Source organism: Pimephales promelas, chromosome 3 (assembly GCF_988280905.1).
Source record: "Pimephales promelas chromosome 3, fPimPro1.hap1.1, whole genome shotgun sequence".
Classification (NCBI taxonomy): Eukaryota; Metazoa; Chordata; class Actinopteri; order Cypriniformes; family Leuciscidae; genus Pimephales; species Pimephales promelas.
The window spans coordinates 8,050,749-8,192,164 of record NC_142771.1 but is presented as its reverse complement, the minus strand read 5'-3'; the positions used below and the strand labels follow the sequence as shown (position 1 = coordinate 8,192,164).

Genomic DNA, 141,416 nt, shown 5'->3' with positions numbered 1-141,416 from the left:
CCCAGGAACGCTCCCTCAACTTGCGCACTTCTTATAACTTACTGTTTACTCAGCTCTTACGGTGATTTTCTGAAGTAAAACTGACACTTCATCTTTTGTGTGATGTACAATAAACTTTATTAAACTCATCAGTATATGTTTGATCATCATTCGGACCTGGTCCGACTTGTAGACTATTAATAGATAATGGATACGTGTACAAGCAGATGACAAATACGTTATAATAACCGTAATTAAACTACTAAACTATCCCTGGTCCATCTCTATAAAGCACGCTGACTCTGTAGGCATTACTGTACGACTCGAAATGCACTGTTAAAGCTGTATCTGAAACCGCTCACTCGTTCACTCATTCACTATTAGACCCCTTTTGCGCCGACGTCAGTTACGTCACGACGCTAGCTGGAGGCAAAACAAAGTGAAAACTGGAGGCGGCCAATACAAACCAGCACAGATTTGGCTACATAATAAGGAGCTTAAATAATTGTTACTATTATTAAATGTCATCTTGTTGTTGTTTGGTGCAAGAATTGATGAAAAATGAATATGCTGTATCTGGAACTTTTATTTCTAGAAAATATTCACATCATTAAAATCGCACTGTAATTTCACTCTTTACATTGTCGTGGTCTCGGCGCTGGCTCGGCAGAACTGCGGATCATACACACAAGTCTTGTACAGGACCATATAGGCATCTAAAGATTTATATGCCCTCAGTTTCTCTTTACGATCAGTTTTTCTATAAGGTAGATGTAGAAGTCAGGCCACTCAACCGAGGTAACGTACGTTAATCCTGTCAGATCGTCTATGCATTGAATGAGCGTGTAGGCGGCTACAGGTCGGCCAATCTGGTTCCGTCTGTTAAAGATAACTTTTGGAAATAACAATCGCGGTCCTGGACACTGAGTGACCTTACACATTAAGATAATATCGGATTTTCTCCAGTCATTGTTAAAAAACAAGCTAACAATACATGCTAACTAGCATTAGTGAAGCGGCCAGAGGGATCGTTCTGCCTCCACCTAAGCTCTGCCCACAAAAAACGTCACCATGTTTACCAACTGAAAAGGAGTCTATAGTGTATGGCATTTGAGTGCACAATATTTGCAAGGAGTGAACGAGATGAAGTGAGTGAATTCGGACGCTGACGTTTAGGGGAGAGCGGGGCAATGTGAGACATGGGTAATGTGAGACACCCCCTGTATCTGGTCAACAAAACACAATTGTGGCTGTGTGACCATTATGTTTTTAAGCCCATTCCATTTCCCCAAGGCCATAAAGGAGAGGAGCTCATGGCCCACGGTCACAAAAATATGTTTTTTGCATGTAAAAGTAAATTTTCTTGCTGTCAACTTAATCAACTGTTGTGGTAAAGCAAATTGATTCAGGTAGAAAAAATCATATCATACAAGTTGATGAACTATTAACATATAAAACCATGTGATGATGATAGCTGAAGAGTATCCTGAATTACTAAGAGAGATCGTTTTTTGCTAAAATGTGGCAGTGGGGTAAAAAGTGAGACAAATACTATGGGGTAAAGTGAGACATGAGGCACAAGTTAAGTTTAGTCTTAAAAATATTTTAATGTAATATTACATTACATATGTTTTATTTTTTTAATGTCATAAACATTGTAGAAAAGCCATCATGCCAAGATAATACACCAGGAAGACAACCCGGGGCAAAACACCCCTTGAGGAGATGAGGTCGCTGAGGTCAAGGAAGGAAAGATGTCTATAAGAGCAGCTGCAATTATTGACAAGCCTGACAAGATATTGAGAAGAGGTCTGTTTTAAAAATGTGGAATATTGAAGCCAAAATCTTTCAAACGCTGAGCAGCTGCAGACGACACAGATGAACGGCTAGTGCGGACATTGGATGTGCTGTGGCAACTGCATGAACCCGTGGAGAGGCGGCTCAGACGAAAGAACCAATCAGGCTGCTTCGTGCCGTGGCATGTCAAAGCCATCCAGAATGGGTGTGGCCTAAGCCTTTATATTGGCCAGTTCAGCCAAAGGTAGTCAGGTTAAGTCGACTGAAACGATCCCCTGATCAAAGCCACATACATTTTGAATGTAAATGTCCAAACTCTCTTGTACGAAGGCGAGTATACTCGATACTTCGCACAAATAGGGGTCCAGGCTCCATGCAGCGCACCAGCCAGAAATTACCACTGATTTCTGAGCGTAGAGGCATCTAGTTGACAGCGCTCTTGCCTCACGGGGATGGAAAATTTATCAGTTTGCCTGCATGAGGAGGTCTCTCCTCAGCGCCACCGCAGCTGTACCAGCATGGAGAACCATAACTGGGTCTTCTAGAGAGGGGTTATTAGTAGCACTACACACTTGCTCTCCCTGATCCATTCGATGACCTGTGGTATCATCATGACTGGAAAGAATGCATTCAGCGGATGGCTCGGCCAATCATGGGCAAGCACACCCTTGCTCTTCTGAGGCGAAGAGGTCAACCTCTGCCTCGCAGATGCTCTATATTAGCTGAACCTTTTGAAGAGACCATTCTCCTGGGGGAACATTGTCTCTAGATAACATATCCGCACCCTGGTTCAGGATTCATGGCACATGCGCCGCCCTTAGGGAGCACAGGTTGTGCTGAGCCCATAAAATGTGTTTTTTGGCCATGGCGTGCAGGTTCCTTGACCTGAGAATGCCCTGGCGATTTATATAGGACACCACTGCCATGTTGTCTGTCCGGACCAGGACATGGTGGCCTTTCAAGTCCGAGAGAAAGGCTTTCAGCGATAGAGCGACTGCGCTCATCTCTAGACAGTTTATATGTAGGCGTTTCTCCAGGCTTTACTATGAGACAAGCCTGCCCTCGTAAAGGGCCCTCCAACCTAGGTTGGATGTATTTGTCGAGATCACTTTTCTCCTTTTAACCACACCCATACTCACTCCTGACTGATACCAGTTGTCCGCTTTCCAGGGAGCTAGGGCTATGATAAAAAGTAAGTGGATCAGTTTACCCCCAGTTGGTTCACTTTACCCCCTTGATTTCTCTGGTCTGTCTCAGTTTACCCCTAAGCTGGGGTAAAGTGAGACACCAGACCACTTTTTTAAAAACAATCATATTTTCACTGCCCTTCATCCTGAATACATTTAGATAATTTTCATTGGTAGAAAACATTACAATTAATGGGAAATGTATAAATCTTACTGATATATCATTTTAGCTCACTTAGAGGAGAGCAAATGTAAAAAATGTCTCACTTTACCCCACTCTCCCCTACACTGTGCGTCGGAGAGTTGGAGCTGTTGCAGAAAAGGCTTCGTCACACGTACTGATAAAACTCCCTTTATCTTACGCTACTGCTACTTACTTTATAAAATAATATTAACAACAATAAAAATCATAATGACTTTATTTTGTAATTATATAAACCTCCGTGCCAGCTTTGTAGTTTCATCGACTGAAATTGTAACTCTCACGACCATTATTATATCCGAATGAATACGCGTCCTAACGACGATTAACGGATATTTTTCAAATCCTCCACCAAATTATCATCTATCCCTTTACAGTTTAACGAGTTAACAATGCCACAAATTATCAAAACACATTAGTAAAACACATTAAATTGTGTTAATGCTTAAATAATATATTTTAATAAAATAAATAAATAAATATAATTTCATTTAATTTTACAATCCACCTATAATATTGTCTAAATGTTTTAATATGTTCTATTCAAGTAATGATTAATAGAAAAATAAAACTATGGTGTGAATCTGATTAAGTCTCTAGGAACAGTTGGTCAAAGAACATATGGAAAACATATGGAAAAAAAAATTGGCTGACTTCCTGTTGTGCAGAGCAATGTTCCAAGAGGCTTTTTTAGTTAGGTCATTGCATGCATAGATATCTATATAAAGGCTAGATATGTCATCCACGCTGCTGGCCAATGAAGGTTGACATCTGCACCTGAAGGCCATCTTGTCACAGGCAGCTAGCTCACTGGTAACATTGTGTTAATGGTACATGTACTATTTAAATAACCGTAACTTGCGCAATTTTCTACCGATTTTCAAACGGTTTGGTTTGTTATAAACGTCACTACGTCAGAGATATAGTTATGAGGCAGCATAGTTTAAATAATAAGTTTATAAATAAATAACCATCCAGATAATTATAGCCACGTTAATAACATTTGTAAGAAACCAAACCGTTTGTAAATCAGTCAAGATTGCAAACAGATAAGATTATTTCGTGTTTGTGCTGCGCACTCATCTTGCCTGTGACAAGATGGCCGCCGGTGATGACGATGGAAACTCCGCCTTAAAGGGTAACTAAACCCCTGGTCAGAGCCTGACTCCACCCACTAGCAATATTTGAAAAATGCTGAAAAAATGGGCAGACCCCAGCGGGGCCAGGGGGCGTGCACCTGAGACCCGCCGTGAGTGACAGCTGCTGTCAGACTCTAAAACAGAGAGAGACTGGAGTGACGCAAGTAGCTGCCTTTGCAAGAGAGCGGCCATTTGAAGTCGAGGACTTTTCTCCCTCACCTTCACCTGAAGTGGATGAGGGTGAATTGTATGTAGACAGTAGACACAGGGCCAAATCCATTCGAGCCACTGGCTCAAACTGCGGTCTTAACTCCCGCATCGCGACCGGCGTCTGATGAGTTTTGTCGTCGAGTTGATCTCAATAGCGCACGCTCTGTGGGCATATATTCATATTGATATTCTGCCGCTATGTGAAAAAATCCAGCAAAATGCGCCGGCTCGTTTGTCGACCCCAGAGGATTAACTTTATCCTAACCATAAATTGTGATTAAAATATCCATGATCACTCACATCAAGACGCCGCTGCCGTGGAGGAGTCCATGCAGGAGGAGCAGTGTTTGGCACTGCGTGTGGAGAAGCCCATGTCCACCTCTATTCCTGATCACTGTACTAAACACTGATAAATCTATGCTAACTTGAAGCTATCCTAACTGTACTATGCTACTAGCTACACAAAATAATCTAAATTATCTATATAATGCAGAACGGGAGAAACACCGGTGCACAGATCTTCTAGGAGGAAATTTATTAGAGGTGTAACAAATAATAATATAAATAAATTTGCTCCTAGAAGATCTGTGCACCGGTGTTTCTCCCGTTCTGTCTGATCTTGTCCTGCCCTGGTTGCACCGGATCGTTTTGGCATTTTTCAGTAGCGCAGTAAGCCTCCCTTTCTTTATCTATATAATGCTATGCTAAATAGATGCAACAATACTCTATCCTGGTCGTTTTCAAAAATAATCTAAATAATCTAAATAACTATATAAATGCTATGCTAACTAGATGCTAATATATGCTATCCTGATCGTTTTCAATACTCATAAATCCAACTCCTGACTCGCTACAGTAGTTTTCTTCTTCTTCTTCTTCTGTGATTTTTATTGGCAGTTTGCAAGCTATGTGCATTACCGCCATCTACTGGAATGGGTGTGATCACATTGGGAGAGAAAAATTAATAAATATAATTAACAGAGAGTTAGAGCCCAAGCTTCAGCTGGCGCTACGTGTTTAGCTCCTCCAGCTTCAACCTCGACTCAACCTCCATAGAAAATAAAATAAAACTAAAATAAACACTAAGGCTAAATTCTTTTTGCTAACTGTGTTCTTTTAAGAAATTCTATCACTGCTTTTATTGTAGACTGTATCCCTGGTATTTTCAACAAGTTGCTTAAATTAACAGATTTTGTTACCCTCTTAATCTTTTCTCTCTCTTCATGATACTGCCTACATATCAAAAGTACATGTGTCACAGTTTCTATTTCCTCACAATATGGGCACACACCTGTCTCATGCTTCCCTATTCTATGTAAATTACTGTTCAGTCCTGTATGTCCTATCCTCAGCCTAGTAAACCATGTTTCCTCCTGTCGTGTTAATGAACTCATTTTAATAACCGTAATACTTTGTTGTATACTATATAAATGCCTACCTTTTCCCCCCTTATCCCATTTATCTTGCCAGATTTTACGAATACCATCTTTAATTATTGTTTTAATTTCTGATTTACGAACCTGTGGAACCTGTATTTCTACTTGTTCTGTTTTAAGTGCTTCTTTTGCCAGTTCATCTGCCTTCTCATTACCCTCAATACCGGTGTGCGCTGGAACCCAAGTGAAATGTATTATTAATTTCTGTTGCGTTATTCTGAATATCATCTGATGAACTTCATCTAAAAGATCCTGCCTGCATTCAGATTTCCCAGTCTGGATACTAGTTAAGGAGGACATAGAGTCTGAACAAACTACCGATTTGTATGGCTTCACTTCTTCTACCCATTGTAATGCCATTATGATGGCCGTCATTTCTGCAGAGAAAATTGAGAGGTAATTTGAGGTTCTTTTTTGTATTGTGATTTTATATTTAGGAATGTACACAGCGACCCCCGTTTTACCAGTTAGATCTTTGGATGCATCTGTAAATATTTGTACTGTATCATTATATCTTGCTTCTATATACTGTTGCACACTTTTATACAATCCCGTCTTAACTACATTTTTAGATTCTATATTAACTAAAGGATAACAGAAAAACCAAGGTGGAGTTGTACTCAAGTTAACGGTTTTGCTGCAGGGTATAATACTGATTCCCATTTCATCTGCCTCTTTTTTACTACTCCATCCAAAACTATTTTCCACAATGCGACCATATTCCCAGCATTCCTCTAACACCAGTTTTGTAGGATGTATATTCTCATGCCCTTGTAAATTTACCCAATATGCTAGGGATAGCTGTAACCTCCTAAGATCTAAAGGCATCTCCCCTACTTCCACCTGCAGCGCAGCGATAGGTGATGTTCTGAAGGCTCCACTACACAGCCGGAGAGCTTTGGCCTGCAGCCGATCCAATTCTGCCAATGTAGTTTTAGCTGCTGTTTTATATACTACACAACCATAATCAAACATGGAGCGTATGATTGCTATATAAATTCTTTTTAAGGAGGAACCTGATGCCCCCCAATTATAACCTGATAGACACTTTAAAAGATTAATTGCTTTCTTACATTTTTCCACCATTTTCTGTACATGATTTTTAAAGGTCAGTTTACTATCAAACCACACACCTAGATATCTTAACTCATTAACCTGTTTGAGAGATTGCCCATATATCCTAAGATCCACTGTCGGTTTTACCCTTTTCTTAGAAAAACAGATAAATTGTGTTTTTTCCACAGAAACATGAAACCCCCATTTAAATGACCATTTTCCAACCTGATTAATTGCTGTTTGCATCTTTTGCTGTAAATGATCTATATTACGGCCCCTCACCCACAATGCTCCATCATCTGCATATAATGCCCTGTTTATCCTTTGATTCACTCCATCAAATACATCATTAATCATAATATTAAAAATCATTGGACTGCATACACTACCTTGTGGGGTATCATTATCTATTTTGTATATACTTGATAACTCTGATCCTATCCTTACCTGTATGGTTCTATTCTTTAAAAAAATCTTTAATCCAGTTAAACATTTTCCCACCTATTTCCATTTTATTCAACTTAATTAAAAGTCCTTCTTTCCACAGCATATCATAGGCCTTCTCTATGTCAAAAAATACTGCCAAAACAGATTCTTTATTAAACTGTGCTTTACGTACCTCATTCTCTAGGCAAACTACAGAATCGATAGTTGTTCTTCCAGCACGAAAACCACTCTGATATGGTGTGATCAGCCTTCTGCTTTCTAATGTGTACGCTAACCTTTTAGTAATCATCCTCTCCATGAGTTTACATAAATTAGATGTTAACGCTATTGGTCTATAGTTTTTAACATTAGTTTTATCTTTTCCAGGTTTCCCTATAGGGACTATGACTGAATGTTTCCATCCAGTGGGCAATTTCCCTTGTTCCCAAATTTTATTATATAATACCAATATTAAATTTTTTGCCACATCAGATATTTCTTCAATCATTTTATAGCATATTCCGTCTCTCCCTGGTGATGTATTTTTTACACCAATCAGTGCTCTTTTTAGTTCAAACAATGTAAAATTTTCATCTAATGAGCTCTCCCCCACCACTTTCATCCCCATCATATCTTTATTCTCTTCAATGGTCCTCATCCTTATATCTAGCTCCTCACTTGAAAGATTCTGTGAACTATGTATTTTTACAAAAGATTTTGCGAGCATCTCAGCTTTTTCTCTACAGGTTACTGCCTCGATACCACCATCTCTTAATATTGGTAATGTAAAATCCCTTCTTATGCCTCCCATCTTTCTAACCATTCCCCATATATCATTAATTTTGATTCCTGTTCCAATATTACTACAGAAATCTCTCCAATATTTTCTTTTAGTTTCTTTTATTATTCTTTTAGTTTTAGCTTGTGTTCTTTTATAGTTCAATAAATTATCATATGAATGATTAGATTTAACAGCTTTAAAAGCTTTATTCCTGTTTTTAACAGCCTCTCTACACTCATCAGACCACCACGGTACCATTTTCTTCTTCTTCGCTGCAGATGTTTTGCCTATCGTTTCCTCAGCTGACTTATGTATTATGTTAACAATCAAATTGTTTAATTCCTCAATATCTTCACTCAATTTTGGCATTATCTCAATTAATTTGCAGCTTGTTATAAAATTATACAGCCCCCAATTGACCTCTTTCATTTTCCATCTTGGACTCCAATTTTCTTCAACACTAACATTTTGACTACTAATATTTACCCAAATAGGATAATGATCGCTACCCATAGCATTTTCACTTCTCACATCCCATATGCAAGTAGCTGCTAGTTGTTGTGATACAAAAGTAAGATCTATAGCAGATTCTACACCACGAGCAACATCGTATCTAGTGCCTCTTCCATCATTTAAGCACACTAACTGATTATCATCCATAAAATCCTCAATAATGAGCCCATCTCCATCTGTTTTAGCACTTCCCCACAGTGTATTATTTGCATTAAAATCTCCACATATTATAACTTTGGATTTTTCCACATCACATATACTCTCCAACATGTCTCTAGTTATTTTTTTACAAGGATTATAAAAATTGATTATTCTAATTTTTGTTTTATTCACCCATATTTCAATTATAATCATCTCAAGCTCTTCATTACTATCGATAACCCTATAACTAATAATACCCTGTTGAATGAAGGATACAACTCCACCACCCATAGCAAAGATTCTATCCTTACGTACAGCTGTGTATCCATACAATGTAAAATCAATTGAAGGTTTTAACCATGATTCCTGAATACAAATGATATTAGGTTTGACAGACTGCTCTTTAATGTGCTGTTTTAATTCTTGTCCGTTCGCAATTAGACTCCTTGCATTCCACTGTAGAATGCCATTATTAATCTCCACCACCACCACATGTTGATTGTGAATCTGACATCCCCATTCTAATTGTTGCATTGATGAACTGACATCTCTTCCATTTCAAAATATTTTTCAGCTGCTTTGCAATAATCTTAATTCTCTCTGTTCGGCTACATGCTTGGGCAGAACAGTTAATGACTTCCACCATAAACGCTACAAACGTTTTCTTCTCCACTATAAGTGTATCCTTGGTGATATCGCAACACTTATGCAAGTTTTGACCTGAAGATTGAATCACAGGTGCTGATCTACTATTATCCTCACTAGATTTTACCTTTCTAATTGCCTCAGAATACGTCAATTTCTCTTTTACCTTCACTTTCTGAATTTGAACCGCTTTTTTATGTGCATCACATCCTTTATAGGCAGCACTGTGTTCTCCTCCACAATTACAACATTTGATTTTAGCTCCTCTCTCACATTTCCCATATTCATGTTCCCCTCCGCATTTGACACAACGGAGTTTACTCTTACAAGCTGCTGCAATGTGCCCAAAACGCTGACATTTAAAGCATCTCATAGGGGGAGCGATATATGGTCTTACTATATAGCTGACATACCCAATTTTGATTCTTTCAGGAAGTGCATCTTCCTCTAGTGTCAACAACACAGACAGGCTGGGTGCCTTAACACCATCTCTTGTAAAAGGTAAACGTTTAACTCTCGTTACCCTCACACCTCTTACATTAACCCTAATTTCTTCTTCAGTTATCTCAGTTGATACTCCAGATATATTACTCCCATGACCTTCCTTCTGTCTTCCCATACTTCTGGTTTGATTTCCTTCCCAAGCAATGATTTACACTTCATTAATCCTTGCTGCTGAACTCTATCTCTACATATAATCATTAGATTTCCGTCTCTTAAGGTTTTAACCAAACGTACTTCACCTACTAATTTATATACTGCATCACTAACCTTTAAAGGATTTGAGGTACAATGGGATTGAAATCGCAGAATAACTTTAATTTCAGAGCTTTGCTCTTCTCCTTTTTCTCCATCAGACTCTCTTTGCTTTCTTTTCATTTTTTTCCGATTCACTATCCTCCATTCTTCGTCGTTTACTTTTCCCTCGTTACCTGTGTCTACAACGGTGTCTACCTCAATCTCACTTCCTTCATCCACCTCATTCCTCCAGAGAACTCAGCCATCGTCCCGCTTGCTTCCCTACAGTAGTTTTGACGGAACCAGATGCTTTTATACCAGGGGCTGCCAAGGGCGTGGTGAGCTCGCACCAAGGGCGTGACAGAGTGGCGTCTGAGAGAGTACCCCTACAGCAGGAGCTTTCCGTTTAACCTGAAGAGGGCAGCACTCAGACGTTTTTACACCATATATTTGAAAATCAAAACACTTTATACTCAATTGTCAAAAATGTATTTGAATCAATGAACAGCATTTATGAAGCTCCATTCTTACAGATCATTAACTAAAAAAAGTTGTTTTGGTGTTTAGTTACCCTTTAATAGGTTATACCTTCATTGATATAATTAAACTAAAAGTAGTCAAATAACATCTAACAGAACCAGTGGCGTAGGAAGTCAGTCTCGGGCCCATATGCAAAATAAAATGGTAAACCCCCACCCCCCACTCTGTGGATGAGACTCATTGTGTCTGAGACGCTGAATGAGCAATAGCCTGGAGAGCAGAACAAACACCAGGACTGATTGTTTCGTCCAGCTGCAATTTCAGGACCTTCTCCCTTCTTGCTGATGCTCTTATATGTCACTGATATATCCACTCCTAATTTCCCTTCTCCAGCCCACTCCACCTCCCAGTAACAGCGTCCAGTCACACTCTCCACACACATCGCCTCGGTCCAACAATCAAATTTGTCTGGATAATCAGGATACGGCTGATACGCGTCAGCCAAAGTGATCACTGTGTTTCCCTCAGACAGATGGAGCCGACGGTGTTCACTGAGTTCAGATCCAGGGAGAAGAAGAGGAGGAGGAGAGAATTGTCCATCAAGCAAATCAAAGACACTATTTGCGACCCTGCTGGAGATAAACATAATCACTAATTTGACAATATACAAATATTTCAACACCTTCATGTGTCTCTGCATTAGTATCATTTCATAATAATTAGCCTACAATTTGACGTGTCTCTCTGACTTGTACAATCATGAATGAAACATCAGTTTACTTAAAACAAAACTTAAGACTGCATTTAACAAATATTTTGATAAATTGATTAATCAGATAAAAATGATTCCTTATTTTACACGATGTTACAGCCCTCAATCTAGTTCAGCTCGTTTCAAATTCTCCCATAGACAAAAGACCGAACATATAAAAATCACAGACGATTGGGGTAGCGTTTCTGGCGTTAACACACCATAGTTTTAATTAGAGAGGCCGTGAGAGTTGAGTAATCAATAAATCATAAATTCATCAAAATAAAAATAACACAGGTAGGGCCCATAAAGGGAAAACAGATACCCTTACTAACCCCTGTACTTCAGTCGGGAGAGATCTTACCTGGCTCCCGAAAAGAAATAAAACGGGTGAATCTTCCGGGCAGCTGCTTCCCTTCACTATACTAAATAAATAATAAAAAGTGTACAAAGGAAATAAAGCCACTACCTGGTTTAAACAAATAAACTAGAATCAAAAGAAAACAATCATTCGCCTCGCTCCCGCATGGCGAGACGACAACACACAGGTGATCACGCCGCACGGGTTGGAGAAAACCCCAGCTGGTAATTAGGCGGCCGTAGGCGGAGAGAAGAGAGATCTGAGAGCGCTGTGAGAGAGAGCGACATCAGAACCGGTGTTGTACCGAATTCCGACTCCCGGACAAATCGCACTCCCCTTCGCGTGCACGCGCCTCCCACTTAAATACGCGCTGTAGCGAGTTTAAATGCACTTCCTTTGCCAAATGCGTTTATCGATTGATTTTTCACACAGCAAGCACACAGATCCTGTATGAAAGACACTTATACACTAACAGAAAGTGAACTAGTGTAGATAAAAGATCAATAAACAAAAACATATGGCAGATCGTTTCAAACTATAAACTTTGACGGGTAAGGAATAAATCCACCAGCTGTCAAAACAGAACTGTTAATTTAATTTAACTTAACTTTTGTCTGTTAAACACCACGAAAATATTGTATCTACTTTTTCACACTCCTTTTTTTAAAAAAAAAAAATAAGCGTTATTTTCTGGCACATTAGGGCCCTACAAAGCATTATTTTCAATAATTCTTTCTATTTTACATCTTGCATTGCTTTATGGATCTACAATTAAAACAGCTGGAGCACTTGCTTTGCGGTCAGGTGCCCAAAGAAACACTGTTGCCATATTACAATAAATAAAGATTAAGTGCAACCAAGGGTTTAATACAAAGCTATGGAATGTTAACACAGGGTATTCCCTCAAAATAATTACACTTTAACTTCATTAAGTAAATTAGAGGTGTATAAAGGTGACAGACTCACCACACTACTGCCATTGTCACATCTTGGTTTGGAGATGGTGTGGTCACAAAATCATTGGACTGTCACTTCATTAAGATGGGTTTACCAGGGGGAGTGGGATTTTCACAGCATTAAAATGTCGCCTGTTGAAATCACACTCCCCTCACCTGCACAGGTGTCAAAGGTCACAGACTCACCACACTACTGCCATTGCCACATCTTGGTTTGGAGATGGTGTGGTCACAAAATCATTGGACTGTCACTTCATTAAGATGGGTTTACCAGGGGGAGTGGGATTTTCACAGCATTAAAATGTCGCCTGTTGAAATCACACTCCCCTCACCTGCACAGGTAACGCGGGGCTAGTTGTAACATAGCCTACTTGTTTTAAATAGGCTACTTTTACACACATGCTAGCATGACGAAACTCGTTGTATATACTAGTTGCCATTTCAACACTATAGGCTATAGAAAAAAATTACGGAAAAATTCCTAGGCCACTGAACTAAAAGTTAATTTGTCATCTCTATTTTTTGTTTATTTAAAATTAGACATGTGATATTATTTTAAACTTCGACGGGTAAGGAATAAATCTACCAGCTGTCAAAACAGAACTGTTAATTTAATTTAATTAATAAATGTTAAATCTTACAACGAACTTAACTTTTGTGTGTTAAACACCACGCGGTTAATAGGAAAATCTTGTATCCCCCCATTGCACATAATTAATAATTTAACCTTTAATAATATTCAACCCTTTTCATGAAGATATAGGCTTTATATAGAGTTCATAAGGACGTATTCATTGTGCATGTGTATTTTCTCTCTCTTTTCCTGTGCTCATTGTTCATTCACCTGTGCTCATTAACCCGTGAGTGTTGTGCGCGCACTGATTGACGTGTCCTGAGGAGTAGCAGCAGAGCTGAGGAAGGAGAGAGACATCGCTGCGTTTTGGGGTTGTTCACCTCTCCAAGCCCAGACAAGTGAGCGCTGGTCGCGCTGTGTGTGGTCGCAATGTGTGTTCTAACTTGTTATTTATTTATTTCATTTATGATCAGTTAAGAGTTTGTGGGTAATGTAGGGTGGAGGATACCCAGAACATTTCTCCTGTTTAATGGTTAGTTAGGAAATGAGGGAAGTTATCTTCTGTTTTGTTTTCTGTTTTGTATAGGTAGCCTAATTTAATGTTAGGTAGAAGGTTATTTAGTTTTTCTTTTGAATTGGGCCCTCCTCCCGAGGTAGTTTTGTTTTTGGATTTATTTGTAATATGTTTCTTTATTTTATATTATTAATTTATTGTCTAGCTTCGGTTAGGATGAAAATAATTAAAGGCAGACCTCCCATTGCAAAGTGAACTTTTTTGGTTATTTGGTGAATCTGGGACTGGAGAGCTCTCCATTTTTTTGTTCGTCGTTATCCTATTTTACCCTTAGACAAAGGGTAAGGGGTTTACCAGGGGGAGTGGGATTTTCACAGCATAAAAATGTCGCCTGTTGAAATCTCCCCTCTAAGGTCACAGACGTGCAAATAAAAAGTATTTAATAATGGTATGATTTAATATTTATTTATTGATGGATATATTTTTTATTTGACTATTTATTAAAATTATTTTAACAATATATATAATATTATATTTTATACAATTATATATATATATATATATATATATATATATATAGTTTTGCTTAGAAATTAGTTTTGTATTACATGTGTGTGTATATATATATATATATATATATATATATATATATACGTAATTAAAAATATGGTTTTCCTTAGAAATTGGTAATATTAATATTATGACAGATATTTTATATTTATTAAAACCATATATTTATTAATAATTAATATAATATACTATTATATTTTAATTTACGAATAATTAAAAAAATATATAGTTACTTAGAAATTGGTTTTATGTCAAGTTCATCTACGGGCGGATGTAGAATGTTGCATCCGTGGACTTTTGAAAATCGCCCGCGCTAATTCATTCCAGACATAGCTAACGGTGTCGTCGTTTTGCATATTTTTCCCAATGGATCCTGGCATTTACAACGAAATTTTTTCGTACAAGTGCCATGGGACATACTCTGATGGCTACAGTAAAACGGAGAAAAATACACTACGGAAAAAAGCTCACAACTTTGAAATTAAAGGTAATATATATGTATTTTTTTTTTTTAACTTTAATGTGATGTGATTTGTATAATATAAATGTATTTATTTTAATTGATGTATCATAAAATGTTTCATATAAATTTACGTTGGATTTTTACCAATTCAATATTATAGGCCTACCGTAACTTTTTTATAGGCTAACTTTACAGCTCACGCACAACGCATCAGGATTTCGTTAAATAACGTTAATTGAATAGAACAGAATAACCAAATAAAGCTATAATAAAGAATACATTATTTTACACATGCATATGCAATATCCACGTTCATATTTGAATCCACGGCATGGAGTAACATGATGACCGTAATAGGCTTTACACACACACTGTATTTTGTTCATTTATTTATGATTACATTCATTCTCAAGGTCTAACAAACATTCATTCCAAAAGAAATGTATAATTTTATGACTAGCCTACTTAAAAAAAATGATGGATAATTTTTCACTTTTAAATTTTAAAACCTTTAACCTTTTAAAACCACATTCGAAAACTAAAAACACTAAAAGAACTTCCACTATTAATCAAAAACTAAATAATGTTATATACAGTATAACAACAATTCTATTTTGTTTACAACATGATAAACAATTCACGAATAACAATTAACAAATAATGAACAATTCTTTCTTGTGTCATAGATGGCCAATTATACTATGTCCGGAACCCAAACATTTCCAAAGAAATAAAGGTGAAGGTTGTCAAAGGGGCTGAAGAAGCTAACACCATATTTATGGAGTTCCATGCCAGCAGTATGGGGGCACATACCGGACAGAATAAAACTAGAGATGCCGTCTCCAAAAGGTTTTATTGGCCTGGCATGTCACAGGACATTGACAAATGGGTAATAACACATTTGCTGATTCAGTGGAATTTGTTTTTACTCTATTTATAAGCCAATTGATATTTAAATAATTTTAATAATTTCAAATTCAACAAATTCAAAAATTTTGTTAGGCTAAAACACATCTATCTGATTTGAAAAGGTGGCACAGTGTGAACAATGCCAAGCCAATAGATCAACTCTAAAACAGGGGACTGACTACAAACCTATTGAGGTACAAATTATTTTATAAAACAGATATTAAAATAAGGATGTACAAATATAACTGAAACTGGGGGCAATATAAATACAAGCTAACTGAGGAACAAAACAAGACAAGCGTAAATAACCATTTTTTTATGAACTCTAGGTTAAACAGCCCTTTGAGCTGTTGGGAATGGACCTCATCGGCAAACTGTCATTGACAGGTGACGGTAATCAGTATATTTGTGTCATCATCGATTACCTCACCAAGTGGCCCCAAGCTTACCCTTTGCGGTCCAAAACTGCCAAAGAGGTCACTGAATGCTTAATTAAATTTGTGCATCAGTTTGAAGCCCCAAAGAGGGTCCTAACTGACCAGGGGAAAGAGTTTGTGAATGAGGTAAGTTTTATGTAAATATGACATGTCCATGGCTTTTGACTACAATCCCTTGTAAATGCCAACTACTATGCCTGTAAATGTTAATACGTTTCTTTCACAATTCTAGCTGAACAAACATGTGTGCAGAACACTTAATATCAAGCGCTCCTTATGCGCACCCTATCATCCACAAACAAATGGCCTTGTGGAACGGATGAATGCCACAATTCAAAGGTGCCTTTTTATATATGCTATTGGTTTTATATTTGCCTGATATCTTTAGCCAAAATGTTCCCAAACAAACATTGAATTCCAAGTATAAATTCAATACATTTTGCACAGACAGTTATCACAGTATGGCGATAGAAGGAACCGTCAAGGAATGCTTACAAGGGGCAAGGGGGTAGGCAAAAATGAATATCTAATGATTTTGTGTAAACAGAGCCCTTTGCAAGCTTTGCAAGGACCGGCCAATGGACTGGGACAAACATCTCGATGCCGTCATGTTCGGACTTCGAACAAAAAAACAAATGACGACCAAATTTTCACCCTTTTTCTTAATGTTTGGGAGAGAAGCCCGTTACCCTTGTGAAATACCAGAGCAATATAAGGTAACTGAAAATTTAAGTAATTATTCATCAAAATGATAATGTAATGTTAAATTAATTTTTCATGATAATCAAAATGAAATTGTTTTTAGATCAAACAAAGTGTAGAGGATACAGTGACTGTGGAGCAGGTGACAGAATCGGCAGTGAGGATGAGTGAAGTTTTGCGTGAGGCTGAGGTAAACATCAAAACTTCACAAAAAAAAGTAAAGCAAAAATTGTGTCCAAGCACCAACAAATATAAAGTAGGAGACAAAGTGTGGAGACAAAATGTGAGGAGTCAGCAGAGAAAAGGTGGGAAATTGGAGGCAAACTACCAGGGCCCCTTCATTATAACAGCACTGGATGGAAAAAGTGCTGATCTTGAAGATGGGAGGGGTGTTAAGGTACCAAAAATTAACACAGACCATTTGAGGCCCCATAGTGAAGAGACCCCAAAAGTCCCTCACAAGCTCCAGAAACCCTCCAAAAACATGAAAATACACTTTGCCTCTCCACTCAGCTCCCCAGCACTGTCTCCTCCACATGGCAATCCTCCATCTCCACTCAGCTCCCCAGCACTGTCTCCTCCACATGGCAATCCTCCATCTCCACTCAGCTCCCCAGCACTGTCTCCTCCACATGGCAATCCTCCATCTCCACTCAGCTCCCCAGCACTGTCTCCTCCACATGGCCATCCTCCATCTCCACTCAGCTCCCCAGCACTGTCTCCTCCACATGGCAATCCTCCATCTCCACTCAGCTCCCCAGCACTGTCTCCTCCACATGGCCATCCTCCATCTCCACTCAGCTCCCCAGCACTGTCTCCTCCACATGGCAATCCTCCATCTCCACTCAGCTCCCCAGCACTGTCTCCTCCACATGGCCATCCTCCATCTCCACTCAGCTCCCCAGCACTGTCTCCTCCACATGGCCATCCTCCATCTCCACACAGCTCGAAAGCTATGCCTCCTCATGGCCATCCTCCATCTTCAATCAGCTCCCCAGCACCGTCTCCTCCTCATGGCCATCCTCCATATCCACTCAGCTCAATAGATAAGACTTCTGTCCAGGCATCAGGCACAGTGGAAACATGTATGTATTTAGTATTTTACAAATGACAATAGCAGATCAAATAAGCAACAAACACCATTCAAACTGCTGCAGATGCGAAAAACGCAGAAAATGTAACCCAATGACAGGCGAAAGTTTCGAAGGCAGTGTGCAAGCGTATTTAAAAAAGTGTTTATTTTTTAACATGCAAAAATTTCTATGTCTGTGCAGGTTGCGGGAGAATAAAATGATTCGCGGGACTTCCGCAAACTAGAAATATCTATGAATAAAACATAAAACGTTTTACAGGCCAGAGATTCTTTTTATAACATGTTTGCAGCGTTGAGCCAATCATAGACATGTGTTGATTTCTTGAACGCAACATTTTAATGCTGTGAAAATCCCACTCCCCCTGGTAAACCCATCTTAATGAAGTGACAGTCCAATGATTTTGTGACCACACCATCTCCAAACCAAGATGTGACAATGGCAGTAGTGTGGTGAGTCTGTCATCTTTATACACCTCTAATTTACTTAATGAAGTTAAAGTGTAATTATTTTGAGGGAATACCCTGTGTTAACATTCCATAGCTTTGTATTAAACCCTTGGTTGCACTTAATCTTTATTTATTGTAATATGGCAACAGTGTTTCTTTGGGCACCTGACCGCAAAGCAAGTGCTCCAGCTGTTTTAATTGTAGATCCATAAAGCAATGCAAGATGTAAAATAGAAAGAATTATTGAAAATAATGCTTTGTAGGGCCCTAATGTGCCAGAAAATAACGCTTATTTTTTTTTAAAAAAAAGGAGTGTGAAAAAGTAGATACAATATTTTCGTGGTGTTTAACAGACAAAAGTTAAGTTAAATTAAATTAACAGTTCTGTTTTGACAGCTGGTGGATTTATTCCTTACCCGTCAAAGTTTATAGTTTGAAACGATCTGCCATATGTTTTTGTTTATTGATCTTTTATCTACACTAGTTCACTTTCTGTTAGTGTATAAGTGTCTTTCATACAGGATCTGTGTGCTTGCTGTGTGAAAAATCAATCGATAAACGCATTTGGCAAAGGAAGTGCATTTAAACTCGCTACAGCGCGTATTTAAGTGGGAGGCGCGTGCACGCGAAGGGGAGTGCGATTTGTCCGGGAGTCGGAATTCGGTACAACACCGGCACTGCTTAAACTCTCGCCATCTGTAAACTCAAAAGAAATAGCACACACACTAATCGCTCAGCAGTACACACACATAACACACGAAAAACATGTTTTTCATCCTGTAAATTTATGAAAAAAGAATGCAACTGTACAAATCTATGCTAAATATTATGTGCAAAAAAAGGCATTTCAACTCCTCTGAAGCTTTATGGTGTGTTTTTGCAAGGAACAGAGTGAAGTTTTATTCGCATAAATGGATCGTCTTCATCACACTTAGGCCTACTGAAAGCAAACGAATCTTCATCGTCTTCAGAATAGAAAGGAGAATAAAAAAGGTTATATAGCTACCTAACTGACTAAACGTCCTTATTGCGTCCGCATTCGGAAGCAACAAGGTTGACCTGCAGATAAAAAACATAATCCATCATTTGACATTGTACAAATACATATTATTTTTATTAACCTATTATTGTGTCTCTGCATTAGTATCATCATTTCATAAAAATTATAATTTGACATGTCTCTTTGACTTTGTACAATCATGAATGAAACCTCAGTTTACTTTAAGCAAAATTTAATTTAGGACTGCATTTAACAACTATTTTGATAAATTGATTAATCAGATAAAAATGATTCCTTATTTTACACGAAAAACATGTTTTTTCTGTAAATTTATGAAAAAAAGAATGTAACTGTACAAATCTATGCTAAATATTATGTGCAAAAAAAGGCATTTCAACTCTTCTGAAGCTTTATGGTGTGTTTTTTGCAAGGAACAGAGTGAAGTTTTATTCACATGAATGGATCAAATCCAGACGAACTGCAGGTAAACGAATCTCCTTCGTCATCACACAAAAAAACAGAAGGCTCCTCGTATTTGGGTTCCGGTATCTGATTAAGCGCTGCGCACCCTTCCGGAGTCAGCCGAACACGACGTGCTGGAGATAAAAACATAATCACTCATTTGACATTATACAAATATTTTAACATATTATTGTGTCTCTGCATTAGTATCATCATTTCATAATATTTACAATTTGACGTAAATTCGTAAATTGACGTAAAAACAATTTTGATAAATTGATTAATCAGATAAATATTATTCCTTATTTTAAATGAAAAACATAATTTTCATCCTGCAAATTTATGAAAAAAATATCTTAAATGTACAAATATGCTAAATATTTAGGCACTAAAACTCAATCATGGTCTGCATTTCAACTCTTCTGAAGCTTTATGGTATCTTTTTGCAAGCAACAGTAAAGTTTTATTCACTGAAATTCAAGATTTTAAAGTCCCCGTGAACCGGAAGTTGCAAACGATTTTTCCCCAGTGCTGTGACGTATTTCCAAGTGAAACGGAATATTGAACAGAGGGCAGGGTTTTACTCTAGCGCTCCTCCTCTCCATCTCTCGCTCATAGCAAACTAACGGTTTGAGGGGAGTGGTTAAGCGTTTCCCCACCCAAGTTGTGAAACCTACGCCATCAGAAAAAGAAACCGTTCCAGACCGGAAGTAACTTTTCAGATTTTGATTAAAGATTACTAAGGTAAAACATTTTTAATATATATTTACTTGCACGGATTAATTGTTCACCACAAGACTAGTAATATGCGCTAACAAAGTAAATAGGTTCAATTTTGATTTCACAGGGACTTTAATCCTGCTCCGTAAACACAGTCACATTTCATTCAAAAGATAAATCCGAACTCTGTAACGGGACACACAAAAGCATGTTACATCAATACCGTTGCAGTAATTGCCAGTGTTTGTGTGTTTCATTGTAACTCGCATCTAAACATTCTGAAAGCCTCTTTCAATGCCTCATCAATACTCGGGACAGACCTGGACGGTTTTCACTATGAACACCAAAAAACATCTGTGCATCAGTGCGAGTCACCATTTATATTTAACAAACGATGCTCAACTCTTTTAATTGAGTAAATCAGTATTTACCCGTTTTAGATAACCTTTCTATCTCGTCTGTGCAGAACTGCTGGAGTTTGTCTCTGAGTTGAGAGACAGATTTCACCACTTCATCAAAATTGGGGTGAGAACTGAAAGTGAAGTCGTCTGTGGATCCAGAGAGAGAGACAGACGGACAATTCTATAGACACAAAGACAAAAACACAAACTGCATTTAGAGAAGCCTGTTGAAGTCTTCTGTCCTGTGTTAAAAATACATCTGTTACCTGAAGGAAAAAAGTATGATCATCTGTGTTTAAAAACTGTTTCAGTTCAGTCTCTTTCCTCCTCAGATCATCAAGCTCCAGCTCCTGTCGTGCCAGTCGTTCTTCAGCTTGGTTCACCGCGACACGTTCCTGATCTCTGATCAGCTGCTTCATCTCAGTGCGACGTTTCTTAAAGGAGCGGATGAGCTCAGTGAAGATCCTCTCAATAGCCTCATCTGCCGTCTGTGCAGAGCGCTGTTATTGGACACACATTACAATCTGCTCTTAATGGCACCTCACACAGACATAGATCTCTGTTAAACTCTTAAAAATAAAGGTTTTAAATGGTTCTTCATTAGAGTGTAGTGTTCCATGGAGAACCTTCCTATTCTACAAAAAGATTCTTTATAGTGTTACAAAAGGGTTATTTTAAATAGACTCAAAATAATGTATAACATAAGTAGAATTACATTGTAATTCTTGGCCAAATCATATTGTCTGATTGTAAATTTGTAGCTGTAAATGAAGAGGTGTCATTTGGGGGGGGGGGGGGGTCGAAACCACCATTCAACCCGAAAGAAGTCATATAACAATTTCAATAACTTTGAAGCTGTTAATTTAAGCTAAAATAACTGCAGAGTGTCCCTTTAAAATGAGCTTAAGCACACAATTGCTATACATTTTGTCCAAACTTAATTTGATTATGTTCAATCTACTTAAATATGTAAAAATTTAAGATTACTTAATTCGTTTGTGTTGGATTACATGAATAATTTGTGTTGCGTTAACTAAAACTGGGCTGTGCTTGTTAGTTCCCAGCATGCTTTGCATATGGCTGAATTAAGGGAGAATAAATATATTAAGTGTTATTTTATGTGTTTTTGAGAAAATGAGAAAAGGGGAAGACTTTATGGTCCATAATTGTGTTTAGTGTTCAATTGCATTGCAATCATTAGTAGTAGCCTAACATTAGTAAATGGTACAGTGGGTTACCATTGTGGAGAAGAGTGGAGCATTTGGTTAGGCTGAAAAATGATTCAGGAATATTTTCAACAAACGTTTAATTGATTATACATGTGAATCTTATTATTTAAGATGTTATTATGAACATGAATACCTGAATCATATCAGGGAGCCTTTTAAAATTCACTAACAATATGAAGCTGTGCCCAACCATACTAAATAAGTTGACTCAACGTAAATACATTAAATTGGAATAACAGAATTGCATAATACTGAAATAAAGCAAGTTAATCATGTGGAAACCCTTTCCATAATTGTTTTTTTTTTTATGTTTATTCAAAGAGTTATTTTTTAGAGTGAATGATGGACCTGTAACTACACCAAGACAAGACCACAACACAGCCATTTTGTAAATTATATATTTTCTGTATCAGGTTCCTCACTCTTTATTCCACTTTCATGGACTGCCAGCAGAGTGTAAATTTCACTAATTTGTTGTGTGTTTCCATGTTATAGCTTAAGTCTAGAAATATGCAATCCATTTTGTTTTATTACGATGTGATTTACATTATATATGACTGTTTTTAGACCAGATATTTAATCCTGCCATCCTTCTCATGTAGTTGCTTTTCAGAAATCAGATAACTAATAATAACTAATAAGTCATAAACCTTCAAATAAAAAAAAAACCCTTTCACAGGTTCACCACAGAGCCTGAAAGTCCTTCTAAAGCATTGTTTCTTCCTCGCACCTTTATTTTTTATTTTATTTTTAAGAGTGTGAATAAGACTTCTCCAAACTCACCTTATGAGACTCCACAGCATCTCTCAGCTGCTTTAGATCTTTCTCTCTCTGCTGGATTGTTGTCTGGATGTTTCTCTGAGTTTCCTCAAAATGTTTCTGCAGAAAACAGATATACAATTAAATGAATAAATGCTTCTTTAAACAGGTATCTTATTTATTTTTAGTCACTTAAGTCTGCATTTATTTGATCAAAAACACAATGTCTATCTTTCTAAAACATAATACAGTTTCCCTGATTGAGACAAAAATCACATAACAAATGAGGAGAGAAACATTATGATATCATGTCACTCATGGGATCCAGTATGAAGCAGTACCTGTTTCTCTGTCCTCGCTGCTGCAGTTGATACAGTGTCATGATTTTTGTGTTCATCCACCAAACACAGCATACAGATACACCGCTGGTCGGTACGGCAGTAAATCTTCAGCATTTTATCATGTTGAGGGCAGATCATCTCCTGCAGTCGTCCAGTGGCGTCCATCAGATTGTGTTTATTACCTCTGAAGAGACTCTCGTGCTGTTCAAGGTGAGTTTGACAGTAAGAGCTTCGACACTTCAGACACGACTTCACTGCTTTCTGTTTTCTTCCAGTGCAGGAGTCGCACTGCACATCTCCAGATCCAGTTTGAGGATGACGACGAGGAGCAGAAACAGGAGCAGATCGGAGACTCATCGCCTTGAATTTCTCCACCATCTCAGCGATCACCACATTCTTACATAAACTGGTCTTGGTCTGAAGGTCTGTTTGCATAAAGGACATCTGTAGATGCTCTCTTGATTCCAGTAGTCTGAGATACAGCTCTTACAGTAACTGTGTCCGCAGGGAATCGTCACTGGATCCTTCAGGAGATCCAGACACACTGAACAGCTGAACTGGCCCTGATCCACTGAAATATTGGCCTCTGCCATTTCATTGTAAACAAACACAGAGACGATACACACTGCCGCTCCACAGTCGAGTTCCTTCCAACTGAAGGCTTTATATACTGTGTCTTTCTGGTAACATACATAACCCTTAAAGAGTTTCTGTATCCTGGGGGATACAGACATTTAACAGGCTGTAGGGGGAGGGGCTATGGGGGGAGAGGCATTATTTGGTTGCAGTTGATGAGAAACACTGATGGGGTGATGGGTCATGTAATCAGGTCATGTGACTTTTTGCTATAACATTCCAAATATTTGTATCAAAATCCAAAATGGCAGCATATATGGACAAAGACACTCGCCATGAGCTAAGTGTTTTTATATTTTTCACGATTATGCTATTTTAGAGTGATTTTGTTTTAGAAAGTAGTTTTTTGAGGATAGTTTTACATGTTCTTGTTGTTATTTTCAAAATAATCTTCTCATAACTTTGATTATTAGGCTTTCAATGTTTGTATCCCGGGGGATACATTGCCCATATAAGGGTATTTTCCAGGGCTGATCACTCACAGATATTCTCATGTTTTGAGGCCTGTTCTCTACAGATATTGAATAGGATAAAGGTTTTGGATGTGCCAGGATGGGCAGAAATCCATCATGTGTCAGAAGTGCAAAGTCAGGATTGGTCTGGTCACTGGTCAGCACCCCCCCCCCCCCCCCCCTTTTTTTTTGAGAATAGGGGTTAAATGCTCTATTCACACTTAAATGGTTATAATTCAAGAATGCCTTGGAATATATACCCAAGTTTGGTCTTGTTTTAAAGAAAACACTCAGCAGATTATTGCTGAAGTGAAAACACTTCAAAAAATGAAAGTATGAAAAAGTTATGGAAGTTTTAATTCACAGTAAATCAAATATACTGTACTATGTATTTTTTATTTTATATAAAATATATATTTTACAAAATATTTTTACTCTAAAATTACTATAAAATCAAAGCCATAAATCTAACCAAGTTATGTTCCAAATTTGAAGTTGATATCACAAAAATTGAAGTTCCCATGAGATTTTTGTTTAGGCGTAGTACCAAAAATAGCCACCGGGTGCCATTGAATTCCATTGAATTTAGTTGTGTTCATTCTGCCTTAACAAATTAATACATTTATGTCCAAATATCAATTTTGTCACAAAATTTGGAACCTTGAGACTCAGACCTTTCTGACAATATGTGTTTTGTCAAGATTAGAAAAGGTTTTGATCATAAATTATGAAATATAAGGATGCCCAAAAAGGGGAGGAGCCTCATAAAATAAGTACCGTTTCTATGGTAACGCAACGTTCAATTATGAAATGGTTTTCACAGGATGAATTCTGAGTTTATAAGCTTTCAAATGATACCTAATTTATGATAACTACTAAAATATGTGATATAATAAAAAAGGCGATAAAAATATTATTATATTTTAGAGGATAATATATACATATATATTATAATTTTTAGAGGATAATGTTATACTATACTTTTTATTTTTTATTGAAAAATACTAGATTATATGTTTTATTATGAACTTTTAGCATAAAAATAGAAGTTTCAATGATTAAAAGTGGGTGCATCAACTTTTTGTGACAAAGGTCAGACCTCCTGTTATGATGCAGATTTTTTTAGGTGCACTCTTGTCATAAATTCATTAATTACTCTTCCTACATAATTTTTAACACAAAACAGGGGTCGAATACTTAATTAGAAGTCTTAGACCTTTCCAAAAATATATAATTTGTCATAATTAGATTAGGATTTAATAGAAATACAGTGAAGTAAAGTTAGGCGTCCCGGTACCGGGACGGTGACAGTTAAGGGGTTAAAAAGTTATATTAAATTTATATCCTACATAGGCAATGCATCTTGGGAGAAAAAGTTCAGTTTTTTCCAATTTTTCTAATGTTGTATGGATAACATGAAAAATTGTAGCTAATTAATTGTTCATTAAATGTTTTAAAAGTTGTCATATTAACTATAATAAAAAAAATAATAATAAATTGCAAAATGTAACCCTAAATGGGCAATGTATCTCGGGAGATACAGAGTATAACTTAGAAACTATAGGTCATATTTTGAAAAAAATGTATTTTATTTTAGCCATTTTAGTCTAGATACATACAAAAATAGCAATGAATCATTTTTCCATCAAAATTATTTATACTTGCCCCTTAAAGGGTTAAGAAACAGGTTTTTCTGCAGGGTAACTTGTAACTTGCTATATCTTGATCATTTGTATGAATATATTTCAGATTTAAGTTTGTTTTTAGTACATTATTTCCTCTGAGCTCACCTATTTAAAATAAAAAAATAAAAAAACTGTATTCAAAATGTCTTTTTTCTACTGATAGGACTATACATTTATTGTAATACTGTAGGCCTATGAGATTCGGCTCATTCTAGAACATTCTCAGTTTTGTATTGCCAAGAAAATGGAACATTGTATTTAAAAATAAACACCATGTGTTTTGGTTTTGCTTGAAAGAAAACAGTAGCCTATATAAACTGCGTAGTTTCATTTAATGGAGATCAGGTGACTTCACGGAAAGCAGAAAGTGTCCGACTCCACGCCTCTCAATCACGAAGCCTTCAGCAATTCTACAGCCAGATTTTTGTTTTCAATTCTGCAGAGCCCAACTATAGCAAACACTGATAAAGTCTTAAAGAGATACTCCACTTTTTTTTGGAAATAGCCTACGCTATCTCACGACCAATTCGTACGAATTCGACGCATGATTAAAAAGTGTCTAATTCGTACGACCTCACTCGTACGAATTTGTACGATTTGTCCAAACCCACGTGATGGTTAGGTTTAGGGGCGGGGTAAGGGGTAGGTCATTCGTACGAATTCATACGAATTGGCCAATTCGTAAAATATGTACGGTTTAGCAAAATCGTACTAATTCGTACGAGTGAGGTCGTGTGAATTAGTACGAATTAGACACTTTTTAATCATGCGTCGAATTCGTACGATTTGGTCGTGAGATCGAGATCGGGTTGAAATAGCCTCATTTTACCACTCCCCCAGAGTTAAACAGTTGAGTTTTACCATTTTCAAATCCATTCAGCTGATTGATATTTAGAAGAATATCAGTAAACAGACAGTTTCTGGTCTCATTGACTTAGTTGGAAAAAAATATATACAATGGAAGTCAATGAGACCAGAAACTGTCTGTTTATTGATATTCTTCTAAATATCAACAACAACAAAAAATCGTCTAAATACATTTGAAAACGGTAAAACTCAACTGTTTAACTCTGGGGGAGTGGTAAAATGAGTCTATTTCCCAAAAAAGTGGAGTATCCCTTTAATTATCTCATTAACTTTACCACTGCTTCAGTGTTCTTTAAAACTCTTGAGAATGAACTCAAAATCTGAGCTAATCTAATGCAGGTTTTTCTTTTTTTTTTTTCTTCTTTTTTGTTCTGTATGGTGAATAGCTGGACTCTCCAGGAGCAGGTTTGGGCACCACTTCCCTAAAGGTAAAATATTTCTGAAGTCAATAAGGGTACTGAAAAAAAATGTGTCTGGCTCTGTAATACGCTAACACATTACCATGTTTATACAACATTACGTGCAAACTTTCATTTTACTGGAACATTGTGAGCATAGTTTCTCTTTGTTTCAGATCTCATCCAACCACATTCCCAAACATAAAATTCCTAAAAGCGCAGCGCTTGTTCTACTTTATAAAAATTATATTATTTGAAAATTATTTTTCCACATAGTGTCTGTTTGCATTGGAAAGGTTAATCATTATAGAAATTCAATCTTAATTATGGATTCAATTTTAACGTTCGTACCATGTTAAAATTAATATGTTGCACTAAGTTTCTGTGTTTGGATTTATGGCCTTTTTAAACATTCACATTTAGTTGATATTTTCTATGTATATATGATGAGTTGATATATTTGACATCAGTGGGTCTCTCTCACTTTGCTGCAGTCTCGATCATGATCCAGTTATGATATTGTGATGTAACTCACATGGTTTATATTATTGTGAGGTTTGGTTGGTGATGCTAGAACTATTAAGGTACAGACATCAGTTTCCAGAGTTAAATCATAATTAGTTCATCTTTGTTAACTTTGTTGTCTAAACACTGTAGTCATAAAAAAAACAGTGAAATGAAACAAGTTACAGTGCTGTAATGAGGCTATTTCAACCCGATCTCACGACCAAATCGTACGAATTCGACACATGATTAAAAAGTGTCTAATTCGTACTAATTCACACGACCTCACTCGTACGAATTAGTACGATTTTGCTAAAACGTACATATTTTACGAATTGGCCAATTCGTATGAATTCGTACGAATGACCTACCCCTTACCCCGCCCCTAAACCTAACCATCACGTGGGTTTGGACAAATCGTACAAATTCGTACGAGTGAGGTCGTACGAATTAGACACTTTTTAATCATGCGTCGAATTCGTACGAATTGGTCGTGAGATAGCATAGGCTATTTCCAAAAAAAGTGGAGTATCTCTTTAAGACTTTATCAGTGTTTGCTATAGTTGGGCTCTGCAGAATTGAAAACAAAAATCTGGCTGTAGAATTGCTGAAGGCTTCGTGATTGAGAGGCGTGGAGTCGGACACTTTCTGCTTTCCGTGAAGTCACCTGATCTCCATTAAATGAAACTACGCAGTTTATATAGGCTACTGTTTTCTTTCAAGCAAAACCAAAACACATGGTGTTTATTTTTAAATACAATGTTCCATTTTCTTGGCAATACAAAACTGAGAATGTTCTAGAATGAGCCGAATCTCATAGGCCTACAGTATTACAATAAATGTATAGTCCTATCAGTAGAAAAAAGACATTTTGAATACAGTTTTTTTATTTTAAATAGGTGAGCTCAGAGGAAATAATGTACTAAAAACAAACTTAAATCTGAAATATATTCATACAAATGATCAAGATATAGCAGAAGCTGTGAGTTTTCAGAAACCTGTTGGTCGAGATGTTAGAGATGTCTTTAAGTGCAGAAAAAACTATGCACAAATGTCCCAGTAACAGTGACACCAAACATTGTGTGTCTTCCTGGACTGTTTTGCTGTACTGCGTTTTCCTCGCCGCAAGGTGGCGCTTGTTCTCAGTGTTGTGGTTTATATGAGTCTGTACTGTGTTTTCTGTCCTCTACATTAGACGGCACTGCTGTGACCATATTAAGACACACGGGATGGATTGTCCATATTAAAGGGATAGTTCACATTGAAATTATTTTTTGATATGTTTTATCTTACCTCAAGGGCATCCAAGATGTAGGTGTCTTTGTTTCCACAGTATTTTCAATTTTGACATTTTTCAGTCAAACCGTTGTTGTCTGTCAGTCATATAATGGAGGCAAAGGGGGTCCACCTCAAAAAGCATGCACAGAGAAGTCCAAATTAAACATGATTTAATGACTCATGAATGTAAGTACACATTGATGGCCTAAGACACGAAACGAGCGGTTTGTGTGAGAAAACCAACAGTTTTTATATCGTTTTTACCTTGTGTACCTCATAATATGAGATTTTTATACACAGGATAAAAGAACAATGACAAGTCTAAATATCTTTAAATAGTTTAAATACATTTTTCTTTTTGTTATTTATAAGGGATGAAAGGAGAGGTGCATTTAACAAGGAAAACAAAGGAGATTTAAACCAGTTTTGCTTGTGGGTAAACATTTTTGGATATAGATTAAAGAAATTAACACCATATTCAAGAGATTACGATTTGGGGTTTTCTTAACAAAAAATTACACCGTTCAGGATAAAACTGTGGGTCACATTATAGTAGGGTTTTAAATATATCAACTTAAATCAACCCATACAGTGCATTTGATTTACAGACAATTTAACTTCCATCATTTTTTCATACTTTCACTTCTTGAAATGCTTTCACGTCAGCAATAATCTGCGGAGTTAGGTCAAAAGTATTCTTGAATTACCGAACAAGTTTAGATTGACAAAAAATGTGGTTAAGTGGTTAAGAAAGTGTGATGTTGTCATTGTTTATTATTACACTAAAATATACGGCTGCTTGCAAAACAAATGTATATTTTATTTATAAAAATAAATGAACATGAAACATTTGAGTTAACGTTTGCTTTATTAGCTTACCTGTACTGTAGAAACTGCCGTGATACAAGCAGACATAATTAATAAAAATACCCAGATACTGCAGCATTTAATATCAGACATAGATAGATAAATAAAATGGTAGGATTTTATATATATGAGACTCATTGTGTCTGAGACGCTGAATGAGCAATAGCCTGGAGAGCAGAACAAACACCAGGACTGATTGTTTCGTCCAGCTGCAATTTCAGGACCTTCTCCCTTCTTGCTGATGCTCTTATATGTCACTGATATATCCACTCCTAATTTCCCTTCTCCAGCCCACTCCACCTCCCAGTAACAGCGTCCAGTCACACTCTCCACACACATCGCCTCGGTCCAACAATCAAATCTGTCTGGATGATCAGGATACGGCTGACGTGTGTCAGAGTAAGTGATCTCTGTGTTTCCCTCAGACAGATGGATCAAATAATTCACTGAAATCAGATTCAGTGAGAAGAAGAGGAGAGAATCTGCTGGAGATAAACATAATCACTAATTTGACAATATACAAATATTTCAACACCTTCATGTGTCTCTGCATTAGTATCATAATTTCATAATAATTACAATTTGACGTGTCTCTCTGACTTGTACAATCATGAATGAAACATCAGTTTACTTTAAGCAAAACTTAATTTAGGACTGCATTTAACAACTATTTTGATAAATTGATTAATCAGATAAAAATGATTCCTTATTTTACACGAAAAACATGTTTTTCATCCTGTAAATTTATGAAAAAAAGAATGTAACTGTACAAATCTATGCTAAATATTATGTGCAAAAAAAGGCATTTCAACTCTTCTGAAGCTTTATGGTGTGTTTTTTTGCAAGGAACAGAGTGAAGTTTTATTCACATGATTGGATCAAATGCAGACGAACGGCAGGCAAACGAAAGTCTTTCGTCAACAACAGAAAAAGCAGAAGGCTCCTCTAATTTGGGTTCCGCCTGCAATGCCTGATTAAGCCTTGCGCACGCTTCCGGAGACATCGAAATAGGACATGCTGGAGATAAAAACATAATCACTCATTTGACATTATACAAATATTTTAACATATTATTGTGTCTCTGCATTAGTATCATCATTTCAAAATATGTACAATTTGACGTAAATTCGTAAATTGACGTAAAAACAATTTTGATAAATTGATTAATCAGATAAATATTATTCCTTATTTTAAATGAAAAACATAATTTTCATCCTGCAATTTTATAAAAAAAAATTTCTTAAATGTACAAATATGCTAAATATTTAGGCACTAAAACTCAATCATGGTCTGCATTTCAACTCTTCTGAAGCTTTATGGTATCTTTTTGCAAGCAACAGTAAAGTTTTATTCACTGAAATTCAAGATTTTAAAGTCCCCGTGAACCGGAAGTTGCAAACGATTTTTCCCCAGTGCTGTGACGTATTTCCAAGTGAAACGGAATATTGAACAGAGGGCAGGGTTTTACTCTAGCGCTCCTCCTCTCCATCTCTCGCTCATAGCAAACTAACGGTTTGAGGGGAGTGGTTAAGCGTTTCCCCACCCAAGTTGTGAAACCTACGTCATCAGAAAAAGAAACCGTTCCAGACCGGAAGTAACTTTTCAGATTTTGATTAAAGATCACTAAGGTAAAACATTTTTTAATATATATTTACTTGCACGGATTAATTGTTCACCACAAGACTAGTAATATGCGCTAACAAAGTAAATAGGTTCAATTTTGATTTCACGGGGACTTTAATCCTGCTCCGTAAACACAGTCACATTTCATTCAAAAGATAAATCCGAACTCTGTAACGGGACACACAAAAGCATGTTACATCAATACCGTTGCAGTAATTGCCAGTGTTTGTGTGTTTCATTGTAACTCACATCTTCTAAACATTCTGAAAGTCTCTAGAAATGCCTCATCAATACTCGGGACAATGACCTGGACGGTTTTCACTATGAACACCAAAAAACATCTGTGCATCAGTGCGAGTCACCATTTATATTTAACAAACGATGCTCAACTCTTTTAATTGAGTAAATCAGTATTTACCCGTTTTAGATAACCTTTCTATCTCGTCTGTGCAGAACTGCTGGAGTTTGTCTCTGAGTTGAGAGACAGATTTCACCACTTCATCAAAATTGAGGTGAGAACTGACAGTGAATTCATCCGTGGATCCAGAGAGAGAGACAGACGGACAATTCTATAGACACAAAGACAAAAACACAAACTGCATTTAGAGAAGCCTGTTGAAGTCTTCAGTCCTGTGTTAAAAAATACATCTGTTACCTGAAGGAAAAAAGTATGATCATCTGTGTTTAAAAACTGTTTCAGTTCAGTCTCTTTCCTCCTCAGATCATCGAGCTCCAGCTCCTGTCGTGCCAGTCGTTCTTCAGCTTGGTTCACCGCGACACGTTCCTGATCTCTGATCAGCTGCTTCATCTCAGTGCGACGTTTCTTAAAGGAGCGGATGAGCTCAGTGAAGATCCTCTCAATAGCCTCATCTGCCGTCTGTGCAGAGCGCTGTTATAGGACACACATTACAATCTGCTCTTAATGGCACCTCACACAGACATAGATCTCTGTTAAACTCTTAAAAATAAAGGTTTTAAATGGTTCTTCATTAGAGTGTAGTGTTCCATGGAGAACCTTCCTATTCTACAAAAAGATTCTTTATAGTGTTACAAAAGGGTTATTTTAAACAGACTCAAAATAATGTATAACATAAGTAGAATTACATTGTAATTCTTGGCCAAATCATATTGTCTGATTATAAATTTGTAGCTGTAAATGAAGAGGTGTCATTTGGGGGGGGGGGGGGGGGGTCGAAACCACCATTCAACCCGAAAGAAGTCATATAACAATTTCAATAACTTTGAAGCTGTTAAATTAAGCTAAAATAACTGCAGAGTGTCCCTTTAAAATGAGCTTAAGCACACAATTGCTATATATTTTGTCCAAACTTAATTTGATTATGTTCAATCTACTTAAATATGTAAAAATTTAAGATTACTTAATCCGTTTGTGTTGGATTACATGAATAAATTGTGTTGTGTTAACTAAAACTGGGCTGTGCTTGTTAGTTCCCAGCATGCTTTGCATATGGCTGAATTAAGGGAGAATAAATATATTAAGTGTTTTTTTATGTGTTTTTGAGAAAATGAGAAAAGGGGAAGACTTTATGGTCCATAATTGTGTTTAGTGTTCAATTGCATTGCAATCATTAGTAGTAGCCTATTTACTGTACAGTGGGTTACCATTGTGGAGAAGAGTGGAGCATTTGGTTAGGCTGAAAAATGATTCAGGAATATTTTCAACAAACGTTTAATTAATTATACATGTGAATCTTATTATTTAAGATGTTATTATGAACATGAATACCTGAATCATATCAGGGAGCCTTTTAAAATTCACTAACAATAGGAAGCTGTGCCCAACCATACTAAATAAGTTGACTCAACGTAAATACATTAAATTGGAATAACAGAATTGCATAATGCTGAAATAAAGCAAGTTAATCATGTGGAAACCCTTTCCATAATTGTTTTTTTTTTTAATGTTTATTCAAAGAGTTATTTTTTAGAGTGAATGATGGACCTGTAACTACACCAAGACCACAACGCAGCCATTTTGTAAATTATATATTTTCTGTATCAGGTTCCTCACTCTTTATTCCACTTTCATGGACTGCCAGCAGAGTGTAAATTTCACTAATTTGTTGTGTGTTTCCATGTTATAGCTTAAGTCTAGAAATATGCAATCCATTTTGTTTTATTACGATGTGATTTACATTATATATGACTGTTTTTAGACCAGATATTTAATCCTGCCATCCTTCTCATGTAGTTGCTTTTCAGAAATCAGATAACTAATAATAACTAATAAGTCATAAACCTTCAAATAAAATAAAAAAACCCTTTCACAGGTTCACCACAGAGCCTGAAAGTCCTTCTAAAGCATTGTTTCTTCCTCGCACCTTTATTTTTTATTTTATTTTTAAGAGTGTGAATAAGACTTCTCCAAACTCACCTTATGAGACTCCACAGCATCTCTCAGCTGCTTTAGATATTTCTCTCTCTGCTGGATTGTTGTCTGGATGTTTCTCTGAGTTTCCTCAAAATGTTTCTGCAGAAAACAGATATACAATTAAATGAATAAATGCTTCTTTAAACAGGTATCTTATTTATTTTTAGTCACTTAAGTCTGCATTTATTTGATCAAAAACACAATGTCCATCTTTCTAAAACATAATACAGTTTCCCTGATTGAGACAAAAATCACATAACAAATGAGGAGAGAAACATTATGATATCATGTCACTCATGGGATCCAGTATGAAGCAGTACCTGTTTCTCTGTCCTCGCTGCTGCAGTTGATACAGTGTCATGATTTTTGTGTTCATCCACCAAACACAGCATACAGATACACCGCTGGTCGGTACGGCAGTAAATCTTCAGCATTTTATCATGTTGAGGGCAGATCATCTCCTGCAGTCGTCCAGTGGCGTCCATCAGATTGTGTTTATTACCTCTGAAGAGACTCTCGTGCTGTTCAAGGTGAGTTTGACAGTAAGAGCTTCGACACTTCAGACACGACTTCACTGCTTTCTGTTTTCTCCCAGTGCAGGAGTCGCACTGCACATCTCCAGATCCAGTTTGAGGATGACGACGAGGAGCAGGCACAGGAGCAGATCGGAGACTCATCGCCTTGAATTTCTCCACCATCTCAGCGATCACCACATTCTTACCTAAAACTGGTCTTGGTCTGAAGGTCTGTTTGCATAAAGGACATCTGTAGATGCTCTCTTGATTCCAGTAGTCTGAGATACAGCTCTTACAGTAACTGTGTCCGCAGGGAATCGTCACTGGATCCTTCAGGAGATCCAGACACACTGAACAGCTGAACTGGCCCTGATCCACTGAAATATGGGCTTCTGCCATTTCATTGTATACAAACACAGAGACGATGCACACTGCCGCTCCACAGTCGAGTTCTGACCAACTGAAGGCTTTATATACTGTCTTTCTGGTAACATACCTAAGAAACAGGTTTTTCTGCAGGGTGCGACTTACTGTAACTTGTTTCATTTCACTGTTTTTTTTATGACTACAGTGTTTAGACAACAAAGTTAACAAAGATGAACTAATTATGATTTAACTCTGGAAACTGATGTCTGTACCTTAATAGTTCTAGCATCACTAACCAAACCTCACAATAATATAAACCATGTGAGTTACATCACAATATCATAACTGGATCATGATCGAGACTGCAGCAAAGTGAGAGAGACCCACTGATGTCAAATATATCAACTCATCATATATACATAGAAAATATCAACTAAATGTGAATGTTTAAAAAGGCCATAAATCCAAACACAGAAACTTAGTGCAACATATTAATTTTAACATGGTACGAACGTTAAAATTGAATCAATAATTAAGATCGAATTTCTATAATGATTAACCTTTCCAATGCAAACAGACACTATGTAGAAAAATAATTTTCAAATAATATAAATAATCGTCCTTTTTATAAAGTAGAACAAGCTTTTAGGAAAGTTTATGTTTGGGAATGTGGTTGGATGAGATCTGAAATAGAAACTATGCTCACAATGTTCCAGTAAAATGAAAGTTTGCACGTAATGTTGTATAAACATGGTAATGTGTTCGCGTATTACAGAGCCAGACACATTTTTTTTCAGTACCCTTATTGACTTCAGAAATATTTTACCTTTAGGGAAGTGGTGCCCAAACCTGCTCCTGGAGAGTCCAGCTATTCACTATACAGTACAAAAAAAAACAAAAAAACAAAAAAACAAAAGAAAAACCTGCATTAGATTAGCTCAGATTTTGAGTTCACTCTCAAGAGTTTTAAAGAACACTGAAGCAGTGGTAAAGTTAATGAGATAATTAAAGTGATACTCCACTTTTTTGGGAAATAGGCTCATTTTACCACTCCCCCAGAGTTAAACAGTTGAGTTTTACCGTTTTTGAATGTATTTAGACGATTTTTTGTTGTTGTTGATATTTAGAAGAATATCAATAAACAGACAGTTTCTGGTCTCATTGACTTCCATTGTATATATTTTTTTCCAACTAAGTCAATGAGACCAGAAACTGTCTGTTTACTGATATTCTTCTAAATATCAGACAATCAGCTGAATGGATTTGAATATGGTAAAACTCAACTGTTTAACTCTGGGGGAGTGGTAAAATGAGGCTATTTCAACCCGATCTCGATCTCACGACCAAATCGTACGAATTCGACGCATGATTAAAAAGTGTCTAATTTTGCTAAACCGTACATATTTTACGAATTGGCCAATTCGTATGAATTCGTACGAATGACCTACCCCTTACCCCGCCCCTAAACCTAACCATCACGTGGGTTTGGACAAATTGTACAAATTCGTACGAGTGAGGTCGTACGAATTAGACTTTTTATCATGCGTCGAATTCGTACGAATTGGTCGTGAGATAGCATAGGCTATTTCCAAAAAAAGTGGAGTATCTCTTTAAGACTTTATCAGTGTTTGCTATAGTTGGGCTCTGCAGAATTGAAAACAAAAATCTGGCTGTAGAATTGCTGAAGGCTTCGTGATTGAGAGGCGTGGAGTCGGACACTTTCTGCTTTCCGTGAAGTCACCTGATCTCCATTAAATTAAACTACGCAGTTTATATAGGCTAATGTTTTCATTCAAGCAAAACCAAAACACATGGTGTTTATTTTTAAATACAATGTTCCATTTTCTTGGCAATACAAAACTGAGAATGTTCTAGAATGAGCCGAATCTCATAGGCCTACAGTATTGCAATAAATGTATAGTCCTATCAGTAGAAAAAAGACATTTTGAATACAGTTTTTTTTTTTTAAATAGGTGAGCTCAGAGGAAATAATGTACTAAAAACAAACTTAAATCTGAAATATATTCATACAAATGATCGAGATATAGCAGAAGCTGTGAGTTTTCAGAAACCTGTTGGTCGAGATGTTAGAGATGTCTTTAAGTGCAGAAAAAACTATGCACAAATGTCCCAGTAACAGTGAAACCAAACATTGTGTGTCTTCCTGGACTGTTTTGCTGTACTGCGTTTTCCTCGCCGCAGGGTGTCGCTTATTCTCAGAGTTGTGGTTTGTACGAGTACTGTGTTTTCTGTCCTCTACACTAGACGGCACTGCTGTGACCATATTAAGACACACGGGATGGATTGTCCATATTAAAGGGATAGTTCACTTTGAAATTATTATTTTATATTTTTTAGCTTACCTCAAGGGCATCCAAGATGTAGGTGTCTTTGTTTCCACAGTATTTTCAATTTTGACATTTTTCAGTCAAACCGTTGTTGTCTGTCAGTCATATAATGGAGGCAAAGGGGGTCCACCTCAAAAAGCATGCACAGAGAAGTCCAAATTAAACATGATTTAATGACTCATGAATGTAAGTACACATTGATGGCCTAAGACACGAAACGAGCGGTTTGTGTGAGAAAACCAACAGTTTTTATATCGTTTTTACCTTGTGTACCTCATAATATGAGATTTTTATACACAGGATAAAAGAACAATGACAAGTCTAAATATCTTTAAATAGTTTAAATACATTTTTCTTTTTGTTATTTATAAGGGATGAAAGGAGAGGTACATTTAACAAGGAAAACAGGAGATTTAAACCACTTTTGCTCGTGGGTAAACATTTTTGGATATAGAATAAAGAAATTAACACCATATTCAAGAGATTACGATTTGGGGTTTTCTTAACAAAAAATTACAGCGTTAAGGATAAAACTGTGGGTCACATTATAGGGTTTAAAATATATCAACTTAAATCAACCCATACAGTGCATTTGATTTACAGACAATTTAACTTCCATCATTTTTTCATACTTTCACTTCTTGAAATGCTTTCACGTCAGCAATAATCTGCGGAGTTAGGTCAAAAGCATTCTTGAATTACCGAACAAGTTTAGATTGACAAAAAAGGTGGTTAAGTGGTTAAGAAAGTGTGATGTCATTGTTTATTATCACACTAAAATATACGGCTGCTTGCAAAACAAATTTATATTTTATTTATAAAAATAAATGAACATGAAACATTTGAGTTAACACTTGTTTTATTAGCTTACTTGTAGAAACTGCTGTGATACAAGCAGACATAATTAATAAAAATACCCAGATACTGCTGTATTTAATATCAGACATAGATAGATTGCACAATTGACCAAGCAGAATTTAATATTTCAGAGACTACAGACTTTGACCATTACTTAAAATCCCTGTGAAATGTCTAGATAAGCATTTTTACTCAATTTATTTGACATTTACAATATTCTGATTGAAACAGGAAGTATCAAAGAACTTTTCTCTTTTTTTAAATAGCCAGCAGAATTTTGTTTACATCACAGCTTGATAAGTTAACTAGCAGACATCTGCGCTGACTCGCTCATATGTCTTTGGACTGGAAAACAATCTCATGCTCTCTCGAGTAGAGACTTATCCCACTGTTTTCCCTAATATATAGTTGGGAAGTATGCATTTTCGTACACTGTGGTGCTTCACATGACCCTGATGTAAAACCAAATTTAATTCGACCCAATGGTATATTTACTGTGTGAATTGTTCACTGTCCTTTCTATAGCGCACTATGTCTCATCCACCATAAAGAAAATAATAAATGTTTCAACAAGTGACAGATGAGAGATTATATGATTGAGTATGTGTAAATGTATTGTGGTGGAGGGGGCATGGTCGAGCGAAGTCAACAATGGGGAGAACGCAACTCCAGGACAAGCTGTGAGGAGAGAGTCAAATGATAAATAGTAACAGCCGTTTCAACGTTCAGTGAGCGGAGAGAGAGTGTGATTGAGTGGAAAACTGGGATGATTTTGAACTTTAAGTAGAGAATACTGCTGAATAGAAATCCTGGAATTTGTGTTGAGTTTGATCAAATCAAACAGTTTGGATCAAACAAAATATCCATCTAAACTCTGAATAGCATCTCGTTGTGTGTGATATCTCCATTCAGGTGGAATCTGACCACGACCCTGGAATGTTGCATTATAATATTTTTCCAGATGTTTCTGGAATCTGCACACAAACCATTTCCAGTAAGGCAGTGCAGAGTGATCAGGGGTGATGCTCCACTTCGCATAAACTCCTCCTGCGCTTCTGTATTCTTTATATGGAAACGACACATCAGATACACAAAAACTTTCATCACTTGTTACTAAAGTTGTGCAAAAATCAGCACTGAGATTCTCTGTTTTATGGTAATGCCATCCACTAACTCCATCCACTCGATGGAAATTAACGCTGTGATCTCCATCATGGTTTTCTATGGTGTTGGTGCAGACGGCTCCACAGAACGGACACTGAACCCAACAGCACTGACACAAGTGACCAATCAGAAGCTCATCTGGTCTGTCTTTATAGTCCAGCTTTACTGGAAAAGTCTTTGTGAATCCACTGCTGATGTCCGATATTATAGCGGGAAGTTCTTTCTTTATCACATCTTCTAGGAGTTTCACATCAACATCATCATGTTTGACTCCACTGAGGTCTTTTTCAGAGAAGATCAGCTCATCTGAGAGCCGCTGTGTGAAACTCTTCAACCACAAACCAACATCTCCTTTATTCTCTTGAACATGTTCAGTAGATTCATGTGCAGCTTTTATGATCTTCTGCTGCAGGAGTTCAACGTTCTTCTCCATCTTGGGTAAAACACTGACACTGAACTTATCGGTGATGTACCGACTGACTTCATCTCTGATGAACCTCTTGAAGTGATCTCTGGGATTATGAATGTAGTTCATGTATTTGTCAAAATCCTCCTCTTCTGCCAGTGTCTTCAGGATGTGTTTCTCCAGATTTGATCTGTTTCCATTCAGTGATGAACAGTTTGATGTCATTTCATCAGCCAGATCTCTGGCAGTCTTCTTGTAGACACTCTTCTCAATGGGCTCTTTCAGTTTCTGACAGATGATCTCTCCAAAAATAGCAGCCGATGTTGCTCCATGACAGTATTTCTGGAAAATACTATAGTACTCTTCTCTCTTCTTCTCAACATATATTACATGATCATTGGCTTCCCTGAACAGTCTGTGTTGGTCAGTGATCATCATGTTTGCTCTCTTGAAGATGGAAAGAACCAAATCCCTGAAGAATTCATGCTTGAACACATATCTCACTGATCCTTCCTCATGTTCTTTTACTCTTGCCTTGATGTAATCTGTGAGTTGTTGAATGCAGCTCTTGTTGTAGCCCATCTTTGAAATGTTAAATGATTGAATCATCTTGTATGTATTGTGACCAATGTCTGTGACTAATGCTCTTATTTGAACTTCATCCTCTTTAGATAGAGAACCGTAAACAAACTTCTCAGCTGATCTGAAGGCATATTTGAACAATCCACTTGATTTTTTTACCTTTACATAATCTGAAAAACTGGGCACAGAGAAAACATCTTTGCTCTCCATCCTGTGGTCCTCAGAAACACTTTTATTGGTGTCACTGAGGATCTCTCTCACATCTCTCATTATATCAATGTCTTTGATTGCAGGAGTATCTGACTTGATCTTATTCACACACTGTTTCCAAAACAAATCAAACTCTTTATTCAGTGTTTCTTCATCATTTGCTTTATCTTTCAATCTTAAGGCAAGTTCTTTGCTCTTTTCATAGAGAGTGTTTTCTTGATGTGTCCTCTGAGCATCAATCTTTTTCTTCAGGTCTCGCTGCTGAAGAACCTCATTTAATTTCCTCTTTGTTTCTTTCACAATGTTTTCCTCAAGCTCCTTGATTTTGATTTCAAATGATGTTTTCCACTGAATCAGTATATCTTTATCTTTGTCTTTCTCAAAGAATCCGAACATTGATTTTTTCACTTCTTCTTTTGTCTTCTTCAGTTCTCTTTGAAGTTTAGTTTCCTCAACTTCATGAATTGCTTCATTTTTTATTTGGTTGTGTAGTTTGTTCTCAGTTTCCATCATGGCTCTGCGAAGACTCCAGGTCCATTTGCTGTATTGGGTCTCCAGTTTCCTGTAGGCTGAAATCTCCAGAGAATTTCTGAAGCTGAAGACAAATCGTTCCTTCAGTAAAGCCTCCCAGAGATCTTTAATACGGTCTTTTAAGTCTTTCAGCATCATCACATGTGAATATGAGGCATGGAAAGTAATGGTTGTCTTCAGCTCTTGAATGTTCTCGCAGTAGTTTGGGTTTGGTGGTGCCATCGGTGGGCTTCCTTCCCAGAGTTGAGCAAAATACTTCACATCTTTCTGTACATCAAATCTAATGACATCACTGAAACATTCTGCGTCACAGTCTTCCTCTTTAGCAGCGAGTTTTGTCATCTCATCCAGTTTCTCCTGCAGTCGTCTCCTTCCCTCTATGTTTTTCTCTCCAGCTGTGACGTCTGAGACGTTCTGATGCACAAACACACACCTGGGATTCAGTCTGACCTTCTTCATCCTCAGGAAGTCCTGAACAACAATCTGTAGAATGTCCTGCATCTCAGACAGGTTTTCTCCAAAGATGTTGATCAAGGTCAGATTTCCAAGACCAACAACAAATGTGGCCAGTTCATTGTCATGATGTCTTGTTGATCTTCCAGCCAGTTCTAGAGCACGAAGACCCTCAGTATCAACAACCAGAATATAGTCAAAGTTCATCTGTGTTTTCATCTCGTCTGAGACTTTGACCAGCTGCATGAAAGCTCCTCTGGTGCACCTGCCAGCACTGACGGCAAACTGGAGTCCAAACATGGCGTTCAGCATGGTGGATTTCCCAGAGCTCTGAAGCCCTAAAACTGACAGCACAAAGACTCTCTGGTCTCCCAGTTTCTGGATGAGTTCATCTATAACAGCAGAGATCCAGACCAGAGGAACATGAGCAGCATCTCCATCCATCAGCTCCAGTGGAAATCCAGAGATCATCATCTCTGCTGCAAGACTCGGGAGAGAAGAGAAGTGAATCTGCAGGTCTTTCTTGTTCTTCTTCACAGATGAACATGATTCATAGATCTGACCGATCTCCCTCATGATGTGCTCCAAACCAAAGGATGCAACTTGAAGATCCTCAGATATTCTCTCAAGTTCTGCTTGTTCAGCTTTGAGTTGCTCAGGTTTATCATTGTTCTCTTTCAGTTTTAAGACATTTGACCACTTTTCATCATATCTGTGATGTAGAAAAGAAAGGTCAGCTGAGATATATTCATCCAGGAGGATTCTCAGCCATTTGATGAAATACATATTCTCATGTTCAGCATGTGAGTTCATTTGTTTAATTAAGAACTTCATAAACACACTGATGTCAGATTCATACTGCTGTTCACGGATTTTCTTCATTTCTGATTTTATTCTACTTATTTCCATTTCTATCTTTTCTCCTTGAGGTCGATGTAGTTCTTTGTTCTTCTGACTCCACTGATGCCACAGTTTCCCCTGATGAGGCAGAAATGAGTCTTTGATTTCTGTCAGATTTTTCTTCTCCAGTAAACTCGTCATCTGCTGTGCTGCTTCTCTTCCTCTCCTGCAGTCTTCATCATCTTCCTCATCTACTCTGATGTCTGAGTGTTTGGACACATCTTCAAGTCTGAAAGTTGAAGATGATTCTGAGAGACACTCATTTATGGCTCTTCTGAGTTCTTCAGATACTTCTGACTGATTTCTGTCCTTCAGGCCAATTTTGAATTTCCCTTTCTTCGTCTCAGTCACAGCAGATTCATCCTCAGTAAAAAGACAAATAAGTGGCTTTTTGATTCTGAACAGATTCTGGATATTTTCTGCATGTATGTCATTCCTGTCCAGTTGCGGTAGAAGAACAACATTGACTGAGGCCATTTCAGTGAGGATCTGCAGCTGTTTCTCATGATCTCCTGCATCACCGTGTAGATTACAGAACGCAACACAGTCCGTGAATTTATCCGTGTTTTTCCCAGAGGGGCAGAACCAGGCGATCTCCACCACTCCATCCATCAGGACTCTGGTTCTGCTGCTGCCTGGACAGTTCCTGTGGAAGAACGTGTCGTGTTTCTCATTGATCAGACTGTTCATCAGATGAGACTTGGATGAAGACACAGAGCCAAACCTGAAGAAACAGACCATTGGAGTTTCTACCTTGTAGACCGGCTGGATTTGACTGATGATTTCATTGTTGGTGGTTCTCGTCTTCCAGCTCTTGTTGATTAGTCTGAATGTCCAGAGAGGAAACTCAATCTGTTGTGTGTCTGGATCAGGAACAAGCAGAGGCAGAGCGTACTGACACTGGGACAGTTTAGTGACCATCAACTGATTCAGGAAACCATCAGCACAATGAAACACTGCCATCTGAACATCCATCGGGTGAATGCGATCAGATTGATTTGTTCCTTTGTTAGACACTGACACTGCTTGGAATATATCACCAATGTCTTCAGATGTGTCAGTGTCTCTTTGTTGTGTTCGATCCTGTTCATTGTTCTCTTTAACACTGATGTATCTTGCTCTGTAGTCCATCATCAGTAGTTTTTGAATGAACGTCTGACTCAGCTCCTCTTCAGCACAAGACTCATGGGACTGTAATGAATGTTCAGTTATCTGAAGAACATCTGCAGCTCTCAGGTTATTGTTCCTGTGAAGATGAAGTCTGCGAAATAGATGTGCTGTGTCTCCCTGTTTAAAACACAATGATACAGTAAACTAAAACTAAAAAATGATATATTATCATTAATAAAAACAATAATATATTTGTTTTATTCAGGATTTTCTAGCTGTTTAATATATATATATATATAAACATTTATTCAGATAACTATTAATAGAAAGGCAGAATGTGAACTAGAGCTTTTGAGGGTTAAAGTGTTCAAATGTAATAATGGATGAATAGTAAATATTATAATAGTGTTATAATAGATGAACTAGTTTTCTCCAGGTTTCTCTGAACACTCACCTGTAGTGAATCATCAGTTTCAGTGCAGATCTTCATCTCTTTCTCTCTCTCATATTCCTCTCTCCACTCCACTCGTCTTCTCTTCAGTTCATCTTCATGCTGTTCTTCATGGAGTTTCAGTTTCTCTTCAAAAGACTTTTGTTGATCTTCTCTCATGTTTCTTTCTTCTTTCAGACTCTTCTCTAAATCCTCTTGCTGTTCTCGTCTCTCTCTTTCTATTCTTTCTTTCTCTCTGACTATTCCCTCCATTTCACTCTTGAGTCTCTGAATCTCTTCATCAGAAATCTGTTTTTCTCTCTCCCTCATCTTTTTATCTTCCTCTTCTCTTCTCTTTCTCTCTTCGTCATAATTCTGTCGTTCTTCCTCCATTGTGATCTTAATTCTCTCTTTCTCTTCTTCATGTTTCTTCATCAGTTCTTCTCTTTCGCTGGTCATTTTCTCCATCAGGATCTTCATCTTGTTTTCTTCTGCTTCATGTTTAGATTGAAGATCTACTTTCTCTCTTTCCAATCTCTCTCTCTCTTCTTTCAGTCTCTCATTAAATTCATCCCAAACTCTCAGTTCTTTCTCTCTTCTTTTCTCATCCTCTTCTTCTCTTCTCATCTTTTCCTCTAGTTTCTGTTTCTCCCATTCCTCTCGCTCTCTCTTCATCTCCTCTCTGATCTCTCTCTCTTTTTCTTTTATTTGTGTTTTATATTGTTCTTCTCTTTCTGTATATTCATCTAGTCTTTTCTTCATCTGATTCTCTATTCTGTCTATTTCTGTGTTGTATTTGATCTGAAGTTTCTCTTTTTCTTCCTTCATTTCCTCTATTTCATGTTTAAATGTCTCTCGTTCTCGTCTCATCTCGTCTCGTATCTCTCTCTGAAGTTTCTCTTCTTCTCTTATTTCTCTTTTGAGTTCCTCTTCTCTTCTCTTTCTCTCTTTCTCATGATTCTTTTGTTCTTCCTCCATTGTGATCTTCATTCTCTCTTTCTCTTCCTCTTGTCTCTTCATCAGTTCTTCTCTTTCTCTGTTCAGTTGCTCCACTCTGTCCATCAGGATCTTCATCTGTTGTTCTTGTTGTTCTCTCTCCATCTGTCTGAACATCTTACACGAGTAGAAACTCCCTCCGTTTGCGTTCACCATGTTGTCTATCTTCTCCAGTAGATCAGACACCTGTGTTCGGTCTTCAGTCTGATTATTATTGAACACATGATATCTGTTTCCACACACTTCAATCAGGTTTCTGATCACAGATCCAGGTTTTCCCAAACACTGATCAATGGTTTTGTCCTTCAGATCATCTCCTCTGGTGAAGAGCACGATGGTGAACATTAAAGATTTCTCACCAAACGTCTCTTGGATGATCTTCACTGATTCTTGTTCTTCTTTAGTGAATCGTCCCAGTGGAATCAGTAAGAGAAACACATGCGGTCCAGGCAGGATCATGGAGATGCAGTGTCTGATTTCTCTCTGGATCTCTTCATTAGTGAGTTCAGTATCAAACAGTCCTGGAGTGTCGATCACAGTGACACGTCGACCGTTGATGTCAGATGTTTCTCTCTGACTCTCACTGGTCACTGATTCAAAAGATTCCTCGGCTTTAAAAGCATTTCTTCCTAAGATGGTGTTTCCTGTGGCGCTTTTCCCAACTCCAGTTTTTCCCAGCAGCACAATCCTCAGTTCATCTTCACTCTCTGTAAAACATGCAAAGGAGGAAATACATCAGTTTTAAAGTCTTTTTTTTTTTTACTTTGATTATGTAAGATGTAGTGATGTTTTTTATATCTATATAAACCTGTATTTTTATAAGGACTGCTTGTTTAGCCTGTATACACTTTCATATTGTCTGGTATTAAGAGGTTTGTTTGTTATATTGTACTGTATTAAGTATATGCTATCGATTTGAGAAATGTTATTGTTAGTGATAATTGGTTCTTGACAAATGACTTCAAGTATATTGAAGAAAATGGACATTATTGAAATATACTCAGAAAGACAGTTTGGTAACACTTAATATAGTGTATTAGACTGATTTCCTGGTGGCCATTACCTTGTGAGAATAAATGTGTCTCTAATGAATGACTTTTCTTTTCCATCTCTTCATATTTCATCAGTTTTTTCATCTGTGCCTCCAGAAATGTCTCTATAGAGAAAAACTCTCCTCTGTTTTCTTCAAGCATCTTCTCAATGTTCTCCATCAATGTGGACACTTGTGTGGTGGGACCAAAGAAATGATGTCGTCCTCCAAACCTCTCAATGGCAGACTGTGTTTCCTCATTGAGTTCTGCTGTCTGATGCTCTGAATTCTGCATTATGAGGATCATGATGTGTTTGTTGATTCTGGAGCCGAAGATCCTCTGGATCTCCTCCATTTCTGCTTTGTCTTCATCAGTCAGTGGAGCATCAGGAATAATGAGGAGGAAAACATGAACTCCAGGATCACAGAGAGACACACAGCGGAGAGTCTGACGCATCACTTCCTCCTCTGAGAGTCGAGTGTTGAACAGAGCTGGAAGCTCCACCACACTGATCACACGACCATGAAGATCCACGTCTGATCTTCTGTCTGTGTGCTGCAGTATCTGCTCTGATATGGAGGACTTTAATGTGCCGTCGCTCCCACACACAACCAGATTCAGCTTCACACCCTCTGAAACTGATAGAAGAAGAAAAATTAAAACACCTTTATCACAACAAATATCATAATATTGTCACACTCACGTCTTTCTGTAGCATGTTGTGAAGCATCAGCACAATCCAGATGCCGTCCATCATTCATTTTCTCAATGTCCTCAAACGTCTGCAGAAGATCATCAGGAGAGCTGTTTCCCTGAAGACTGAAGTGTCTGTTGTAGCATTTCTGAATGATTTTCTGTAGGATGTCGTCGGTTTCAGTCGGCTCTTGTGTCGTGAGCACCATGGTGTGTTGATAAACCCGCTCAGAGAAAGAGTCCAGCACCTTCTCCACACACTCTTGATCTTCTGCTGAACACTGCTCATGTTTGAGGAGCAGAACGATCACATGAGGTCCTGGATCTGACAGAGACACACACTCTTTCACAGTCTGTGTAATCTGATGATCTGAAATGTGTGTCTGGAGCAGCTGAGGACTGTTGATGAGGATCACGTGTCTGTCCTTCAATCTTCCTCCGACTCTCTCTACAACATCTGGAGGAGCTTCACTGTCAAACGCTGCTTGCCCTAATATGAAGTTTCCCACTCGACTGTTTTCTGACACACTCTTCCCCAGCAGAACAATCCTCACTGCAAAGAGTAAAATCAGACATTTATTCTTCCAATCCTCATATCACAAAATAACACCAAGCACATGCGATATTAACAGTTTATGATGGCAAGATCAATATCACAGATCAAATTAACCAGAATCTAACAGTAGGAGGTGTTTTTAAAGTTTAGCAAAGAAGTTGCTAGCCCATAACTGTTGGAACAACAATAATCTGTGGTAATCTTTGAAGCTAATGGCGGGCGTACACGGTGCGAGTTTGGAGACTCGGGAGGTCGTGAGATATTTCACACGTTACGAGTCAGTTAACCTGATAATGTTGTCAAAGCCGCTGGCACACGGCACAACTGTCCTACACGAATTTATCCCAAGCCGGCGGCAATCATGTGAGCTTTTGCCCTAAACACAGATACCAGAGCAGCGGAGCTTTCAATGTTGCAGGTGACTATAGATATAGGTTCAGATATTAAAATTACAGAAATGTGTGTGCAAATGATGTGTTAAAAAGCAGAGAATAGTAGCCATTCCTTTCAACATAAATAATTTGCGAGAGAGAGAGAGAGAAAAGTGTGTGTGTGTGTGTGTGTGTGTGTACACTTTACGGTTGCAGTGTATGTGATCACTTTACGGTTGCTGGCTGCAGCAACTGAGATATAGCCTTATCGTTCTAGCCTGTGACGTGATTATGTATGATTTGGCAATAAGGGACATATGCTAGTGAAAATTGGGCCAATTCCACAAATTTTTTAAACATGTTTAAAAATTATCGGGTGGTCTGGAGGTGCTTGTAACGTGCTCGTCTCGGCTCATTCATACACATTGCGAGCCGCAACCATGGGAGAACCAGTGTTATGGAAATTTTAATCATTAGTGAAGATTACTAGGTAGTCTGAGCCATGTTTCCCCATTGAACCTATTCCATGAGTAAAATATAAATGTCTACGTGGTTGTGGGTGACGTTTCAGGAACATATGGGACAGGACCTCTGACCTTAGGGACGGCCAGTTTTGGCCATTTTATTTTATTACCAGTTTGTGTCCTTAAGCAGAGACTAAACAGCTGTAAGGGCCTTATCCATACTGGTCAAGTTTTGGATTTGAAAATAAGGGACATTTTCCGGCGCCCACCGCGAACAGTCCCACTCCCACCAACCCAGTATCCCTTACATTTTAAGACAGGTATTATAGCTTAAATGAAAACACACACACACACACACAAATATATATATATATATATATATATATATATATATATATATATATATATATATGAGGGTAGCCTTTATATAAAGAGCATTTATTTAAAGGCTTATTTGCTTATTTTCTTTTCATTTAACATTGCTTGTCTTTACATTTACATTTTATTTTCATTCCACACATTCTTTTCATTTCATATTGCTTTTCTTTTAAAGTTTTTCTTTTCATTTCACATAACTTTTCTTTACTCTCTTAGTGAGTTATTGTACAAATATGTTGCAGACTTTGCATTCTTCAAGACTGTTTTGGAAGGAGTGTATTTGTGGGCTGGGCCACGGTGGTTAATTTTACATGAGAGTAGAGCAGTTCTGTTGTCTCTATCTATATGTGTTCAATCTCTCGTACCATGCTAAACACCATTTCTCGTGCCAACACATCATTCCTTCCCCCGTGTGAGATGCAAAAGTCGCAGTTACAAAACGCGTGTCCTCTTTGTTTCCCCCGCGTTGTCACCATAGAGTTGTCACTCATCATCTGACCTCGCGACAACTGTCGATCACCTCACCTACAGTACTTGTAGTTATCGCGAGTCAAGTGACAGAGCTCAGATTGGGAATGTTTTATTTAATCCGCTCGGGGGTATTATTATATTTTAATAAAGCAGGTTAAAATACGGGAGATTTACGGGAAAATACTAATACGGGAGGACAGCGGGAAAGAATGGTAAAATACGGGACTTTCCCGACCAAAACGGGATACTTGACTGGTATGGCCTTATCTGGGTGGGTGAAAAGTACAATGGGGGAAGAGGAACCTTGAAAAGACTATAGACCATTTCACAAGATGTAAACAACACTGGTCCAGAAGCACTTCCTGTTTCAGTTTTTTAACACTACATAAAAGCTGGGATAAAATACAACCAACAGAACATTTAAAACTGAATCATAAAGTTAAACAAACATCTTTAAGATGTTTTCTTTACATGTGAAATAAAGAAAACAGTTACAAACTGAAACAGGAAGTGCTTCTGGACCAGTGTTGTTTACATCTTGTGAAATGGTCTATAAGAGCTGTCTCATGTCCCCCTGAAGGCGTCTCACTCACTCCACAGTGTAACTGCTGTGCTGGCGACTGGGCCTATTCTTGCAAGAATAAAAACTTCTCTTTCTTTATTAATTTGACTCTGAGTGTCTCTTACGCAGTGATGATGTTTGACAGTATTTTTGCCACAACACCAGACTGATCTCATGAAATGGCGTATGAAACGCCAATTCGTATTTCCATTTTTGGCGTGCTATCAACACGCATAATCGCTTTTCAGTGTGTTTATGAACGCCGTTGACTTAACGTTATTACTGTATATATAAATATATGACTTACCTCAACCCCGTCCCTAAATCTACCCGTCACTGGAGTTAATAAGCATTTATGACTGTACCCGTACCATCCTAGGGAAAAAAAAGATCGCTCCCCAGATGTAGATCTACATTTTGCTTAGTTTCGCTCGGACATTTAACGGCATGTACAGACACGCGGAATCACTCGGACATTTAACGGCGTAGACATACACGCGGATAGCTGAAAATGCGTATAGATAACATAGATAATAGATATGTTTACGCAAAAGTCATGATGCCATGTTGGAATAACGAAGGTTTACATTATACATGCAAAGTAGGTGTAAAAATTAGCTCCATATAAAGGGCGAAATATAACATATTTCAACACAGTCAATTATATGACTGAAATCCATATTAGCAATCTGAAGTTAATACAAACACTTGTTTAACCCTCAGGTGCTCTTCGGTCATTTCTGACCGAAAAATGTTCTGTTTTGAATTTTTAAAAATCACAGCTTCACCGGAATGTTACGAAACTTGGTGACTTTTATGGCATTGGGTATGTGAACACACACAAAAATTGAGGTCATGATCCGAGCAGGCTAAGTGGTCGTAAAAAAAATAGTCACACTTGTGCTCTTCGGTCAAAAATGACCGACCATAGGAAATGAATGGGAAATTGACAAAAACACAAAAACTTTGAGAATTTTTGTGTGTACAATCTACAAATCGGCCACAATGCAGAAAAAAAGTGCTCAGCATTGAAGGGGTGACACTGTAAAACATCAAGAGTGCAAAACAGACATACCCACCCCTACGCACACACATACACACACACTTTTATACACAAAAACACCAATAAATTGTGATTAAAGAAATCTGTTTTGAATATTTAAAAATCATAGCTTCTTCAGAAAATTATGACATTTGGTGACTTTTATGGCATTGGGTATGTGAACACAAAAAAATTGAGGTCATGATTCGAGCAATTTAAGTGGTCGTAAAAAAATGAGTCACACTTTTGCTCTTCTGTCAAAAATGACAACCCATAGGAAATGAATGGGAAATTGATACAAAAAAATAATATTCTCTGAATTTTTGTATGTACAATCTACAAATCGGCCACAATTAAAAAAAAAAGGTACACCACAAGAAAAGGGGCGACACTCTACAACATCTAGAGTGCAAAACAGACACACACACACACACATACAAACACACTTTTATACACATACACACCAATAAAGTTTGATTACAAAAAGTATGTTTGAATTTTTAAAAATCACAGCTTCATCGCAATGTCACGAAACTTTGTGAGTTTTATGGCATTATGTATGTGAACACACAGAAAAATTAAGGTCATGATCTGAGCATGCTAAGTGGTCTTAAAAAAAATAGTCACACTTGTGGTCTTTGGTCAAAAATGACCCCATAGGAAATGAATGGGAAATTGTGAAAAAAAAAAAAAAAAAAGAATTGTGAATATTTGTTTTTTGTCATTTTTTTTAATAAGAAATAGTTTTGAGATTGTTTCAAATATATATACAAATCCACCAACAACAACAACAAAAATGTGTTCATAAACAGCTGGGGAATTCACATGCCTCTCAATAGAGAGCTGTACATGTCATCTAGTGGTTACACCATGATTCTACGCTTTTTCTCTATACTATAACCAGATGGTGCTAATTTTCTTCAAAAAATATTTTTTTTTTTCTGAAGGCCTAGACTCTATATTAAACTAAAATACTGCATTCATATTTTTTTGAAGAAAATAATATATATATATAGAAAATAATATATATTTTTCTATGGCAAAAATAAACCATAAATATTGCATAAATATTAATAAATTCATTTAAATTGTCTCAAAATACTAAATTAAAAAGAATAAATATTATAGAACAAAAATAAATTGCATTGGTTTTACTGGGATGGAGAAAGTTTCATTTTTAGGTGTCCGGTCACTTTTGACCGGGAAGATAACAAGTATGACTCCGAAACGAAGAGCACCTGAGGGTTAAAGTGAGTTAAAGTGTAATCTTGTAATGTAGCTTGACGCTAATTATACCTCTGATTCGCCACACAGTAAATTCCCCAGTGTTAAATGTAACATCGCTCTGTGTTTATATGGGAATCACCAACAGGGAGTTAAAAACAAAAATAACACAGATGCAGTTTTAGAGTTAATGAGATAATTAAGTAATTAATTCAGTGATGACTGAGCATTATTGAAGACACCTGGTGATAAACAGAATCACTGAAGAAAAAGATAAACAAAACTACAACTAACTTCCAGACACAGACTTAGATGATGATCATCCTTGTTTATGGCTTCTTCATATGTGTTTTAGTAAACACTGGTCTGACTTTGACTTTTGGTCAAACTGCCCAACTACACGAAACACTGATCACTATAATGGTGGCATTACAAAATCTATTATTTCCAATAAAATATCAGCATCTACACCTCTATTAATTATCAATAACTAGTTAGTAATAAGTGAAGCTGGTAATTCTGTTTGTGGAGGAGTTTAATCCTCCTCTGCTGAGATCTCAGAGATTTAATGTTGTCTTTTATCTTCAGTTGATTTCATCTCCGGAAGTCAGTTGTAGAGTTTCTCTTTTCTTCAGTGATTCTGCTTTTTATCACTAGGCGTCTTCAATGCTCAATCATCACTCAATTAATGACTTAATTAACTTAAACTCTAACACTGCTTCAGTGTTACTTTTAACACACATAACATCCATAATATAATTTGTTAAAATAATTCACATAAGGTCCCAAGAATGTTTTTTTTTTTCTAAATACATGTGTATTATGTGTCTTTTCAGAATGATTTATTAGCAGCAACCATTTTATTTTGAGTATGTCATTGATGCCCCACTTGCCTAAATGTTGGGTGTGGTCTGATAGGGGTGAATTACTTGTGTTTTGATAGGGATAAATTGCCTGTAATTTCGAAACACTCTTCATGCATTTATGTAGATAAAGACTTACTGAAAGGAGGTTGGTCTATGCTGTGTCTCCTGCGAGGATTGTGAGCAACAATCACTGTATTGAAACATGAGTCTTGCATTATAATACTCATTCACAGTAATTGTGTGAAAATATTCTTGTTTAATTATTTGAAACTTTCTCTGATTCTCACCAGCGGTCGACATGTTGATATTCTGTTTTCTCCTCTGTATCTTTCTTTATTCTTCAGTCGATCGTCTTCTCTTGCTCACGTCTGTCTGATCATCATCCTGTAAGAGATTCATCACAGACCTGAGATTGAGATGACGACGGGGGCTATACTATCAGGTTTTAGTTCAATATGTCAGGTTTTGGTTCAAAATATGTTTTGGTAAAAAAAAAAAAAAAAAAAAAAACATTAACTCATATGTCATAGTAAAAAAAAAAACATGCATTAGTAGTAACACAGTGCACAGGCTAGCTAGACCTTTCAGGCTATACCAAAATTATTAATACAACTATCATTAAATAGGAAAACTAAATATTTGTGTAGATGATTTGCTTCAATTATAGCCCGACATCAGACATTAAGGCCCGGCCGAAGTTTTTTTTTGCACACAGTGACGCTACCAATAAATCACTTATTACTGCTTTTACACCAGACGCGAATAGTGCGTCAAATTCGCCCCGTGAACACGTTGAATCCATTCGCCAGAAATTGAAGCGCGTAAGAAAACAAAACTTTAGACTGGCTGCACATTCAGTGTCCTCGCGGCTACTGCAACTTGGGGGGCTGCAGGACGACTCAACTTCCACGGACAGTTTTCAATGTTTTATATCAAGATTTTGCTTTAGTATATTTTTCGGGACAATTAAGTCCGGTTTCGGGATTCGGGACAACAGCTTAGATTTCGGGACGTCTGGTGGTCACCTATGGCTGAATTCCCCGTTGCCTTCTTGATCAGAGGAAGAGATCTGTGCGTGTGGGCGGAGTCAGTGACGTTACAAAGCTGTCTTTCAGAAGTTAAAAGTTCAAGCTACACTTCGGTCAAAGTTAGAGGAATAAATATACATTGTGATTTCCCTTCATCCTTGAAAAACTTAACTTAAAAAAACTAAATTTTCAACTGCAACTCCTAAAAAAAAACTTGAAACTGTTATAACTCAGCAACAGCAGCTGTGGGTTTTAAATATTTTTAAAGTGAATTTCTTTACAATACATATTATTGTACCTGAATCCTGCTCGACTCTCCCACCATTATTTATTTATTTTTTATTATTATTATGAACTGGTGAAAACTTTATTAGGACATTTTAAGAACAAATAGTAGAGAGGGGCCATGAGGGGAGTAAAGCAGAGTTTATTTTAGCTGTGGCTGGACATGTGGTCGGACTGGGGAATGTGTGGAGGCTTCCTTACCTCTGCCACAAGTACGGAGGAGGTATGACGCAGCAATAGTGTATTTTATCAAATTATTTTTAATGTATTTAACAGCACACTGTCTTAGCATTCTGTTTGTGGTATTCAATAATGTTGTATTGTACTGGTGTGTTGTCAGGTGCGTTCCTGATACCCTACCTGGTGTTTGTGGCTACTTGTGGGCTTCCTCTGTTCCTGCTACACACAGCAATGGGACAGCATACACTGCATTAGGGTGAGAGTCATAGTAGCAAAACTGCTTCCTAAAGAGTTCTTACTACTTTAACATATGATTTTACTTTATGTCAGGCATTGGCTACGCAGGACAGCTCATTCAAGTGTACAGCTGCATGTACATCATTTATACCTCATCTTCTCTTTCAGATCCCAACTTCCATGGGCCAGCTGTGACATGTGGAACCAGGCTGAGAGATAAATCAAACAGAACTCACATTACATCTGAATAAGTGAACTCGAGCTGTGTCGACTGATATATTAAACCAAAAATAAAACATACAAATTAAAGCTGCAAGCATCGATGAAAGGGCCACCCATAACACCGCCACCCGGTGTCTTCAGGAAGACAGAGCATGATGGGCAGTCTGCATTTGGTTAGGTAAACATAGGAGAATATAAAAGCATTTTGTATTTACCACACTTCCTGCTTTAGGAAGGCCTTTAGATTAGACAAAATATGGTGTCAATCTGATTAAAACTAGGAAGAGTTGGTTATACTACATCTGGAAATTTCAAAAGCTGCGCTATTACCAAAACTGAATATAGTCATGTAACCTACCGGTAGATGTGTTCAGGGCCAGACTTTTATCAAACATGTGAAATTTGGGGCAAATCGGACATCATATATCTGATTTGCAACAAATTTCTGTTTTGTGGCGTTGATTACATACAATAGCACTTAGCTAAGTATTGCATGATTTAACATTTCTAATGAGTTTGGTACTTCATTGCATATGTAAATGTTAATGGGAGTAAATTAGTGTAAAATGTAACTCCCTGTTGCCAGAAGATGGCACTATGACAGTAACTGAATATTGGCATGTAGATGCATTCAGGACTGGACTCTTATCAACATGTGAAGTTGAACAAAGTCCTTTATATTAGACAAAATATGGTGTGAATCTGATTAAGTCTCTAGGCAGAGTTGGTTAAAGAACATAGTAAATTTCAAAAACTGCACAGGCTTTTTTAGTTAGGTCATTGCATGCATAGATATCTATTTAAAGGCTAGATATCTCATCCACGCTGCTGGCCAATGGAGATTGACATCTGCACCTGGCGGCCATCTTGCCACAGGCAGCTAGCTCACTGGTAACATTGTGTTAATGGTACATGTACTATTTAAATAACCGTAACTTGCTCAATTTTCTACCGATTTTCAACCGGTTTGGTTTGTTATAAACATCACTACGTCAGAGATATAGTTAAGAGACAGCATGCTTTAAATAATAAGTGTATAAATAACCATCCAGATAATTATAGCCACGTTTCATCTTGCATCAGCTTGCCTGTGACAAGATGGCCGCCAGTGATGACCATAGAAACTCCGCCTTAAGACATCTAGCCTTTATTTAGACATCTATGATTGCATGCACCAAATTTCATACCTGTACGTGAAGTGTAGAGCCAGGGCAATAGTGTAGGTGGCGCTATCAAGCCATTTAGTCTCACCTAATTCTGAAAACCAATATCACATTAAATATGAAAAAGTACATTCACCACTCCTGAAGCATGTGGAAGTTTTCAAGAGTTTGATCATATTTAGGCCCTCGAAAGAGATTCATTTGGGAGGAAAACTAAAAATCTTAAAGGCATCTTTACATGAGTAACTGCAAAAGTCACTAAAACAGGACAATATTTTATTTAAACTTGGGGAGTTTAGTCACCCTATTTCTTTAACATGACAGAGACTTCCTGGACACTGAAGAGATCATCATTCAACACATGACAGGAGGCATTCATATCTTTCTACAACGTTTATTCTCAAATAAAGCAGGCTTCAAGTTATTCTCATGGTCTGATGTCACTCCAACACGGACACTGTGGGGCATTTCTGCAGAAAGTAGGAGAAAAGTCCATTAATTACACAAATATATACATATTTATGTTTAATCTCTTTTTATATTAAGCCTCAGGTTACCATAACTCAACATGTTTTTTCAGACAGGGATAACTTGTTTCATCACAGGCTTGAATCTCTAAACACTGATCTTGGATCTGATCCTTTATAATGCCAGAAACCATCAGAACTATTCTGACCCGAGCAGAGCATTAAACTACACGTCTTAAAATCTCTTAAAACTAAAAAGGCACCGTGATTGATACGTACCGCTGAGAATCAGGAGCTCATGGCGTTTCTGCTCAAGAGAAGCGTTTCTGCTGCGTCTGTGAAGAGAAAACAGGAGTGAGACGAGTTTCACACGAAATCACCGCTGCAGATTCACACTGGCTCTGGTTTCCTCAGAATATTTGGCCATCAGTTTTGGGGAGTTCAGAGGGCATCTCCAGCCGGGTCGGGACTCGGGCACATGGGGGGACAGGGGTGGGTGGGCCCCAAAATACCACAAGCCACGACCCAGCTTTCAATACAGCGTTTTCATCTCGGGAAGATCAAGCCAAACACGTGTGTGTGAACAGAGAGATTGAGGAGAGATGTTTACCTGCTCAGCACGGAGTCAAATCCAGACGCTCACCTGAAGAGAGAGAGATCATGTGATCAGATTCAACGGTTCAACAGTAATGACTTCATATCTGCGCATTGTGTCTCAGAATCATTCTGGTTTGCCATCGTCAGTTATCGCATCAGACGGCACTTCCTGTCTCATCACAGAACACGGTCAACTTTAACCAAATTACAGATTGTATAGGTTTATCAATTTTTTTTAAACGCGATATTAAACATATATATTGAATACAACACCCACCAATTCAGGAACTGCGTGCCGTAATCACAGTAAAACAGCCACCAGACAATCATTGTGTAGTCGCATTAGACCCGGCCTGCAGAAAGACAAACCGTGCAGTTTAACACTGACCGCCATTACTACACGTGCACGAGTAAACCTCGTGCTATTAATAAAACTCCGCTTTTAAGACTTACATTAATCAAGGTGGTCTGGAAGCCCTGTGCTTGCATCTTCTTCGCGTGTGGTTCATTATGAACACGTTTTAAAGTCGATCAACTCTTCTTTGTGTCGGAGAGAAGCTTGCTATTCTCGAGGTGCACGGAGAAAGAGAACGAGGAAGGGGGAGCGAGCGAATTTATACAGCGGACACGTCACGGCCCACGTGACACGGGGCGTTACCCAGGGGTGTTCGAGTCCGGATTTTTTGGAGTCGACTCCTGTTCACGATTCATTCCCAGTATTCCCAGAGTCTACTCCATTTACTTTGAATCAAAATAGGGTCAGGAATAATAATAAAAAAAAACTTCCCCACTCCAGTACCGGGACATTCTGATCAACAAATCCACCTTTTTTCTATAACAAACTCTCTTTTTGTGTATACTCGCAAATCAAAATAAAACTGATTAAAAAAAACGTAGACAGCCACTTCATTGAGATGTTGAACTTTACACTTGTGCAAACAAACACTGTAGTCGGCCTAGGCTAAGTATTCAATAGAAAAGTGTCTGAATTCTGTGTATTTGACAGATATTGCATTTATTTCACTTCAGCTGTGATAGTATGCAAACACAGCTGAAGCGGGAAAGTGTCTGACTTCATTTCTCCGGGTTTTCAGCCTCTCTCTCCTGAAAAATTCTCTCTGATCGGTTACAATTTACATCTGATCCGGCCGATGTCGAACCAAGAACCATGCATAGACTGGAAAAAAAAATAACACGAACACACCTCACGTCTTAAATAAATAGATAGATAGATAAATAAATAAATAAATAAAATAAAAATACAGAATCCATACTTTCGATTCCTGTCCTGGAGTCGATTCCGACAGATTCCGACCAATTCCGACAGGCTATTTGAGAGTCGACTCCCCATCACTAGCATAACAGGCTTCGCCTTGAGTTTTGGAAGGTTAAAAGGTGCAGACTAGGGGTCTAGAATAACAAAAAGTGTGTAAAAATCGAACAATCCCGTACAGCGTCATTAATTTTTCCCATTTAATTGCCCTAAGAAGGCATTATTAAAGCATTTAAAATGTGAAAACCACAATGCCCGCTGGGAAAGAAAAGCATTTTACAAAATAAAGGTCAATCAACGCAATTAATGGACATTTTAACAATCATAAATATTACTGCAATTTAATTGTGATTGTATCATTTAAATTTAAAATTCTAAAAATGTGTTTTATAATGTTTTAGAATTGATTCACCACTAAAAATGCAGCTACACACAAACTGATAAAAAAAACAGTGATTATTTATTGTAGTCAATAATTGTATCCCTTAAAACTCATCTTTGATCACCAAAATGACACATTTAAACGTTTTTCCCTTGAAAAAAAATTCTTCATGCCTTAAAATAGCTTGAATGTAACTCAATCTGATTGGTTACAAGGTAGTTTGTGACGTCAGAAACACCACCTGATTGGTTACAAGGTATATATTAAATCTAATTAACACAACGTCTAGGTCAATTTGATTGAATTGACACTAAAGGTTACACCTTGTTTTGATGCACAGATTTCTTTTCCAAACAATTGTTTTTACGGTAATGATGATAAATGCAATATGCTGACAAATATCCCAGACTGAAGCATAAGGAAGAATAGTTTCTTACAAAACGTCCGGAGACAACCAGGGGAAACTGTCTTCTATTATTTAGAGGTTTTAGTCTGATGTTCAATTACACTAATGATGGTTTTCTCCAGCAGTGGTTTGAGTTTCAAACACCTCATTTAATGACATCTGTGGGGTAACAGGTGAACATCACCATCAAACACTCATGACATTCAGGGACTACGAGATTTCAGCTGAAGGTTTAACTGTTCTCAGGAGGACAAAGTATTTTACATAAATATCATCAGGTTCATAGTTGTTCTTCTCTCTTTCTATATCGTAACTCTACAGTTCACTATAGACCAGAGCAGTCAATGGAGTTTAATGGGAAGTTTCTTTAACTTTATATAGGCCCATATATTTTGCTTACTGTGGTAATAATGTGGTTTATGCATGCAACATTTTTTTTTTTTTGTAAATATCTCTTTGGATAGGTGCCATTTTTACTAAAACACACACACACACACACACACACACACACACACACACACACACACACACACACACACACACACACACACACACACATATAGCTATATATGCGTGAGTGTTATTTTAGCTATCATTGCTGTACTGTTATAGGACACTTTGATTAGCCTATAGATCAATTATTAAAAATCACGTTTTGTTGTTGTTGTTGTTGTTAGTTGAAATTTTTTAGGCTACTTTTAGTTCAAATAAACGAAATAAAAATAAATAAGTTTATTGAGTTAAGTTTTCATTTTATTTCTATTTCATATTTAAGTTTTTTTTTAATCTTTTATTGTTTTTAGGTCTATTGTGATTTTTTGAATGTTACCACGGTAATATAGCCTACGTTTTTTTATGGCCACCACAGTAGACTTCTATCGAAATCACTGTCACAATCTCAGCACTTTTTTGGTGACGGGGTGTGTGTTTGTGTGTTCATCAGATCTGTGTGTGTTCTTCAGACTGTCACGGTCACGCCCTTTGCCTCCGATATTTTAATGTCATGCCGGTTTTCTGTCACTAGGGAGAGATATGTGAACTCTCTCTCGCGCGCGCACACACACACGCGCACGTGTTTAAACAGCGTCCCACGGCACTCACTGCAGCACCGTCCCGTCGCGGGATGGATGAACCGGACGCGTCGCGTCAGTATCAGAACGGGCCCGCCGCGGATGCGCTCATGCACGGGGTGTTCACGGACACGGACACCGGGCGGTTCACGTACGCGCTGAGTCTGTCGGACAGCTGCCTCACGGTCCAGAGGATCAACCCCCCGTCCCCACCACCACCATCAACATCATCCTCATCCGAGCACCTGGACCTGCGCGACTGCCTGGGGAGCCGCGCGCACCGGGGCGAGCGCGAGGACCAGGGCGCGTATCTGTGCGCGTATTTCTACCCGTACCGGCGCCGGTGGATGTCTTCAAGTCCGGTTCGCCAGAGAGACGAGCGTCGATTTCGGCCCGTACTCAATACGGAGGACAATAACGATGAGGAGGAGGAGGAGGAAGACGTGAATCTGCGCGAGGCGGAACGGTGGGCGCGCGCCATCAGAAACAACACCGCGCGCCGCACGGGAAACACGCACGGTAAGAAACTAACTTATCGAAGAGCGAAACACCAAAGTTAACCTCGTTTTCACTCATTATAGAGGATTTTAAAGAGTAAAACTTTGTAACAATAACATCAACAAACATTATACACAACTCTTAATGGGTTTGGGCATAGCCTATATCTTGATGATACCATTATAGTATGTTTTGAAGTTCTTGTAAATACAATAGTACATGAAAGTCATTCAGTATGTTGCCAATGTACTTGTAGTAAACATAACAGTACATAGCCTATACAATGCAAATAGGAGCCAGTGGCAATCATTGAAAACTATGGTAAATATTTGGCTGTCATGCCTACATGTGGTTTCACCTGTTTAACGTGTGAAGATAATGTGTGGCGGTTTGCCAGGACGAGGCATGTGACATATGATCACATCCTGAACCAGTTTGACCTGCTGGGTGACGGTTATTACTGCTATTCATCTGGTAGGTTTACTTCTGGTTATTAGATCTGATCATGAATGGTTAGGTAGGCTCTAAAGCCAAAACAACATCTGATATAGATATATAGATAGATATATGATCTTGTGGTAAGATTGAGTTCGTTTGCTGATGATGAACAGGAATAACTGATGCTGAGATTGTGACGAGATGCTGAGAGGACATGAGGGGCTTCATATGGGACACGTCCATCTCCATCTGTCCAACACTGAGGGGGTTTAACCCTGCAAAGCCATGGCATATCTATCTATTACAGTTTATTGAGCCTTTAAAAAAATCACATCAGGTGTTAGAATAGATATTTGAGGAGGAAAAAAGCCAATTTTATGTAGTTATGTAGGTTCTGATATTGATGTGGTAAATCAGTGAGATCTTTAACAGTATAGAAACCAACAAAAAAATGCATATAAATATTAGTCGTCAATAATAATAATAATAATTCATTACATTTATATAGCGCTTTTCTGGACACTCAAAGCGCTTCACATAGAGGGGGGGGGATCTCCTCAATAATCAATAGTAGGTCTTAGTAAGATGATATTTACTTTGTTTTATGATCAAAGCTCTAGTTTTAAATCACTATAATACAATGCAATACAATGATGATTGACAGAGGAACTAATAAACCTTATTTGTTTTTTCTACAAAAAGTGATGAATCAAATTTAAGTTGCTTAAGGGCACATCTTGAAATATTACTAACAATAAAAAAGTTGCTTTTATGTTTACTTTAAAAATCAGTGCAGATTTAACAGCAGAAAGACACTTGAAGCACGAGCTGAAGGTGAACGTTTGTACAACAACGTTTAAATGTCTTTTAATAAAGTCTAAACTATTAATCAGACATGCTGATCATTTAAAGGCCTTATAAATATGTGCATCAAATATCATACAGTAGGCTTTATAGGGTTAATCAAAGTTTGCATCACTTTTATTGCTCATAAGTATCAAAGTCTATCCTGTGGTGTTTAAGTCATTCCTTATATCAAGTGTGTTGTTGTGCTGTTACTTTACTAACTGATCAGACGCAGATATCAAGTTTTGGATGAGCAAATACCACTAATATTTTCTGTAGGCTGTTGTTTAATGCACATTGAAAAAGGTTCTGGCATGATTTAGGCAATAGATACTGTAATTATGCCGTGGATTTAACAATTCAGCTGTTTAAATGTTTGAGCACTTGAAAATAGGACGGACTATTCCTGTGAGTTTAGTCAGATCCCGTTCACACACGATATGATGATTCTGTTCTCATGGTTACTCTACGGTTTTTCTCCTCATTCGAACTCAGGAATGAAAAGAATAAGCCAAATCAAATAACACCTCGCAGCAAAAAAACATCAAAGAATTCATAACAATGCATATTCATGTGCGTATGTGCATATTTATGATGCTTGTTATCTCTGGATTTCTATGTAGCTCTAGTATTTCTGCAGCTCATGCAAGCCAGCGGTATTTATACAAATTAAAGCAAAAGTAAAGACGCTGATATCAGCATTCTAGATATTATAAATAAATATTGAAGTTCTGCGTGTCAAACAAATTACTTTTATTTATTATTTATTATTATTTTTATTAGCACTCTTACTTTCCAGGATGATAGATTTGCCAACGTTTGTGAGATGTACATGTATTATCTATTAATTAGAAATATTTAATCAAATGAACTATATATTAATCAAACAATTCTGAAAAAAATGCATCACAATATGCACAAAAATATCAAGCAGCAACTGTTTTCAACATTGTTCACAAATGTTTCTTGATCATTAAATCATCATATTAGAGTGATTTCTGAAGGATCATGTGACACTGAAGACTGGAGTAAAGATGCTGATAATTCAGCTTAAATAAATTACATTTTTCAATATATTCACATAGAAAACTATGGAAGCTTGTTTTCGCCACTGAATAATTTTTTTTTTAAATAATTGCGACGTTATTTCACAATTGCGAGATATGAAGTCAGAATTGTGAGAAATAGTCGCAATTCTGAGAAATAAAGTCGCAATTGCAATATATAAAGTTGCAATTCTGAGAAATAAAGTCGCAATTGCGAGATATAAAGTCGCAATTCTGAGAAATAAAGTCGCAATTGCGAGATATAAAGTCGCAATTCTGAGAAATAAAGTCGCAATTGCGAGATAAAAAGTCGCAATTCTGAGAAATAAAGTCGCAATTTCGAGATATAAAGTCGCAATTCTGAGAAATAAAGTCGCAATTTCGAGATATAAAGTCGCAATTCTGAGAAATAAAGTCGTAATTGTGAGATATAAAGTCGCAATTCTGAGAAATAAAGTCATAATTGTGAGATATAAAGTCGCAATTCTGAGAAATTAAGTCGCAATTACAAGATATAAAGTTGCAATTCTGAGAAATTAAGTCGCAATTACAAAATATAAAGTTGCAATTCTGAGAAATTAAGTCGCAATTACAAGATATAAAGTTGCAATTCTGAGAAATTAAGTCGCAATTGCGAAAAAAAAGTCACAATTCAGAGATATAGTCGCAATCGTGAGAAAAAAGACAGAATTGCGACTTTTTATGTCACAATTCGGACTTTTTTTCTCGCAATTGCGAATTTACATCTCGCAATTCTGACTTTATAACACATAACTGCGAGTTTATATCTCGAGATTCTGACACCTTATCTCAAAATTGTGAGACATAAACTCGCAATTGCGAGTTATCAGGCCAATTCTTTGGGAAAAAAAAGATTAACTTTTTTTCCCCCAGAATAGTTTATATCTCACAATTCTGACTTTATAACACGCAATTTTGAGAAATAAAGTCAGAATTGTGAGATAAAAAGTCACAATTACCTTTTTAATTTTTCATTCTGTGGCAGAAACAAGCTTCCATAGAAAACAGCTATTTTAAATTGTAATAATATTTCACAATATTGCTGATTTTACTGTAGTTTTTATCAAATTAATGCTGCCGTAGTGATACATACTTACTCGTGTACAGTATAAATAAATACATGCTTCCTAGGCGGTCGACTCTGAGCATTAAACTGACACATTAGAGGCCATCTGACTATCCTATAAAACACACTTATCATCAGTTTGAAGCTTTCAGATAGTGGCATGTTCAGTGTGTGTGTGTGTGTGCTGCGGGCACAGCGTGGCATCACTACTCACTGGCTCAGTCACTCTGCATTCACATGTTTAATTGATGAGCTTGTTTCAGCATGTGTGATCTCGAGCAGACGATAATACACTATTTAACAGAATACATGTATTTTAAATGAGCCTCCACTGTATGGCACAGAACTGTCACATGTGAAAATGTCCAGCTTTGTATTATGAAGCAGAAAATAATGGTGAAACGTGATTCATTTCTTATTCTTTCTGAAAGCCGAGATGCCCCGAGACACTCTCGTGAGAATCTTGACGACGGATGACGGCAGTGTAAAGAGAATCTGTTTAGTTAGTTGTGCTGTTTGTGCTCGAAGTTTACAGTAATCAGTGGGTGGGGGTATTGAAGAATTTTAAAGCGGTCACATGGTGCATTATTTAATCATCGTAGGTCCACTAATGTCTTTTTTGCATCAAAAAGTAAAAAATTGTGATCCATTTTCCATTCTCCACTCACTAACTGTCTGATCCATAACACACACACTAAACTGGAAATATGATCTGCTGATCGCCAATCTAAATGGATGATTTTATGCAACAGTCTGTTAATGAGATAGCAGGTCGATACAACGAATGCTTTTGAGGATGAAAAAAAATGGATTTGCCAGGTCACTAACATCAAACAGATACTTTAAGAAATATATTTGAGTCACCTCATAACTGTCACAATCAGGCTGCAGCAAAGGAAGAGCTGACACCGGATCTAATCGCAACAGTCATATTTATTAACAACTCAAGCAATATAATAAACACACTAGAGGACAGAAAACCAGGAGTATGCAGGAGAAAACAACCAAACTATACAGCGACGAGAACGGACAAAGAATGAGTGCCGAAGTGATGACGTCACCTTGTAGGACGACTCGGAAGCTAGCGACGCATGGGTTCCCTCGATCGAAAAGCAATACATTTTCTCAATAGACTTTTGAAAAATTGCAAAAAATAAGATCTGTGGTCAACAAAGAGTTGTGACCCTTACACGTTTTGTCTATCAAGATAATCAATACAAGTTAATCCAAAATTTATACATTTTGAAGCCTATAAAATGTAAAAAACCTCAAGCAGGTTATAACTGTGTGTTCTATGTTATAGATCAAAACGTGAAGATGAGGCTTTGTTCTCCACAGACCTTGTTTCAGGCGATTTAGCAAAAACCCGTTCAAAAATCCCATAGGCTTTAGAGCGAGAGAACCGGGAGAGCTAAAATGCTAACTCACTTCCGCGTTTTGGCCTAGAGTGATGTCGTAACTTCGGCACTAGGGGCGTAACAATATATCGTGCCACAATATATCGCAATACAAAAATACAACAATATGTATCGTGGATAGTGCCCCAAAATAAAAATTACTGTGTGAGAGAAAATTCTCACAAAATGTTTAGTGTCAGTACTACATGAAACTACTATATATACTGTTGATTATAATGTATAATTCAATGGGGGAATATTTGTGGGTCCTGATAATGCCAAATGACTTACAAGTAACTTGACCAGTAAAAAGTGTCCAACATTATTTTAAATATATAAAGTGCAAGAATATTTATCTAAAATAATTCTGTATTTTCAGCTTCAGAATCATGAACATTGTTATTATTTCTCTTCGAATATTGCAATAGTATCGTATCGTGAGTTCAGTATCGTGATATGTATCGAATCGTGACATGAGGGTATCATTACACCCCTATTCGGCACTCTATAAACACACAGTAACACGAGCTAACCAAGGATTAGGTGGAGCAAATCAATTAAACAAAGGGTTGCTATGACAACAAACAAGAACATTCTAGAAACCATGACAACTAGGAAACAAAGGAACCAAATACTAACACAGGTGAAACAGAAACCTCATGTAACAATATAAATTAGCCTATGCTAGATATCCATGAGCAGAACTGTATATTCTGTGATTAACAGTGTAAAATAATTAGTACAGTCATAGACCCATAACATGTATGAACCAAATGAAATATTCCATGCCATTTAAACATCACATCCAAGGCTTTTCACATTCAGTCATTTCAGAAGGAAATCAGATGGAGCCTCTAATGATTTACAGTCATGCAGAACTCAGGAGAATTTCTTTAGCGCTGAATTAATGCAGAGAGAGAGAGAGAGAGAGAGAGAGAGAGAGAGAGAGAGAGAGAGAGAGAGAGAGAGAGAGAGAGAGAGAGAGAGATGGTGAATACTGAAGCCTGACTCTCATGGCATTCCCACAGGCACACGTGCACTTTGTGTGTGTGTGGATCTATATCTCCTTCTGTGAAAGCCTGAAGGGTTCTCTAGTGTTTCGTCTGGGTGACCTTTGACCCCTTGATCTTTCAGCTATGTGGCATGATGCTGTCAGGCCGCTTCCGATCAGACACCCGCGAGCCCCTCAGCCAAAACACACTCCACCCATCCGTTCACTTGTCACCAATCCACCGCTGTGATGCAGGAATACCATGTGCCTAAAAACAGATTAATGTGATAAAATCACACTAACAGATTGTGTTGTTTGTGTTGTGTTGTATACTATGACTGCCAAAAATAGATTATTATTGTTTAATTATTTTATTTGATTCATATTTTATATTTAAAATGTTTTATATTTTTTAATTTACCTTTAACCCTTATGCTGCATTAGGGACATTGTTGGTCTTTTGCAGTTTAATTTCTTTGACCATTTTGGCTGTTTTAATGCAAACGGTATGAAATTTGGCAAAATTGTGACTTTTTGGATACATGTTAAAAATGTGATCCCATTTTGCAAAATATGTATAACACACACTGTGTAGATCAAATAGTAACACTCAGCACCATAAAGACCAAAAATGGCCCATTGAAACCCATTAAAACGGTGTTTAAATCTGAGGCTGTCAGTAATACATGAAACGTGATTTTTGCACAAACATCCTTTCATTTTGAAGCAAAAGCATTATATTTGCATTATATAGTGTATTCCACCAGATGACGTCACTACATATGTATTCCCTATGGGTGGAAATGCACCTTATTTTAGGCAATAGGCAATGTTTAATAGGTGGCCATTTTTGGTCTCTAACGCGCCAAGTGGGATTTTTTGCAAAGTGGGACTGTGATAATCCAAATCTAAAGTTTTCTCTTTGCATTTAGTTTATTGAAAATAATTGAATTTTTGTGTTTTTTCCTCTTATACAAATCGATGGTTTCGCAAACAAAACTGGTAATTAAAGGGTTAAAATCCTGAAATTGAATACATTTTTGGTAGTTATGATGCTGGTTAAAAGATTTAACTTGGTAAAAGTGGAAAATAATAATAATATATAATATTTTAGGCAATGTTTAATATGTGGCCATTTTTGGTCCTTAATGCACTCAACGGTGTTAAAAATCTAATGCAGCACAAGGGTTAAAATGTATTTATATCTGATTATTTATTATTTCAATAATTTTTAATACATTTTTATTTGAATGTAAAGGACGTTTTTTAGTGTTTTGTGGTGCTTTTTTTGCTGACACTCTGATTTGTGCAGCTCAATTATGCATTCAACGCACACACACATAAGCATGACATGCATCTATAATGCGTAATTATATCCAACAAAATTAATATTGAAATATTGATTTGACTAACGAGCTTTGGTCTGCATGTCTCTGATCCTGAGGCTTTAATTATGAGCGTCAGTGTAGTTGAAGCTCTCTGCATTATGCAGCTCTCAGAAGGCAGTAATTCATGATAAATGCCTTTTCAGGAGTTCTCAGATGATGATTTATGTTGGATCAAGACTTGAACACAAAGAATGGCCTTCTTGCTTCATTTTTCTATAACTCTGGCACTCGTTCTCTCTAAAGAAAGTCGTTTAAGCCACTGAAAGATGAATGAATGAACAGATTCATCACACAAAGACACGCAAGCACACGCGAAGAACATGTTACACATACAGCTGCTTTTACAATGTGACTGAACGCTTTATCTTTTCATATATCATCTTTATCATCTGACATCATCATTGTATAACAGAGGTTAAAGGGTTAGTTCACCCAAAAATGAAAATTCTGTCAGTATTTACTCACCCTCATGTTGTTCCAACCCCGTAAGACCTTCGTTCATCTTCGGAACACAAATTAAGATATTTAAGATATTAAGATCACTCCTGCATACAGTCCATAGGCTTCTTGAGGGAATGACTCTTGCTGTCCTCGAAAAAGTCATTAAAGACATCGTTAAAATAGTCCAAGTGACTACAGGGGCTCAATCTTAAGTTTATCAAACGACGAGAACACTTTTTGTGCGCAAAAAAACAACAAAAATAACGACTTTATTTCAACTATTCGTTTATTTCTCCCTCTGCGCGAGTCAGGTTACTAGTTTAATAGCGTAAGCTTCTGTTATTGTACGTCACACGCATCACACACACATGACCAGCGTCGGCCAATAGCGAGCCTACGTGTGACGTAGCTTTTCGCAATCACACTACGTTACGTTAACTGACTACAGGCCCATAGAGAAGGAAGTGAATAGTTGAAATAAAGTCGTTATTTTTGTTGTTTTTTTGCACACAAAAGTGTTCTCGTCGTTTGATAAACTTAAGATTGAGCCCCTGTAGTCACTTGGACTATTTTAACGATGTCTTTAATGACTTTTCGGGGACAGCAAGAGCCAGAGCCAGGCTCAAGAAGCCTATGGACTGTATGCAGGAGCGATCTTAATATCTTAAATATCTTAATTTGTGTTGCGAAGATGAACGAAGGTCTTACGGGGTTGGAACAACATGAGGGTGAGTAAATACTGACAGAATTTTCATTTTTGGGTGAACTAACCCTTTAATTGACTATATATTAGTCGTTACTGTCACTTGTGGTCGAGTAGTGTTTCGCTGATGGGAATAAGGTTGCGGTGCACACCAGGGAACGCTTCTGACTGTGTGTGTGTGTGTGTGCTGAAATATGACCTGGACGTGTTCCTGACAGGTTTAGTGAGATTCAGAGAGTTTCTGAATGCTTGTGTTTGAATAGTTTCAGGCGTTTCTAGTGACACACATTACACATCACAACAGAGGTGTGTAATCATACACACACACACCCCTCCGTATCTCACCATATGTTCACAGTTCAGCAGCTGTGATTCTGAGAGCTTTACCAGCGTGAGAAGTGAAACACACACACACACACACACACACACACACACACACCTCTTTCTCTCTAGCAGTAAAAAGAGAAGCATATTTGTAGAATCGCAAACATGCTTTTTTTGTTCTTTGGTTTTGGATGTTAAACCATTACTTCAGTTTAAACTTTACAACTTTACGCAAGAAAGTTCAGATCTGCAGCAAATCCTTCAGAGAAATCACATTTAACCCCCAGAACACCCATGATTACATTATGAACTTTAGGGCTTTAAGTTGAGATGTGATGCTGAAGCGCTTTAATTTCAGTCAGAGACTCGAGTGCTAATTATGTGTGAAGCTGCTGAGTGCATGTTAATCACTGACTGATATGAAGGAGCGCAGCGGGTGTGTGTGTGTGTGTGACAGAGCGCTGTTGTTCGTCAGGTTTCTGCAGGAGCTCATTACAGGACTCTGGGTTACGGACGCGGCTCGGGTTCAACAGCCTCCCGCTGGCGGAGACTCGGCCCACAGGAAGGGGACGGGTTGTTTGCTAATGCAGCAAGTCGGGCGTTACAGGGATTTAATCACAGCTGTGTGTGAAGGAGAGTGTTTAAACCCCGAACATGCGCTGAAATCCTGCAGAACACTTTCAGGATCTTATTGTCTGCATAGAAAGTTTAATTAAGATTTAATTAAGATACATTTAATTGAGTGTATTATTGTTATTATTGGGAATAACAATATACAATGTAATATTTTATTGTATTTATATATGTATTTATTTTTAAAAAAATATTAGATTTAAATGCTTGTTTTATTAATTTTTTAAAGGTATAAGGGGCGATTTAACAGAGACACAGCCCTTAATAATAATATATTATTGAAAATAATAACATATTCATGGTGTCCCACACTTAAACCGCTCGCGGGGAAACAGGTCCGTCCAGCTGAACCGGCTGGGTAATGATGTCCTCCTCGGTGAAGCACACACACTCGCCGTCAGACTCTAACCCTGCAGCGCTTTACTCTCACGGTGTGTGTCACACACACAAACCTCTTAAACAGAGGTCAAAATCATGTTCTCAACAGCCAATTAAAACCTGCTGGTGTCAAAACAGCCAGGCCGAGAGCAAGAGGAAATTAGTTATCTGGACAGTCGGATTGAGAAATCACTGTAATGCGTGAAAAGAAAATGAAATAATCTAAAAATAAATCAAATTTTACATTTATTTTATACATTTTTTTTTTTTGCTCAGGAACTCAATATGGTAAAAAAGAAATATGTGGGATATTTGTCTCGAACTCAAAACAGCTTCAGTGCAGTTAAACATGTTTGAAATGTTTAATTCTGTACACACACACACACACACACAGTTCAGTCATTTACTAGAGCCTTTAATATCTGTCCGGTCCCCAATATTTCATAATAAAAATAATATTTTTTTATTATTATTTTTATTTTATTGTTACACAGGTTGCTATGATTTCTTTGTATTATATTTTATATAATACACTATTATATATATATATATATATATATATATATATATATATATATATAATATTTTTTATTTATTTTATAATTAATATTATTGTATTTTTTATTTATTTTATGATTGTTTTATTTTATTTATTTATTTATTTATTATTATGTTTGTGTTACATTATAATCGAATTTGATACAGAACAGATCAGTGATTTTATTTTTAATTGTGAATGTAAATGTTTGTCAGAGTCTTTACATATCTCTCTCTCTCTCTCTCTCTCTCTCTCTCTCTCTCTCTCAGGTGTGTTGTTCTCTGAGGTCCGCCGCCCGTGTGGCGTGATGGTATTGGTCAATCCTCAGAGTGGGCGGGGCCAAGCGATGGCTCTCTATAACGGCCATGTTCAGCGGATGCTCACTGAGGCAGATATACCACACACACTCGTCATCACAGGTGTGTCACACACACACACACACACACACACATACACACACACAGAGACTGATTTCATTTTGTAGATGAATGGCATTAGATGACCAGCAGCAAGCAGGGAGTTTCAGCTCATCCTCATGATGTTACGCATAGTATAACGTGCTTTTTTCTAAACGATTTGAGTGAATGATTAGGGAATGATCGTTTTTGTGTGAGCTGTCTCTAACTTCTGGTTCTGTCGATGTCGGTATCAAACCAGACGTGCTTTTCAAGTTAAAAAAATGCTCCTCAATCTGTGGCTCCACAATGACAGCGGTTGATCTGTTGGGGCTGAAGTTGTTTTGTATGTTTTTTTTTTTTCATCTTTAGAGTCTATATACTCAAATACAAGCTCCTGTATCCATAGAGTTTGTTGCCTTATACATTAAACACACTATTAATCACACATGAGTGAAAAACACTCAACACAGCAGCAGAATGACAAGAGATGAAGAGCTTCACTGTCAAACTGTGTGTGTGAGAGAGAGAGAGAGAGAGAGCTGTTTGAGCGATGCTGCGACTGATCGTGTGTGTGTGTGTGTGTGTGTGTGTGTGTGCTGTTGATGGATCTATTTATACACCCATCAGTCAAAGTTCAGTGTGTGTTAGTTGTGCATGATTTGTCTCTCTGTGCCCTGTGTGTTCCAACTTTTACAGTGATATTATGAAAGTTCCGTATTGGAATCCACGGTTCCATAAAGAATCTTTAACATTCATAGAATCTTTACTTCCTTGCTTCCAACTAGTTCATTTATAGCATCAAATAAACATGAATGGACATCAGAAGGAATGTTGTTTCATCTGTGGAAAGACGTCAGTACACTCGTTAAACATTAATCCATTAACTCTCCTGACTGCTTTGGCGGACAAAAAATGGCGGATTCCTCTGATTATGATTGGTCGGATCGCCTGTCAATCAAACTCCCAAAAATTGGAAAGATACTTTAGATTTTCTACATTCTTTAGAAAACACAATTCTTCTGAAGCTAAAACCAAGTCTGAAAAAATAAATGCTATATATAGAATTTGTTTTGTTTTTTTAAATAGAAATAGCAAAAACGCAATTAATAAATACTTCAACTAAAATGAAAACAGAAAATATAGAGAGCCTAAGTCCCTCCCCTTCCGGTCGACCACCATGGGACCTTATTTCGGAAAAATATTGAATGGTAGTCAATGGCGAGAGAAAACAAATATTTTGATCTCGTTTGAATTGTGCCCTGAATTACGCATATGATGTTTGTCGATAGATTTTAAAGTAAAGAAACTCCCAGTTTGATGTGAAACCGTTGAGGTATAAGACTGTGAAAATACGTAATTACAAAGACTACAAACCCCAAAGGCGCACATTTTCTCTCAATGAATGAAGCTAACTTTACTGAGGCTAATGTCTGTCATTGTTTCTACAGTCTTACGTTTTAATCGTAACGTTACGCCGTCGTACCTGAGTGTTTTGCACACACACGAGCAGCGGATCTCACTCGTTGTTTCGCTTCCCGGGAGATGTAGTTCATAGAGCGATTTCCACATAAAACTAAAAGTTACTCTTCTCTTTTATGACAAACTGCGACGTTTTTCACTTTTAGAATTATCTTTTAAATTGACAAACATCATATTCAGGAATCAGGGCACAGTTCAGACGGAATAAAAAGATAAGTTGTCTCTCGCCATCGACTACCATATATATTTTTTCCGAAATAATGTCCCATGAGCCGGAAGCGGAGGGGCGGGACTTAGGCTCTCTATTGGAAAGATATTTTAGATTTTCTACATTCTTTAGAAAACACAATTCTTCTGAAGCTAAAACTAAGTCTGAAAAAATGAATGCTATGTACAGAATTTGTTTTGTTTTTTTAAATAGAAATAGCAAAAACGCAATTAATAAATACTTCAACTAAAATGAAAACAGAAAATATAGGCTGCGTCCGAAAACGAATACTTCCCTACTATATAGTATGCGAAAAACAGTACGCGAGCAGAGTAGTATGTCCGAAATCTTAGAATTGGAAAAACAGTAAGATTCTGAAGTGCGCATACGATGGACACTTTACTATCCCATGATGCCACGGGAGAGGAGTTGTTGTCCTTATATCTGAAAATGGCGGAAACCGGAGACGCGGCTGTAACGTTAGGAGATAAACACAGTCACACATGCGTATCTCTATTGATTCATTCATGTTTATTTATCGGTGGTAATATCACAAGCAAATAAATGTCTTTTTCCTTGCAAAAATCAACATCTGTCATTGTTTATAGGGGTTGTGTGAGTGTTTTATGAGGTCAAATTTATTAGGTAAATAAATGTTATTTGAGAAATTCCGCGAAAGGTGTGATTTGCGAGGAGCTGACAGACGCCTCCTCTTGATTGTCGGGTCGGACAACGTAAAAACGCAGATGAAAACAGAAAGCAGAACTAAAAACAACGCGAAGTTGGTGCAGTCACTGGAATGGGCTCTTTAAATTTTCACACTGTTGTGACAGCGTATTTCACGCGACAACAACATGGCGCATGTAGTATGTCCGGACTCATTCAGACTATATAGAACGTACTTTTTTAACGGTCGTGAAGTACGTTCTTATTTAAATATAGTACCTACTCACATTGTACGGACGCATGATTTCGGACGCAGCCTTAAAGGGTACATATCATGCTTTTAAGTCATTCATTTTTACTTATAAATCATACCGGTGTGGTCTATATAAAGCATAACTGCAATGCTTGGGTCTGAATTCCTCATTATTATAGCTCTACAGGCCCCTTTTCTGATGTGCATCTGTGAGCAACCCGTTTCAAAGCGGCCCCTTTAAATAAGAAGGAGTTGAGTCTTTCCCCGCCCGCTCTCCAGGTCGATGAGTTCACGGTCAGTTCAACTCCCCGCGTTCGGCCATTATTGTAGTTTGATTAGAGATATACGATATACTATAGCTTCAAAGAACATTTTTATTCACACGTTAACAAACTGTCAACAACAGAAGACTTGTTCATCAAGCCTTAAGGCCATTGCACACCGAGTCCGAAATTCGCATCCGAAATTTTCGCACGTTAAAAAAAAAATTCGACCTCACGTTATGTCAGTCACGCTTGCACACCGCCTCCGAAACTTTCGTCCGTCATAAAATTAATCGGATCGGGTTCGATTTTCTGCGTTTTTCGCATCCAGAGCCAGCATTTTGAGAGGTCTTTTGACAATTCAGGGCCAGGGGGAGCTCGTCGTCAAATCATTGCATATATGCGGCGTGCTTTCAGTTTCGGTTTTCAATTCGATCAAGTGTTTATGTTCTCTACTCTATATTGGATTATGAAATTAATAAACCTCCCCTTTCAATCAGATTGAAATTTAGGATCGAATAAGGTGTGATTGAGCAGCCTATTCAATAACTAATGTATTATTTGGGCACAATATATACACAATAATAACAGCCTAGCTGTTCTGCATAACGCATCACGCATAATCGCTTTTCAGTGTGTTTATGAACGCCGTTGACTTAACGTTATTACTGTATATATAAATATATGACTTACCTCAACCCCGTCCCTAAATCTACCCGTCACTGGAGTTAATAAGCATTTATGACTGTACCCGTACCATCCTAGGGAAAAAAAAGATCGCTCCCCAGATGTAGATCTACATTTTGCTTAGTTTCGCTCGGACATTTAACGGCATGTACAGACACGCGGAATCACTCGGACATTTAACGGCGTAGACATACACGCGGATAGCTGAAAATGCGTATAGATAACATAGATAATAGATATGTTTACGCAAAAGTCATGATGCCATGTTGGAATAACGAAGGTTTACATTATACATGCAAAGTAGGTGTAAAAATTAGCTCCATATAAAGGGCGAAATATAACATATTTCAACACAGTCAATTATATGACTGAAATCCATATTAGCAATCTGAAGTTAATACAAACACTTGTTTAACCCTCAGGTGCTCTTCGGTCATTTCTGACCGAAAAATGTTCTGTTTTGAATTTTTAAAAATCACAGCTTCACCGGAATGTTACGAAACTTGGTGACTTTTATGGCATTGGGTATGTGAACACACACAAAAATTGAGGTCATGATCCGAGCAGGCTAAGTGGTCGTAAAAAAAATAGTCACACTTGTGCTCTTCGGTCAAAAATGACCGACCATAGGAAATGAATGGGAAATTGACAAAAACACAAAAACTTTGAGAATTTTTGTGTGTACAATCTACAAATCGGCCACAATGCAGAAAAAAAGTGCTCAGCATTGAAGGGGTGACACTGTAAAACATCAAGAGTGCAAAACAGACATACCCACCCCTACGCACACACATACACACACACTTTTATACACAAAAACACCAATAAATTGTGATTAAAGAAATCTGTTTTGAATATTTAAAAATCATAGCTTCTTCAGAAAATTATGACATTTGGTGACTTTTATGGCATTGGGTATGTGAACACAAAAAAATTGAGGTCATGATTCGAGCAATTTAAGTGGTCGTAAAAAAATGAGTCACACTTTTGCTCTTCTGTCAAAAATGACAACCCATAGGAAATGAATGGGAAATTGATACAAAAAAATAATATTCTCTGAATTTTTGTATGTACAATCTACAAATCGGCCACAATTAAAAAAAAAAGGTACACCACAAGAAAAGGGGCGACACTCTACAACATCTAGAGTGCAAAACAGACACACACACACACACATACAAACACACTTTTATACACATACACACCAATAAAGTTTGATTACAAAAAGTATGTTTGAATTTTTAAAAATCACAGCTTCATCGCAATGTCACGAAACTTTGTGAGTTTTATGGCATTATGTATGTGAACACACAGAAAAATTAAGGTCATGATCTGAGCATGCTAAGTGGTCTTAAAAAAAATAGTCACACTTGTGGTCTTTGGTCAAAAATGACCCCATAGGAAATGAATGGGAAATTGTGAAAAAAAAAAAAAAAAAAGAATTGTGAATATTTGTTTTTTGTCATTTTTTTTAATAAGAAATAGTTTTGAGATTGTTTCAAATATATATACAAATCCACCAACAACAACAACAAAAATGTGTTCATAAACAGCTGGGGAATTCACATGCCTCTCAATAGAGAGCTGTACATGTCATCTAGTGGTTACACCATGATTCTACGCTTTTTCTCTATACTATAACCAGATGGTGCTAATTTTCTTCAAAAAATATTTTTTTTTTTCTGAAGGCCTAGACTCTATATTAAACTAAAATACTGCATTCATATTTTTTTGAAGAAAATAATATATATATATAGAAAATAATATATATTTTTCTATGGCAAAAATAAACCATAAATATTGCATAAATATTAATAAATTCATTTAAATTGTCTCAAAATACTAAATTAAAAAGAATAAATATTATAGAACAAAAATAAATTGCATTGGTTTTACTGGGATGGAGAAAGTTTCATTTTTAGGTGTCCGGTCACTTTTGACCGGGAAGATAACAAGTATGACTCCGAAACGAAGAGCACCTGAGGGTTAAAGTGAGTTAAAGTGTAATCTTGTAATGTAGCTTGACGCTAATTATACCTCTGATTCGCCACACAGTAAATTCCCCAGTGTTAAATGTAACATCGCTCTGTGTTTATATGGGAATCACCAACAGGGAGTTAAAAACAAAAATAACACAGATGCAGTTTTAGAGTTAATGAGATAATTAAGTAATTAATTCAGTGATGACTGAGCATTATTGAAGACACCTGGTGATAAACAGAATCACTGAAGAAAAAGATAAACAAAACTACAACTAACTTCCAGACACAGACTTAGATGATGATCATCCTTGTTTATGGCTTCTTCATATGTGTTTTAGTAAACACTGGTCTGACTTTGACTTTTGGTCAAACTGCCCAACTACACGAAACACTGATCACTATAATGGTGGCATTACAAAATCTATTATTTCCAATAAAATATCAGCATCTACACCTCTATTAATTATCAATAACTAGTTAGTAATAAGTGAAGCTGGTAATTCTGTTTGTGGAGGAGTTTAATCCTCCTCTGCTGAGATCTCAGAGATTTAATGTTGTCTTTTATCTTCAGTTGATTTCATCTCCGGAAGTCAGTTGTAGAGTTTCTCTTTTCTTCAGTGATTCTGCTTTTTATCACTAGGCGTCTTCAATGCTCAATCATCACTCAATTAATGACTTAATTAACTTAAACTCTAACACTGCTTCAGTGTTACTTTTAACACACATAACATCCATAATATAATTTGTTAAAATAATTCACATAAGGTCCCAAGAATGTTTTTTTTTTTCTAAATACATGTGTATTATGTGTCTTTTCAGAATGATTTATTAGCAGCAACCATTTTATTTTGAGTATGTCATTGATGCCCCACTTGCCTAAATGTTGGGTGTGGTCTGATAGGGGTGAATTACTTGTGTTTTGATAGGGATAAATTGCCTGTAATTTCGAAACACTCTTCATGCATTTATGTAGATAAAGACTTACTGAAAGGAGGTTGGTCTATGCTGTGTCTCCTGCGAGGATTGTGAGCAACAATCACTGTATTGAAACATGAGTCTTGCATTATAATACTCATTCACAGTAATTGTGTGAAAATATTCTTGTTTAATTATTTGAAACTTTCTCTGATTCTCACCAGCGGTCGACATGTTGATATTCTGTTTTCTCCTCTGTATCTTTCTTTATTCTTCAGTCGATCGTCTTCTCTTGCTCACGTCTGTCTGATCATCATCCTGTAAGAGATTCATCACAGACCTGAGATTGAGATGACGACGGGGGCTATACTATCAGGTTTTAGTTCAATATGTCAGGTTTTGGTTCAAAATATGTTTTGGTAAAAAAAAAAAAAAAAAAAAAAACATTAACTCATATGTCATAGTAAAAAAAAAAACATGCATTAGTAGTAACACAGTGCACAGGCTAGCTAGACCTTTCAGGCTATACCAAAATTATTAATACAACTATCATTAAATAGGAAAACTAAATATTTGTGTAGATGATTTGCTTCAATTATAGCCCGACATCAGACATTAAGGCCCGGCCGAAGTTTTTTTTTGCACACAGTGACGCTACCAATAAATCACTTATTACTGCTTTTACACCAGACGCGAATAGTGCGTCAAATTCGCCCCGTGAACACGTTGAATCCATTCGCCAGAAATTGAAGCGCGTAAGAAAACAAAACTTTAGACTGGCTGCACATTCAGTGTCCTCGCGGCTACTGCAACTTGGGGGGCTGCAGGACGACTCAACTTCCACGGACAGTTTTCAATGTTTTATATCAAGATTTTGCTTTAGTATATTTTTCGGGACAATTAAGTCCGGTTTCGGGATTCGGGACAACAGCTTAGATTTCGGGACGTCTGGTGGTCACCTATGGCTGAATTCCCCGTTGCCTTCTTGATCAGAGGAAGAGATCTGTGCGTGTGGGCGGAGTCAGTGACGTTACAAAGCTGTCTTTCAGAAGTTAAAAGTTCAAGCTACACTTCGGTCAAAGTTAGAGGAATAAATATACATTGTGATTTCCCTTCATCCTTGAAAAACTTAACTTAAAAAAACTAAATTTTCAACTGCAACTCCTAAAAAAAAACTTGAAACTGTTATAACTCAGCAACAGCAGCTGTGGGTTTTAAATATTTTTAAAGTGAATTTCTTTACAATACATATTATTGTACCTGAATCCTGCTCGACTCTCCCACCATTATTTATTTATTTTTTATTATTATTATGAACTGGTGAAAACTTTATTAGGACATTTTAAGAACAAATAGTAGAGAGGGGCCATGAGGGGAGTAAAGCAGAGTTTATTTTAGCTGTGGCTGGACATGTGGTCGGACTGGGGAATGTGTGGAGGCTTCCTTACCTCTGCCACAAGTACGGAGGAGGTATGACGCAGCAATAGTGTATTTTATCAAATTATTTTTAATGTATTTAACAGCACACTGTCTTAGCATTCTGTTTGTGGTATTCAATAATGTTGTATTGTACTGGTGTGTTGTCAGGTGCGTTCCTGATACCCTACCTGGTGTTTGTGGCTACTTGTGGGCTTCCTCTGTTCCTGCTACACACAGCAATGGGACAGCATACACTGCATTAGGGTGAGAGTCATAGTAGCAAAACTGCTTCCTAAAGAGTTCTTACTACTTTAACATATGATTTTACTTTATGTCAGGCATTGGCTACGCAGGACAGCTCATTCAAGTGTACAGCTGCATGTACATCATTTATACCTCATCTTCTCTTTCAGATCCCAACTTCCATGGGCCAGCTGTGACATGTGGAACCAGGCTGAGAGATAAATCAAACAGAACTCACATTACATCTGAATAAGTGAACTCGAGCTGTGTCGACTGATATATTAAACCAAAAATAAAACATACAAATTAAAGCTGCAAGCATCGATGAAAGGGCCACCCATAACACCGCCACCCGGTGTCTTCAGGAAGACAGAGCATGATGGGCAGTCTGCATTTGGTTAGGTAAACATAGGAGAATATAAAAGCATTTTGTATTTACCACACTTCCTGCTTTAGGAAGGCCTTTAGATTAGACAAAATATGGTGTCAATCTGATTAAAACTAGGAAGAGTTGGTTATACTACATCTGGAAATTTCAAAAGCTGCGCTATTACCAAAACTGAATATAGTCATGTAACCTACCGGTAGATGTGTTCAGGGCCAGACTTTTATCAAACATGTGAAATTTGGGGCAAATCGGACATCATATATCTGATTTGCAACAAATTTCTGTTTTGTGGCGTTGATTACATACAATAGCACTTAGCTAAGTATTGCATGATTTAACATTTCTAATGAGTTTGGTACTTCATTGCATATGTAAATGTTAATGGGAGTAAATTAGTGTAAAATGTAACTCCCTGTTGCCAGAAGATGGCACTATGACAGTAACTGAATATTGGCATGTAGATGCATTCAGGACTGGACTCTTATCAACATGTGAAGTTGAACAAAGTCCTTTATATTAGACAAAATATGGTGTGAATCTGATTAAGTCTCTAGGCAGAGTTGGTTAAAGAACATAGTAAATTTCAAAAACTGCACAGGCTTTTTTAGTTAGGTCATTGCATGCATAGATATCTATTTAAAGGCTAGATATCTCATCCACGCTGCTGGCCAATGGAGATTGACATCTGCACCTGGCGGCCATCTTGCCACAGGCAGCTAGCTCACTGGTAACATTGTGTTAATGGTACATGTACTATTTAAATAACCGTAACTTGCTCAATTTTCTACCGATTTTCAACCGGTTTGGTTTGTTATAAACATCACTACGTCAGAGATATAGTTAAGAGACAGCATGCTTTAAATAATAAGTGTATAAATAACCATCCAGATAATTATAGCCACGTTTCATCTTGCATCAGCTTGCCTGTGACAAGATGGCCGCCAGTGATGACCATAGAAACTCCGCCTTAAGACATCTAGCCTTTATTTAGACATCTATGATTGCATGCACCAAATTTCATACCTGTACGTGAAGTGTAGAGCCAGGGCAATAGTGTAGGTGGCGCTATCAAGCCATTTAGTCTCACCTAATTCTGAAAACCAATATCACATTAAATATGAAAAAGTACATTCACCACTCCTGAAGCATGTGGAAGTTTTCAAGAGTTTGATCATATTTAGGCCCTCGAAAGAGATTCATTTGGGAGGAAAACTAAAAATCTTAAAGGCATCTTTACATGAGTAACTGCAAAAGTCACTAAAACAGGACAATATTTTATTTAAACTTGGGGAGTTTAGTCACCCTATTTCTTTAACATGACAGAGACTTCCTGGACACTGAAGAGATCATCATTCAACACATGACAGGAGGCATTCATATCTTTCTACAACGTTTATTCTCAAATAAAGCAGGCTTCAAGTTATTCTCATGGTCTGATGTCACTCCAACACGGACACTGTGGGGCATTTCTGCAGAAAGTAGGAGAAAAGTCCATTAATTACACAAATATATACATATTTATGTTTAATCTCTTTTTATATTAAGCCTCAGGTTACCATAACTCAACATGTTTTTTCAGACAGGGATAACTTGTTTCATCACAGGCTTGAATCTCTAAACACTGATCTTGGATCTGATCCTTTATAATGCCAGAAACCATCAGAACTATTCTGACCCGAGCAGAGCATTAAACTACACGTCTTAAAATCTCTTAAAACTAAAAAGGCACCGTGATTGATACGTACCGCTGAGAATCAGGAGCTCATGGCGTTTCTGCTCAAGAGAAGCGTTTCTGCTGCGTCTGTGAAGAGAAAACAGGAGTGAGACGAGTTTCACACGAAATCACCGCTGCAGATTCACACTGGCTCTGGTTTCCTCAGAATATTTGGCCATCAGTTTTGGGGAGTTCAGAGGGCATCTCCAGCCGGGTCGGGACTCGGGCACATGGGGGGACAGGGGTGGGTGGGCCCCAAAATACCACAAGCCACGACCCAGCTTTCAATACAGCGTTTTCATCTCGGGAAGATCAAGCCAAACACGTGTGTGTGAACAGAGAGATTGAGGAGAGATGTTTACCTGCTCAGCACGGAGTCAAATCCAGACGCTCACCTGAAGAGAGAGAGATCATGTGATCAGATTCAACGGTTCAACAGTAATGACTTCATATCTGCGCATTGTGTCTCAGAATCATTCTGGTTTGCCATCGTCAGTTATCGCATCAGACGGCACTTCCTGTCTCATCACAGAACACGGTCAACTTTAACCAAATTACAGATTGTATAGGTTTATCAATTTTTTTTAAACGCGATATTAAACATATATATTGAATACAACACCCACCAATTCAGGAACTGCGTGCCGTAATCACAGTAAAACAGCCACCAGACAATCATTGTGTAGTCGCATTAGACCCGGCCTGCAGAAAGACAAACCGTGCAGTTTAACACTGACCGCCATTACTACACGTGCACGAGTAAACCTCGTGCTATTAATAAAACTCCGCTTTTAAGACTTACATTAATCAAGGTGGTCTGGAAGCCCTGTGCTTGCATCTTCTTCGCGTGTGGTTCATTATGAACACGTTTTAAAGTCGATCAACTCTTCTTTGTGTCGGAGAGAAGCTTGCTATTCTCGAGGTGCACGGAGAAAGAGAACGAGGAAGGGGGAGCGAGCGAATTTATACAGCGGACACGTCACGGCCCACGTGACACGGGGCGTTACCCAGGGGTGTTCGAGTCCGGATTTTTTGGAGTCGACTCCTGTTCACGATTCATTCCCAGTATTCCCAGAGTCTACTCCATTTACTTTGAATCAAAATAGGGTCAGGAATAATAATAAAAAAAAACTTCCCCACTCCAGTACCGGGACATTCTGATCAACAAATCCACCTTTTTTCTATAACAAACTCTCTTTTTGTGTATACTCGCAAATCAAAATAAAACTGATTAAAAAAAACGTAGACAGCCACTTCATTGAGATGTTGAACTTTACACTTGTGCAAACAAACACTGTAGTCGGCCTAGGCTAAGTATTCAATAGAAAAGTGTCTGAATTCTGTGTATTTGACAGATATTGCATTTATTTCACTTCAGCTGTGATAGTATGCAAACACAGCTGAAGCGGGAAAGTGTCTGACTTCATTTCTCCGGGTTTTCAGCCTCTCTCTCCTGAAAAATTCTCTCTGATCGGTTACAATTTACATCTGATCCGGCCGATGTCGAACCAAGAACCATGCATAGACTGGAAAAAAAAATAACACGAACACACCTCACGTCTTAAATAAATAGATAGATAGATAAATAAATAAATAAATAAAATAAAAATACAGAATCCATACTTTCGATTCCTGTCCTGGAGTCGATTCCGACAGATTCCGACCAATTCCGACAGGCTATTTGAGAGTCGACTCCCCATCACTAGCATAACAGGCTTCGCCTTGAGTTTTGGAAGGTTAAAAGGTGCAGACTAGGGGTCTAGAATAACAAAAAGTGTGTAAAAATCGAACAATCCCGTACAGCGTCATTAATTTTTCCCATTTAATTGCCCTAAGAAGGCATTATTAAAGCATTTAAAATGTGAAAACCACAATGCCCGCTGGGAAAGAAAAGCATTTTACAAAATAAAGGTCAATCAACGCAATTAATGGACATTTTAACAATCATAAATATTACTGCAATTTAATTGTGATTGTATCATTTAAATTTAAAATTCTAAAAATGTGTTTTATAATGTTTTAGAATTGATTCACCACTAAAAATGCAGCTACACACAAACTGATAAAAAAAACAGTGATTATTTATTGTAGTCAATAATTGTATCCCTTAAAACTCATCTTTGATCACCAAAATGACACATTTAAACGTTTTTCCCTTGAAAAAAAATTCTTCATGCCTTAAAATAGCTTGAATGTAACTCAATCTGATTGGTTACAAGGTAGTTTGTGACGTCAGAAACACCACCTGATTGGTTACAAGGTATATATTAAATCTAATTAACACAACGTCTAGGTCAATTTGATTGAATTGACACTAAAGGTTACACCTTGTTTTGATGCACAGATTTCTTTTCCAAACAATTGTTTTTACGGTAATGATGATAAATGCAATATGCTGACAAATATCCCAGACTGAAGCATAAGGAAGAATAGTTTCTTACAAAACGTCCGGAGACAACCAGGGGAAACTGTCTTCTATTATTTAGAGGTTTTAGTCTGATGTTCAATTACACTAATGATGGTTTTCTCCAGCAGTGGTTTGAGTTTCAAACACCTCATTTAATGACATCTGTGGGGTAACAGGTGAACATCACCATCAAACACTCATGACATTCAGGGACTACGAGATTTCAGCTGAAGGTTTAACTGTTCTCAGGAGGACAAAGTATTTTACATAAATATCATCAGGTTCATAGTTGTTCTTCTCTCTTTCTATATCGTAACTCTACAGTTCACTATAGACCAGAGCAGTCAATGGAGTTTAATGGGAAGTTTCTTTAACTTTATATAGGCCCATATATTTTGCTTACTGTGGTAATAATGTGGTTTATGCATGCAACATTTTTTTTTTTTTGTAAATATCTCTTTGGATAGGTGCCATTTTTACTAAAACACACACACACACACACACACACACACACACACACACACACACACACACACACACACACACACACACACACACACATATAGCTATATATGCGTGAGTGTTATTTTAGCTATCATTGCTGTACTGTTATAGGACACTTTGATTAGCCTATAGATCAATTATTAAAAATCACGTTTTGTTGTTGTTGTTGTTGTTAGTTGAAATTTTTTAGGCTACTTTTAGTTCAAATAAACGAAATAAAAATAAATAAGTTTATTGAGTTAAGTTTTCATTTTATTTCTATTTCATATTTAAGTTTTTTTTTAATCTTTTATTGTTTTTAGGTCTATTGTGATTTTTTGAATGTTACCACGGTAATATAGCCTACGTTTTTTTATGGCCACCACAGTAGACTTCTATCGAAATCACTGTCACAATCTCAGCACTTTTTTGGTGACGGGGTGTGTGTTTGTGTGTTCATCAGATCTGTGTGTGTTCTTCAGACTGTCACGGTCACGCCCTTTGCCTCCGATATTTTAATGTCATGCCGGTTTTCTGTCACTAGGGAGAGATATGTGAACTCTCTCTCGCGCGCGCACACACACACGCGCACGTGTTTAAACAGCGTCCCACGGCACTCACTGCAGCACCGTCCCGTCGCGGGATGGATGAACCGGACGCGTCGCGTCAGTATCAGAACGGGCCCGCCGCGGATGCGCTCATGCACGGGGTGTTCACGGACACGGACACCGGGCGGTTCACGTACGCGCTGAGTCTGTCGGACAGCTGCCTCACGGTCCAGAGGATCAACCCCCCGTCCCCACCACCACCATCAACATCATCCTCATCCGAGCACCTGGACCTGCGCGACTGCCTGGGGAGCCGCGCGCACCGGGGCGAGCGCGAGGACCAGGGCGCGTATCTGTGCGCGTATTTCTACCCGTACCGGCGCCGGTGGATGTCTTCAAGTCCGGTTCGCCAGAGAGACGAGCGTCGATTTCGGCCCGTACTCAATACGGAGGACAATAACGATGAGGAGGAGGAGGAGGAAGACGTGAATCTGCGCGAGGCGGAACGGTGGGCGCGCGCCATCAGAAACAACACCGCGCGCCGCACGGGAAACACGCACGGTAAGAAACTAACTTATCGAAGAGCGAAACACCAAAGTTAACCTCGTTTTCACTCATTATAGAGGATTTTAAAGAGTAAAACTTTGTAACAATAACATCAACAAACATTATACACAACTCTTAATGGGTTTGGGCATAGCCTATATCTTGATGATACCATTATAGTATGTTTTGAAGTTCTTGTAAATACAATAGTACATGAAAGTCATTCAGTATGTTGCCAATGTACTTGTAGTAAACATAACAGTACATAGCCTATACAATGCAAATAGGAGCCAGTGGCAATCATTGAAAACTATGGTAAATATTTGGCTGTCATGCCTACATGTGGTTTCACCTGTTTAACGTGTGAAGATAATGTGTGGCGGTTTGCCAGGACGAGGCATGTGACATATGATCACATCCTGAACCAGTTTGACCTGCTGGGTGACGGTTATTACTGCTATTCATCTGGTAGGTTTACTTCTGGTTATTAGATCTGATCATGAATGGTTAGGTAGGCTCTAAAGCCAAAACAACATCTGATATAGATATATAGATAGATATATGATCTTGTGGTAAGATTGAGTTCGTTTGCTGATGATGAACAGGAATAACTGATGCTGAGATTGTGACGAGATGCTGAGAGGACATGAGGGGCTTCATATGGGACACGTCCATCTCCATCTGTCCAACACTGAGGGGGTTTAACCCTGCAAAGCCATGGCATATCTATCTATTACAGTTTATTGAGCCTTTAAAAAAATCACATCAGGTGTTAGAATAGATATTTGAGGAGGAAAAAAGCCAATTTTATGTAGTTATGTAGGTTCTGATATTGATGTGGTAAATCAGTGAGATCTTTAACAGTATAGAAACCAACAAAAAAATGCATATAAATATTAGTCGTCAATAATAATAATAATAATTCATTACATTTATATAGCGCTTTTCTGGACACTCAAAGCGCTTCACATAGAGGGGGGGGGATCTCCTCAATAATCAATAGTAGGTCTTAGTAAGATGATATTTACTTTGTTTTATGATCAAAGCTCTAGTTTTAAATCACTATAATACAATGCAATACAATGATGATTGACAGAGGAACTAATAAACCTTATTTGTTTTTTCTACAAAAAGTGATGAATCAAATTTAAGTTGCTTAAGGGCACATCTTGAAATATTACTAACAATAAAAAAGTTGCTTTTATGTTTACTTTAAAAATCAGTGCAGATTTAACAGCAGAAAGACACTTGAAGCACGAGCTGAAGGTGAACGTTTGTACAACAACGTTTAAATGTCTTTTAATAAAGTCTAAACTATTAATCAGACATGCTGATCATTTAAAGGCCTTATAAATATGTGCATCAAATATCATACAGTAGGCTTTATAGGGTTAATCAAAGTTTGCATCACTTTTATTGCTCATAAGTATCAAAGTCTATCCTGTGGTGTTTAAGTCATTCCTTATATCAAGTGTGTTGTTGTGCTGTTACTTTACTAACTGATCAGACGCAGATATCAAGTTTTGGATGAGCAAATACCACTAATATTTTCTGTAGGCTGTTGTTTAATGCACATTGAAAAAGGTTCTGGCATGATTTAGGCAATAGATACTGTAATTATGCCGTGGATTTAACAATTCAGCTGTTTAAATGTTTGAGCACTTGAAAATAGGACGGACTATTCCTGTGAGTTTAGTCAGATCCCGTTCACACACGATATGATGATTCTGTTCTCATGGTTACTCTACGGTTTTTCTCCTCATTCGAACTCAGGAATGAAAAGAATAAGCCAAATCAAATAACACCTCGCAGCAAAAAAACATCAAAGAATTCATAACAATGCATATTCATGTGCGTATGTGCATATTTATGATGCTTGTTATCTCTGGATTTCTATGTAGCTCTAGTATTTCTGCAGCTCATGCAAGCCAGCGGTATTTATACAAATTAAAGCAAAAGTAAAGACGCTGATATCAGCATTCTAGATATTATAAATAAATATTGAAGTTCTGCGTGTCAAACAAATTACTTTTATTTATTATTTATTATTATTTTTATTAGCACTCTTACTTTCCAGGATGATAGATTTGCCAACGTTTGTGAGATGTACATGTATTATCTATTAATTAGAAATATTTAATCAAATGAACTATATATTAATCAAACAATTCTGAAAAAAATGCATCACAATATGCACAAAAATATCAAGCAGCAACTGTTTTCAACATTGTTCACAAATGTTTCTTGATCATTAAATCATCATATTAGAGTGATTTCTGAAGGATCATGTGACACTGAAGACTGGAGTAAAGATGCTGATAATTCAGCTTAAATAAATTACATTTTTCAATATATTCACATAGAAAACTATGGAAGCTTGTTTTCGCCACTGAATAATTTTTTTTTTAAATAATTGCGACGTTATTTCACAATTGCGAGATATGAAGTCAGAATTGTGAGAAATAGTCGCAATTCTGAGAAATAAAGTCGCAATTGCAATATATAAAGTTGCAATTCTGAGAAATAAAGTCGCAATTGCGAGATATAAAGTCGCAATTCTGAGAAATAAAGTCGCAATTGCGAGATATAAAGTCGCAATTCTGAGAAATAAAGTCGCAATTGCGAGATAAAAAGTCGCAATTCTGAGAAATAAAGTCGCAATTTCGAGATATAAAGTCGCAATTCTGAGAAATAAAGTCGCAATTTCGAGATATAAAGTCGCAATTCTGAGAAATAAAGTCGTAATTGTGAGATATAAAGTCGCAATTCTGAGAAATAAAGTCATAATTGTGAGATATAAAGTCGCAATTCTGAGAAATTAAGTCGCAATTACAAGATATAAAGTTGCAATTCTGAGAAATTAAGTCGCAATTACAAAATATAAAGTTGCAATTCTGAGAAATTAAGTCGCAATTACAAGATATAAAGTTGCAATTCTGAGAAATTAAGTCGCAATTGCGAAAAAAAAGTCACAATTCAGAGATATAGTCGCAATCGTGAGAAAAAAGACAGAATTGCGACTTTTTATGTCACAATTCGGACTTTTTTTCTCGCAATTGCGAATTTACATCTCGCAATTCTGACTTTATAACACATAACTGCGAGTTTATATCTCGAGATTCTGACACCTTATCTCAAAATTGTGAGACATAAACTCGCAATTGCGAGTTATCAGGCCAATTCTTTGGGAAAAAAAAGATTAACTTTTTTTCCCCCAGAATAGTTTATATCTCACAATTCTGACTTTATAACACGCAATTTTGAGAAATAAAGTCAGAATTGTGAGATAAAAAGTCACAATTACCTTTTTAATTTTTCATTCTGTGGCAGAAACAAGCTTCCATAGAAAACAGCTATTTTAAATTGTAATAATATTTCACAATATTGCTGATTTTACTGTAGTTTTTATCAAATTAATGCTGCCGTAGTGATACATACTTACTCGTGTACAGTATAAATAAATACATGCTTCCTAGGCGGTCGACTCTGAGCATTAAACTGACACATTAGAGGCCATCTGACTATCCTATAAAACACACTTATCATCAGTTTGAAGCTTTCAGATAGTGGCATGTTCAGTGTGTGTGTGTGTGTGCTGCGGGCACAGCGTGGCATCACTACTCACTGGCTCAGTCACTCTGCATTCACATGTTTAATTGATGAGCTTGTTTCAGCATGTGTGATCTCGAGCAGACGATAATACACTATTTAACAGAATACATGTATTTTAAATGAGCCTCCACTGTATGGCACAGAACTGTCACATGTGAAAATGTCCAGCTTTGTATTATGAAGCAGAAAATAATGGTGAAACGTGATTCATTTCTTATTCTTTCTGAAAGCCGAGATGCCCCGAGACACTCTCGTGAGAATCTTGACGACGGATGACGGCAGTGTAAAGAGAATCTGTTTAGTTAGTTGTGCTGTTTGTGCTCGAAGTTTACAGTAATCAGTGGGTGGGGGTATTGAAGAATTTTAAAGCGGTCACATGGTGCATTATTTAATCATCGTAGGTCCACTAATGTCTTTTTTGCATCAAAAAGTAAAAAATTGTGATCCATTTTCCATTCTCCACTCACTAACTGTCTGATCCATAACACACACACTAAACTGGAAATATGATCTGCTGATCGCCAATCTAAATGGATGATTTTATGCAACAGTCTGTTAATGAGATAGCAGGTCGATACAACGAATGCTTTTGAGGATGAAAAAAAATGGATTTGCCAGGTCACTAACATCAAACAGATACTTTAAGAAATATATTTGAGTCACCTCATAACTGTCACAATCAGGCTGCAGCAAAGGAAGAGCTGACACCGGATCTAATCGCAACAGTCATATTTATTAACAACTCAAGCAATATAATAAACACACTAGAGGACAGAAAACCAGGAGTATGCAGGAGAAAACAACCAAACTATACAGCGACGAGAACGGACAAAGAATGAGTGCCGAAGTGATGACGTCACCTTGTAGGACGACTCGGAAGCTAGCGACGCATGGGTTCCCTCGATCGAAAAGCAATACATTTTCTCAATAGACTTTTGAAAAATTGCAAAAAATAAGATCTGTGGTCAACAAAGAGTTGTGACCCTTACACGTTTTGTCTATCAAGATAATCAATACAAGTTAATCCAAAATTTATACATTTTGAAGCCTATAAAATGTAAAAAACCTCAAGCAGGTTATAACTGTGTGTTCTATGTTATAGATCAAAACGTGAAGATGAGGCTTTGTTCTCCACAGACCTTGTTTCAGGCGATTTAGCAAAAACCCGTTCAAAAATCCCATAGGCTTTAGAGCGAGAGAACCGGGAGAGCTAAAATGCTAACTCACTTCCGCGTTTTGGCCTAGAGTGATGTCGTAACTTCGGCACTAGGGGCGTAACAATATATCGTGCCACAATATATCGCAATACAAAAATACAACAATATGTATCGTGGATAGTGCCCCAAAATAAAAATTACTGTGTGAGAGAAAATTCTCACAAAATGTTTAGTGTCAGTACTACATGAAACTACTATATATACTGTTGATTATAATGTATAATTCAATGGGGGAATATTTGTGGGTCCTGATAATGCCAAATGACTTACAAGTAACTTGACCAGTAAAAAGTGTCCAACATTATTTTAAATATATAAAGTGCAAGAATATTTATCTAAAATAATTCTGTATTTTCAGCTTCAGAATCATGAACATTGTTATTATTTCTCTTCGAATATTGCAATAGTATCGTATCGTGAGTTCAGTATCGTGATATGTATCGAATCGTGACATGAGGGTATCATTACACCCCTATTCGGCACTCTATAAACACACAGTAACACGAGCTAACCAAGGATTAGGTGGAGCAAATCAATTAAACAAAGGGTTGCTATGACAACAAACAAGAACATTCTAGAAACCATGACAACTAGGAAACAAAGGAACCAAATACTAACACAGGTGAAACAGAAACCTCATGTAACAATATAAATTAGCCTATGCTAGATATCCATGAGCAGAACTGTATATTCTGTGATTAACAGTGTAAAATAATTAGTACAGTCATAGACCCATAACATGTATGAACCAAATGAAATATTCCATGCCATTTAAACATCACATCCAAGGCTTTTCACATTCAGTCATTTCAGAAGGAAATCAGATGGAGCCTCTAATGATTTACAGTCATGCAGAACTCAGGAGAATTTCTTTAGCGCTGAATTAATGCAGAGAGAGAGAGAGAGAGAGAGAGAGAGAGAGAGAGAGAGAGAGAGAGAGAGAGAGAGAGAGAGAGAGAGAGAGAGATGGTGAATACTGAAGCCTGACTCTCATGGCATTCCCACAGGCACACGTGCACTTTGTGTGTGTGTGGATCTATATCTCCTTCTGTGAAAGCCTGAAGGGTTCTCTAGTGTTTCGTCTGGGTGACCTTTGACCCCTTGATCTTTCAGCTATGTGGCATGATGCTGTCAGGCCGCTTCCGATCAGACACCCGCGAGCCCCTCAGCCAAAACACACTCCACCCATCCGTTCACTTGTCACCAATCCACCGCTGTGATGCAGGAATACCATGTGCCTAAAAACAGATTAATGTGATAAAATCACACTAACAGATTGTGTTGTTTGTGTTGTGTTGTATACTATGACTGCCAAAAATAGATTATTATTGTTTAATTATTTTATTTGATTCATATTTTATATTTAAAATGTTTTATATTTTTTAATTTACCTTTAACCCTTATGCTGCATTAGGGACATTGTTGGTCTTTTGCAGTTTAATTTCTTTGACCATTTTGGCTGTTTTAATGCAAACGGTATGAAATTTGGCAAAATTGTGACTTTTTGGATACATGTTAAAAATGTGATCCCATTTTGCAAAATATGTATAACACACACTGTGTAGATCAAATAGTAACACTCAGCACCATAAAGACCAAAAATGGCCCATTGAAACCCATTAAAACGGTGTTTAAATCTGAGGCTGTCAGTAATACATGAAACGTGATTTTTGCACAAACATCCTTTCATTTTGAAGCAAAAGCATTATATTTGCATTATATAGTGTATTCCACCAGATGACGTCACTACATATGTATTCCCTATGGGTGGAAATGCACCTTATTTTAGGCAATAGGCAATGTTTAATAGGTGGCCATTTTTGGTCTCTAACGCGCCAAGTGGGATTTTTTGCAAAGTGGGACTGTGATAATCCAAATCTAAAGTTTTCTCTTTGCATTTAGTTTATTGAAAATAATTGAATTTTTGTGTTTTTTCCTCTTATACAAATCGATGGTTTCGCAAACAAAACTGGTAATTAAAGGGTTAAAATCCTGAAATTGAATACATTTTTGGTAGTTATGATGCTGGTTAAAAGATTTAACTTGGTAAAAGTGGAAAATAATAATAATATATAATATTTTAGGCAATGTTTAATATGTGGCCATTTTTGGTCCTTAATGCACTCAACGGTGTTAAAAATCTAATGCAGCACAAGGGTTAAAATGTATTTATATCTGATTATTTATTATTTCAATAATTTTTAATACATTTTTATTTGAATGTAAAGGACGTTTTTTAGTGTTTTGTGGTGCTTTTTTTGCTGACACTCTGATTTGTGCAGCTCAATTATGCATTCAACGCACACACACATAAGCATGACATGCATCTATAATGCGTAATTATATCCAACAAAATTAATATTGAAATATTGATTTGACTAACGAGCTTTGGTCTGCATGTCTCTGATCCTGAGGCTTTAATTATGAGCGTCAGTGTAGTTGAAGCTCTCTGCATTATGCAGCTCTCAGAAGGCAGTAATTCATGATAAATGCCTTTTCAGGAGTTCTCAGATGATGATTTATGTTGGATCAAGACTTGAACACAAAGAATGGCCTTCTTGCTTCATTTTTCTATAACTCTGGCACTCGTTCTCTCTAAAGAAAGTCGTTTAAGCCACTGAAAGATGAATGAATGAACAGATTCATCACACAAAGACACGCAAGCACACGCGAAGAACATGTTACACATACAGCTGCTTTTACAATGTGACTGAACGCTTTATCTTTTCATATATCATCTTTATCATCTGACATCATCATTGTATAACAGAGGTTAAAGGGTTAGTTCACCCAAAAATGAAAATTCTGTCAGTATTTACTCACCCTCATGTTGTTCCAACCCCGTAAGACCTTCGTTCATCTTCGGAACACAAATTAAGATATTTAAGATATTAAGATCACTCCTGCATACAGTCCATAGGCTTCTTGAGGGAATGACTCTTGCTGTCCTCGAAAAAGTCATTAAAGACATCGTTAAAATAGTCCAAGTGACTACAGGGGCTCAATCTTAAGTTTATCAAACGACGAGAACACTTTTTGTGCGCAAAAAAACAACAAAAATAACGACTTTATTTCAACTATTCGTTTATTTCTCCCTCTGCGCGAGTCAGGTTACTAGTTTAATAGCGTAAGCTTCTGTTATTGTACGTCACACGCATCACACACACATGACCAGCGTCGGCCAATAGCGAGCCTACGTGTGACGTAGCTTTTCGCAATCACACTACGTTACGTTAACTGACTACAGGCCCATAGAGAAGGAAGTGAATAGTTGAAATAAAGTCGTTATTTTTGTTGTTTTTTTGCACACAAAAGTGTTCTCGTCGTTTGATAAACTTAAGATTGAGCCCCTGTAGTCACTTGGACTATTTTAACGATGTCTTTAATGACTTTTCGGGGACAGCAAGAGCCAGAGCCAGGCTCAAGAAGCCTATGGACTGTATGCAGGAGCGATCTTAATATCTTAAATATCTTAATTTGTGTTGCGAAGATGAACGAAGGTCTTACGGGGTTGGAACAACATGAGGGTGAGTAAATACTGACAGAATTTTCATTTTTGGGTGAACTAACCCTTTAATTGACTATATATTAGTCGTTACTGTCACTTGTGGTCGAGTAGTGTTTCGCTGATGGGAATAAGGTTGCGGTGCACACCAGGGAACGCTTCTGACTGTGTGTGTGTGTGTGTGCTGAAATATGACCTGGACGTGTTCCTGACAGGTTTAGTGAGATTCAGAGAGTTTCTGAATGCTTGTGTTTGAATAGTTTCAGGCGTTTCTAGTGACACACATTACACATCACAACAGAGGTGTGTAATCATACACACACACACCCCTCCGTATCTCACCATATGTTCACAGTTCAGCAGCTGTGATTCTGAGAGCTTTACCAGCGTGAGAAGTGAAACACACACACACACACACACACACACACACACACACCTCTTTCTCTCTAGCAGTAAAAAGAGAAGCATATTTGTAGAATCGCAAACATGCTTTTTTTGTTCTTTGGTTTTGGATGTTAAACCATTACTTCAGTTTAAACTTTACAACTTTACGCAAGAAAGTTCAGATCTGCAGCAAATCCTTCAGAGAAATCACATTTAACCCCCAGAACACCCATGATTACATTATGAACTTTAGGGCTTTAAGTTGAGATGTGATGCTGAAGCGCTTTAATTTCAGTCAGAGACTCGAGTGCTAATTATGTGTGAAGCTGCTGAGTGCATGTTAATCACTGACTGATATGAAGGAGCGCAGCGGGTGTGTGTGTGTGTGTGACAGAGCGCTGTTGTTCGTCAGGTTTCTGCAGGAGCTCATTACAGGACTCTGGGTTACGGACGCGGCTCGGGTTCAACAGCCTCCCGCTGGCGGAGACTCGGCCCACAGGAAGGGGACGGGTTGTTTGCTAATGCAGCAAGTCGGGCGTTACAGGGATTTAATCACAGCTGTGTGTGAAGGAGAGTGTTTAAACCCCGAACATGCGCTGAAATCCTGCAGAACACTTTCAGGATCTTATTGTCTGCATAGAAAGTTTAATTAAGATTTAATTAAGATACATTTAATTGAGTGTATTATTGTTATTATTGGGAATAACAATATACAATGTAATATTTTATTGTATTTATATATGTATTTATTTTTAAAAAAATATTAGATTTAAATGCTTGTTTTATTAATTTTTTAAAGGTATAAGGGGCGATTTAACAGAGACACAGCCCTTAATAATAATATATTATTGAAAATAATAACATATTCATGGTGTCCCACACTTAAACCGCTCGCGGGGAAACAGGTCCGTCCAGCTGAACCGGCTGGGTAATGATGTCCTCCTCGGTGAAGCACACACACTCGCCGTCAGACTCTAACCCTGCAGCGCTTTACTCTCACGGTGTGTGTCACACACACAAACCTCTTAAACAGAGGTCAAAATCATGTTCTCAACAGCCAATTAAAACCTGCTGGTGTCAAAACAGCCAGGCCGAGAGCAAGAGGAAATTAGTTATCTGGACAGTCGGATTGAGAAATCACTGTAATGCGTGAAAAGAAAATGAAATAATCTAAAAATAAATCAAATTTTACATTTATTTTATACATTTTTTTTTTTTGCTCAGGAACTCAATATGGTAAAAAAGAAATATGTGGGATATTTGTCTCGAACTCAAAACAGCTTCAGTGCAGTTAAACATGTTTGAAATGTTTAATTCTGTACACACACACACACACACACAGTTCAGTCATTTACTAGAGCCTTTAATATCTGTCCGGTCCCCAATATTTCATAATAAAAATAATATTTTTTTATTATTATTTTTATTTTATTGTTACACAGGTTGCTATGATTTCTTTGTATTATATTTTATATAATACACTATTATATATATATATATATATATATATATATATATATATATATATAATATTTTTTATTTATTTTATAATTAATATTATTGTATTTTTTATTTATTTTATGATTGTTTTATTTTATTTATTTATTTATTTATTATTATGTTTGTGTTACATTATAATCGAATTTGATACAGAACAGATCAGTGATTTTATTTTTAATTGTGAATGTAAATGTTTGTCAGAGTCTTTACATATCTCTCTCTCTCTCTCTCTCTCTCTCTCTCTCTCTCTCTCAGGTGTGTTGTTCTCTGAGGTCCGCCGCCCGTGTGGCGTGATGGTATTGGTCAATCCTCAGAGTGGGCGGGGCCAAGCGATGGCTCTCTATAACGGCCATGTTCAGCGGATGCTCACTGAGGCAGATATACCACACACACTCGTCATCACAGGTGTGTCACACACACACACACACACACACACATACACACACACAGAGACTGATTTCATTTTGTAGATGAATGGCATTAGATGACCAGCAGCAAGCAGGGAGTTTCAGCTCATCCTCATGATGTTACGCATAGTATAACGTGCTTTTTTCTAAACGATTTGAGTGAATGATTAGGGAATGATCGTTTTTGTGTGAGCTGTCTCTAACTTCTGGTTCTGTCGATGTCGGTATCAAACCAGACGTGCTTTTCAAGTTAAAAAAATGCTCCTCAATCTGTGGCTCCACAATGACAGCGGTTGATCTGTTGGGGCTGAAGTTGTTTTGTATGTTTTTTTTTTTTCATCTTTAGAGTCTATATACTCAAATACAAGCTCCTGTATCCATAGAGTTTGTTGCCTTATACATTAAACACACTATTAATCACACATGAGTGAAAAACACTCAACACAGCAGCAGAATGACAAGAGATGAAGAGCTTCACTGTCAAACTGTGTGTGTGAGAGAGAGAGAGAGAGAGAGCTGTTTGAGCGATGCTGCGACTGATCGTGTGTGTGTGTGTGTGTGTGTGTGTGTGTGCTGTTGATGGATCTATTTATACACCCATCAGTCAAAGTTCAGTGTGTGTTAGTTGTGCATGATTTGTCTCTCTGTGCCCTGTGTGTTCCAACTTTTACAGTGATATTATGAAAGTTCCGTATTGGAATCCACGGTTCCATAAAGAATCTTTAACATTCATAGAATCTTTACTTCCTTGCTTCCAACTAGTTCATTTATAGCATCAAATAAACATGAATGGACATCAGAAGGAATGTTGTTTCATCTGTGGAAAGACGTCAGTACACTCGTTAAACATTAATCCATTAACTCTCCTGACTGCTTTGGCGGACAAAAAATGGCGGATTCCTCTGATTATGATTGGTCGGATCGCCTGTCAATCAAACTCCCAAAAATTGGAAAGATACTTTAGATTTTCTACATTCTTTAGAAAACACAATTCTTCTGAAGCTAAAACCAAGTCTGAAAAAATAAATGCTATATATAGAATTTGTTTTGTTTTTTTAAATAGAAATAGCAAAAACGCAATTAATAAATACTTCAACTAAAATGAAAACAGAAAATATAGAGAGCCTAAGTCCCTCCCCTTCCGGTCGACCACCATGGGACCTTATTTCGGAAAAATATTGAATGGTAGTCAATGGCGAGAGAAAACAAATATTTTGATCTCGTTTGAATTGTGCCCTGAATTACGCATATGATGTTTGTCGATAGATTTTAAAGTAAAGAAACTCCCAGTTTGATGTGAAACCGTTGAGGTATAAGACTGTGAAAATACGTAATTACAAAGACTACAAACCCCAAAGGCGCACATTTTCTCTCAATGAATGAAGCTAACTTTACTGAGGCTAATGTCTGTCATTGTTTCTACAGTCTTACGTTTTAATCGTAACGTTACGCCGTCGTACCTGAGTGTTTTGCACACACACGAGCAGCGGATCTCACTCGTTGTTTCGCTTCCCGGGAGATGTAGTTCATAGAGCGATTTCCACATAAAACTAAAAGTTACTCTTCTCTTTTATGACAAACTGCGACGTTTTTCACTTTTAGAATTATCTTTTAAATTGACAAACATCATATTCAGGAATCAGGGCACAGTTCAGACGGAATAAAAAGATAAGTTGTCTCTCGCCATCGACTACCATATATATTTTTTCCGAAATAATGTCCCATGAGCCGGAAGCGGAGGGGCGGGACTTAGGCTCTCTATTGGAAAGATATTTTAGATTTTCTACATTCTTTAGAAAACACAATTCTTCTGAAGCTAAAACTAAGTCTGAAAAAATGAATGCTATGTACAGAATTTGTTTTGTTTTTTTAAATAGAAATAGCAAAAACGCAATTAATAAATACTTCAACTAAAATGAAAACAGAAAATATAGGCTGCGTCCGAAAACGAATACTTCCCTACTATATAGTATGCGAAAAACAGTACGCGAGCAGAGTAGTATGTCCGAAATCTTAGAATTGGAAAAACAGTAAGATTCTGAAGTGCGCATACGATGGACACTTTACTATCCCATGATGCCACGGGAGAGGAGTTGTTGTCCTTATATCTGAAAATGGCGGAAACCGGAGACGCGGCTGTAACGTTAGGAGATAAACACAGTCACACATGCGTATCTCTATTGATTCATTCATGTTTATTTATCGGTGGTAATATCACAAGCAAATAAATGTCTTTTTCCTTGCAAAAATCAACATCTGTCATTGTTTATAGGGGTTGTGTGAGTGTTTTATGAGGTCAAATTTATTAGGTAAATAAATGTTATTTGAGAAATTCCGCGAAAGGTGTGATTTGCGAGGAGCTGACAGACGCCTCCTCTTGATTGTCGGGTCGGACAACGTAAAAACGCAGATGAAAACAGAAAGCAGAACTAAAAACAACGCGAAGTTGGTGCAGTCACTGGAATGGGCTCTTTAAATTTTCACACTGTTGTGACAGCGTATTTCACGCGACAACAACATGGCGCATGTAGTATGTCCGGACTCATTCAGACTATATAGAACGTACTTTTTTAACGGTCGTGAAGTACGTTCTTATTTAAATATAGTACCTACTCACATTGTACGGACGCATGATTTCGGACGCAGCCTTAAAGGGTACATATCATGCTTTTAAGTCATTCATTTTTACTTATAAATCATACCGGTGTGGTCTATATAAAGCATAACTGCAATGCTTGGGTCTGAATTCCTCATTATTATAGCTCTACAGGCCCCTTTTCTGATGTGCATCTGTGAGCAACCCGTTTCAAAGCGGCCCCTTTAAATAAGAAGGAGTTGAGTCTTTCCCCGCCCGCTCTCCAGGTCGATGAGTTCACGGTCAGTTCAACTCCCCGCGTTCGGCCATTATTGTAGTTTGATTAGAGATATACGATATACTATAGCTTCAAAGAACATTTTTATTCACACGTTAACAAACTGTCAACAACAGAAGACTTGTTCATCAAGCCTTAAGGCCATTGCACACCGAGTCCGAAATTCGCATCCGAAATTTTCGCACGTTAAAAAAAAAATTCGACCTCACGTTATGTCAGTCACGCTTGCACACCGCCTCCGAAACTTTCGTCCGTCATAAAATTAATCGGATCGGGTTCGATTTTCTGCGTTTTTCGCATCCAGAGCCAGCATTTTGAGAGGTCTTTTGACAATTCAGGGCCAGGGGGAGCTCGTCGTCAAATCATTGCATATATGCGGCGTGCTTTCAGTTTCGGTTTTCAATTCGATCAAGTGTTTATGTTCTCTACTCTATATTGGATTATGAAATTAATAAACCTCCCCTTTCAATCAGATTGAAATTTAGGATCGAATAAGGTGTGATTGAGCAGCCTATTCAATAACTAATGTATTATTTGGGCACAATATATACACAATAATAACAGCCTAGCTGTTCTGTCTGCCCAGCGCTTCCAACGGGCCGCGCGCGGGTGTGTGTTTGTCCGTGTGTGTGTGTCCATACCTGGTCCATTTCAGACACACTGCCAGTCTCCGTTCAGAATCGATTGGTTCACGGAAATTGGTGGTCTTGTTTTTAATATGTGGCTCCAGGATCGCTAGCAAAGCATCGAACTGTCCCACTGACATTCTGAGGTAAATTTTGAATCGCTCAGGATAAATTCGCAACTCCTTGATAAGGAACTCTCCTTCCTCTCGGCGCAATTTCAGGATTGGATGGACGTAATATTTTCTCTTTCTTCCCTTTTCAATAAGAGAGAGGACAAAAATCATCCTCACTGCTTGACGAATCCATTTGGTATTTTTGCGTTTTTTCCCGCAAAGGTTTAAGAAATACGCAACGGACTCGGTGTGCAAGGTTTCTATGCGTGACGAATTTTTAAGCTGACGAACACGAAAATACGCATACGAATATTTCGTGCTCGGTGTGCAATGGCCTTTAACGTTACATATTCGAGCCAGAGCGAGCGATTTAAAAAAGACGACGACGAACCTGCAGAACACCGTCTCCGTATGGATGCAGTGGTATGAGAGTTAACTATGATGTGTTATTAGTGACAGTCGACTATTTCTCTTGTGAAAACAAGCACACTGACAATGATAAATGACTACGGTCTAATCTTACCACTAAAAATCTGTATTAATAATGATATGATAACTTCCGTTTAGAAAAGTATCAGAAAACACAGCAGCTAAATAGAAGGAATTGACCCCTCATTCAGATGAAGTCAATCAGCAAACCCTTCTTTATACTGGCATATGTTGTTGAAGTGGGAATCCTTGAAGTGCTTTAGGTCACTACATCCAACAACTGAACATTTTGACTTGCCCTCTCGTGACTTCTGCATCATTGAACTCGGACTACAATATCGGAGCAAGAAATAATAATGGCGGATTGCTGGAAGTGTTGGACCGGTAGTCGATGTCCTTATTTGTCAGTTCCGTTGCAAATATGGTGACGCACTTGCTCAAAAAACGTCATAGACAACAGAAAAATCTGAACAGGTTGAAAAATATGACCAAAACAGAATATAAAGATGTAAACGAAGCACCTGAAGAGAATAATTTCATCTTTTCTGTACTTATAAACACTCCAAATATACAACAAAATGTATTTAAGGGCTAAAAAAGTGGATTTTGCATGATATGTCCCCTTTAATATCTGATTGATTCAGAATCTGAATAAAAGCTCTACCAGTATGTCAGTGATAGTAGAATAAGATTGCCTTGTGAAGCATGTCTCTCTCTGCAGAAGCGTCAGGTCTAATAGACGTGTTTAATGTAGCAGAGAGGATCTGCTCATGAAGTGCATTAACTGAAGTATCTGACTCATGGGAGTGAACTGTGATGTATGATCCATACAGAGCGGCCGAATCACGCTCGAGATCTGGCGAGGAACGCCGACCTGACGCAGTGGGACGCTTTAGTGATTCTGTCTGGAGACGGGCTGCTGTTTGAGGTGCGTGTGTTTGTTTGTGTCCGTGGGTGTGTGTTGGCCATCCAGCTCATGAGTGTGTGTTTTAGGTGGTGAACGGTCTAATGGAGAGGCAGGATTGGGAAAAGGCCATCCAGACTCCTCTGGGAATCCTGCCTGGAGGTTCGGGAAACGCACTCGCTGCTTCCATCCATCACTACACACGGTGAGCGTTCACAGCCAATCAGATTCATTCATGCGGTCAAGACCCGCCCACAAACCCTTCACATTCAATCTGAAATCTAACATTAAATGCATGGCCAAGTTATGTTAAAATGATATACCAATGTGTATAAATAAATAAATAAATGAACCAGCCATTTAAAATGCTGCATTATAATGTATAATATGAAAAAATGTATATTCATGTTGAGATTTGCTAAAGATTCCATGTAACAGTGTATCTAGATTGCATGTGTATAGATTACATATAATGTATAAAATAAAATAAAAAATATATAGAATGTAAGTATATAAAACATAGGGCCTAAACATAGAATAAAAGGGTCTAGGGTCAAATAATTGTAAACAAGCATATATTTAATAATTAGATTAGATGGAATTAGATTTTAATGTTTAAGAATATTTATATATAAATGTCGCCATGAAACAGAAGTTGCGCTGGTATTTTCTTCCCTATTGTGACATATAGTATATCCGAGTGAAGTGGCTTCTCAAACAAGAACAAATGTAGGCGGGGCTTGATTTTGTTTGTGGGGAATTGATTGGATAGCTGTGGTTTGCTGTTTCTTCTTCGATTGTTAAAAAAAGGCCAGTATTTAAATGTTTTAAAAACGTTCTGAAACAAGAAGGCTACCTAGCAAGTATCTAGCATATGAAGTAGTAACATTTAAAAAGGTTTAGACAACTAAACGTCCAACTAAAACGTTTCAGAAACACATTAAAAATGTTGTTTTTTGCGTACGTTTTGAGAACATAATTATAGATCAGGGCTGCGTTTCCCAAAAGCATCGTAAGCCTAAATTGATCGTAGAGACCATTGGTGGCGTTTAGCTGCGAGACTGTGAACACAGATATCAGATTATGATCTAACGGTGTTCAAGTCCTCCTCAGAAGTGTTTACGACGGCAGGTGCGTTCAGGTGACAAATACTCAGGGTTTTTACACCACTGTGATCCTTGGCTCAAGAAGGACACAATCTCCAATTTGGATTCAGGCAGCAAAAATTTTCTGTTATGTCGAATTTTGTCCAAAACCTACTTTTGCGAACTAGTCCCTGTTTTTTTTTTCCCGCCCGATCGGAACAACACCAGTCTAGGGCAATTCTCTGGACTCTCTAGATCAATATTATCGAAAAAAAATTGAACTTTTGCATTTGGATGGCTATAACAGGGTCATTTAGAAAAGGGGCGTGGCAAAATACACTCCGAAGCCTCGAACTCAGAACTTCACAAAAATCGGTGGGCATATGCGACAACCATAGACTGTGAAAAAAGATGGACGACGCCTCTTCGCTCTTTTCCATCAGAGAGAACTGAAGCCGCCAGTGTCTCGATATGACGCTGACATCTTGAACTTGAGTCTGCGCACTTGCGTGTTTCGGGACCAGTCATGCGCAGTCGTGAGCAGGAAGTAAAGCCGCGAAACCAAGGCCGCGCCCTCATTCTCGCTGAATCTAACGCAAGCACACGCCCCACACTTTCATTAAGTGTCCTCTGTCTGCTTCGTTCTTCTCCAATGTTGTCTGCTGATTGCAGAACCTCGTTAAAATAAGGTAAATACAACTACTAACCACATAATCAACATTATTAAAAAAAGTCCGCTGGTGCTTCAGTGACTACCTCGCTCAGAGAACCTGTCAATCATGATGTCAGAGAACCGTTTTATCATCACATAACTAACTAAAAACAAACTTATTTTAAAAACGAACACTTGAAATTACATCAACGTGATGGAAACTACAGTAAATGACAGAAACTATCTTTGGATAAAGGATATGCGAAGTGTAATTTAATTGTTTAGTTGGTCTCACGTCCCTTTGAATAACATGGGGAGGCGGGGTTTATGACCGATACTAGGACCGGCCACCGGGGGGCGATCAAGACGTTTTAGCTTCACTTTTGAGGGCTTGTGCGGTACGTTTGGTGACAACTTATGGTGCGTTCTATTATTCATCCGTCTCGGAGATCCGAATCGGACGACAGACGTTGCCTAGCAACACGCCCCCTTTCCTCAGATTTCTCCTCTCGGACGTCGGACCACCGTGAGGACACCGAACAAGAATTCCGTTTCGGAATTCAAGATGGCTGCGCCCTATGACTTGTAAGAATGAATTGTTTTCATTGTTTTTGAACCGCTTTGGGATTTTAAATGACGTTATAATCACTCGTATTACTGCGTCCCCTGTAGGAATGGGAATCGATTGTTGTGAGTGCAATTACTGACGTTGCTAGCGTTGCTAACAGAAGATTAACATAAAAAACATTAATAAAGTGAACATTTTCAAGTTCAAATGGCTGCGTTTTAATAAGGTGTAGTCTAAATATTTGTTTTTCTTTAATGTAAGTGCCTGGTACTCGGCCAGTGCTACCATTATAACAGCTTTCCGGGTGGCGTCCATTTTTTTCTCCGACTCGGACGCGCAAAACAAATAGAACGCTTGAAGTGTGGACGTGACGTCAAATCCGAGGTCCGAGTCGGTTCGTTGACTATAATAGAACGCACCATTAGTAATCAAGCATGCAAAATTTTATGGAGATCGGACCATAGGTGGAGCTATAACTGTCAAAAAGCTTTGAAAACCATATGTAAAATGCCTGTATTGGCTGTAATGGTCTTTTCCATCTACGATGTCAGTGGTTAAATTCTTGCTAATTAAAACTTAATGTCTTGAATGTGTATGTACTTAAAGGCCTCAAATGCTTGAACCCCGCTAAATGTTGCTCGCAGCTTTAATGTGCTTAATGCACAGCTGCACTACTTCCTGAACTTAAGCCAGCTCTTTGTTTCCTGTCTGCCATTATTGGACAAACTGATTAATCCAGGTGTGCCTGACCTCAGTAGTCACAACAACAATAATCAGACACACCTGGATTAATCAGTTTGTCCAATAATGGAAGACAGGAAACAAAGGAGCTGGCTGAAGTTCAGGAAGTAGTGCAGCTGTGCATAAAGCCAATTCATTTATGAAGCCGCTGCAAGCTTTATCGTTACATATTGCATTGTTATAGTGTATTATAATGCCTTCGTATCCTGTGTATGCAATTAGCTTACTGCGCTCTAAATAGAAAAGCCTTTAAGTATTGTGGTATCTGATATATGTTCCTCACTGACAACTCATAAAGATCGGGGCTTAAAAGATCGGGGCTCCCACTCGTATTTATGACATTGTGGTGGCGTTCATGTGTGCTCATCTCGTAAATCCGATCTTTATGAGATGACTTGAACGCACCATTAGGTCAGTGTTCACACAGAGCTTCATTTGGTTTAGTAATCGCCATTACGTGCTTGTTCAGATGGAGGATGCTCTGCTATTCAATTTAAAGTTTGCAAAGCAAGCAGTCATTACAGAGACGAGAGCTAGCCTATTATTCCAGTCATTAACCTCGTGTCTCAACGTGAGAAAGCTGAATCTCTGTGGGTTTAAACTCATCATCTCTTTCAACAAAAGAATAAGAGTTCGACTCTGCTGAGAGAGCGAAACAAACGAAAGCATTAATGACTTGCATCCAGTCAGAGAGCTGATCATCGCTGGATTCAGGAGAATAAAGCCGGTGATAACAGGTTAAATACTCAAACGCTGACTCTAACCTCACTATAGTACAGTCATTTCTATTCATGAAGATCAACCAGACCGCAGACATTCATCAGGACTCAATTCACACGCTCACATTTTTGTTTGGCCTTTTGATTTATTTTCGTTATCAAAGGCCAAGCGCCACCTATTGGTGATTAATTAAATGAGCACACTATTTTTGCTATACATGATCATTTTTATTAGTACATCAGAACTGCGCATATGTCAATAATAACTGTGTTCATTTCAACATGTAATATTTTAAAATAGAAAGTCCTACAGAAATAAATGTGATAAATCATGACGGATGACTGCAGACTATCATTATACTGACTACTAAACTGAAATAAAAAATTATTATGAATGAATACTATTAATAAATAGGCCTACAATAGCTCCATGTAGCCTATAAACATGCTAAAATAACTGTTATGGGGAATGTTTTGACATACACTAATATTATAATGTTCGATTGACTTTTTTGTAAAAGTATGCTGTTTTATATCAATATTTGCATAATCATAAAAATGTATGTGTTAAGTTTACTGTTATAGTTAACTAGAACTATTAAAAACTGTAAAATTATTAGATATGAAGAGTTCAGATGCAAAAGCCTCTAAATGCCATTTGAAATTTTCTTCTTTAATGATGATTTTTATCAAACTTGTATATTTAAGTTCAGTAATTAACAATTAATAGGTCATTATCATTGCCATTTAAGTGAAATCACTGAACTTAAATATATACAAACTTGATAAAAATGATCATTCTAGAAGAAAATTTCAAATGGCACTTAGAGGCTTTTGCATCTGAACTCTTCATATATATCTAATAATTGTACATTATTAGATAAAAAAAAATCTTAAACTTAAAAAAATACCCATTTAAAAGTGACTAAGATAAAATGAAATGAAAACTAAATAGAAATATCACACAACAAAATTACTAAAACTGAAATTAAAACTGAAAAGTTATTTAAAAATTAAGTAGGCTGTATGAATATGAAGAGGCTATTTGCTCTAAGTGCAAACAGCAATATATTCTATTTACATTTATGTATTTAATTTTACATTTATATTTCTAAGTGAAAATAGCGGTATTTTCTTACCAATATTTTATTTACACAGTGAAAATAATTACAGATTCTATTTACACTGTAAAAATAGCAGTATTTTTAGTTGCAAATGCTATTTATACTTATAAAAGTGGCGGATACAACCAGTCTCGAGCGAGTTAAGGGCAGTTCACACCAATAACGATGACTATAACGATAACTATATTTGCGTCCACACCAAAAAATGATGACGGTCAGTCTTTTCTGAAGCTCGTTCGGGCGTTTAGTGTAAATTGCCTGAGCCAACAAGGCGGCATAGTTGAACTCAGTGTAGATAGACCGATTTATCGGCCGATATTAAACATTTTCCAATCTATCGGTATCGGCAGGTATAATGGCCGATAAATGAATATTTCAAAAATAAAATAAAAACAAAAACAAAACATGCTTCAACCATTTCATGAGTGTTGGAGTTGTATAGTTTGTCCACCAGAGGGCTCTCTACACCGTCCCTGTTGGTAACATGCCACACATCTTGTGCATAAAAGCTTTTCTTTTACACGCGTGCGAAATCCAACGATGCCAAGTGTGCGTTGCAGACTTGTTTCTGTTTTATTTGAAAAGTTTCTTTTTAAAATGCATTATCATATTATTTTAGTTAAAACTCATAAATAACTACACATAACTAATGTTAGGGAAATCTGTTAATGTTTTGTTGCGCGTTTGTGGAAAAAAAAAATATCGGCCGATATATCGGATTTTAAAACGGTATCGGCCTTCAAAATCCTTTTTCGGTCGGGCTCTAATAGACACCCTGATATAGGCAATACTAAAATAAGTCTCACAGGGGATCGTTGATACTAATTGGCTCATTAGCTGTTTTTGAAATTATGCATGTTTAATTTTCTGATCCTAGAACATGAATTCTACACATTAACAACACTGACCTCTGATAGTGTTACGGGTCTGATTGAACAGTGATGTGTTCTGTAGTGCGTCTCCGGTGAGTGGCGAGGATCTGCTGACCAGCTGTGGCTTCCAGCTGTGTAAAGGCCAGACCTCAGCGCTCGACCTGATCTCCATCCGCCTGTCCTCCGGCGCGCGCCTCTTCTCCTTCCTCTCGCTGGCCTGGGGCTTCGTGGCCGACGTGGACATCGAGAGCGAGCAGTTTCGGCAGATCGGAGATCTGCGCTTCCTCGTGGGAACGCTGGTGCGCCTGGCGTCCCTACGGGTCTACCAGGGGAAACTAGCCTTCCTTCCCGCCGAAAACCAGCCGGAAACACACTCCGACGAAAACAAGCTTATCGACCACCTGCTGGTCCCGCTCGACCAGCCCGTCCCGCAAGACTGGACCCTCGTGGAGGAGCGCGAGTTCGTGCTGGTGCTCGCCATGTTCCAGTCGCATCTGAGCGAGGATCTGATGGCGGCTCCTGACGCCCGCTCCGATGACGGGACGATGCACCTGTTCTACGTGACGGCGGGGATCTCCCGGGCCGCCCTGCTGAGACTCTTCCGCGCCATGCAGAGCGGGACGCACCTGGACCTCGGCTGCCCACACCTGGTGTACCGGCGGGCGCGAGCGCTGAGGCTGGAGCCGCTGAGCCCGGCCGGCTTGATGACGGTGGACGGGGAGCGGGTTGAGTACGGACCCGTTCAGGCACAGGTACACCGGGGGGCGGCCCGACTCATCTCCACGTGACCTCTCAACTACAGCGCTGTTATTAAAGCACAATCCCGACCCCGAAACTTGAAATTCTTTGAACTTTCTTTTACTAAATGAATTGTAACTTTGGGGGAATCTCATGTAAACATGGCCAGGTCACATTTCACCCCAAAATCAAAAAGAAATTACTGTTTCTTAGTAGCCTTCAAACTGTATTCACTTTATAGCCCTTAATCCTGTAATTGTGGACAAATGTGGGCACAGAGGACTCAGGTGTGATCCTAATTTTTATTTATTATAAATGTTATAGCACTGTCTTCGATAAAGTTTGGTCTATCCATTTATGGTGTTTTTTATTTTTTATTTTGGGGGTATTTTTGAATTTATTTATTTCAAAAAGTACTATATTTACTATGTAAATTATGCTTATTTTTATGGTTTTTTTTTTTTAAGTTTTAAGTACATTAAAATATCATTCCAATAAGTTCTTAGAGCTTAAACCTAAAGATGAATTGACTTTGCTGTCACCTGGTGTCTTATTTTGCCTTTTTTCCCATTCATTTCTGTGGGTGCCCATTTTTGACCCAAATACAAGATTAAGGAGTTTTTTTTCACTCACTTAACATTGTAGAATTAAAAAAAAAAATGTCAAAAAAAATTGTGTGTTTTCAGGAGGCAAACTTAGGAAAAGTAGCCAAGTCTTGTACCGCTCAGATCAAGGGAAGTATTTTTTAAAAATAAATCAAAACTATTTTGCCCACAATTTGTCCAGAATACGGTTTTAGGGTTAAGAAAATGGACTGTTTTTACACTGTGTACATGGAAGTTAATTAAATTTAAATTTTCTCACAAAACTGCAGAGTGTAAAATGCATTTATCTAAAAAAAATATAAGCTTCATTTTCTTTATGTAAAAACATACTTTTTCTTTCTTTCTTTTTATATTTAGGGTGAAATGTGAGCATCTGAAGACATTTCCAGGTCACACTTCACCCCAAAAATGTAATGAAATTATGTTTTGCATCAAGAAAATGGACTGTTTTTACATTGTGACATCGTTTTCATGATTGTTAAACTTATTAAAGCCCTGATTTTTTTATTGCAAAAATGACCAATGCAAAAGATCCACTTCTTCTTATGCAAAACTATGCAATACAAAATATCCACATCTAATCTTAAAATATCTATAAAATATTTAATTTAAGTCATCTCTGATGCTTGTGCATCTGAAAACGTGGCCAATATCTAAATAAATTAATAAATAATATTTTGCATTTAGAAAATGAAGATTATGTTATTAATTTAATTCATTAATTATACGTGGCCAGGTCAAATTTCGAAATAATCTAAATAAATAAATAATATTTTGCATTTAGAAAATTAAGACAACCATTAACATTTTTTTACTTTCTGATATTATTTTATGAACATTTAACTGCACATTGTCATTGAATTTTTTACAGCAAAGTTATTAACATGTTTATTTATTCATTTTAAAATCTAAAAATGAACTTTAGCAAGTGTAAGTGTTATAATTTCTTCTGTTTTTGGGGTGAGGCCTGCTGAGATTCCCTGTCTCGTGTAATGCTGGAGTTTCTGCTGCTGCGACGCACCAATCTTGATTTTCAGAAGTGCCAACGTTGAACATAAATGATGTCGCTGTTCATCTTTATTTTTCTATGATAAAACAAATGTTTTATGTTTGTTATTATTTAAGAGTTGTGACGTGCCACCTTCAGATCCTCCATGGGAAATTACATCCCACTTAAAATATAAATCATAAATAATGACATTTGTGGCTTTCATGTGATTTTGGTAATAATGAAAACGGATGCATTCTCTGCATTTTTAGTGATATAACGCAACAAAATGAAGCACAAATCATGAATATGTGGAACTGGTGGTTTTTCTGTGTATTGCTCTTGTGCTACAACAGAGAATAATGGGAAATTTTGTTCGTCACTCTTTACGGCATACTAAATCCATACTAAATATATTGTTTTGTTGAAATTTTATCATTTTTGCCAGTCGCATAATGTCCTTTCAATGGTGAAACCTGACCAAAAAAACAACAACGTTAAACAGATTTGATTTGTTTCTATAAGTTACCTGTCTTTATCACATAACAAATTTATTTACAAATCAACAGATGGTTCATAACGAGCTAAAGTTAGATATTGCTCATTCGCTTACATGAGGACGTCAACTTGATGGCCATTTTCATAGTTTAACCATCTTTTGAAATGTTGATTTTATTTGAACTGATTTATGTAATTTTAGCAAACAAGATTAAACATTTAGAGTTAAACTAGCCAACTAATACCATCACCGAATACAGATAAATACAATGATAACACTTACTAATGTTTGCTGCTGTTTCCCCTCTAGGATGATGTCACTTCCTGTGTGATGTCATTGGTTAAAGGTTTAAAAGTTAAATAAACATCCAATCATAACCAAGCTTGAGCTTAAAATCACCCCTGTGTTTACTTCATTGTGAATTGTCATCTGGTAGTGATGTTCTGGGTGTTAGAAGAGTATAAATTACATTGAGTAGTAGTGCAAATAATCAATATGGGGGTTTTAGTGATTATTTAAATTGCATTGCATTTAAAATGCATTTTGTTCCTCACAAACTTGAATGTTTTGTAACAACCAGGCTAATGGACAGATTCAGTATAGATGTGTTAGTGTGAAATTTGCTAACATGTGTAGTTGATTTGTGTACGAATGATAATTTTGTTGTTTTGTTTAGAGAAATTAGGTTTTTGCACAATATGTGACCAGAAGCGATTCTGTGGAGAGCAGAAACATTGAGAATAAGTGCTTTGATTTGTTTGCGAATCAGAACTGTGCAAATGATTGCAACTGTACTGTGATATTAAAATTGCATTCTCTGTATACTTGAGATATATATAAATATATAAATAAGTAATATATTTTTACAAGTCATACATTTGTATGAACAAATAAAGATACACAATATTAACAAAACTTCAGATGGGAAACATATTTATGTGTGCGTGCATTCATGTGTTGTCCTTATGTCTAAGTTCATAAATGTGAATCGGTAAAAATACTGTAAATTATAGTGATTATATAAAGTATAGTGATCACTATTAGAGCGTAATGGAGGCTGAAAATATTTAGTGCTTAGGCCTTCTAAACTCACTAACCCCCTGCAGTTCCCTCACAAACCCCCAGGGGTTCACAAACTCCACTGTATCTCTATCATTCAGAGATCGATTTTTACTGTAGATATTCACATTTCCTAGTTAGAAATGCATAGACATTCCAGAGACAGTCACTTTAGGTATGAAATAGTATCTTTTATTGTATATGAAGTCCAAAAAAGCAATTCCGCCCATTCATCAAGATGAATCAGGAAATAAAAAGTAGCTGAAAAAAAAAACATGTTAAAAACAAAAACAAGAAAAAAGTTAAGCACCTCAGCATGACATAAAAAGCTCCAGAGATTATTTATCTTATATGTATATATGGGTATGAAAAACCCCTAGAATCCAAAGTCCCTTGCTATTACAGCACTTAAATCTGTTATCATTGTTGCGTGTTGTATTATTATTTGGAGAACTTGTAGCTGGAATAGGATGGGGCGTCTACGGCGTCATTGGAGGCGGCTGGGAGCAGAAGCAGCCCTGTGCTATGGTCCCTCTTGCATCGAGCCATGGCCTCCTTATACGTGATCTTTTCCTTCTTGATGGGGTCGATCACATTCTTCACAAAGGCCGAATCCTCCAGAAGTTGCTTGACCATGGATGCGTCAATCAGGTTTGCGTCAACGGCATTCTGCAGGGCGACCCGACCTGCTCGTTTCGGGTCTACCAGTCCGCCGGTAAGCAGTTGCGCCTCCATAAACCACATTGCGTTATCATTGGGGATCCATCCCCTGCGACCGGCTTCTCCCACTGACATACGCTCTTTGGACACAGGGTCTTCAAAACCAGTAAAGGCCTTCTGGGCACTGAGGAGTTTACTAAGATAGCTGGGCTCGATCAATCCACGCTCTGCCGCCTTGTGAATGGAGAGCTTGTCCTTCTTGTTCAGGTCCACAATACCTCCGGTGGCAGCCTGAGCTTCCAGAAGCCTCATCGCTGTGTCTTGATCAATCAGCTTGCGCGTTAGGGCACTTCGTACGGACATGCGGCTCTCTGTGGTGAGGTCTAGAATCCCAGAAATCGGGTAGAGTTCATCCCCACTGGTGTTCAGCTGAGATTGCGAGTTCAAGCTGCTGGTGCTGGAGGAGAAGCGGCGGGTCAAAGTGGAGGAGTTGTAGCTTGGGCTTGGGGGAGGGAGAGTGTGATTAGTTTTTATTTGCGTTTGTGTTGCAGGGAAGAATGCGGATTTCTTCTCCCCTGCAACCAAAAGAGCAAACTCTGAAATGGACATTTTGCTCTCTCGGTAGCGCTGAAGGTCGTACGGGGTCAGTCGGCCATTTTCCATTGCCGCCTTGACGGAGTACTGCTTTCCACTTTTACGGTCCTGCAGAAGCATCGTCTCACCTTCAGGACCGGTGGTTGTGATTTCCTCCCAACTGCACTCGAGCTCTTGGAGGTGGATGTACTGATTGCGATCAATCAGACCCTCGACGTAGGCGTCGTAGGGTGACATATCTTTCCCAGTTTCTGGGTCCAGAATGGTAATTTTGGTGGAGACGTTGGTCTCTCTGGTGTTTGTCTCTGAAAGCTGCGATGCCTTGATTTCTTTCTGGATCTCTATGATAGTACTTTCCCGCAGGTTGATTAGCTCTTTCACCTCCCGGATTTCTCTCTCCAGCCGCTGGACATCAGACTCCAGCTTGATGCTTTTTTGCCTGCTGACTTGGTTCTTCTCACTCAAGATTTTGGTTTGCTGCTGGAAAGTTATGGTGATCTCCTGTTTTTGAGACTCCAGTCTTCTCAACTCCTGGATAAGTTCATATTGCTCTTTCTTGATTTTATCCCTGTGAGCAATCAAGGTGACTTCTTCTTGAGAGAAATTTGTTCTGGTTGTCTGAATTCGAGTTATTTTGTTTTTGAGCCGCAGATGTTCTTCGTCTCTGAGGGTCCTGGCATTCTTTACCTGGGCGACTTGGGCTCTAAGGCTTTCTCTCTCTGCCTCCACCGCTGGGTCCTTCTCAACTCTGATTATCTCTTTGTGGATGATCCTCTCAACAGATTTCTCTTTGGTCAGGGATTCTATCCTGATTTTGAGGTTTCGAACATCTCTCTCCAGACAGGAAATGCTGGAGCCCTCGTTGTCTATGTGAGTGCGAAGCTCAGTGATTCGTTTGTCAATTATAGGGTCTCTCTCAATTTTCAAAACCTCCTCAATAACAATCTTTTCCTCAACAGGCGTTGGACAAGTCTCAAGTTCATAGATTCTAGCCTTGATTTGCCTCAGCTCCGTCTCTACCAGGATCTTCTTCTGCCGATCCACAAGCTCCATTTTTTTCTCCAGTTCCAGGACAAGAGATCTCAACTGCTGCACCTCCAGTTCCAGCTGTCGACGAGTCTTGACAGTCTCTTCCAAAGTCTTGACTAACCTCTCGTGAGCCAGAATCTGACTGGGATCTGTCTGGAGGCGCACAATTTCTTGGACCACGACCCTTTCCTCTGCTTTCTGTCTCTCCATCACAATGTACTTGTTTTGAAGGTCAAACACATTCTCCTCTACTGTTCGACGCCGCTGAAGTTCGTCACGTACTTCCCTCCTGAGACGTTCAGCTTCCTTCTCCAGCAGAGGGTCATTTTCATACCTGATGAATTCTTTGGTCACCACTTTGGTCTCCACCTTTGATCTTTCAGTCTTCCACTCATCTCTGTCCTTGCGCAGACGAGTCACCCGAATCATAATGGTGTCATAGTTGGTCCGCAAAATGGTAAGTTGCTCGTTCAACCTCTTAAGTTCTTTGACGACCTCAGGGCTCCTCTCTTCTTTCACCACCTCCCGAGTTACCTCCTTCACTTCGATCTTGGGCTTTTCGGCACGCAGAGTCCTAAGGTCCACCATGATCACGTTCACCTCACTCTCAAGGCTAGTACGGCGTCTGCTTATTTCGAGAAGTTCATTTCTCAGACGTCTCAGTTCCACCTCCGTCTCAGGGTCGATTCTGTAGATCTCATGGATGATCTCATTAAACTCTACCTTTTGTCTGATGGTCTCCACCTGGCTGAAGCGGAGCTGGAGGCTTGAGAACTCTTTCATCAAAATAGTGTTCTCTCGGATCAGTTCCTCCAGGCTTACACGGAGCGTATTGGACTCTTTTAGGAGTTCGGTATCCTGCTCCACCCTCTTCAACTCCTTAATGATAACTTTTGGTTGTATGGTGGGAATAATCCTCTCCAGGTTATTGATCTGACTCCTAAAGTGGAATATTTCATCGTTCAGGTTCTTGCATCTGATACCCTCATCCGAGATCTCGTTCTTCAAGTTAATCACACTTTTCAGCATTTCCGGGTCCTTTTCCAGCTTCACAACCTCTTTCAGGATCTTTCTCTCTTTTATCACAGGCATCTTGCTCTCCAGTACAGTAACCTCTGTTCTCATATGAACTGTTTCACTCTCGTGCACTCGAATTTCCTCCCTTAGTTTGAGAATGAGCTCCCTGATCCTCGCCATTTCCACATCCAGTTTGGGATCACGCTCAATTTCTGTAAACACCTTTGTCACCAGCCTGGGCTTCACTTCGATAACCTCGTGTTCACGACTGACAATTTTTCTGTTGACAATCTCAATTTGTGTGTGCATTTCTGATCGTTTATGGATCTCTTCGGTTATCCTCCTCTTTAGCACTTCCAAGTCGGCCTCCAGCTTCGGATCACGGTAGTAATGCACAGTTTCTTTTTCTTCCACTCGCTCCACACCTCTCCGACTCTTCAGGGACATCATCCGTTTCCTGTAGCTCGCGAGATCATTCTCAGCATGAGTGCGACGAGATATCTCCTCAGTGAGCTCTTGCTTCAGGCCGTCAAATTCGTCCATGCTTCTCTGCTGACTTTGAAACTGCAGTTGCTGCTTTACCACCACATGGCTCACAATTTCTTCATTCTGTTCATGGGATACAAATAAAGATTCATTCACATTAAGTAAGGACGTTCGCGGTAGCTTTACACCCATGAAATTTAGGTGACCATTCAGATTAAAAATGTTGCAAGAAGCATTAACTTTTTTTTATCCCAATGAATGTTTCTGTACCTTGTTGATGAGGTCCTTGGCCAAGATCACTTGATTCAGGAGTTCATTATTCTGCGCTGACACTTCAGAGTAAAGTTTCACAACATCCCTTTCCTAAGAAGTAACCAATTATATAGATATTTGGAAATGTACGTAAACAATAAGCATATCCTGGTCATTATGGCAAAGCAGCCTACAGTACCTTCCCTTCCACAGCTTCGGCCAGGGTAAGGTAATCACGACCTTTGGAATTTATTTCAGGTTTTCCCAATGCACTGCGGTATTTGTTCGAATTAATCTCATACTCCTGGAGACACAGAAACAATAGATTATTTGCATTAATGCAACTCACATTTGAAATGCGCAGTGGTTTGATCATGTTCAAGATGGCCAACTCACGTTAAGAAGACTCTGCAGATCTCCAGAAAGTTTGACGATCCGGTTTACGTCATCCTGCTTTCTCTTGATGTCTTCAACTGCTCTCTGCAATCAAAAACAAAGTTTTTATTGAAATTGATTAAAAAGATAGATTAAACTTTTGGCAAAAAAACGTAATACTGACCATTTGAGAGCTTTGCTTAGCATAGACTTGCGACACACTTTCACCAGGCAGAACCTTGTTGTTGGGTATATTGATGAGGAAAGCACTGAGCGACTGGACAGTGCTGTGAAATTCCTGGTTCTTATTGAGGGCCTCTTGCAACAGAGTTGCCCTGTGAAGTAAAAGTTTGCAGATACAGTTCACAAATCTGAGGCATTGTACTTGCCCCAAGTAAACAATAAACAAACAGTACACAATGTAAAAGAATAAGAAAAGGGCCCTCTCTGACCTCTGCTGCAGCTGGCTGTTGATGTTGGAGTAGCGATTCCTCAAGCGCTTGACCTCGGTCTCTTGGTGGCGGATATCAGGGCAGAACTCCTGAAAGCTTTTCTGCAGGGAACTGCACACTTGCTCTGTGACTTCCAACTCATGGTTCAGCTGCTGAATGTCCTCTTTCTTGGAGGAAACCTCTTTACTCATTTTCTAAGACATGCAGGAACGTCATTACAATGAATTTTGAATAAAGGATTGTTTAGAAAGTTGTATCACATCCAAAATATTTGTGAACGGCCAAAACGCACAAACGTTTTTACGTGTTTTACGTTTTTTGGTGAAAATGGATTGGTGTAATCAGCCCCTAAATCTAAAAAGAATATATGTTTAGTTAACTATTTTCCCGCCATTAACTGAATTTTATGGCTTTCAGTGTTTTTACTGTTATACGGTAGGGGGCGCTATTACACCCACATTCAAGTGTTGATAAAAAAAGAAGGTATCAAGCTAAAAACAGCCGTTTCTCAATACCAAGTACGCAGACTTTGGACTTGCGTCCTTGGAAGTTCAGACTTGCAAGTTCGACTCCGGAGAACGAACTCCCGAGGATGCGAGGACGCAAGTCCGGTTCTTCTGCAAATGGAACAGAGCGTACTTGATCGCGTCACTCAGCACGCTCTGCTCTATATTTTAGGCAACAATAAAACGAAATTTGCTACAACTCTGCATATTTTTGTCAACAATAAAACGAAATATGTTATAAAACACCCCTCTGACTCTTCATTAACAAAAAACAACATAGCCTATTAGCCATGGCCATGTGGTTCAGCCAACGCGATTCTCTTCACTGCATATATTTATAACAAAATGAACATGATCTTTTTGTTTTCATTTTAAAAATATGAAACATTGGATTTTTATTGACATTTATCAAACAGAGACAGGGTTATGTCATTTTATTTTATTGTTCATATAGTGAAGATAATATAAAAAAAAAGTTGTTGAAGTTAAATAGCCATGAAACCTTAAAAACTATATTTTTTTTTGCGCCATGGAACAAACTATAGTTTAATGAGACCAAAGATAGACTTATACACAAGACGAATTATACGTCAAGGTTTATCCACTAGACTAGAGAGATCAGAGCCGGCGGCAAACGTCAGAAGCACTAGCCGAGGATAAGCTGTTCCAGTCGGGGTTGATCTCGCTGAGTGTCCGCTGAAGGCTTGGATGTCAGAACTCCGAAAACGTCAGATGCATTTTACAGATAGGCGCTATCTTTATAAATAAACTACAGATTTGAGATTTAAACAACCACATTCTCGCCTGAAACACTCTTAAAATTACATTGCATGACTCAATAACAGTAGTATTTTGATATTTCGCGGATTTGCTGGTTGGTGCGAGGTGCATTCTGGGTTACCTAGCTAACTCAAGTCCACACAAGTCACCTCTCTATGCATCCTCGGTAAACAGGGCGGATCAAAGAACACATCCGGGGATTCGAAGTGGACTTGGCTAGATGCGAACTTTGAATTGGAACAGTACTTCGGCAGCGACTGATGACGTTTCACAAGTCCACAAGAACACAAGTACAGATAAGTACGCATATTGAGAAACGGCCTAGGTTTTTGTTTAAAAGCAGAGGGTTTTCCTTTTTTTTTTTGATGTATTGCACATTCAGATAAAGAAACTGGGAAAGAGTTTAAAATGACTTAAATTTCTAATTTGGTCTGTTTATCACCCAAATCCATTGTAAGGAATCAGAAAACGGAGTATAGCATATAATAAACTAGCATTTAAATGTTTGTCATCTAGTTTTGAATGTTTTGAATGCAAGGTGTGTGTGTAAGAGTGTGTTACCTGCAGCTCTCTGGAGTGGATGCGGATGGCGTTGGGTTCGTTCAACAGGCCGTTGTCTTCAGCCAGCTGATCCTCGAACACTGTCAACACGCCGTTAACCTTCTTGAGCTGCTTCTCCAGGAACATGGAAGATCCGGCCCTGAGGAAATAATCCCATGTTTATCCCAGGTTTATCCCGATTTCTGTGATTTACTGCAAAAGGCAGTTTTTCTCACTTCTTGGTGAAGAGATCCGAGAGGGCGGTTATGTCCTCGATCTTGTTGTTGACTTTGCTCAGTTTCACTGGCAGTGAGGACGTGGTGGGCCCCAGGGGTTTCTGGGATATCAGGGGCTGGATGTCCCTCTGAGCCGATGATATCTCTGCCTCCATATTCTTCAGAGTCACGGCAAAACTCTAGAGCGATCAAACCAAATGATTGTCAATGTTTTATACTAACAGTTTTATCCACAGAGAAAGATTTACATCCGCCATTTCCACTAGATGGTGCTTCTCCCTTCTCATTTGCTTTCCCACCATTAAAGTAAGAATGACTGCTAGTGGTCGAAATAGGTACTGCAGTCTAAAATCAAAATATCGGAGATTGTTGATGAAAGTTACATAGAGCACCTTTAACTACAATTCCCATATCCTATTCCCTGGACTCATTATGGTCTCATTACTTCCACCTGTGTAACACCGTATTTCTGAGCGCTCTCTCTCTTGTTTCCTGTGTTTTGGTTCTGACTTCTGCCTGGTTTCCTGTATTTTCCTGTTTGCCTGTATCTTATTGTTTGGTGGTTTAGATCCTTGCCTGTCATATGGATTATGATCGTGGATTACCCCTAACAAAAGCTGCATTTGGATCCTGTATTTGTGGTTCTCACCTCCTGGTCTCTGATTCTGGCGGACAAGTCTCCTATCGGAGAGGTGCGATCTAAAGGAGATCTTATCCGTTTCTGTAAGTCCCTCTCTAACTTCAGCAGGTCGGAATAGATCTGGTCCAGCCGGCTGTCAATGATGCCGGCCTTCGCGCTGTCGGGAACGGTGGCCACCGGGACTGTTGGGAGACGAAAAAACATCATTTACGACTCAAATTTAATATGATAAATGTCTATTGTGCACAAACATATCATAATCTTTCACCAAAGTACATTGTATATACTGTAAACATATCCAACTTTTCCCAGATAAACATAGAACACTCACATCAAGCGATTCATTTATAGCGGTGTTATTTTAGTTTTATTAATATTTTAAATTAGCTGGTATTTCTTTCTTTTTTTTAACGTTATTGTCAGTTAAATTTTTAAGTAATTTCTAGGTCTGACAAACGATTAATCGCGATTAATCGCATCCAAAATAAAAATTTGTGTTTACATAATATATGTGGGTGAACTGTGTATAATTATTTTTTATATATAAATACACACACATGCATGTATATTTAAGAAAAAAAATATGATATATAAAATATTTATATATATAATATAAATTATATAAATAAATCTTTATACAGTATATACACATGACAATATTTCTTAAATATATACAAGCATGTGTGTGTATTCATATATATATAAAATAATTATACACAGTTCACCCACATATATTATGTAAACAGAAACTTTGATTTTGGATGTGATTAATCGCGATTAATCATTTGACAGCCCCAGTAATTTCGTTGAGTGATTTTGTCATTTTATTCATTTTTTTTTTATATATATATATATATATTGCAATTCCGGCAAAATGTGTTTAAGTTTTAGTTTTAGTTAGTTTTTAGTTTTTATTTCCAGTTAATAATTGTAGTGCTTAAACTTACCAAAGGCAATATTTCAAATTTCCATTTAGTTAAAATAATAATAATAAAAAAATAATAAAATAAAAATGTTTTTAGTAGTTTTAGTTTGTTAATGATAACAACACTATATCAAATATCATTTTTTTGATGGTTTATATAATTGAAAAAAAAAAAAACTATATTATTATCGCCCAGCTCTAATCTAATAAGGCATGAAGATATCATGGTCACACTTTAGTTTAAGGTCCAATTCTCACTATTAACTAACACGACTCTGGAATGCTTGATTCTGATTGGTCAATCGCGGCATCCAGTGTTATTCCCAGATGGCAACCTCTCGAAACAGAAACGCAGGCAGCAGCGCTATACATTGCTAGAAAAGTTTTTTTTCTTTGTGCAAGTTTTACATTTGGTGAGTTTATAAATTATTAAAATTCAAGTCAAATCAATATTTTGTGCACAGTTATTAAATTACGCCGTCCAGTATCGTGGACTCGCTCTCTCTTGTTTCATACGAATGCAGCGTCGGCCATTTTGTGACTTTTGTTTTGTACACTGTTTGATTAAGATACAAACGGGTACGATTTTAAAACAGTTTATTATTTCCATAATTGTTTATGTGGCGAAATGCTGTGTTGGTATGAATGACTGTATACCGTATCTCTTGAATGCCCGTCTAGTTTAATTGGAAGCTTTACGTTTACCTAATATTTCAACTCAGATCAATATCTTGTGTCTAATTATTTACTTATGTGACAGGGAGCTGTGTAATAAGCGTGATAATGTACATCCAGCCGGTTGTTATTTCAGAATAACCCCCTTCAGGCTGATGGGAGGTGTCCTCATCACCCCGTCGTGTGATTTTGAGAGAACACCCGTACTAATAAGCTAGTAATATGCATGATAAAAGGCAACTATACAGTGTTTGTATTGACCTTGTTTGACGAACTGCACAAATTCAACGGGCGTCCTCGCCTGGGCCAGTAGAGCCGACCTCGTCCTCTTCAGATCCGAGAAATCCTGACTCAGACTGAATACAACACAGAAAACACAGGGATGTTTAAAAGGGAAGAAAGAACTTGTATTGGCAATTTTATTTACTACAACCAGAGTTGACCAATGTTCTGTACAACAAAGTTACAAAAAACAAAAAAAAAGCAGTGAAGCATAACATAATATAACCTGTGAGCGTCTCAGGTGTTTTGTTACCTGTCCACCTTGTGTATGGCGTCTGAGTCTGGTGGAGGGATCAGGAAACACACTCCTGGGATGAGCTTGGTCTCTCCCGAGCTGGATTGGACCTGCCAGAGCTCCTCTCGGGGACTGGACACCAGCGTCACCTTCTCGCCTCTCTTCACTGAGTGCTGCAGAGGAACGGTTATTGTCATGGCCTTTACGAACATTCAGATCATTCAGAAAGATTTTCTCCACACCAACAGTTCCACATTGGTGTCACTGGTCACTGTCGCTTATAAGTTATGATCACATAAATGTGTCCTTGCTGAATAAAAGTGTTCGAGTGAGTGAGTGAGTGAGTGAGTGACTGAAGGAGTGAATGGAGTGAGTGAGTGAGTGAGTGAGTAAGTAGGTGAGTGAGTGAGTGAGTGAGTGAGTGAGTGAGTGAGTGAGTGAGTGAGTGAGTGAAGGAGTGAGTGAGTGAGTGAGTAAGTGACTGAAGGAGTGAATGGAGTGAGTGAGTGAGTGAGTGAGTGACTGAAGGAGTGAATGGAGTGAGTGAGTGAGTGAGTGAGTAAGTAGGTGAGTGAGTGAGTGAGTGAGTGAGTAAGTGAGTGAGTGAGTGAAGGAGTGAGTGAGTGAATGAGTAAGTGACTGAAGGAGTGAATGGAGTGAGTGAGTGAGTGAGTGAGTGAGTAAGTGAGTGAGTGACTGAGTGAGTAAGTGAGTGAGTGAATGACTGACTGACTGAGTGAGTGAGTGAGTGAATGAGTGAGTAAGTAGGTGAGTGAGTGAGTGAGTGTATGAAGGATGAATGAGTGAAGGAGTAAATGAGTAACAAAATGAATGAGTGAATGAGTGAGTGAGTGAGTGAGTGAGTGGAGGAGAGAGTGAGTAAGTGAGTGAGTGAGTGATTGGAGTGAGTGAGTGAGCGAGTGATTGGAGTGAGTGAGTGAGTGAGTGGAGGAGAGAGTGAGTAAGTGAGTGAGTGAGTGAGTGAGTGAGTGAGTGAGTGAGTGATTGGAGTGAGTGAGTGAGTGAGTGAGTGAGTAAGTAGGTGAGTGACTGAGTGAGTAAATGAGTGAGTGAGTGAGTGAGTAGGTGAGTAGGTGAGTGAGTTTCTCTGAAGATGTGTGTTACCTTGTCCGTACTCCAGTCACACAGGGCGACGGCACTGGTGTGTGTGTTAGCGGTGCGGCGCAGGTGTAGAGGAGCGATGCTGGAGCAAAGATCTCTCAGATTAGACAGACGCTGCTCGTTCCTCAAGACTGACATCTCCTCACTCTGCACACACACACACACACACTTTAAATATACTAGACTGTGAACTTATTACAGTTTGTGTGTAGAGAGAGAAAGAGTGAGAGAGTGAGTGAGTGAGTGTGTGTTGTGTTCACCTCGAGTTGTATCAGGATCTCATGGTTGCTCATGTTCTTCAGCTCTGACGGTTCAGTGGTGGACTTGATTCTCTTCAGTGACTCGGTGAACGTCTCCAGATCCAGCTGATACTGAGATTAAAATACACACAAACATATGAATAAACACTCATTTGAACATCGTGCACATGTGATGTCGGAGTCTGACAATATCAATGAGATTTTGTTAAGCTGTGTGTATGTGTGTTTGCTCACCTTCTTGTATTCCTCCACTTTATCTAGGTGTGTGTCCTGACACAGACAGAGATTGAGGAATCGCTGCCACTCTCTCGATACATCTGAGGTGTAAGACTGAAACACACACACATAAAAACCATGTTCATTCGGCAAATAAATGAGGGATGAGTGTGAAGGATGAATGAGAGAAGGAGTGACTAAATGAATGAGTGAATGAGTGAAGAAGGAGTGAGTGAGTGAGTGAGTGAGTAAGTGAGTGGAGGAGAGAGTGAGTGAGTGAGTAGGTGAGTGAGTGACTGACTGAGTAAATGAGTGAGTAGGTGAGTAAGAGAGTGAGTGAGTAAGTGAGTGAGTGAGTGAGTAATTGAGTGAGTGAGTGAGTAAGTGAGAGAGTGAGTGAGTGAGTAGGTGAGTGAGTGAGTGAGTAGCTGAGTGAGTAGGTGAGTGAGTGAGTGAATAAGTGAGTGAGTGAGTGACTGAGTGAGTGACTGAGTGAGTGAGTGAGTGAGTAGGTGAGTGAGTGAGTGAGTGAGTAGGTGAGTGAGTGAGTGAATAAGTGAGTGAGTGAGTGAGTGACTGAGTAAGTGACTGACTGAGTGAGTGAGTGAGTGAGTGAGTGAGTGAGTAGGTGAGTGAGTGAGTGAGTGAGTAGGTGAGTGAGTGAGTGAATAAGTGAGTGAGTGAGTGACTGAGTGAGTGACTGAGTGAGTGAGTGAGTGAGTGAGTAGGTGAGTGAGTGAGTGAGTGAGTAGGTGAGTGAGTGAATAAGTGAGTGAGTGAGTGAGTGACTGAGTAAGTGACTGACTGAGTGAGTGAGTGAGTGAGTGAGTGAGTGAGTAGGTGAGTGAATGAGTGAGTGAGTGAGTAGGTGAGTGAGTGAGTGAGTAGCTGAGTGAGTAGGTGAGTGAGTGAGTGAGTGAGTGAATAAGTGAGTGAGTGAGTGACTGAGTGAGTGACTGAGTGAGTGAGTGAGTGAGTAGGTGAGTGAGTGAGTGAGTGAGTAGGTGAGTGAGTGAGTGAATAAGTGAGTGAGTGAGTGAGTGAGTGACTGAGTAAGTGACTGACTGAGTGAGTGAGTGAGTGAGTAGGTGAGTGAGTGAGTGAGTGAGTAGGTGAGTGAGTGAGTGAGTGAGTAAGTGAGTGATTGAGTGAGTGAGTGAAGGAGTGAGTGAAGGAGTGAGTGGAGCGAGTGAGTTAGTGAGTGAGAGAGTGAGTGAGTGAGTGAGTGAGTGAGTGAGTGAGTGAGTGAGTGCAGACCTGGACAGCGGTTGCTCCCGGGTGTTTGTCCTGAACGAGTGCTCTGGCCTCCTCCTGGAGTTTTCTCACCTCCTTCTCGTGCGACAGCAGACCGTTGTTCTTAAACCTCTGGAACACAATCATCAACGAATCCGTGTGAAGAACAGATCAACCATCATCATCATCATCATCATCATCATCATCATCACTGTTTACTTCAATTACTTCTGAGACGCCAAACAATGACAATCACAACCAATTAAACTGAATATACCAGTCTACTACCAGTCTACAACCAATCTACTAACTACCAATCTACTACCAGTCTATATACTGTAGATGTCTCTACTGTAGATGTCTGTACTGTAGATGTCTATACTGTAGATGTCTTTCAGCATCTCACCTCGTAGTCCATGCGCACTCCTGCGCTGTCGATCATGCGATCGCTCCAGTCTCTGCTGCTGATCTTCTGCTGCTGCCCCTTCAGATACAGCAGCTCTTTACTGCAGCCCTGCATCAAGTCATACAGCGACGACAGATGCTGCCTGCGCTTCTCAGACGCCTCCTACACACACAACACGACAGCCTCGATTAAACTGAGCAGAGCTTTACTTTAAGAGTGAAGTATGAATATGAACTTCTGTCATTTGTGTTCTTGTTATTAGATGTGAGAAGGTCTTACCAGTAGGTTTGTGTACTGCTTCTGAAGGGCAGACGAGTTCTTCTGTTCAGGAGAGGAAACATTCAGAACCTTCATAATACACATACCTGTACACTCACACATTATAATATAATAATATGATTACAAACTTGACGAGTGAGTGTGTGTGTGTGTGTGTGTACTGACGTTGCTGCTCTCCAGGGCCGAGCGATACGCCTCAATCTGTTTATGCAGGATATTATGGCCTGCGATCTGTTTCTCCACATCAAACAGAGTCGGACCGTAAGCGTGTCCCTGGATCGACACCTGAAACACACAGACATCACACACTGCGTTACAGACAGACACACACACACACAGATGAATAAAGTATAGCTATAGTACTGTATTGGTATACTGTATGTATGTATATATTTATTTATTTATATTTTTAATTGTGTTCATATAATGTTTATTTATTATTTATTCATATTAATTTATTTATTTATATTCAAATATTTAAAAATATATATTTTCTAATTTGAGTAATTTAATTAATTTTTGTTTATTTATATTTTTTTAATAAATTTACTATTTTAATTCATTCTTTTACGTTCTCATTTATTTATTTGTTTCTTTCTCTAAATGTAACGTTTCTTTATTTAAATATTTTTGTTTATTAATAACTAATATTTAAATAGTTATTTATTAATAACCAATAATTAAGTATTTATTTAAATAAATCGTATTTTCGTAACTTGTATATTTCAAATAAAAAAATTGAATTGGTCATTTACTCATTTATTGTAATTTATTAGTATTATTTATTTATTTGTCATTTTATTTTCTCATGTATTTGCGTGTTTGTGTTTTAATGTAATGTTTATTTATTTATTTAAACATATTGAATTATTTAATTATTTTAATTAAGTATTTATCATTTTTTGTTTTAATCAAATTTTTATTGTTTATTTTTTATTTATTTTTGTATATGTATATTTATATATCATTTTTGTTTTTTTTCTGAGTTTCAATGCAATGTTAACCATCTAATTTTAGTTATTTAAGTATTTATTTATTTAATTGGTTTTGTTTAAATCTAATTTTTCATGATTTATTAATATATATGCACATTCAATTTATTACTGTATTTAAATAATACAAATACAAAAAAATAATAAATTTAACTAATTTAGATTATATTATATCATTGAGATTATATATTTATGATTTGTTATAATTATTTATATTTGTATTTTAATCTAATGGTTATTTATTTAAATAAAATTTTAGTTTATTTAATTATTTACTAATTATTAATATTTAAGTATCTATGCAATTGTTTTTGTTTTAATGTCATTTTTTTATTTAATTACTTTAATCAAATTCTTTACTCAATTTTATTTATTTAATTTTTTTTAATTTTTTTTACTTTTTCTCTGAACCCCAGCTTTAAAGCAGCAGATCATGATGGTCATCTTTGAGGAACGCCAGGAGACCCTCTTCATGGCACTTGTCAGCTGTTAGCTGTGTGTGTGAGTGTATATGTGTGTGTCACCTGTTTGTCAGAGAGCAGTTTGATCCAGTCGACGCCGGGCGGCAGGTAGATCTCGTGAAGCTGCCCGTAAAGTTCCCTGTAGGTGCCGCAGTGTTTGGACCAGCGCTCATGTAGATTACTCACACTACAGACACACACAAGCACAACGTTACTGCTCAGCGCTCGCGTATCAGCAGTGTTGGGTAACTTGAGTTACGTAATCAGATTACTTTTTCAAGTAGCTAGTAAAGTAACGCATTACGTTTTCAATTTACAACAAAATATCTAAGTTACTTGTTCACATTTATTGACTGACAGCTCTCCAGTCCCCATGTTGAAAGAAATGTGTGTGCGCTGTGTGTGAACATGATGGTTATTTTAGCTCTAGTCTAAATGCGAACATGCACTTGCACGAAAACACATTCGGCTTTACGGCAGCTCAAGTTTTGATTGATTCACTTCCGTTGCAAAGATCATTAGTTACTAACTTACACGAAAAACAGAAAACTTTTAATATGTTCTGGCCGGTCGTCCGCACGACAACAGCGTTTGGTGGCTCGAAAACGCAAACTTAGAAATAGTTTCCAAGGTGCAAGCGGTTAAAAATGTTTAAAAAACGTTATAATCTCTGCGTAAACTTATAAAACGTGAATCTGTGAAAACAAATGCGTATCAGGTGTCCGGGCTATAGGTGTATGAGTGGTGTGTGTGCACAGGAAGTGATGTCACTCACTCCAGCTCGATCACGCTGGCCTGCGGGTGCTGCTGCTTCTTGGCTTTGCTGACGTCCATGAAGAGATCCTTCAGCAAGATCTCGGCCTGACACAGGTTCTCCGCGGCCCGACCCTGCTGTTTCAGCGGAGAGCCTTTACGCTTGTTCTCCACATCCTGATCAGATGAACAACAAAACACACACAGAACAGATCAGTGTGTGCGCTCCTGATCCGCCAGCACAGGGTGAACAGCAACGGGCCCAGGACTGAGCCTTGAGGTACGCCATACTGAACATGTGATCGATCTCTTCATTTACTGCAGAAATCACTAACTGAGAACGGTCAGATACGTATGATTTAGACCACGCTAGTGCAATTTCACTAATGCCAGTGTCGTTTTCAAGTCTATTCAAAAGGGAGTCTATACATAAAACACATCCCAGACAGCAAACTGACATTGAATCAACGTGGAAACGACGTCTCTCATGACATCGAAACAACGTTGATTTTGCTCATCGAATTAACGTTGAACCAACGTCAGACGCGGCATTCTTCAAAGCTAAATGAAAATCGAAAATTGGTTTGCTTTCATAACGTTGATTTCAAGTTGATTTTCCGTTCGTTTTGAAAGAATGACGCGTCTGACGTTGGTTCAACGTTAAATCGATGAGCAAAACAATGTCAGATCAAGGTTGTTTCGATGTCATATTTCCACGTTGATTCAATGTCAGTTTGCTATCTGGGATAGACTGTAAAAAAAGAGTTCGCTCTTTTCCACCAGAGAGAACTGAAGCCGCCAGTGTCTCGATATGACGCTGACATCTTGGAACTTGAGTCTGCGCACTTGCGTGTTTCGGGACCAGTCATGCGCAGTCGTGAGCAGGAAGTAAAGCCGCGAAATCAAGGCCCCGCCCTCATTCGCGCTGAATCAAACGCAAGCACACGCCCCACACTTGGCCTCTGTCTGCTTCGTTCCTCTCCAATGTTGTCTGCTGATTGCAGAACCTCGTTAAAATAAGGTAAATACAACTACTAACCACATAATCAACATTATTAAAAAAAGTCCGCTGGTGCTTCAGTGACTACCTCGCACAGAGAACCTGTCAATCATGATGTCAGAGCACCGTTTTTACCATCACATAACTAACTAAAAACAAACTTATTTTAAAAACGAACACTTGAAATTACATCAACGTGATAGAAACGACAGTAAATGACAGAAACTATCTTTGGATAAAGGATATGTGAAGTGTAATTTAATTGTTTAGTTCGTCTCGCGTCCCGTTGAATAGCATAGGGAGGCGGGGTTTATGACCGATACTAGGACCGGCCACAGGGGGGCGATCAAGACATTTTGGCTTCACTTTTGAGGGCTTCTGCGGCACGCTTGATAAAACATGAAAACACAACATGTGCGTTTTTGTGCGTGTGAGTCAGTAATAGAGAGAGTGTGCGTGTGTGTGAGTGTGTGTATCTTGCCTCCACCAGCAGTTCTTCGGTCAGTAGTACGTTCTTCTCCACCTGATCAGCGCTTTGCTGTAAGCGTGTGACCAGAGTCAGCAGTTCGTTCATCTGCGACCTGAACGAGGGAAACATGAGAGACAGTCACCATCACACACACCATCAGCGTCATCACACCTGCTCTGTGACGACATCTCAATAAAATAAAACGGAATTTTACAACTAAAAGTGTGTTTGTTTGCATGTTAATAGTTTATGTTCAGAGTCACTCTGAGTCGGCCGATCTGTCAATCACTCACAATCTCATCTGTTCGTTTATTGCTCTGACTGACATTCCTGCAGTCGTTACGCAACTGTGTCACACCCTCCCGAGAGCGAGCGAGCCAGACAGAGAGAGAGAGAGAGTGACAGTGACTGGGAGTGTCTTGTGGAATGTTCAGGCGGAACTCTCGGAATTCTGCCTCCTTTCTTAAAGGATTTCCACAGTTCAGAAAAGATTCCTGGTGTTTAATGTCACACCCTGGACTGAAGCGCGGGCGGGCCATTGTCTTCATAATCCAGCGTGTGGCGAGGCTTAAATGCCGAAACAGCGTCATGACAGATTTCTCAACCAATCTGGGAGGTTTATTACTGTACATTGATAGACTACATGGAATTCATTTAATATATATATATATATATATATATATATATATATATGTATATGTATCAATAAAATACAAAGGTTAAATTGTTTATCAAATGTAATGATTATAATTGAGAGATTGCATTAAAAAAAATGTTAGTTTTAAATTTTGATTTGCTGTGAAATTATCATCCGTTTAAGAAAAATACATACACAACATTATAAGGTCAAAAGGACAATTCATGAAAGATTTCTCACAACTGATCTGGATGGATTATAAAATGAGAAACTACACGGAATATATATATATATATATATATATATATATATATAATAAAGAGATATATATAATAAAAAGATAAAAAAGATATATATCTTTAAATCTAAGATTAAGATTAAATATATATTTTAATATTTTTATTATATATATATATATATATATCTCTTTATTATATATATATATATCTTTTTAAACTTTTTTTATATATATCTCTTTATTATATATATATATATATATATAATAAAGAGATATATATAATAAAAATATTACAAATATATATCTTTAAATCTAAGATTAAGATTAAATATATATTTTAATCTTTTTATTATATATATATATATCTTTTTTAATTTTTTTTATATATATATCTTTATTATATATATATATATATATATATAATAAAAAGATTAACAAGTTTTTATATATCACATATTATAATATTAATTGAAAGAATATGTGAATTTTTTCACTTTTAAAAACTGATTTGACAAAATTTATGCAATGGTAATCATATTCACCAAATAATTAAACACAAGGTGATTAAAAATAATGTAAACAGAGTCCCTGTGAACCCGATGACTCACAGTGACTCGATCGACACACAGAACCGAAGCTGTGGTCAAACACAGGGAGATTTCCCTCATTCAAACGCAACAATCACCTATCCATCACTTACAAGATTCCCAGAGCAAATCAACAACACACACTGACTGCAACACAATCAGATTATAGGCTAAATATAACACACACCTACTAATATACACAAAAACAACACACCCCTCTATACACGGGCCTGATCCTCACACACAACAGCTCTGACTCGTGTGTGTTCTGCTCACCAGGACAACAGTCAATAAAACACACTAACACACTGCAAGAGTACAAGGGGTCTGTGTGAGAGAGAGAGAGAGTGTGTAAGTGTGTGTGAGTGTCTGAGCATGTGCGAGTGTAAATGCAGTGTGTGTGACAGTGTGTGTGTGAGAGTGTGTACGTGTGTGAGTGTCTGAGCATGTATGAGTGTAAATTTCTTAGTGTGTGTATCTGAATGTGTGTGTGACTATGGTGTCAGCCTCACTTCTGTGTTTCACACTGATGTGTGTGTGCAGCAGGATACAAAGAAACATACCCTAAACACACACACACACACACACACATGACTAAGACTTGATCAACTGGAGACGCCAAATAGATGTGACTCATTAATTAATGTGCATCACGAAACACACTGACCTCTCACACACACATACACACACACACACACACTGTCCAACAGGTTTCTATTCTCTCACCGATTGTATCGCTCCACTTCCACAGAAAAATACGGGACACAATGAATGGATATTATAAAGCAATACAAATAAAATTAAATAAATAAAGGAATTAAAAGAAAAAAACATAAAATAAAATATTGAAAATCATAAATATAAAATATAATAAAACATTTAAATTAATTAAATATTATTATTATAATGTTAAGTGAAATATAAAATCAAACGAATTAATTTTAAATAAATGTTATGTGTATTAAAATATCATAAAATATATAAAATAACCTTTTTAAATAAAATTAAATAAATAATTAAATTCTCCTTTTGTGTTCACTGAGGAAAGATCATACGGATTCATTAATTAAAACACTAATTGAGTGTGTCAATGTGAATCCATGTCAAATGTACGTGACTTAAAAACGTTTCCCCAACTTTAATCTCATATTTACACACGTTGCTGGAGACTCTTCTGGCGTTCGACTATTAATGAGGGATCATTAACGCTTGACGGACAGTTTGACTGTTGTTGCGATTAGTTGCTATTTTATGGGTTTTTGATGCTTTTGAAACTGCTTTATGAAAATCATGTGACTGTTGTAGAAAGTATGAAACAGTTTCTGTCTATTGTACTCGTGTATATGATACATAAACTCGTTTACTCAGAACATGGACACACACACACACGACATAACCAGTGACTCACTGTTCCCTCTCACTAATAACTGACAGCACACAATCCTGCTCTATAATTGGCCAATCATTGATTGGTTCCTGTGTAACGAATGTATGAACCTGTATAACTGACCATTGCCGTTACACTCATTTGTTCACATTATTTAACGCATTAACTAACAACAAGCAATACATTTGCCATGTGTTAGAATACATACAATATTTGATACATGAACATTATAGAAAGCTTCAGAAGTATTTGTCAATGTTAATCTAAGTAACATGTTAACAATCAGAACCTCATTGTAGCCCTAAAGTGTTACGGATTTTTATCCAAATTTTCAACTCGAATCAATAATTCGGCTCCAATTATTGATTAATGTGCTGATTATCAGAGTAATGAGTGAGATATCAGGGGACAGTCATTGTTTGGAAAAGTTATTTTTGTCATGAAGCCAGTTTTGCAAGTGTGTTATCAATGACAAAACGTCCAGCTTACTCAATCCCTCGTGTGTGAGATACAGCCCTGCCCTGTCATAAAGATAAATCACAACACACACACACACACACTATAACTACAGGTTAAATGAACACTTTCAGAAAAAAAGGTACAAAAGCTGTCACTGGGGCTGTTCCTTTTCAAAAGATAAACTTTTGTCCATTTTAGGTGCTAATATGTACATTTTAGGGGCTAATATGTACATTTTAGGTGATAATATGTCAATTTCAGGAGCTAATATGTACATTTTAGGTGCTAATATGTACACTTAGGTACTAATATGTACATTTTAGGTACTAATATGTACATTTTCGGGTGCTAATATGTCCATTTCAGGAGCTAATATGTACATTTTAGGTGCTAATATGTACATTTTAGGTGATAATATGTCAATTTCAGGAGCTAATATGTACATTTTCGGTGCTAATATGTCCATTTCAGGAGCTAATATGTACATTTTAGGTGCTAATATGTACATTTTAGGTGATAATATGTCAATTTCAGGAGCTAATATGTACATTTTCGGTGCTAATATGTCCATTTCAGGAGCTAATATGTACATTTTAGGTGCTAATATGTACATTTTAGGTGATAATATGTCAATTTCAGGAGCTAATATGTACATTTTAGGTGCTAATATGTACATTTTAGGTGCTAATATGTACATTTTAGGTGCTAATATGTCCATTTCAGGAGCTAATATGTCCATTTTAGGTGCTAATATGTACCACTAAGGTACCAATATACAGCCTTTGGGTACAAAAGTGTACCTTTTGAAAAGTGGCAGCTTTTGTACCTTTTTTTCTGAGAGTGCATGAACACAGTCAGTTTCTCCTCTAAAAGGACTTTAGATTTGTCATTCGCTCCAGTGTGTTTCAATGCTGTAATTACACATACTGTAAGCTTCTATATAGAGTTCTGTCAGACGCATCGTATTCAGAACCTCTCACGAGTTCCATCATAGAATCGTTGTATGGAATTACTGTTAATTAGTTCCGTTTTTATCCATTTTCATGAATTAAATGACTCATAAAAATACTTTACACTCTTAGAAGGAATGGTTCTATTTAGAACCAGAAATGGTTCCATCCCCCGCTTCATATATGGAACTCCAAAATGGAACCATTTTTTTTTTGGGTAAAAGGTTCTATTGGCCAAGTATGGAACCCCAGTGTTCTATATAGAACCCAGAGGAACCCTTTTTTTAAGAGTGTTTAGAACCTTTTAGGGGTTCCAAATATGTAGCGCTGATAGAACCTTTTCTTCTAAGAGTGTATAACTAGAAAAATATATATATAACCTGTTGAACATGAAAGCATTATGCAATAATTTACGACAATCTCCTTTCTTCTCAACATGAAAGCTTCTTTATGATTGAGTCAAGAACCCCATTGAACGTTTTATTCTAACAGTGTACACGCTTAACAAGATAAAAACATGGTAACTCACTGTCCGGCCTTCACAGGACTGTATTCCTTCTTCTTAAACATCCTGCGTCCGTGTGATCCGTGCCTCTGTGTGTGTGTGTGTGTCTCTTCTGTCCTCTGTTATGGTGTTGTCCCCTGCTTTGGCTCCGCCCACTGAAACAGGTGTGTCACAGACTGGACGTACCTGTTCCTGCCCTCCGAATTCCTCTGTTCGAACTCTTCTTTTCTGCACTTTCTCTCCGTCCTCTGAATGTTTAACAATGCTAACAATCAAGAGTGACATGTTAATTTGTCATAGAGCCGAAATAATTCATGCAGACAACTATGAGACTTCAAACATGGTGAAGAAGAGATCCTGCAGCCTTTGAGAGCTCTGTAGTCAAGTCACCTTTATTTATATAGCACTTTTTAACTATATATGTGAATATTCATCTGTACGGCAGGTGTGTGAACGCTCGGGTGTCTGATGTGTGTGTGGTGGAGCAGGAATGCAGCTCGTCCAGTCAGATGCACATTACACACACACTCTCTCTCTCAAAAGACGAGCACACACCCACCCATTTACTACAAGCTTACAGTCTGTGAGTAAACCATTTGAGTGTCAGGAGTGTAAACCCAACACACAATGACCTCTGATAGAAGAATATCCCTGTCGTAGACAGACCAAACCCACAGTAAAGCTCAGGATCCAACCTGCCCGACACAAGCGCTCCCAGCTGTAGCCGATCTCGTTCTCCAATGAGAGGAACACTCATTACAACCAAACCAGAAGTCATTAAACACTAACGGTTTTTCCTGCATATTTAAAGGAGTAGTTCACTTTTCAAAAAAAAAAACTTTTGCTGATAATTTTCGCCTTTCTTTCTTTCTTTCGTTTTTTTAAGGCCCACTTTTCAAAAAACTTTTGCTGATAATTTACTCACCCCCATGTCATCCAAGATGTCTATGTCTTTCTTTCTTCAGTCGAAAAGAAATTAAGGTTTTTGATGAAAACATTCCAGGATTTTTCTCCTGTTCAAGGTCAAGGTCAAAAAGGACACTTTCAGTGCAAACTACAAACTGTTCAAAGGGCTTTAAATGATTCCAGACGATGAATAAGGGTCTTATCAAGCGTAACGATCGCTCATTTTTTTTTTAAAAAAAGCAAAGTTTAAGTTTTATAAGCTCAAATGCTCGACTTGCTCTGTTCTGTGATGCACTTTCATGAGTCCTGTTCGAACTCGTTTATCAAAATGAACAAATCTTTTTCTTTTCGTGTCATTTGGTTCATTCAACAAACGAAACGAATGAGTTGACTCTGGAAAAGATTCGTTCATTTTGATGAACGAGTTCGAACAGGAGAGTCACAAACGCGCATCACAGAACAGAGCAAGGCGAACATTTGAGCTTATAAAACTTAAAGGGTTAGTTCACCCAAAAATGAAAATTAAGTCATTAATTACTCACCCCCATGCTGTACCAACCCCGTAAGACCTTCGTTCATCTTCGGAACACAAATAAAGATATTTTTGATTGAATCTGAGAGCTGGATCAGTCCTACATAGACTTCCTAAGGGACTGGCTCTTGACGGCCCATAAAGTCATTAAAGAAAAGGTTTAAATATTCCATGTGCCTACAGCGGCTCAATTATAAGTTTATCAAGCGACGAGAATACTTTTTGTGCGGAAAAAAACATAAATAACGACTTTATTCGACTATTCCATTACTTCCTTATGGGCGCATGCGCGAGAACTGAGACGAGGACGTTCTCATTCGTCTACTTTTTGTTACCGGCTGCTCACCGATTAGGAGTTTTACCGCCACCTACCGTATAAAATGATGATCCATATATAAGGCGCTCCGGATTATAAGGAACACTGTCGTTTTTTGAGAAGATTAAAGGCTTTTAAGTGCACAGCGCGCATCTTCCTCTGCTTGTAAACAGAAATTTTAGCGCTTCCAGCTATATCAGCACATCATCTTATACGGTAGGTGGCGGTAAAACTCCTAAGCGGTGAGCAGCCGGTAACAAGAAGTAGACGAAGGAGAACGTCCTCGTCTCAGTTCTCGCGCATGCGCCCATCAGGAAGTAATGGAATAGTGGAATAAAGTCGTTATTTATGTTTTTTTTGCACAAAAAGTATTCTCGTCGCTTGATAAACTTATAATTGAGCCGCTGTAGGCACATGGAATATTTAAACCTTTTCTTTAATGACTTTATGGGCCGTCAAGAGCCAGTCCCTTAGGCAGTCTATGCAGGACTGATCCAGCTCTCAGATCCAATCAAAAATATCTTTATTTGTGTTCCGAAGACGAACGAAGGTCTTACGCCGCCTTCACACTGGCAGTTGAAATCAGCTCCGATGCGGCTGCGAAACGACCGGAAGTCATTCATTTCCTATGGAGATTCGCAGACCGCATGCGAATGGGTCCGAAACGGGTCCGACCGAGTGCGGTGCGAAGAAAATCGTGTCCGTTGGTCATTCGGATGCGTTCAAAAATTCGAACTCTTGCGAAAAGCTACGGACGGTTCCTATCCGACAATTCCAGCGGAAGTTGACCGTTGCTATGGTACTGATAAACAAACCTGAATTATTAACTTTTAATAAAATAAATATTGATTTTATAACGATAAGTTGTGATGTCATTTTTTATTTTCATGACTTTCTAACGTTTATAAGGGCAGTTAATACAATTAAATTGAAGGTAGATATTGAACTATTGACCACTATATCACATTTTTTAGCCGACCTGACATGTCAACGTCCTGAGCAACTTTCCTCACGCAGCATAACCCTCATCAGAGAGATCATACAGAACTGACAGAATCAAACTTTAATCTCTCCGCCATTTTTGTTCTACCCGCGTCCGACGCTTTTCACTGTGTAGTACGACGTCCGTTGGGAACGTATTGCGTATTACGGAGCTGATTTCAACTGCCAGTGTGAAGGCGGCGTTACGGGGTTGGAACAGCATGGGGGTGAGTAATTAATGACTTAAATTTCATTTTTGGGTGAACTAACCCTTTAAACTTTGTTATTTATTTTTTAAATGAGCGATCGTTTCGCTTGATAAGACCCTTATTCATCTTCTGGAATCGTTTAAAGTCCTTGGAACTCTTCTTCCTTTTAATAAATTTGATTTTTTATGATTTCTTTTGAACATTGAGTTTCTTATAAAAAATAGAACCTATTATGTACTTTTGAGTATTGATGTTGTTTTTGGCCTCTATTAGAACAGGTTTTCATGCTTGAATGTTCTCCTCATATTCTCCACTGTTGCGGCTCCTCTCTTCACAATCTGTCAGTAACGCTCTGTTTAGTTCCTGTCTCTATGAAGCTCCGCCTTCTAAAAAGCCCACTGTGCTCTGATTGGTTGGCTGGATCGGTGTGTTGTGATTGGTCAACTGCTTTGAGTATGTTTGGGAAATGTCCCGCCCCTAATTACCATAACCGCCAGATTCAACAGACTAACTCAAACAGGCTCCGCCCCTTTATTCTGCATATGAATTATTATAATGAGGAATATTGTGACGTGTTCGTTCCTGGAAGAAACACGCGACTAATGGAGAGACACTAAAGGAAAATGAAATTGTAAAACACATAATAGGAGCCTTTCATTTTTGCGAGCAATCAGTGTGTCTGAAGCCCTTGACAGACCCAACGATAATCGAAACTAATCACAAAATCAATAATCAGAAACTTCAGTGTAAAACTGTAGAATGTTAAACGGAACATTCCAAACGCGACTTAAACGCAGGATTGAGAATTTGGAACTGTTCGTTTAAATTCTCTTTAAATGATGCATTTCACTTATTTAGAATATCAGCAAGTCGTTCTCTTTTCTTTGAATGATTAATGTACGTAAAGTATAACAACTTGCACATCTGCTAAGTTTTGAATATGGAAGAAGAGGATTATCCTAGACGGCGTTACTAAATATTTATTTTGCATATTCAATGTGTTTTAGATTATATTTGTTTTTAATGTTGGACAACATTGAATCTGGATTCAATCCAGTTTTAAATCCACCCTACAAGCAAACACAGGTGGATAACACACACACACACACACACACACACACACACACACACACACACACACACACACACACACACACACACACACACACACACACACACACACACACACACACACACACACACACACACACACACACACACACACACACACAGGCTTGCTCTCTCTTCATAATTTTAGATCAAACTTTTTTGGTGAATTTGTTTTACTTTTGTTCTCAATAAATGGCAAATTAATTTAATCATATTCTAGTGTATAGATACTAGTGTGTATAATAAATGCACAGAAAAACACAGTATGTTTGGAGCACAAAAGCCTCATGTTGAAGATCCTCAGATTAAATCAGTCATTGACTGATTAGATTACCTACATTTACGCTAAATACATAATCATCTTATTTAAACAATATCGTACAGAACTAGAGATGATTATGAGTTGATATTTTCTGATGTTGCAGAGTATCCACAGAGTATTAACCTAATAATTCATTAAACGGAAAAGCCTACAAAAGTGACAAAAAGGAAATAGATATTTGAAATATGGAGGCTAAAATGTCTATTATTTTATTTGTTATATTTTAAAGTCTATTTTATAAGATTCTATTAGTGTAAAAAAATATTTTCAAGATTTGTTATCACAACATATTTTCTTTTGTCAAATCAACTTTATAATAATTTATTTAGTTGAGATAACTTACTATTTTGAGTTTCTGATGATTAAATTAATCTCCTTCATTGTATTAACTCACTTTTTCCCAGTTCAATGAACTTAAAATTTTAAGGCAACCAGGTTACTTACTTTTTTAAGTTAAACCATCAATATTTTTTTTTACAGTGTATGGATTTAGCAGATTCTTGTTGAATATGGTGCCAATTTGAACTTTTTTTTATAATAAAAACTTTTTACAATTTAAAAACTGATCATAACTAATAATGAGAATGCAGAACAACACTGGCCAATTATTTCATATGTGTTCTATTAAAGCATTTATATTGTATTATGACATGCATATTGGATTCACTTTTCAAATTGGAAATATATTTACATGGCCTGACAATCTTTTTTGACGTGCTGTAAACGGACGGCATGTTGTTTTTTTATGGCTGAAAACCAACATGCGTTTATACTGGTAGATAAAATAACCTGAAAATCAATTCTAGATTGTAAATGCGAGTCATCACTCTAGTTCAGTGTGATCGTTTTAAACCGGGATCATCGTGTGTGTGTGTGTGTGGAATGCTTGACCCATCATATATGTGTGACATCACATGTGTTTATTTGCCTATTGGTATCTGTGATCCGTGGCATTTCTGGACTGAAAACACACATTTTGTCATGATGAACAGTGAGGGGAAATGTGGTTAATTGTGTTACTGTTGAAATAGGTGTGTCGCCTTCACACCCTAAACAGGCACTTAAAACACACACACACAATCACACCTACATACCTGCACTTGGACAACACAAACACACATACCTGAGCACAGACAACACACTACATTCCTGACCCAAACACCGAAACCGCCTTGGTCACTTACCGCCAACACACACTCATGCCGATTTGTAAGTATTTTCTGTTTTGGCAAAATGGTCAATAACTGCAAACTGGAGATCTCCAAAATAGGGCGTGAACTCCAAAAGTGGGCGGAACCTCCTAAATGGGGTGGGGCCTTTACGCGTGAACACTTTCCCCATTGGCTCTAGCTTCGGCCAATTGAGACAGAGCTTGTTGCCAGTGGCGTTCGGACTGAAGCCGTCCAATCGCAGCACTTGGGAAAGTTTTTAACTCGTTCTTAACTTCGTTCTTCGAGATTCGCAGGGTGGGAGGGGGCAGTGACGCTGGGTGCAACTGAAAAGGACCAATTGTCCAATGAGGTCCACTTGGGGAGTTACGGATATATCGCATAATCTCCTGAACTGCAACTTTCTTTAACATGCTATTCAGCGCAAATCCCGCCATGCTGTTAATTTCACTGGGTAGGTTTAGGGGTTAGCATTTGTTTTAGCATAGCATTGTGTAGGAAATCAGCACTGGAGAATCATCTGGGAGGAGGAGTTTGCGCTAAAATCAGTGAACTGGATTGGTGGAAAAATCGTGCCTATCTGCCAATGGAAGGAAGCCACGCCCTGTTTTGGAAATCTCCAGTCTGCAGTTATTCCCTCCTCGAGTTTGTAAGAATTTGTACGATCTGCTTATGCTCCTGATACTGTTATGTTTAGAGGTGGAGCTTAATGTTTTTTTTTCTAAAAATCACGTGTTTGCATATAACACATTGTGCGATCAATCTTAAAATAGTTACGTTTTCCTGTTACACGATGATATCGCAGTCTCTCCTGTGCAACGTAAAAATGTTATAACTCTTAACGATACAAAAACTAGATAATTTCAGCCTATACATTTTCATTGGACAAGATTTAAGTTTGAAGCTGATAAACACTATAATGAATTGTTCTGGACCAATCAGAAGACAGGATCTGGATCACAATATGATAATTATATTATAAAACTACACAGAAACATCATGAAGATTATAAAATGAAGATCGCACCCGTTCAGTTTTTTTCTTCTTCAAATATTCTCAACGCCCTGCAGGTTCTTACACACACACACACACACACACTGTCATTCTAGACTAAATACACAGCATTACATTTGCATATGTAATGATGTGAGGTCTAACACGCACTCGGATCTACAGGGAGAGACTCGTCCCAGATACATCACTACAAAACATCAGTTCAACTCAAACTAATTACAAATGATTACAATAACAGAAAATGATTTAATTATACAGAGAATTAGATATTTATATCTTCTGAGTGAAACACAAGGGCAGTTTGGCTGTGCAAAACCCACTAGCACGATGATAGAGTACAGTGGGTGGTTGCTAGGGCGTTGCTATAGAGTGTTGGTGAATAAGTGGCACATTGCAATGGAGTTGGTAGTGTGTTGTGGGAAAGTGTTGCTATCCGATTATTTACCAGTTCAAAGTCAATACCACAACTTTTTTTAAATTATAAATGAAATAGACACACTAAATGTGGTCTAATTTGCTTCCATAACATGTCTTCTATCAAACCAGTGACAAGAAAACATGCAAAATAGAAATGCAAGTGTTTATTTTAACGCACTTTACTATTTGCGTGTGTAGATTTCAATTACAATACATATATTTAAAGTTTTTTTCTCCACTTCAGCATCACTTATATACACCAAAATTTACAGTTTTATTCTTAACTATAATGTGAAGGTTTATACAGAAGGATTTGTTCATACATCATTCTCACTGATTTATATTACTAAAAACATGCTGAAAATGTGTTTTTTTCATGGCGATTGACCGTATTTTCTGATTCATGGAGTGATAAAAAGAGATATCAAAAATTCCTTCAGTAAAAACCTTTAGCTCTTATATGTCAACAAAATCAAACAAGAATTTTGAATCTGGCTTTATCCAATGTTCAGATTAATTTTCTGGAAATATAAGGAAATCTAAGAAATTGAGTGCATTTTTAAATAGATAATGCCTAATTTGTATATTTAAACCACATTTCAGAAAAGTTCAGTTTCAAAACAATTGTGTTATGCACAGTGATTACTCATAAATTATTAATATCTATTAATTAAAAAATGTTGACCTTAAAGTGATTTACTATGAAATACAAAAACAAAAGACAACTCAAATTTTTCAACTTTAAAAACTTGGTTGTACAATTAATTTCAACTTAAATCAAGCTGTATCTCAATTTTTTTTATTTTTGTTGCAAGTTTTTTTTAACATGTTAAAGGTTTTGGCTCTTGTATTTATAATGTATATATAGTATATATATATATATATATATATATATATATAAATAGTCACATTTGTTCGTGGTCACAAATGGATCTCATTTTTGAGATATCAACCTAAAATTTGGAACACAACTTGTTTAGATTTATGGCTTTGATTTTATTGGAAAATACATTTAATATATAAGATTTGATGATTATTTTGTGCATTTTTCATAACAATAAATGTAAATGTTTACAACTTTTTTCACTTCAGAAATAATCTACTGTGATGTAGTACAATTTTTTAATTGAAATAATAATTATATAAAAAAAATCAGTCATTTTTGATTGACATGCAAGTTATTTTGATTATTTAAAGTCAAGAAATTGCCATGACTTACTGATCATTTTATGTACTATCTGAAATTTCACTGGAACGACTTTCTATTTTTGACGGTTAAAAATAACTTTAAAGATTTGCCATTTGTGTTGGTTAAGTGGAAGATGATTAATAAAGCATTTAAACTGTAGCGCTGTACAAGCTTTCAGCGTCCTGTCATCTCAGAACAATGACATATTAGCGGTAAATGCCTGATTTTGAAGAATGCGGAGTGGCCTGATGTGTGTTATAGGTGAAAGTGTGTATAAAGTTATCGCACAGAACGACGAAGTGTGTGTGTAGATGCGTGTTAGCGTGTAAATGTGTGTTTGTGCATTGTGAAAGTGTGTATTTATCAGCAGTGAGTGGGCTGAGTGATGTTTTATGATGGAGGGGGGACGTCCTGCCCTTTAAACCACAGAGACTTATCAGCCACCAACATCTTGTCAGTTCACTTCACTTTTAGTGTAAGCAAATTCTTAAACACAGCTCCACCTGATCAGACAGGACCAATCAATCACTTTGCTGCCTTTGTTCTTGTGGCTTCAGCTGTGTGTCATTCCACACATATTTTTGACACTTTACTCTAGAATTGCAGTGTAAAAATGCCAGCCTCGCCCTTCACCTCTGCAGAAGGTCAAACGCACATCGAGGTATTTAAGGTACAAAAACTAGGGTGGATAATATACCCGTTCAAAATGTACTAAAATGTACAATTTAAGTACTAATAGGTACTAATATGCATCCTTTAGATGTAAATGTGAATTTTTGAAAGCCAGTGACCCAGAGTATACCTGAGTGTCACAAATCTCACGAAACCTGTCAAGAACGTGCTCATATTCAATATAAATTCAACAGAACACATAAGTGATTAGACTTTACATGAAGAGAATGAAGACCATTATGGTTTTCCACATAATGTCATTATTTTCACGATAGTCAAGGACATTTAAACTCCAGCTTTTCACTTTTTTAAAGTAAGAAATCTCTTAACGTTTAGGAAAATATGCCAATAATTGTAATGTTTTTAGATAAACTGTAAGTATGTTTTGTGCTGCGATAAAAAAACATAAAAACTGATATGAGAAAAATGGGAAAACATAAATTTGACGCATTATAA

General features: G+C 37.7%; 5 protein-coding genes, 1 long non-coding RNA gene, 4 other non-coding genes and 1 pseudogene across 13 annotated transcripts; 2 read left to right on the top strand and 9 right to left on the bottom strand.

Moving 5' to 3' along the window:
- Window positions 1-19,928: 19,928 nt before the first annotated feature.
- On the bottom strand, window positions 19,929-24,066 carry LOC148981952 (E3 ubiquitin-protein ligase TRIM47-like; annotated as a pseudogene). Its single transcript, XR_016155337.1, has 5 exons — window positions 23,420-24,066; window positions 23,103-23,198; window positions 21,357-21,590; window positions 21,121-21,271; window positions 19,929-20,103 (listed from the first exon to the last, which is right to left on the bottom strand). The product of XR_016155337.1 is annotated as an E3 ubiquitin-protein ligase TRIM47-like (transcript).
- A 5,804-nt stretch (window positions 24,067-29,870) lies between these two features.
- Window positions 29,871-35,036, bottom strand: LOC120476264 (E3 ubiquitin/ISG15 ligase TRIM25-like). The gene is made up of 8 exons (XM_089127984.1): window positions 34,442-35,036; window positions 34,125-34,220; window positions 32,385-32,618; window positions 32,148-32,298; window positions 31,979-32,050; window positions 30,241-30,588; window positions 30,119-30,132; window positions 29,871-29,912 (listed from the first exon to the last, which is right to left on the bottom strand). The coding sequence occupies exons 1-8, from the start codon at window positions 35,033-35,035 to the stop codon at window positions 29,871-29,873; spliced, it is 1,551 nt and encodes a 516-aa protein (XP_088984110.1). The 5' UTR covers window position 35,036.
- Window positions 35,037-38,197: 3,161 nt separating this feature from the next.
- Window positions 38,198-57,618, bottom strand: LOC120476243 (interferon-induced very large GTPase 1). Of its 2 annotated transcripts, XM_089129280.1 has the most exons (15): window positions 57,281-57,618; window positions 57,105-57,180; window positions 56,841-56,873; window positions 56,510-56,565; window positions 56,067-56,233; window positions 55,788-55,857; window positions 54,680-54,764; window positions 54,530-54,587; window positions 54,322-54,360; window positions 52,936-53,032; window positions 52,785-52,838; window positions 46,725-47,267; window positions 46,054-46,659; window positions 44,019-45,697; window positions 38,198-43,741 (listed from the first exon to the last, which is right to left on the bottom strand). In XM_089129280.1, exons 10-15 carry the CDS (start codon window positions 52,946-52,948, stop codon window positions 39,059-39,061), a joined length of 7,578 nt encoding a protein of 2,525 aa, XP_088985406.1. In that variant the 5' UTR covers window positions 52,949-53,032; window positions 54,322-54,360; window positions 54,530-54,587; window positions 54,680-54,764; window positions 55,788-55,857; window positions 56,067-56,233; window positions 56,510-56,565; window positions 56,841-56,873; window positions 57,105-57,180; window positions 57,281-57,618; the 3' UTR covers window positions 38,198-39,058. The 2 variants fall into 2 exon arrangements, with proteins under 2 accessions (XP_088985406.1, XP_088985407.1); XM_089129281.1 differs by lacking the exons at window positions 54,322-54,360; window positions 54,530-54,587; window positions 54,680-54,764; ... (4 more) ...; window positions 57,105-57,180; window positions 57,281-57,618 and adding an exon at window positions 53,674-53,722.
- On the bottom strand, window positions 56,305-56,374 carry LOC148981951 (small nucleolar RNA R38). Its single transcript, XR_016164053.1, has one exon. It is a non-coding gene; the product is annotated as a small nucleolar RNA R38 (small nucleolar RNA).
- LOC148981950 (small nucleolar RNA SNORD49) lies at window positions 56,944-57,012 on the bottom strand. The gene has a single exon (XR_016164055.1). It is a non-coding gene; the product is annotated as a small nucleolar RNA SNORD49 (small nucleolar RNA).
- Window positions 57,619-59,810: 2,192 nt separating the features above from the next.
- LOC148981949 (sphingosine kinase 2-like) lies at window positions 59,811-71,771 on the top strand. Its single transcript, XM_089127981.1, has 3 exons — window positions 59,811-60,477; window positions 70,936-71,085; window positions 71,761-71,771. Exons 1-3 carry the CDS (start codon window positions 60,012-60,014, stop codon window positions 71,769-71,771), a joined length of 627 nt encoding a protein of 208 aa, XP_088984107.1. The 5' UTR covers window positions 59,811-60,011.
- A 5,796-nt stretch (window positions 71,772-77,567) lies between these two features.
- LOC148981948 (uncharacterized) lies at window positions 77,568-82,384 on the bottom strand. Of its 2 annotated transcripts, XR_016155339.1 has the most exons (11): window positions 82,084-82,377; window positions 81,908-81,983; window positions 81,644-81,676; window positions 81,313-81,368; window positions 80,870-81,036; window positions 80,591-80,660; window positions 79,483-79,567; window positions 79,333-79,390; window positions 79,125-79,163; window positions 77,739-77,835; window positions 77,569-77,641 (listed from the first exon to the last, which is right to left on the bottom strand). It is a non-coding gene; the product is annotated as an uncharacterized LOC148981948 (long non-coding RNA). The 2 variants fall into 2 exon arrangements; XR_016155338.1 differs by having other exon boundaries at window positions 77,568-77,641; window positions 80,591-81,036; window positions 82,084-82,384.
- Window positions 81,108-81,177, bottom strand: LOC120476283 (small nucleolar RNA R38). Its single transcript, XR_005622097.1, has one exon. It is a non-coding gene; the product is annotated as a small nucleolar RNA R38 (small nucleolar RNA).
- On the bottom strand, window positions 81,747-81,815 carry LOC120476284 (small nucleolar RNA SNORD49). The gene has a single exon (XR_005622098.1). It is a non-coding gene; the product is annotated as a small nucleolar RNA SNORD49 (small nucleolar RNA).
- Window positions 82,385-84,678: 2,294 nt separating the features above from the next.
- Window positions 84,679-108,439, top strand: sphk1 (sphingosine kinase 1). The gene is made up of 5 exons (XM_039667255.2): window positions 84,679-85,280; window positions 95,739-95,888; window positions 100,765-100,859; window positions 100,925-101,040; window positions 106,679-108,439. Exons 1-5 carry the CDS (start codon window positions 84,815-84,817, stop codon window positions 107,382-107,384), a joined length of 1,533 nt encoding a protein of 510 aa, XP_039523189.2. The 5' UTR covers window positions 84,679-84,814; the 3' UTR covers window positions 107,385-108,439.
- Window positions 108,440-110,655: 2,216 nt separating this feature from the next.
- evplb (envoplakin b) lies at window positions 110,656-132,636 on the bottom strand. Its single transcript, XM_039667236.2, has 22 exons — window positions 132,148-132,636; window positions 127,373-127,472; window positions 125,914-126,068; window positions 125,202-125,325; window positions 123,851-123,970; window positions 123,686-123,727; window positions 123,407-123,568; window positions 123,025-123,132; window positions 121,786-121,881; window positions 121,552-121,662; window positions 121,295-121,438; window positions 120,188-120,342; window positions 119,914-120,008; window positions 118,062-118,234; window positions 117,413-117,591; window positions 117,198-117,336; window positions 115,351-115,544; window positions 115,083-115,233; window positions 114,920-115,003; window positions 114,723-114,827; window positions 114,542-114,634; window positions 110,656-114,394 (listed from the first exon to the last, which is right to left on the bottom strand). The coding sequence occupies exons 1-22, from the start codon at window positions 132,186-132,188 to the stop codon at window positions 110,927-110,929; spliced, it is 6,039 nt and encodes a 2,012-aa protein (XP_039523170.2). The 5' UTR covers window positions 132,189-132,636; the 3' UTR covers window positions 110,656-110,926.
- Window positions 132,637-141,416: the final 8,780 nt, after the last annotated feature.

Coding starts and splice junctions, on each gene's coding strand:
- LOC120476243 (XM_089129280.1), bottom strand. Junction 46,660..46,724: donor ACAACATGCTACAGAAAGAC/GTGAGTGTGACA, acceptor TTCTTCTATCAG/TTTCAGAGGGTGTGAAGCTG. Junction 43,742..44,018: donor AAACTGATGATTCACTACAG/GTGAGTGTTCAG, acceptor TGTTTTAAACAG/GGAGACACAGCACATCTATT.
- LOC148981949 (XM_089127981.1), top strand. CDS start 60,012: ATGGATGAACCGGACGCGTCGCGTCAGTATCAGAACGGGCCCGCCGCG. Junction 60,478..70,935: donor CCGCACGGGAAACACGCACG/GTAAGAAACTAA, acceptor TCTCTCTCTCAG/GTGTGTTGTTCTCTGAGGTC.
- evplb (XM_039667236.2), bottom strand. CDS start 132,188: ATGTTTAAGAAGAAGGAATACAGTCCTGTGAAGGCCGGACA. Junction 126,069..127,372: donor CCGAAGAACTGCTGGTGGAG/GCAAGATACACA, acceptor TCATCTGATCAG/GATGTGGAGAACAAGCGTAA. Junction 123,569..123,685: donor AGCAGTACACAAACCTACTG/GTAAGACCTTCT, acceptor TTGTGTGTGTAG/GAGGCGTCTGAGAAGCGCAG.
- sphk1 (XM_039667255.2), top strand. CDS start 84,815: ATGGATGAACCGGACGCGTCGCGTCAGTATCAGAACGGGCCCGCCGCG. Junction 85,281..95,738: donor CCGCACGGGAAACACGCACG/GTAAGAAACTAA, acceptor TCTCTCTCTCAG/GTGTGTTGTTCTCTGAGGTC. Junction 95,889..100,764: donor ACACACACTCGTCATCACAG/GTGTGTCACACA, acceptor TGATCCATACAG/AGCGGCCGAATCACGCTCGA.
- LOC120476264 (XM_089127984.1), bottom strand. CDS start 35,035: ATGGCAGAAGCCCATATTTCAGTGGATCAGGGCCAGTTCAGCTGTTCA. Junction 32,619..34,124: donor ATGCTGTGGAGTCTCATAAG/GTGAGTTTGGAG, acceptor GTCCTATAACAG/CGCTCTGCACAGACGGCAGA. Junction 32,299..32,384: donor ATCATACTTTTTTCCTTCAG/GTAACAGATGTA, acceptor TTGTGTCTATAG/AATTGTCCGTCTGTCTCTCT.